Source organism: Phyllostomus hastatus, unplaced genomic scaffold (genome assembly GCF_019186645.2).
Source record: "Phyllostomus hastatus isolate PE091 unplaced genomic scaffold, TTU_PhHast_1.1 phas_scaffold_11, whole genome shotgun sequence".
In the NCBI taxonomy this organism is placed as follows: Eukaryota; Metazoa; Chordata; class Mammalia; order Chiroptera; family Phyllostomidae; genus Phyllostomus; species Phyllostomus hastatus.
This window is the reverse complement of record NW_025334005.1, coordinates 1289339-1403945: the sequence shown is the minus strand read 5'-3', so window position 1 is coordinate 1403945 and position 114607 is coordinate 1289339. Positions and strand designations below refer to the sequence as shown.

Below are 114607 nucleotides of genomic sequence, written 5' to 3'. Positions count from 1 at the left end.
CTGTGGCTGTGGGAAGTGTCAGTTCTGTTCTGGTTCCCAGTAATTTAATTTCCAGTCCTGGGGACAAGCTCAGAGGAGCAAAATGACCGTCGTGTTTAACACGGTCCTGGGCTTCGTCCTTCTCCAAGCACACGAGAGCTTTCGGCAACATTTTGGTGCCACTCGCTGAACTGCCCTCTGGGGAAGCTTACTCCCACCCACTCCCACCCGTGGGAGTGCCGCCTGCCCCAGTCCCTTCAGTTAATCTTTGCCAACCCTAGAGGTGGAGGCAGGTAGCTCTCCTATTTTAATGTGCATGTCGGAGGCCCTGACAGAGCAGCTCAGTGGGTCGGAGCGTCACCCCAGCCCAGGTTTCCGGTCCCACCCGCCGCGTCAGGGCGCACACGGGGGTCGGCCAACGAACGAGCACCACTGGGTGGGACTGCAAATCCATGTTTCTCTCTCTCTCTCTCTAAAACCAACACATAATAAAAAAAAAAAAGAAAACCCTGTTAGTATGTTGTTTATCAAACCATCTTTTTCAAAATCAACATTTTGTTATTTCTTTGTAGGTAGAAGTCGGCCTTGACCCCTGCAGATTTGGCCGCCCGAGAAGGCAGGTGACCCTGGGCCGAGAACACCTGCCCTGCGCCTCGCTGCGCCTGCCCTGGCCCCGCCGGGGTCACCTGCCTGCCTCTCCCAGCACTTGGGCCTTCCTGGCTTGGGCCTCGGACCCTGGACCTCACCCTCTTCTCAAATGCCCTTCCTTCCTGTCTCGGGAAACCCGGTCGCCTGCAGGGTATGGGCCCAAGGTCACTTTCTGCCTCCCTCTGAGCTCTGTCACACGCCCCACTGGGATTGGTTCAGAGTCCAGTGTGTTTCCGGCGTCCTCCGGCAGCCGGCAGCCGGCGGGGTCCTGTTCCCTGCCCTGAGCGCCGCCTGGTGCCACCTGCAGACGGGGCGGGGCACGGGCCTGTTTGGGTCGGAGCGCCGGCGCCCAGTTCACCTGTGCCCCAGTGACTCCGCCACCACCCCCCCCCCCGAAGTGCCTGTGTCCTCCCCTGCCCTGCAGCCCAGGTCTGCGTGTCTCTGGCCGTGGGTGGCGGGGCGCAGCGGAGGAGCCAGACCCCAGGGAGCCCAGAGCCCTGTCCCATCTCGAGGTCCCTCCAGACCCCAAAATATTCCCAAGTCAGCTTCAGAGACTAAGGAAATCTTTCTTACGCTTTTTTTTTTTTTTTTCAAATTCTTCCCTAGTTTGAAATGAGCATATTGTAGCAGCTTCCTATTATGGCTATAAAGAAATCTTTTTAAAAAATTGTAAATGCATATCATGTTTTTATTATCACTAAGACACGTCCCCTGTTTTACTCTAAATATATATATATATCTGTATGGAAAATTTTAAACATATAAAAATGAATGAGACTAGTATAATGAAGTCCCTTATAACAAAAACTGAGCTTCAACAGTGACGAGGCCGGGTCCAAGGTGTTTGTCTGTGTCCCTCCCCACTCCCCCTGCCCCCCCTAATTTCTTTCAAGCAAACCCAGAAGTCCTACAGTTTGGGTCCAGTAGTTCTTGAGCACGAGTCTCTGAAAGATAAGGGTTATTCTTTGAGAACCCGACCAGGACACCAGTGACCGCCCCCTCCCCCGAGAGCAGAGGAGGGATGCCCTGGAGCCCCGTCTCCCCCGCAGAGCCCTTGGGCCTGCCAAGGGCGGGGCCCAGCCCTCTCTCTCCCCTGCCAGCCCCGTGTCTCACTGGCAGCGCCCTGCCGGTTCCGGTCCAAAAGTGTGTGCGACGCTTCGGAGTGCCGCTGCCATTTCCCATAGGGAATCGTGTTGTAATCTCAGAGCTCTGCTCTGCCCTCCGCTCCCCAGGGCTCTGAGCCCCTCTGAACTTGAACCTTGAACCCCTGGAGGTGGGGAATACAGTAGCGGCTGTTGTGCGTTAGGGTGGCGGTAATATTTGCTAATAATACTATTTGCTCCGCCAGCACACCCGGGGGTTGGCGAGGACAGACAGAGTGGGGTAAGACAGGTGCCAGCACACGGAACAAAGCTGGCAAAAGGAGCTTGCAGCAACGATGACAACGTTGTTGTCATCGTTGTTGTCATATTCCTCGCGGGGCAGGCTTGCCCTCTGGCCCAGTGATCCTGCTCCCGGGTGCGCACCGGAGAGACACGAGGGTTGGCTCGTGTCCGCTCGAGACTCCCCGGGGATGCTTACGGAAGATTCGCTCCGACGGACAAAACCCCAGAAACCGGTCAACGTCCCTCCACGGCAGAGCGGATAAATAAACGGGGGGTTCTGCACAAAGTGTAGCAATAACAATAAGCTGCAAGGCACCCAGAGCATGGCCGGACCCTGCCCATCAGCACGAAGGAGAGCCAACAAACACTGGAAGTACAGGCACGGTGTGTCCGGCAGGTGAGGGATGCCCGCGTGCCGGCAGTGCCAGCCAGACCGACAGACCAACTGAGCCCCGTGAAGGCCAGCCCAGGGCAGTCCGTCCCGGAGCCGTGCGCTCAGGGTTATGCACGGGCTGCTCCTTGCTACCCAGGTGCGAGGCCTCGGCTTCTCAATGAAAGACCATTGAGAGAGGAGGGGGGCCGGGACCGTGAGTGGCACGGGCGAAGCCATCTCAGTGGCCAGGAACTGAAGAGGAGGTGACGAGGCTGAGATGCCGGGATCCCCTGGGGAGACGGCAGAGTCAGGAGGAGGGGAGCAGGGGAGGACGGCTGTGGGCAGAGGCGGGAGGGCCTCCGGCGGGAGTGGGAAAGGAGGCCTGTGCGCCCCCCTCCCCCCCATTCCTCCTCCCCTCCAGGGCAAGGAGCCCACTTGGTTTCTTCCGCGCCTGGACGCACCCGCCACCCTCAGAGACCAGGTCAGAGACCAGGGCAGAGGCTGGAGGTCCTCCCCCTCGGGGGGCATCCCGGGGACTCAGTCAGTGCCCAGAGTGTGCATGCCGGGTCGCTGGGCGGGCGGGTGCGCCTTGCCGCCTGGCCTTGGCCTCCGTTTTCTCACTAAAAAAAAACATGAGGACTCAGCCCTGGCTGGTGTGGCTCAGTGGATTGAGCACCAGCCCATGAACCAAAAGGTCACAGGTTCAATTCCCAGTGGGGAGGCACACGCATGGGGCCAGGCCTCCACTTTGGGAGCGAGCAAGAGGCAACCCATCGATGTTTCTCTCCCTCTCTTTCTCCCTTCCTTCCCCTCTCGCTAAAAATAAATAAAATATTTTTTAAATGAGGATTTAGCCAGTTTTTGGAGGCTACAGACTTTCTCTCCCAGAACCCAGTATGTCCACATAAACATTAGCTAGGATTATCATTTTTTTCTCTGTGGAACCCATGGAATTTTTACTTTTTTATTTATTGATTTAAGAGATCGACAAACACCGATTCATCCTTCTCTGCATCCATGTGTTCGTTGGGGGACCCCCATATACGCCCGACCTGGGATCGAACCCACAGCGTGGGCACATCGGGACGGTGCTCTGAGGAGTCCAAGTCTGAACAGCTTTTGTCTGCAAACAGGAAACTTACTTCCTCCTTTGTCGATCAGGTGTGAGCGCACCTGCCAGGCGGAGCCCACTCCCGCCTCAGGCCCGGGGCCGTCAAGACCCCGCAACAAGGGGGGTCGTGCCAGCCAACAGCCAACAAGTCGGACCTGTCGGGTGAGTGTGAAACCCCTTTCAGGGTTTTGAAGAGGTCAGAATAGTTCAGAGGTCACCATGGGGACCTCTTCCGATTGATCCCACGTGGACAGTGTGCCCTGGGCCCAGACCTGAGCTTCTCGGTGTGACCACAGTGACCCGCTAGGCATTGACTGAGCAGGTGGCATCTTCCTGGGTGCGCCCTGAAGCTGGAGTCTTGACTGGCCCACAGCCGGGGCCAGGCCAGCCTGGACACTGGGCCTCGGGGGCGGACACGGGCTGACACGCTTACAGCTCGTTCAGCAGCTGCCTGAACACCCGTCCACGCAAGAACGTGACAGGAGGCTGCTGCGTCAGGATGCGGACAAATCCTCGCACTGGGGACCGGCAGCTGACACGGAGTCAATGGTTTTCAGACTTTGCGGGGAGGAGGGGGCCTGCGGGTCGCTGACCCTCTGGAGCCCTGAGGACAGCTCCCTGTGCTGTCCGCAGAGAAACGCACAGCCACATGCCCTGAGCACTGGCCTCATCCAGGCATGGGCTTCCCGAAGCCCATTATGGACTCCTGCCCCCACGGGGTAGGGAAAACGATCCGAAATTGGGAAATAGGGCAAAGGGGGGGCGGCCTGAAGATCCTTCACTGGCCCCGGCCTCACGGGCCGCCCCAGGACCGGAGGCCCCTTCTCTAGAGAGGTGTGTCTGTGACCCAGCCCCAATCCATGCCAGCAACTGGGTGCTAATGGCAGCTTTTGTCCAACAGAAATGCAGACGAGTTCTGGCATCCGAGGAAAAGAGTCCCCACAGTTATGGCTTATTGCCCTGGAGGAAAAACTCGGAGTGTGTCTGCCTTTCCGTGTTGGGCAAAAACCTGCCGCCAGTGTTTCCGCCCTACTGCGTTCCTCTCCCAGCGTCCGTCTCCTCTGCAGCTGACACAAGACACTTCACTTCTGCCGCTTCTGCTCAGAAACACGCAAAGGGGTCCCCACACCCACGATCCACTCAGCTCGAGTCCGACGCTGTCCGCCCCGAGATGGCGTCAGAGCCCACAGCTGCGGTCCCGCCGGACTGTCCCTCCGCCCCCCCCACCCCGGGGCCGCGGGACCTGCCTTCCAAGACCCACAGTTTAGTGTGGCGCCTTCCCACCTGCAGAGACTGCTGTCCGCAGATCTCAGATGTATTCAAACGTTCCCCTTTCCCTCGAAAAACACCTCCAAGGCGCGGGGAGCCCTGGCTGCTGCGGCACGGCGACACCGTCTCTGCTCTGCAACCCCGGCAGGGGACACTCCCGGGTTCTGAGTTCGGGGTGGCGCGTGACGTTTGCTCGCCTTGCTCCCAGGTACCCGCTGGGGTGCAAGGGCCCCCTGGCTTCTGCCCCCACTGTCCCCGGAAGGTCTTCCTCGTGTCCGAGGGGCTCAGGAGGGGCAAATACAGGAGTACATCTGTGGCCCCTCCTCCCAGGGGCGGGAATTTTAAGTATTCCTGGAGTGCCTGCTCTGTGCCAGGCAGCAAGCTGACAGGGGAGCGGCTGCAGAATGAGGGTCCTGGGGGTCCCCTGCCCGCCAGGTCTCACCCGGCATTTCCTCCTCCAGCCCATGCACAGGTCCTCGGGAAGCTCACTGACCCGTCCCCCCGGCCCCCCCTGGCACCTGCCACCTCCCCCAGGCCCCATCCTCTGCTGCTTTTCACTGTTGCCCCAAGTCCCCTCCTGAGATCCCTCTCCTCCCTCCAGAACCTCTGAGTCACCCCTGCCTCAGGTCCTCCCTCCCCTGGGACCTGTCCTCCCACATTCTCCTTCCTCCTGCCCCCCTACCCCAACCTAGATGTGGCTCCGACCCCCCCCACCCCACCTGGGTGGTGCCTCTGTCCCAGCCAGGCCTGCCCTTCTCAGAGCTCCCACCCTGCCACCCGGCGTCCCATTCTGATCCCCCCAAATCCTCATGCAGTGGGGCCTCCGCAGGGAGCTCTAACCCGCACCTGCACTCCTGGCCGGCCCGCGCGGCGTGCTGGAGCTCACCTTCCCGTCTCATCGCCTCGGCTGCTGCGCTCTGCGGCCTCAGGCAGAAGCGGCCACGTCATCGCCCGGCCCAGCGCAAGATGAAAATGCAGAGGCCCTTGTTCCGGGATGAAGAATGTCGAGACAGTGACCACTGAGCGCAAAGCCCGCCACAGGCCCTTCCAAGTGCTGGCTTTGTGCAATCGGACAGCTTGCACGCCCCCCACGAAGCCGGCCGCGTCTCCAAACCACCTTGCAAGGCCCACCCCAGCCTGCGCTGATCCGGTTCCACGAACGTCTTCCACTCAGGACCTCGTCCCACTTCCCGCCTCTGGGCATCCGATCGTGCTGTTCCCGCTGTGTAGAATGCCGTCCCACCCGCCTTTGTCTTTGTGCCTAGCGGTGGACTCGGTGCCAGGAAGGCAGACCGGGGTAAACCAGGACACTTTCCAGATGCTCAGGGGCATCTGGGTGCTGGCTCGGCGGCAGCCCTGAGCAGCCGTGAGGCCCAGAGCAGGTACATTTTCTTCATGGCAAAATGGGGCAACGAGCAGGTGGTGCCGGATCCACATGGAGCTCTGCCCACAGCCCTTCTCCCTTTTAAAAACATCTGCTGGGCGACATGAGTCATAACTCGTGTATACTGTGAAATCCAGCCTTTAAAAGTGTACAGTTCAGTGGTTTTCACTGTACACACAAGGTTGTGTAACCGCTGCCACAGTCTAATCCCAACCCAGTTTCCCAAAACATGCTCCCCCTGAAAGAAACCCGGGCCCTGGCAGCGGCCACGCCCCCCCGCCCCCAGCCCCTGGCAACCGCCAATCTGCCGCCTGTCTCTGTGGGTTTCCCTGGTCTGGACAGTTACTATAAGCGGACGCAGACACGCTGGGTCCTGTGTCCGGCTCATTCGCCCAGCCCGTGTTCGAGGCTCGCCCATGTCGCAGCCTGCGCTTCACTCCCTCCTGTGGCGGAGTGACTCCCACCGCAGGACTGACGGCGTTGTGGTCGTCCACCCGCCTCCTCACAGCTCCCACTCCCCAGCCCATCCACCTGCTGGGGGTGCGATGGGGTGCGACGGGGCACGGAGCTCCCACTCTGATCTTGACCCTGAAATATGACCCAGTGGCTGTCTCCTTTTCCACCTGGAAAATGCTTACTTAACCTTCAAGGTCCAGTTCAGACACCAGCTGCCCCAAGAAGCCTCCCAGATGACCCCAAATAGTTTGATACCCCCTTCCTCTTTCCTCCGGGTCCTCCCACGGCGTCTGGTTCCAGGGCACCCGCCTTTTCTAAGATCTGAGGGGCCTCCCTCGCCCCACTCCAGATCCAGAGTTGAGGCGAAGTCGCCATTTCTGACGACCCAAACTCGGCCAACTGGCCAGAACTTTTGTGGAAAGGAAAATAGGGGGATTGGCTGGGCTCTAATTGGCTGCCAGATAAGCTAATTATTTCCTTTAAGTCACTTGCTTTCGATGGGAGGGAGGGCGGATTTGGGGGGTGGGGTGCGGGGAGAGGAAGCGACAGGCCCGTGCGGCGGGAAGGTGAGCGGGGAGCTGCGGACCCGAGGGAGCGGTTGCAGTTAAAACCCGCCCAATTGCCCTGCTCCCTTGAGTTCATATTTTTACTCGCAGGAAGCTCAGTGGACCATCCCAATGCTGCAGCCCCACCCCTGCCCGCCTGGGTGCCCGCTTCAGGCCCGGAGAGGTGGGGCTGATGTCCAGGGCGCGGCCAAGGTCCTGGGCACCGTGCGCAGCCGCGGGTCCTACCGTTGGGGGTCCTTAGAGGTGGGTGGAGTGGGGGCCCCTTGATGGCCCCCTGATGCCCGCCCCCCATACCGGCTTCCTCCGTTCTTCCCGCTTGCTCTGGCTCCTCTCCCCGCCCCTCCACAGCCCAGTTTGAGTCCCAGGCTCCCTTAAAGCCACTCTTTTGCGCACGAGGAGGAGCTGGGGTGAGAGAGGAGGAAGACCCGGAGGCGCGCTAGACGCCCCGCCCCGGGTCAGCCTGAGTTGATGGGGGGGAGGAGACGGGAGAGGGCGCGCGCCCGGGGATGTCGCCGCGGGTCAAGGTCGTCCTGGCGCGTGCGCGGGGCGGAGTCAGACTGCTGGAGGGACCAGCTCTCGCCGGCCTCGTTACGATCTCTCCCCAGGCTGACGCCGGGCGGCCATTGGGGAGGGTGGGGGCGGCCCGCGTGCGCTCCCGCGGGGGGAAGGCACCGGGCCCCGAGCGCCGAGGCCGGGGAACTCGGGTCGCGCCTGCCCCGCGCCCCTACGCGCGCGGAGCCTTCACTTCCTCGTCTCTGCGTCCGCGACCCGCCGCGCGGCTTCCTGCTCCGGGTGCCCGCGGTCCGCCCGGCGGCCAGCCCCGGCGGCCCCGCTGCGCCGCGGCCAGCGCCCCCAGGGGCTGCGGTGGGAGTTGGCCTCCGGAGCTGGCGGCTCAGGCCCTTCTTTTTTAAGTTCTAAAATTACGCAATTAAGCGTAGTCTTTTGGAAAAAGAGGAAACACCGAACTGTAAAAAAGCTTTTAAAACTCGCCTGAGCGCTCACTACCTGCTAACACTCGGCTGCATTTCCTTTCGATCTTTGGCGCTACTTTGTATTTCTTTAGACTCCCATTTCGTGCGTTTCTACAAAATGGAAGCCGTGTGGAAGAGAAGCGTTTCCACTCTGTTTTTTCTTGACGGAACGTTATTGCTTTTCCTCAGGTAATAAGTGCATTCCCAGGAATAAATAGAAACTAGTCAGAAGCCCCGGGTCACCATCTCCCTCCCACCCCCCACCCAACTCCCCCACCCAACTCCCCCGCTCTGGAAGTAACAACAGTCAGTCTGCTGCAGGTTCTTCTAGATTTTTCTACATTTGACATCACATAGTTTTATTTTAGGGATGTCTTTTACATAGAACAGACCGGGTTACATATATAGTTCTGAAACCTGTCCCACCCCCCGCCCCCTCCGTCCCCTGCGGTATGTATTGGGAACCACCTGCCCCAGCCCTACCTCCTTAACCGCCTTATGAGACTCCAGGTGGAGGGTGCGGGCACTGGTGTCAGGGGCTCTCTGTCCTTTTGGTAGGGTCTTAAGACTTGGAAAGTTTTAGCTTAAGGTAAATAGCCATAAATCTAGCAAGTAATGTGTATGTTAAGCTTTTGTTTCAGAAACTACAGATAAGGCCCATCCTGGCGCCTGAGAAAAAGCAGCTGACCTCCTGGGGCGCTGGCTAGAGATTACCACCTGGACACATCCGTCCAGGGAAGAAGCAGGTGACTACCCCTCCCCCTTGGAGACAGCTTATTGACTGGGACAGAAATGCTGCAGCTGCTAAATTTCAAAGCTCTCGCTGACCTTTGTTTTTCCTCCCCCAACCACCTTATAAAAGATCTGGCCAGGAAAGAAAGGGGAAGATGGCTTTGTTAGGGTACGAACCCACCATCTTCTTGGATCACTGGCCATCTGAATAAAGCTCCTACAAAAGATTCAATAGCTGTCATTGCTTATTGGGTTTGGTAGTGACAGGCAGCCCGAATGCCGGTGTTTTTTCTAGTTACACTTTCTTGCTTTCAGTTTCACTCTAGTTTCTCTAGTCAGCCGTTCACCCCCAATGTGTGTCCCCAGCAGCCCCGAGCGCCAGACCTCTCCCAGGCGGGGGAAGTACAACAACGACCAGAGCAGATGCCGCCCCCCCGGGGCCCCTTTCTACAGGGCAATGAACAGAAATCCGGAAGGTGGCTGAGGATGGGGTATCTTGTTTTGGAATAGGGACTATGTTCAAATCGTTAATATGGTTCAAATATCAAATCAATATCAAAAAAAGTATCTAGGGCATCGGACAAGACGACTCCTGATTGGTCACGGTGCTCTCTTATCCGTCAGGGGCAAAGCTGGTGCGCACCGACCTTGGGTGGTTCATCCTTGCCTGACGCCTGTGTTGCTGGCCGAGCTGTTTCATGCCCGGAGCCCATTGGGAAAAAAAAAAGCAAAAAACAAAGTACCCAGGGAAGAGTCTTCCCCACCCCAGCTGACACAGAGTAACCGCTAGTACCGGTTTCCTAGGTTGCCCTTCCGGAACTTCCCCGTGAAAGCACCAGCACACAGGACTATTGTGCGTATTTCCTTCTTTATGGGAAAGGAAGCTTAAGGCAGCCCCTGCCCCGTGTGCCTGTTTAAAAATGTACTTCTGTGTCTTGGTGCTACTTTCCTGTCACTGCCGGTTAGGCTGATGGTTCCTGCGTTGTTTGAGGTTACAGTGTGTTGCAGCGTTTACTGTCCCGAAGTGTACACGTCCTTTGTGACACCGGTGTTGGCTGTCATGCGCCCTGCAGCTGGGACTGCAATCGGTAACCGTGCAAAGGTCAGTTCTTCTGCCTACAGGTCCATCCTGCAGGGCAGGGCGGATTCTCAGAACCCCAGTCAAGGCCACGTGGGCACACAGGGTCCATGCCCACACGGCCTCACGCTCTGTTTTTGCATTAGTCGGGGTTCTCCGGAGGAGCAGAGCCATCAGCATAGTGGAGTTATGTGTTACTTTAAATATAATGCAATGTAAAGTAATACGCTAATGCAATGTGTTATGAGGAACTGGCTCCCGCAGTGTGGAAGCGGCCGAGCCCCCGAGTCCGCAGCCGGCACACAGAAACCCAGGGGCGCTGGCGGCGAAACTCCAGCGTGAACCCGGGAGGCTCCGCACCCCGGAAGAGCCGATGTTCCCGTCCCAGTCCAAAACGGGAAGGACAGTCGATGTCCCGCTACCCGGGGAGGCGGGAGTCTCCTCTTTCCCAGGGGAGGGCCGGCCGTTTTGTTCTGTTCCCGTCTCCAGTGCAGGGGACGAGGCCACCACGTCAGACAGGGCCATCTGGCCCCTGTCAGTGTCATGATTAGACCGCCCAGGAGAACCCGTCTGTCTGTCCGGCAGTGGGTCCTTCCACTGACTGAACCGCAATAGGCGGGGTCTGGCGGAAGGAACCCCTGCTGGAGTGTGGTTGGCCGGGCGATAATCTAGGCATGAAAATGTACAGTTTTAATTTGAACATTTCACCTAAAATGTGATATGGTGTGCTTGAGTGAGATATTGTTATGTAACAGAATTACGTGTGTGTATGATTTTGTAATAAAAAGGGGTGTTATTTGTGCTGGATTTTAAATATATGGATATATGTATATACACACACAGGCATACCTATATGCATATATATGTACATATATTTTTTAACCAAGTGTGTTATTTATTGATTTATTTTTAAATATATTTTATTGATTATGCTATTACACTCGTCCCATGTCCCCCCCTTTATTCCCCTCACTCCTGCTCCCACCTGCATCCCCCCTTTTAGTTCACGTCCATGGGTCGTACATATAAGTTCTCTGGCTTCTGCATTTCCTACACTGTTCTTACCTCCCCCTGTCTATTTTCTACCTACCATCTATGCTTCTTATTCCCTGTACCTTTTCCCCCCTCCCCCACCCCCACTCCCTGGTGATAACCCTCCATGTGATCTCCATTGCTCTGGTTCTGTTCCTGTTCTAGCTGTTTGCTTAGTTTGCTTTTGGTTTTGTTTTAGGTTCGGTTGTTAATAACTGTGTTTGTTGTCATTTTACTGTTCATATTTTGTCATTTTACTGTTTTTGATCTTCTTTCTCTTAGATAAGTCCCTTTAACATTTCATACAATAAGGGCTTGGTGATGATAAACTCCTTTAATCTGACCTTATCTGGAAAGCACTTGATCTGCCCTTCCATTCTAAATGATAGCTTTGCTGGATAGAGTCATCTGGGATGTAGGTCCTTGCCTTTCATGACTTGGAATACTTCTTTCCAGCCCCTTCTTGCCTGCAAGGTCTCTTTTGAGAAATCAGCTGACAGTCTTGTGGAAACTCCTTTGTAGGTAACTGTCTTCTTTTCTCTTGCTGCTTTTAAGATTCTCTCCTCTTTAATCTTGGGTAATATAATTATGATGTGCCTTGGTGTGTTTCTTCTTGGGTCCAATTTCTTTGGGACTCTCTGAGCTTCCTGGACTTCCTACAAGACTATATCCTTTGCCAGATTGGGCAAGTTCTCCTTCATTATTTGTTCAAATAAATTTTCAACTTCTTCCTCTTGATCTTCTCCTTCTGGCACCCCCATGATTCAGATGTTGTAATGTTTAAAGTTGTCCTGGAGGTTCCTAAGCCTCTCCTCATTTTTTTGAATTCTTGTTTCTTCTTTCTGTTCTGGTTGACTGTTTATTTCTTCCTTCTGGTCCACACTGTTGATTTGAGTCCCAGTTCCTTCCCATCACTGTTGGTTCCCTGTGCATTTTCCTTTATTTCACTTAGCATAGCCTTCACTTTTTCCCTCTATTTTGTGACCAAATTCAACCATTTCTGTGAGCATCCTGATTACCAGTGTTTTGAACTCTGCATCTGATAGGTTGGCTATCTCGTTGTTGCTTAGTTGTATTTTTTCTGGAACTTTCATCTGTTCTTTCATTTGGGCCTTTTTTGGTCTCAGGGTGCCTGTTATATAATAAGGGCTGGAGCCTTAGGTGGTCACCAGGGTGGGGCAACCCATGTCGCTGCGTTGTGACGCTGTATGTGGGGAAGGGGTCTGAGAGGGAACAGTGGTGTTTGCTCTGCTCTCTGCCGGTTTTCAGTCACTTCCCCCGCTGCCCACAACAAATCGGGCCCTTCTGGTGCTGATTCCCAGGTGGGTGGGCTTGTGTACGTTCCAGGATCCTGTGGGTCTCCCCAACGAACTCTCCTGTGAGGCTGGGAGTTTCTCCTGCTGCCACAACCCCCACAGGTGTTTTCACTCAGAAGTTTGAGGCTTTATTTCCTCGCTGGGGCCCTGGGTTGTGCGGTCTGTCTCGCTCCCCACTTGTTCCTCCTGGTTTATCTGCATTCCACTGTGGGACCGCCAGGTCCACCAGCCGATGCTGGTCTCCGCCCCTCCCGCCGGGCTGGGTGAGTGTCTCTTCTTTAACTCCTTGCTTGTCAGACTTCCACACAGTTTGATTTTCTGGCAGTTCTGGTTGTCTTTTGTTTTTAAATTTGTTGTCCTTCTTTTGGTTGTGCAAAGAGGCACAATGTGTCTGCCTAGGCCTCTGTCTTGGCCGGAAGTCCAGTTTTCTGGTTCCAAGTGTGTCTTTTCAAAACGGCAGTATCAGGGTGCAGCCCCCACATGGCACCACCCACCTGTCTGCGTGAGCAGGGTCGAACTGTGCCACTTGCAGAGCTGTGCCGCGGTCGCCACGGTCATTGGTAGAAAACTTTCATTGCCCCAGAGCGAAACGCCTGGTGGTCACTCCCCAGCGGCCCCCAACCCTCCCAGGCTCCAGCAACCACGGACTCATCTGTTGGGTGGGTCAAAACGCCCTTTATGTTTTCCCCTCCCACAGCTGGAGGGGCGCTTGGTTGTCTTTAACTTCATTTCAAACAATGTTGTTAGATTGTATTCTGACAGCTGTCATGTCAGCGGTGCATTTAACGAAGCTTACGAAAGTTGGTGCATTTTTGTGCAGCCATTTTGATATTGACGATGGAAGAAAACATGCCACATTTCTTCCGCTGTATTATTTCAAGAAAGGTAAAAATGCCATCGAAGGCACAAAAAAGGATTTGCGCTGTGTAAGGAGAAGGTGCTGTGACTGATCGAATGCGTCAAAGGTGGTTTGCGAAGACCTTGGTCCTGTGGACACTTTGGCCAAATCATCCTCTGCCGTGGGGCTGTCTCGGGCATCGGAAGACATTTAGCAGAGCCCTGGCCTCTCCCCACTGGCAGCCGATAGTGGGAGACAGCCGACACCCTCAAAATACCCAAATCAATGAAGCCATTGGTGGAAATGGAAAATGTGTTTTCTATGTTATGGAAGGAGTGAACGGACTTTTTGGCCCACCCAGGGCTCTGGATCCGGGTGGACTGGCCTGGGCTGGACGGTCCCCGTGCATGTAACTGTCTAGTCGGTGTCCTCCTGCGTCTGGCTCCTGGCACAAGGCACGGTGTCCTGAGGTTCATCCACGCTGTCGCTTCTTCATGCGTAAGATAGGAGTACTAACACTTACGGTGTAGACCGTTACGAGAACTACATGGTTAAACCTGGGTGTCCACTTGACTGGGCCGAGGGGTGCGGAGAGAGCAAGACCTTATTTCTGGGTGTGCCTGTGAGGGTGTTTCCGGAGGAGATGAGCCCTCGAATCAGTCGACTGAGTAAAGAAGGCCCCCCTTGACCTCACCAACATGTGTGGGCCACCCCAAAACGTGCCCCTTTGGCCTGAGGATTGCCTTGGGCTGATTAGTGTTAAGAAACGTAAGACTCAGGACGTTTTTCTCTCCCTCAACTGCCAAAAAGAATCTCGAAAGAGGATCTGTAGCAGGAAGAGAGCCGTTGCTGGAGACTTCCAAGTGCAGCAAGCTGGAGGCGTAATTTAGCCAGACCAGTTTGGCGGCATTCCTCTCCGTGTCCCTTTGTCTCTAAAGGGCCTGGCGGTCCCAGGAACGTTACCGCCACACCTCTGCTCCTCCGGCTCTAGGGGAGGTCCAGGCCCCGCCCCCTCTCCTCAGGCCCCGCCCCCTCTCCCTCTCCTCAGCTCAGATTGGCTCACAAGCTTCAATCGCCCGCCTGCCTGTGGGTCTGCTGTTCTGATGGGAACCTCATGCGTGATTAAATGTTTTTTTCTGGTTAATCTGTCTCACGTCAGTTTAATTATTAGACCACCCACGAGGGTCGAGGAAAAGTTCTTTTCCGCAACACCCGAGTAGAACAAAAAGAAGGCGGAGGGAGGGCGAGTTTTCTCTCTGCTTGAGCTGGGACGCGCACCTGCCCCTGCCTGGGACATCGGTGCTCCTGGCCCTGTAACTTCGGATTGGGGTTTGTACCATTGGCTTTCCCCGTTCGCAGGCCTCCAGCTTCGGACCAGAACCATCCTTCCGGGGTCTGCGGCGTGCAGGTGGCAGATGGCGAGACGGCCTGCACAACAGCGAGGGCCCTGGCGCCCCTTTCTGTGCGTCCCCCGAGGAGCTCCTGGTTCTGCTCCCCCGGAGAGCCCTGACTCATCCAGCGGCATAGTTTTCGGGATCAAATGTGGTAACTCATGCGGACTGCCGGCACGGCAAGCACCGGATGAGAGGTGGGGACGGAGGGGGCGGGGCCCGCCTGCCTAGCCTGCCCAGTCTGCCCAGGTGGGCAGCGCCAGACATCCCGTGCAGTAGGAGAGAAGCCGTGCCCCTCTCCAACCTGCTGCGGGCCACCAGACCGCCACCTGGAAACTGACCTCACGGTGACCTCCCACACCACGTCTCCTCCACTTCCTACTCGCTACTCTCTGCCCAAGTGTGCACAGTTCCCCAACACCCCTGCCTGGTGGGGTGAGCAGACTATGAGCCTCAGGGGGTGCTGCGGGTGGGGGGGGTGTGGGGAGCTGCCCCCTGGAGAAAGGCCAGGACAAGGTGCCCCCACTCGCTGGCTCCTGTCTGCACACGGTGGAGTCTGTGTGGGGGAAGTGTGCTCTGCTGGGCGCTTGGCGACGTAGAGGCGCCTGCAGGTCCCGTCTGGTGGCCCAACCAGCCCCTGGGAGGCCGGGGCGACAGTCCAGGTTCGGAACACCAAATCCGGTGTTTCTTCCCTGCACACCCGGCTGCCCGAGGCTGTGTCCATCTGTCTTATTTTCTGTCTTCTGATGCTGTGGCCAGGGGGGCCCTGCCGACTCGGGGGACGCCCCTGCCAGCGTTGGCTGGTTTCTGGGGATGGTGAGCAGCTTGCTGAGAGGGCGCCTTTCAAACTGGAACCAGAAAAGACACCGGCGTTCGGGCTGCCTGTCACTACCAAATCCAATAAGCAATGACAGCGATTGAATCTTTTTATTTTTTTAAAGATTTTATTTATTTATTTTTAGAGAGGGAAGGGAGGGAGAAAGAAAGAGAGAGAGAAACATCAATGTGAGGTTGCTGAGGGCCATGGCCTGCAACCCAGGCATGTGCCCTGACTGGGAATCGAACCTGCGATGCTTTGGTTAGCAGCCCGCGCTCAATCCACTGAGCTATGCCAGCCAGGGCTCGATTGAATCTTTGATGGGCGCTTTATTCAGATGGCTGGCGATCCGATAAGATGGCGATAAGATGGCGGGTTCATGGCCCAACAAAACCATCTTCTCTTCTCTTTCCTGGCCAGCTCTTTTACAAGGGGGTGGGGAGGACAAGCAAGGTGCGGTGAGGGCTTTGAAATTCAAGGAGGACTGGGTGAGTGAAGCTGCAGCCTTCCTGTTCTCGGCAGTTAGCTGTTCCCAAGGCGGGGGTGGGTCACACCAAAGGCCCGGATGCCTCCGACATGTCCCCAGGCGGTAATCTCTGGCCAGGGCCCCAGGAGGTTGGCTGCTTTCCCCAGGAGCCAGGATGGGCCTTATCTGTAGTTTCTGAAACAAAAGCTTAACGTGCGCATTACTTGCTAGACTTGTAACTTTTTACCTTCAGCTAAAATTTTCCAAGTCTTGAGTCCCCTGTCAAAACCACCTGGGGTCTAAACCTCCAGTGCCTCCCAGGTCACATGCTGGGGACACTGTCCCTTGCCAGAAGCACCCAGGCAGGGTCCCGGACACCCAGGGACGGCCCTTCTGCCCCAGAGGGCACCCAAACGATGCAAACCGGCCCCAACTGGACCTGCTCGCCCTGCCTTCCCAGCTCCTTCCCGTGGAAACCGCAGCCCAGGCCCCTGCTTGCTGCCTGCTGATCCCGGGTGGCCCCCGCGTCCCTGTGTCCCTTGCCTCCCCTCCCATGTGGCAACAAACCGTGATGCCAGAGGGGGTCGTGTCCTGATCTGTTGGCCTCACGACACCTGAGTGGTAATAAAACCCACACTTTAAATTGGAGAAGGGACGCCCGTGTGGAGGGGCCATCCCAGGAGACGGGGGCGGCGTCACCGGGCCCTCCTGCGGGCCGAGGCTGCCGGCAGAGGACAGGCTCCGCGCAGCAAACGCCACCCTGCCCAAGGGGCCGAGGAGGGAGCCAGAGCTCAGAGGGGTGGCCCTGCCTGCCGGGGCTGGCACGGTGAACTCTCAGTAACACTGGGTGTCTGTCACTCAGGAATGTCAACACGTGCTGACAGGGGAGGGGACAGCCGGGCCGTGTGTGGGGCGCAGGTGCAGAGGGCAGGCAGTTTCCCCAGGTCGGGGCTGGGGGTGGGGGGGGCATGAGCCCAGACCTCCGGCCCTGCCTCCCGGAACAGCCGCCCCTCCCCCCCACACGGAGCATGCTCTCTGAGCCTCTGGAGGCCTTTCAGTCTGAACTGGATGCTCCCGGGAGACAGAACTCCCAGGCCTCGGGGATCCCTCCCCTACGGGGAGCCCGGCGCACCCACAGCAGCCCCAGGTGGGGGGGGGTGTGCAGGGGCGGCCCCCTGAGACAGCTGGGCTTATAGACTCAGCCTCAGGCCGGCCCTTGAACAGAACACACTGCTTTTTCGGAGAGTTGGGAAGTTTCAGAGGGTTGGGAGGTTTTCTCAAGGAGAGCACTCCTTGTCGGATGACACACCGGCTTTAATGTCAAGGCATGGGTTTGACGGGAGGACGTCGAGAGTTTCCAGTTCTGTGCCTTCCGTCACCCTGGGAGGAGAGAATTTTCCGGAAGGCAAGACATGTCCGCATGCCATAGAGCTACGTGTGTGAACACGTGGCCGCCACCGCAACCACGGCGAGGACGGCCCACCACGACCTGCCCGGCGAGGTCACTGGCCGCAGAGGCCCCTGCTCTCGTCCACGTGGCCGTGTCCCTGGGCTGGAGGGGGTTTAGACACGTCGGCACTCGGAACAGGCCTCGCCTGGCCCTGCTCGCGGTTCCTGCTCAGCAAGCGTCACAGCTGTCCCCGGTCCGGCCCAGGGCTGCACTGGAGCCTTTCCGGGCCCGGGGTCCCCGTCCCCGGACCAGGAGCCTGGGGCCTGTGCCCAGTGGGGCTCCCTCTCCCACTGTGTCCCCCTCCGAGTGCTGGCTCCGTGACAGCCCCCGTGCAGTGTAAGTGCACTTCAAAACTCCACCTCGAGGAAGTGACCTTTGTCCCTCCGAGGTCACTCCTGGAGAGGTGCGTGACAGCACCTCTTCTGGCCCTGGGCTTTTCATTAGGAGCCTGGGTGTAGGGCAAGGTCTTCTGACTCCGTTCTGCACATGAACACGGTGGGCAGGGCTCCCCAGGGGGACGTCTGAGTGTCCTGGTGGCCGTCTCAGTGGAGGCGGGAGAGGAAGCCCAGAGGCTCCTGCAGGTTGTGGGGCAGCCCCGCGCTGCCGCGGCCCGGTCTCCGCTGAGTCGTCTGCAGGAAAGTGGGGCAAAGGGCACCCGGGCTCTGCTCACCTCCCGCCGCCCCGGGGGCTGAGCCCCGCCCCCAGGAAGTGGTGGAGGAGGCCTGGGAGCCTCTGTGGGGTGCAGATGCTGGCCAGGAAACCACCAGCAGCTGCTCCTGCCGCCAGCTCCGCCCGCTGGAGTCACGGCAGCCCCCCCATGGTGAGCTCTGCTGCCGGCTGCCAGCTGCCCGCACAGCAGCACAGCGCTTTACCTGTTTGACCTTCTCCTGTTTGACCCCCTCGCCCGGCCCGCAGAGGCCTGCTCTGCGTGGAGCCGGCAGCTCCAGTCCCGCCCAGGCACCCGCGGCCACCCCCCCCCCAGTGGGAAGTGGGGTTCTGGTGGAGACATTCATTCACTCATTCATTCAGCGTGCTGCCTGCATGTGTGCCGGGCCAGGTGTGGGGTGACGGTGGCTGTGGGTGCGCTCGTGAGTAAAGCAGGTGCACACACTCCTGGCTGCGGCTGGCAGTGCAGGGGTGAGGCAGGCGAGAAGCTCAGGCCAAATAAGCACACACCCCGACACCAGGAACAAGACGGGGAGCAGACACAAGGACGAGGAGGGGCCCCCTGAGACGGGGAGGCCAGGGCAGCCCCATCGGAGCTGGTGGCATGTGCCCGCAGCAGCCAGGCATGCTGGGTGGAGACTCGAAACCCTCGTGCCTAATCCCTGGGCTGTCCGTGGCCCCAGTGTCCCCCTTCTACCCTGTCCTTCCATGCCCAGCATGTGCTGGGCTTGCCTGGGAGGCGCTGGGTGACACAGCCTCGGGCCCGGGGCCCCTCCTGGCCTGGCCAGCCCTGCAGCCCAGGAGAGAAGCCGGGGTGAAGACTGGGGCTGCCACGCGGCCTCAGGGGCTGGGTGAGACCGAGGTGGGTGCTGGCCGGGGCAGTGGCTGGGTTAGTGGGAGGGGAGGCGAGCGGGTGCCCTGAACAGCGAAGCATCCTTACGAATGTGGGAAGGAGGGATCTGGCCTGGGGGGCCCCAGCGGGCAGCTGGGATGGGACAGTGAGTGCCGGTGTGGTCAGAGCGTCCAGCCAACCCCAAAGTGACCCGCGGCGTGGTGGGGACATCCGCCCAGAACAGCCGCGTCAGGAACCTGCAGGGGACATCTACACTCTGCTGAGAAACTGACCTGCTCTATTTCCCCCAGTTAAGTGATGCCATCAACCTGATCTTTTCCTTTTTTAATACTTGTTTTTAGAGAGAGGGAAGGGAGAGAGAGGGAAGGGAGAGACGCCAACGAGGGAGAAACTTGGATCGGCTGCAACCCAGGCACCTGCCCTGATCGGGAATCGAACCAGTGACCTTCCACTTTGCAGGGAGCCACACTCGTCAGGGCCATTTCTTCTGTCTTTAAAAATTGTGGTGTGGTGTCCATGCCCTAAAACTCACCATTTGTGACAACTCAGTGACACTCACGTTGCCCCACCCTCACTGTTCCTGGCTTTTCCAAGGCCCTCACACAGAAGCCCTGCGCCTGTGAGGCCGGCCCCGCCCCGCCCCGCCCCGCCCAGGGAACCTGTCCGTCTCTGCGTCTGCCCACGCAAGCCATGGAGCACTGTACAGTGCTGGGCTCAAATCCAAGGCCCGTCGGCGTCGCGGCGGTCAGCGCTTTGATCGTTTTCCCTGGACACGAGTCATGTCTGCCCCTCTGCGAATGATGCCGGGAGCTGTGTTTGGAAGGAGAGACAGTCACCGGCTCGGCTCCCATGTCAGTGCTGGGTAGGCACAGAGCGGGGTCGGGCCCCCCTGGGGAACGCAGGGAGGTCTGACAGGCGCACTTCCCCCGCACGCGGCGGGTGGGGAAGTGGAAGCTCGGAACTTGGCTGAGACCACGCACGGCTTGCGGGTCTGCGGCGCCAGACCCCGGGACGCCGCGCTGCTGACCCCGGCGGGCTTTTCGGAATCTGCTCTCTACTTCCAGCACGTGAATGTGCATTTCCAACCATGTGGGCGGGGAGTCCAGTCCAAACGTTACCACCCGCCCAGGGCAAGCGCAGGACACAGTGCCAGGCTGGCAGAGGGCGAGCCAGGGCGCGCGGGAAGCCAGTAGAATCGCCCCAGGGCAGCGCCACAGGGCACCCCGCCTCCCCGGGTTGTCCCCGCCCCCAGCCAAGCAGCCTGGGAAACAGTGCGGCTGCCGGTCTCCTCCTGCGGGACTATCGCCCCCTGCCGTCCACGGAGGGCACTGCCTGCCGGGCAGGCCGAGTCCCCGGGGCTGGGCCAGCGTCCTGGCAGCCTCACTTGGGACCTCCAGGGGTGGTGGGGAGAGGCGGCTGGGTCAGCACTGTCTTAGTCTGTTTTCTGGTCCCCACACCCCAGGGACGGTCCCCCAAGGACTCCTGAAGGAGTCTCACCAAGGAAGTGTTCGCTGAGCCATGTCACTGCAGAGCCCTAACCACCCCCCCCTCCGGCCAAGACAGACACAGGGGCTGGGAGTCCAGAGCCTCTTCCTCCTCCGCACTCGCTCCCCAAGGCCCTCTCCGCTCCCCTGGCTGCCATGGGCTCGGGACACACCCCTTCTTCCTGGGTTAGCTGCCAGCCCAACCCCCCAAACCCCGGGGCCACGCGGCAGGAGCAGGCTCAGGCTGGGGCCCACCCGCACGGGACTGCGGCGCCGGGACACAGAGACTCGGACTCCTGGAAAAGGGTTTATTTCCCGTGTCCGTGGAGGTCAGCGCGGCGGTCAGCACAGACTCGGGGCGATCTCGATGCTGTTTATCCGGAGGACGGTCTGTGGGTTCACAATGACTGGAACAGAGAGGGGACGCGGTTATAGAGGACCCCAAACTCCGACCCGGTTCATCAGCCGCCGAGAGCCCCTGTCCCCGACGCCCGCCCGCCCTCCCCACCAGGCGCTCTGCCCTGGACCAGCCCTCCCTGGGCGGCCCCGGGGCAACGCCCCGAGTCTCCCACGGCCCTGTGGCCACGTGCAGCGAGAGGTGTGTGCTGACCACTCAGCCCACTCGCCCCGTGAGCCCTGCTGGAACCACAGAGGCTGTGAAGCCTGGGGACCCGGAGCACCCTCGCTGCAGCCCCCAGCCTCTGCCCCTGCACCATGCCCACTTTGAGACCCTGGACTGCAGCAGTGGGGGGAGGGGGGGATGCACGGCCCCATCTGGCTGACCATGAGGCTTCTGGACCTGTGCCTCAGCTCAGCCACCTCAAGTGTACCAGGCGCACCCCCACTACGCGCAGCTCAGGCCAGCAGCTCCCGCTGTGACCAGGGACCGTGAGTGACAGACACCTCCAGAGTCAGGCTTCTGCGGCCTGCGGGGTCCCTGCCTCCTGGGGACTGCGGTGTCCAGAGGCGCCCCAGGAGGACAGCGCCCCCACTGCCTGGGGGCGGACGAGGCAGTGCCGGCGGACGGGGGCTGCACAGAGAGGGGACAGGGGTCAAGGAGACCGGGGACAGCGCAGGCCGGGCCCACTAGGGCACCTCCAGGACGGAGGGCAGAAGGTGGGCGGTGGGGGTGGGACCCACAGCTGCCCGGGCTTCCTCCCCAGGCCCCACCCGCCCCACTGCCCCGCACGCTGAGCCCGCCGCCCACGTCTGCAGCCGGGAGGGGAAATTCAGATCTCCGGACCTCGCTTACCTCCCCGCCCACTCGCCGGGGTGGGGCCTGCTCCAACCTCGCACTTCTACCACACTGCTGTGGCCTGTCCCCAAACGCCACCGGGCGCAGCCTGCCCACGACTTTCCACTGGCCAGCCGGCGACCAGCCACTCCCGGCCCCCCCCACTCCCCCAGCACCCAGCTGCCTCTGCTGGCCTCCCTCTCCGCCCCCATCCCCAGGCTCCCGTCCTCCAGCCTCGGAAGGGCGTGCCCCCTCCCTGTGGGAGCCCCCACTGCTGGACAGGAACCAGCTGCCGCCCGGCCAGCCCATCCCGGACCTCAGTCCCTTCCCGCCTCCCCCAGAGCACGCGGACCACACGGCCTCTGCCGCAGAGCTGGCTCGCTCGTCTCTCACGAGGGTCCGTGTGACACCGGCGCCACGAGAGAACGGGGGGGGGGCACAAACACGGGGTTCCGCCGCCCAGAGCCCGGAGCCCCAGTGAGCCCACCACGCATGCTGGACCACGAGCTCATGGCCGACCCTCCTCCTCCCGGTCAGCCCCGCCCCCGTCCAGGGGCGACCGTCAGCGTGGGTCCTGCGTGCCCTCCTCCCCTCCGGCACGTCCCAGCGCACACGTGTGTGTGTGTGTGTGTGTGTGTGAGTGTGAGCACGCACACAGACCTGCGTGCCCGCAGCCCGGGGCGGTTCCGCTCAACCCTGAGATGGCGTCGCCCACGGTGCCATGTCACACCCGCCCCGCTGCAGGGGGGGATGGGGGGGCTGCTGCGTGAGCGCCCAGAGACAGGACCTCCACTGGGGGCTGGGAGTGACCCCCCCGGCCCCTCCCCTCAGGCCCAGCAGGGGCGACGGCCAGGGCAGGGCGGGCGCTTACTCTTCTTTTTCCTGTAGTTCTTCCGTTTCTTAAATTTCATGTTGACTTTCGGCCACGACTCTGTCTTTTCGATGACTGTGGCTTCCACGCGGACAAGGTCCTTTCTGGAAGGGAGGGAAATACACAGCGACGTTCCTTCCCGACCCGTTTTCGGGACGCCCCTCTGCCCGGCCTCCCCACCCGTCCGGGACACAGCCCCCGTCCCCCCGGCTGCGAGCGCCTCACCCCAGCAGCGGCCTCCCCAGCAGCGTGAAGGTGTCGGCGCCCACCAGCAGCACCTGGGAAGTGACACAGGGCGGAGTCTGTGAGGACAGAGGGCGGCTCCCACGCACTGGAAACGGGAAGGGCGCCGGCAGACCCTGTGCTGTGGCCGCCGGCCGCCACCTCCCTCGTCACCCCTCCCTTTGAACGGGCTGCCAGCGGCACCGGCCGTGAGTGCGGCCTCGCGGGTGCGCCAGGTCAGTCAGACGCGGCAGGGGGACACGGAGGATCTGACGTGGTCACCTGGCATGTGACAAGTCATGTGTCACCTGCTTATGGAAACGGTGGCTGCTTAGTGGAAACCAAAACCGCAGCAGCCAGACTTCTCGGGGAAGTCTCACACACACACACACACACATGGGGAGGCGCACAGCCGGACGGCAGAGCCTCTGGACACCGGCCGAGGGCCCTCGAGGCCCAGGCCCCAGGGCACGGGCGACGGCGGGACCCCCCCCCGCTGCCACCGCCGCCGTCTCGGAGCAGGGAAACCATGGCGCCCGCCAAGTGTGGCCGCAGGTGCAGGCGCCGGGGCACGCCAAGTGCAGGGCCGTTTTCCTTTGATGCCGGGAGACGTCTCACGTTTCACCGGTAAGAAGGAAGAGGTCCAACCGCACCAAACCTCAATGTCTGCAGACCGCGTGCATCGCCAGAAACGTTCCCGAGTCACTTTCGGCCAGTCCCACGTCACAGAAGTCCGTCTGCGCTAGGTGGGGCGTTCTAGCTCTGTCAACGTGAAACGCGGCCAAATGACGCCGTCTCGGAGACCCTCTCAGACGTGCCCCCGCGCCTTACCGGCTCCAGGGGACGCCCAGAAGCCAGCGCGCTCGGGGCCAGGAGCCAGGACGGGGGAGCCCTGGGCGTCACTGCGGGGAAGCGAGCCCGCCGGCTGCTGGGGCCCGGGTCTGGGCTGAGGAGCGGCGCTCAGAGCGCGGCTGTGAGAGGACCACACAGCTATCACGCAGAAACGACGGTCACGAGGGAAGGAGGAGATTTCATGGATGAAGAAAATCCTGCCCTGCTGGTGTGGCTCAGTGGACTGAGCGCCAGCCTGTGAACCAAAGGGTCGCCGGTTCGATTCCCAGTCGGGGCACACGCCTGGGCTGTGGGCCTGGTCTCCAGTAGGGGCTGCGTGAGAGGCAACCACACACGGATGTTTCTCTCCCTCTCTTTCTCCTTCCCTCCCTTCCTTTCTCTCTAAAAAGAAATAAATAAAATCTTTAAAGAAAACAAAAAAAAATCCCGTGTCTTGTTACGTTAACTAGCAGTAACATACACTCCAGAAAGATGGTGTACAGAGAGCTTATACACATATGTATTCTTAATCCTCACTGCGGCCTGCTCATGGACTTCAGAGAGAGAGGTGGGGAGGGACAGAGAGAGGAGCACCGACCCGCTGCCCCCGTGCGCGCCCTGACGGAGGAGGACCGAGCCCACGAACTTCCGGTGTCTGGGGGCCGCTCCGACCCGGGGCCGGGGGGGGGGGAGCTGGTGTTCCACACGCAGTTTCCTGAGTGGAAGCAGTGTGCACAGAGCCAGAGAGACCCCGCGGACACGGCCAACAGCATCGCAGCAGACGGGGAGAGACGCTCAGCTCAACGCACAGACGGGGCGCGTGGTCTCCCCTGCTCGGGGCCCCGGAGCCGGGCCGCACGGCGCAGACCCTCGGCAGCGGTGGTCCGAGACGTGCCCCAGCCGGAGCGCCATGCGTCCCCACAGCCTGGCCGGGGCCTCTGCCACGCCTGCGGTGGGAGCACGTCTGTGGGACACGCCAACGCCACGTGACACCGTCAGCGGACACACCGCTGGCGTCCCCAGAGAGGAGCGCCTCTCCCGAGCCAGGCGTCCTGGGGGCAGCCCCTCCAGCCCCTCGGGCACTCACTCTCCCGTCCCCTGGTTCTCCTCCCCGCCCCCAGACTCGAGGAAGCCTCCGCATGGATGGCCCAGGGACCCCACGTTCGGTGACCGAGTCCCCGAAATGCACAACGAAACCGACCCTCTCACCTTCTCCAACCGGATCCTCTCCCCACACTCGACGTCTAACTCGTTGTCGATTAAAATCAGGTCCTCGGGGGTCACCTTCCACTGGTGGCTGGCCAAGTGTACCACGGCGAAGAGCCGGCCGTGCTGGCCGGTGGCGATCAGCGCGTTGACCCTCCTCACGAGCTCTGCGGGGGGGAAGGGCCGGGCGGCGGGTGGGGCTGGGCGTGACCCACGGCGGGATGGTGGCTGCTGCCTGCCCTGCAGGGCCCCGGGGCCTTTACCGCCCAAAACCGCACCCCCTTGCTCTCCCGCAGTGGAGTGACGTGAGGCTCCTGGGGGAGCGGCCACAGGGCAGGGCAACGGCCAGTGGCCAAACCCTCGCTCTCCCCACCACAGGCGCAGGCATCCGGGTCGGGGCCCGCCTGCCACTCCCAGGAGCACCAGGGACACGTGGGCTTTCCCAGGTCAGGTGCCCCCACGTCACAGGACGCACCGGCCCCCCATGGAGCCCAGGGTGTGCCCGGCTCCGTTCTCCGGCTCCGGGTGGGCACCCCACCCCACGCAGCCCCCGGTAGTTGTTACACGGTCAGGGGACTGGGAAGTGCGTGGACCCTGAGACGGAGAGGGGGGCTTTCATGGGAACAGGGGGGACCTGGGGTGACACCCGGTGGGGCTGGGCTCCCGGTTCAGTGCGCTGTCCTGCACTGTTGGCTGTCTGACCAGCCCCAACCGACCGGCCAGCCCAGCCCGGCCCAGCGCACCTTGTCTTTCTCCCGCCCTCCGCCCCCCAGTCTCCAAAACAGCGTTTCACAGCTGGATTTCCAGACCTCCTGGGAAGACTGGGGGGCCCCTCGCAGAGACGCTCCAAGCTGACGTCACCCCGGCCCCTGACGGTTCCTGCGGCACACAGCCGGGGCCGGCGCCCACGGGCTGCCACGCATCTCGTCCTTCCGCTCGGGGACAAGCACCCCCCCTCGGGGACAAGCACCCCCCCTCCCCTGAACCCACGTCCCACCGCAGCGGGCGGCCCGGCGGCCCAGACGCCTGTCCTCACACACGCTGCTACGCTGCACGCGGGAGGTGCCCGGGGGTGTCCCTGAGGGAAGGGGCTCTCAAGGTGACGTTAAGAGGCAAGAATGGCCCAGGGCGTTCGCGCTGCGCCGGGCCTCGGAGGGCGGAGGGGCGCGGAGCCTGGTCCCGTGGCCAGGCGGCCTCCTGCAGGTGTGTGTGTGGGGGAGGGGTCCTGCCTGCGTCTGTGCCGCTCACCTGCGTGGTGTCTGGTCTCCTCGGCGGGGTCCGGCAGGACGACTTCTGGCCACGGCGGCGAACTCAGGGATGTTTTGGGGATGTAGCTGCAACAAACATTTTACACACGCGTGTCACACACGTGTGAACAGGCAGTTCGGCATCGTCAGAGATGGCTGTGTGCAAACGCAGAGGAGGACACGGGTCTGCCCCAGGACCCAGCCCCGTCTCTGCGCCAGCTGCCCTCGCGGCCAGCACGAGCTGTGCGCCCACATCCTCGGGGGCCGGGCGGGGACGCCCGTGGGTGGAGCTCCGAGGACAGGCCCCCACACGTCCTTGCGGCACGGCCAGGCACTCCAGGGACCAGGGCTGAGCACTCGGCCGTCGGAAGAGCAGCTGGGAGTGCTCTGCTCCGGGAGGGCCCGCCCGGGAGACCCGTGGTCCCGGGTCTGACCCAGCTCCGCGGCTGGCGGGGACGCGACCCTGGCAAGAGTTTGCCTGCTCAGGTCCCGGCTTCTTTAGCTGAGAAAATGGGATCAAACGCACTGCCTTCAGGGGCTGGCGGGTGGGGGGGGTGGGGCGGAGATCAGAGGGCATTGAGCGCCCAGCAGCACTCAGCAGGGGGGACGCGGGGGGGGGGGGCCTGGTGCCATGGACTGCCCTGGTCTGCTCTGCCCTGCGCTCCGGCCCCCCCTCCCTGCCTCGGGGCGCCGGGCTCCGAGTGGGCACCTTTCTCACCCCTCCCCCTCGCTCAGTGGGCGGAAACCAGAGCCGGGTGGTGGAGGGCGGGCGGCGAGGGAGAAGGGGAGCCCGGCCTCCACAGGAGCAGGGGGGTCTCCCTAAATTCCCGACCTGTTTTTGCCTCTGATTCCCCAGGGCCACACAGAGGGGAGGTGTGTACACCCAGACCGCGGTGTTCGGGGCTGAGTTCAAGTTTCCGCTGCCGTTTGCCGCCCGCACGTGGGATCTCCAGCCCTCGGCACGTGCTCCCCACGAAGCGGGGAACGAGCGAGCGCACCCCGGTCAGCGTCAGCGGCCAGAGCGTGAACGGACTGTTCCGCCACGCTGGCCCCAGAGCCCCAGGAGCTCGGGGCCTGGCAGGACCAGCTGCGTCCGGGACGGAGCCCGGTGGAGGGAGCGGCCTTCCGGCCAGGAAACCCTGGTGCGGGGAGGGGTGGAGGCACGCCAGGCACCGTCCCCGCTCGTCGGTGTACAACGTTCCCCACGGGGCCCCACGGAGGAGCCGGGTGCGCCGCTCCACTTTGCAGGAGGGGGCAGGGCTTCGGGGGCCGCCTGGCCCGGCTGCTGGTCCCGGACTCCCCCTGGGCGGCCCCGCCCCGCCCCACCCCGCTCCCGTCTGTGTGCGCCCACCACCGTGTGACTTTGCCAGAGCCACCCCCTGTCGTTCACAGGACAGTCCCTGTCCCGGGCACAAGGTGTTGACACTGAAGGTCCAGCGCTTCCTCCTAGAGACCGCGAGCCCCTCGACTTCCCGGCCAGAACCCCCCGGGGCGGGAGCCGCAGCCCCTCCTCAGTGACGCGGGGTCACGTGCGGCCTGGAGCGCCTCGCTCTTCGGACTCCGGAAGGTCAGTCTGCGTTTATCTACGTCAAGAGTCTGAGAAGGAGCCCTGGCTGGCGTAGCTCAGTGGATTGAGCGTGGGCTGCGAACCCAAGTGTCGCAGGTTCGATTCCCAGTCAGGGCACATGCCTGGGTTGCGGGCCATGACCCCCAGCAACCGCACCTTGATGTTTCTCTCTCTCTTTCTCCTTCCCTTCCCTCTCTAAGAAATAAATAAATAATCTTTTAAAAAAGGTCAAATATTTTTAAAAAATAGTTTTTATGAGAAAGAGACTATTAAGAAGGCTAAGAGAAAATATAAATATTCCTGAGAACTCGAACCCCCGGAGTCCTGACTTCAGAAAGACAGCCCCCCGAAGGAAAGCAGGAGAGTCTCCGAGACCCACGCTTCGGGCTTACCCTTGGGGCGGTGGTGTGCTCTGCGAACGGAACCTCCGAGGAGCTGCCCGCAGGGAGGCTGAGGGAGCAAGAGGAACAGGGGGGTTACTGCCGAGACATGCGAACGCTCTCGCCACCCCTCCCCGAGCAACTGTTCCTGCCAGCGGTTTTGGCCACGTCGCATGCAACCTGCCCGCAGAAAGCCGGGGCCCGCAAGGCTCAGAGCGTCCCTCACGGTCACCGGTTGTCACCACGAGCGTCGGGTTCCTCGTCACACCACCTGGGGGGCCTAAAACCGCCTCACCTCCCCCTCCCCCGACCCATCCCGACCACCCAGGGCCCTGTAGGTTCCGACCCCATTCTGTGCTGAGTGCGGGAGCCTCCCGAGTGGCCCACCCCATCCCCCCCATCCCCGCTGACACGGAGCTGGCTTCTGTGACCCACGGCGTGCGCCTGGAGTGGTGATGGGGCAGCACTCAGAGGTTAAGTGATAACGGACCACGGCCTCTGTCCAGGAGGCCCGTTATCTCAGGCTGCGGGGGCTGCTGTGCCCGCCGAAGCCGCCCGCCGAGAGCACTGGCCGGAGGCCTGCGTGGTGAGGAGCCTCGGCCTCCTGCCGTCAGCCTCGGCGGAGCTTGGAGGCAGGTCCTCGGCCCGGGTGGGGGCCTGCGGGGGCAGCAGCCCCAGCGGACGGCTCTGCGGGACCTAACGGGGTCGGAGCCAGCGCCACCCAGCCAGGAGCTGCCGTGGCCCTGACCGTCGGAAAAGGTGGGAGACAGCGCGTGTTAGTTACCGCACACTGCGGCGTCTGGGGGTGACTTGTGCGAAGCAGCGGACACTAGCACGCCAGGGACGAGGCGCTCCCAGTCCGCCCAGACGGGCTCAGGGACAGAAGGCGCAGAGCGTGGGTGCGAAGGGCGGAGGGCGGGTTGTCTTCTTTAAAAAACGAGCTATAGCCCTGGCTGGCGTAGCTCAGTGGATTGAGCATGGGCTGCAAACCAAAGTGTCGCAGGTTCGATTCCCAGTCAGGGCATATGCCTGGGTTGCAGGCCATGACCCCCAGCAACTGCACATTGATGTGTTTCTGTGTTTCTCTCTCTCTCTCTCTCTCTCTCTCTCCCTCCCTTCCCTCTCTAAAAATAAATAAATAAAATCTTTAAAAAAAAACGAGCTATAATTGTGCCGTGACACTCGCCCTTTCCCAGCTCCCCCAGCAGCAGCCGCACCCTCCCCCCCCCCGCCGCCATCTCAGTCTCCTCGGTGGCTTTTCATCTCCTCTCCCATCGTGGGGGACCTGGGGCTCAGACCTTAGACCTGCCCCTCCTTTACCTGTAGCCCATCCGCTGGGGACCGCATCGAGGGGAATGGACTTAAACGTCACCTGCACGCCGGTGACTCCGAGTGCACACCTGCAGCCCGTCAACGAGCCACACCACCTGCATGTCAGGTAAGCACCTCAGAGGTCAGGCGGGCTCCTGACCTCCCCCCAGGCCTGCTCCTCCCCGTCTCACCTGATGGCAACTTCGCCCGACCACTTGCCCGGCCCCAAATCTCCGACCCTCCTATCACACCCCTCAGCCCACCCGAGAGCAGGCCCTGTTGGCTCTCCGGGCAAGCGATCCAGGCTCTGACCACCGAAGTCATCCACGCCACCGCCACCTCCTGCCTGGGTGGTCGCCGACACCTGCTGTCCTCTGGTCCCCTTCCCTGCACAGCAGGAGAGGGACCCTGTTAAAGCTCACAGGTCACCGCACACCACTGTCCCGCTGAAACCCTCCAAGAGCTTCCCATTTCACTCAGAGACAAAGCAGAAGCCCCCCCAGGGCCCCGCAGGGTGGCGGCAGAGCGACCCACCTCCCTGACGCACTCCCCCTTGTTCCTCCCTCGGCCCCTGCCCTCTGGCTTCCTTGCCTTTCCCAGAATGCCTCCGGCACACACGCACCTAGGAGCCTGTGCCCCGACCGCTCTTCCCTGAAAAGTGCTCTCAGAGAGGCTAATCCCCTCCTTTCTCCGGGTCTCCACTCAAACACCATCTCAGTGGGCGGGGGGCAGGCCTTTCCTGACCATCCTATTTAAAATTGAACACCCCCCCCCCAACTCATCCTTTATTCTCCTCCACAGGACTTACCCACTAACTCATTATTCGCTTATTAAGAAACCGTCCTGTCTCTCTGCACACCCTCTCTCCTCAGAACCTCCCCTTACAAGCAGGGGTTCCCGTGCACTTTTATGATTGGTGTGTCCCCGCCCGGGACCAGTGTTGGCCGTGTAACAGGTACTCAGTGAGTGATGAATGAACGGATGAATGAATGAATGAATGAATGAAATCTCCTCTGCTCAGTCATCACGCGCAGCCCCAGTTGGGATTCCCTGTGACCGGAAACTCAGCACCTCCCTCGGGAGCCACCCACTGTTAGGAGCTCGGTGAGAATGCTGCCAGACCCACCCGCTCTCCTGCATCTCTCGCCTACGGCCTGAGCTCAGCCTTGGCCCCCACGGGGTTCCCTCCAGACCGCCATCGCACCTGCGGATGGAGACTGTGCCCTTCCACCCCGTTTCCTTCCCTTATCTGCAAGGTCCTGTCTGCTCACCGTTTGGGTCACTTTCTCTGTACTCACTACACTTTGTGTTTTTCTCCCAAAAAGTCTGAGCCTGGAACTGAACACAGCATTCTAGGGGAAGTCCCACCGCCCTGGTACAAACGCCCCGGCTTAAAACGTCCGGCGCACAGCAGTGAAGAGAACAGCACACGGGCCGAGGCCTGCAGTGTCCCCCAGGTCCATCGGTTACTGACCCAGGGCCCACCTCGTTTGACGGATATTGCTTCCAGCCCGACTCGGCAATCACGTTACAGCCCATCAGACGCTGTTTTATCAGAACAGACGTCAGTGTGCCTCTGTGGGTGGTAAACGAGGAAGGGGCACTATAATAAAGCACCAAGTCCTGGCTGGGCAGGTGGTAGCGGGAGGTCACAGCCCCGGCCTGTCGCTTCTCTAGGGGAAGGGTTTTTTTTTTTAAGATTTTATGTGTTTATTTTTAGAGAGGGAAGGGAAGGAGAAGGAGAGAGAGACAATGTGAGGTTGCTGGGGGCCATGGCCTGCAACCCAGGAATGTGCCCTGGCTGGGAATCAAACCTGCAATGCTTTGGTTCGCAGCCCGCGCTCAATCCACTGAGCTACGCCAGCCAGGGTCTCTGGGGGAAGGTTTTTAAGCCAGCCCTGGCTGCCACTCCCGTGCATCTAGGTTGACCTGCCTTCGAAAGACGGCCACCCTCGAGAAAGCACAGAATCTCACGATCCAGTCCCTGCCTTGCCTTCTCCCGCCTTTACGTAACCTTCCCGGCTTCCTTCCTTAATTGCAAAAGCATCAAAAACCTGCAAAGCTGTTATTCTCCGGAGCATCTGAGATCTTGCTCGTGGCACTTGTCCTTTGGGTTCAAATAAACCCTTATAAAAATTCTCTACAGGTTTGGACATTTTTCATGCCGACGTATGAAAGATAATTTATTAAAAAGTAAAACAATGTAGGTTGGGAGAGGAAAGGGTCAAGCAAGAAAGAAAAAAAAGGGAAACTCGTGGACAAGGACAGCAGTGCGGTGATTGTGGGGGGCAGGGTGGAGGTGGTAGAGGGTATGGGGGAATAAACGATAATGGAAAATACAATAAAGTAAGAAATGAAAAAAACAGAACAACATAGGTAACCATGACACTATTACTGCATCTAAAAAAGAACAATTCTTTGCTATTGTTGGATATACATTTTAGCCCAACTGAAAACCATACGTAAATACTTGCGTACACACATACACATACACTCCAACAACCATTTTCGGGCAGAAATTTACAGTGTTCTTGATGAACGCAACCTTTTTTTGAGCTTCCTATTTCAGTGACTAGAATACAGCCCCTATTTTCGCTGAATGGGTTAAGACTGGGGGTGGGCATTCATCATCATTTTTCCGGATGAGGACAAGGCTCGGAGAGTGGCTGAAAGCCTGGGCGCAATTGTAAAACGCATGTTTGGGAGCAGGACGGAGGTGTCGGAATCACACCTCGCCCGCTTCCCTGCTGGGTGACCCTGGGCAAGTTACCTAACCTCTCTGAACCTCAGTTTGCTCCCCCAGTAGCATAGGGCCTATTCAGAAGTTGAAGAGCTACGGCCAACAATTAGGCCACTACAATTAGGGATTTGAATGTAGGTTTCCCCGACTCCAAAGCCGGGTACTATGTTCACTGCACTTAAAAAAAAAAAAAATCGGAACACACACACGTGGCGGGACGGCGGGAAGTATCGCTTGTCCCGCTTCCTCCCTTCACCCCGCGACCCGGGTCTCACCCGCTCCAGGCCCGGACGGTCTGAGAATGCTGCGGCTGCAGGCGGACACAAGTCGCCCGAAGGTGACAGGCAGGGCCGAAGCCGCCACGGCCGCAGCCATCTTCCCTCAACCTTCACCGGAAGCGGAAGCGCTGCGAACCTGGTGCGTCGACGCACCGGTTCCGGCGGGGAACTTCTCCCCGCGCGGCGCCCGGACCTTGGCGGCTCCGGGCACGGGCCGGGCCGCGGCGATGGCCTCGGAGACGGTGGAGAGTTTCGTGACAAAGCAGTTGGACCTGCTGGAGCTCGAGAGAGAAGCGGAGGTCGAGGAGCGCAGGTAAGGCCGCTGGCCCGTCCTCTCGGGGTCGGTCCGGCAGTTCCCCCAGCGTTTATCTGCTCAGATGCGGGCGGACCCTCCGGGAGGCTGGGCCACCTCCAGAGGTGGAAACCGCGTCACCTCTCGGGGCAGCCCTTTCTGGTTCGGGACCCTCAAGAAACCCTTTCGTTTCTCGATCTGAAGTCCCCCTCCCAGGGCTCTCACTCGGAGGTCCTACGTCTGCCCCTAGTTGACCGCCAGCGCGTGCCCAGCCCTCTTCCTCTAGCGTCCACCTGCGTTTGCACCTGTTGTGTGCCAGGCCCCAGGGAGAGAGTGATTGACACTGGGACCCTGGGAATGAGGGGTAGACGGAAGCCCGAGCATTCCCTTCCAGCGTGACAAGTGGCAAATGCTAACGGCCGGGTGCGCGAAAGTGCTGTGGGAGCGTGGGGGTGGGGAGGAACACCCGACGGGGAGGGCGGGGGGTAAATGAAAGGTGGCTTCAGGGAGGACGCGGTGCCACAGCACCGCTTCAGGAAAACAGGGGCGAAGGCGGACCTGCAGGAGGAGCGGAGACACGGGCTTGTGTCTGAACTGGAGCAGTTAGTTCTGTGCTGAAACGCCAAGAGCGAGGGCACCTGCATCAGTGCCCGTCAGCCTCATGCCAGTCCTGCAAAGCACGATACTGTTCTTCTCCTTTTACGTCTAAGGAGGAGGCTGAGACAGTGAGGTTAAGGGGCTTGCCCAAGCTGACGCAGGTGGAGTAGCCCCTGATTCCGGAGTTTGCAGTCAGCCACTGTGCTGTATACGTCGATGGGATTTGTCTCAGGGGCTTGGATCATGGCCGTTAAGAGCTTTTGGAGAATCCCAGCGCCTTCATTTCTGGCCGTGGCACTCTGCAGACTACGGCTCTGAGCCTCAGTTACCGTATCTGTACAATGGGAACGTTCCCACCCCAGGGGTTTTCCGGGAGAGTGAAGTGATTCTCCTAGCAGTCAAGTGCTCGGTGCTGGGTGCGGAGTGAGCGCCCGTTGGAGGATAAACCGGCGCTGGGCCGGAAGGGGCCTTGCCGGAGAGCTCGTGTCAGCCCGGTGCGGAGGAAGGCGGAGCTGACATTCAGCAGGTTGGGGGGCAGGTGAATAGATTTGCACTTTGGGGGATCCCTTGGGCACTACTGATGCTGGCAACAGGAGGGGGTGAGCCCCGATGTCACGCAGTTGGGAAGCGCTGCTCCACCCAGGCTGTCAGGGACGTGGGCTTGAATCCAAATCAGGGCTCCGGAGGGGAGACGGAGAGGCCGAGCCAGGCCCTCGACGTACACGGCGTACACAGAGTACACGGCGTACATGGGAGGGGCCTGATGGGAGGAGGAGCCGACACGCTGGCTCCTGTTCGGTGCCCGCGCCCGCATCTTCATTTCCTCTCCCTCGGAGACTTCCCCTGCGCGCGGGTGGAAATGAAAACGGGTGAAGTACGAGTGCCCATGCCGACCGCCGGTGTCTTCCAGGGCCTGGCAGGAAGGGGTCTCTCTGAAAGAGCTCCAGAGCCGAGGCGTCTGTCTGCTGAAGCTGCAGCTGTCCAGCCAGCGGACCGGGCTGTACGGGCAGCTCCTGGCGACCTTGGAGCCCCGGAGGGGCACGTCCACCTGCGTGCTTCCCAGCAGCAGCCTTTCCTCCGGTAGGTGCATTTCTGGCGGGGGCGCGAACCGGATGCGATGGGCCTCAGGCTGTGGGGTTTGTTCTCGTAAAGACCGGGCTGCACACGTTGACACGGGGGAAGGGGGCCACGACCCGGGCCGATGGGGAGGACGCCGGCGCCTTTCAGAGTCCCAGGGGCAGGATCGGGTGTTTGCGCAGGTGGCCCGGAAGCTCCGGGCCCGCAGAGGTAGGAACGTGGGTTCAGTCGACGAGCCCGTGGAGGGAGTGACCGGTGGGAGCCTGATCAGCCGCCCGTGAGCGGGGAGTCAGAGGAAGTGGCGTTTATGCTGAAAAACAGCCAGGCGGGAGCTTGGTGGGTCGCTACAGCTGTCGATACATCCAGGTGGAGTTGTCATTTTTCACCTGACGAGCAGTATTAAGGCTCGGTGGCTTGGAGGTGTGCATTTGGGGACGCGGGGGTCCCAGGCAGGGCGCTCACGAGGCAGCCATGGTAGGAAGGGCTCCCCGTGGTGGCCCCGCACAGAACCCAACCTGTGCCCCAGGAGCACTGTTGCCACCTGATGTTTGTCGTTAGAAGCTAGGGAAGGCCCCTGGAAAGGTGGCTCATTTGGTTGGAGCATCGTTCCATACACCAAAAGGTCACAGGTTTGATTCCCTGTCAGGGCACATGGCTGGGTTGCAGGCCATGTCCCCAGTAGGGGGCGTGTGAGAGACAGCCACACATTTATGTTTCTCTTCCTCTCTTTCTTCCTCTCTTCTCCTCTTTATAAAAATAAATAAATAAATAAAAATCTTTAAAGAGAAAGAAAGTAACATTAGGATATTTGAGTATGCCGGGGTTTATCGTATGAAATAATTTACAGTCAGCTTTGTTCAGTGTTCGTGTGACCGAGTCTTCGTCTCACAGGCGATATCGTGGGTCTGTACGGTGAAGGCGGTCAGCTGGCCACCGGCGTCCTGACCCGGATCACCCAGAAGTCGGTCACGGTGGCCTTTGACCAGTCCAGTGATTTCCAGTTGAGCTCAGACCATGAGACCTCATACCGGCTGCTGAAGCTCGCCAATGATGTCACCTACAAGCGAATGAAAGCGTAAGGGTGGGACCGGGCCTCCCGTGTGACATTCTCCTTAGACCCGGCTCTCGGGGCCGGAGCTCATTCCTGCCGGACAGAGCCAGTGGGGCCTCCGGTTGGCCGGGGCCAGTCCGGGGGCCCCTCCGGAGCCGTGGGTGGGGTGTGGGGCCGGGCTCTGGCCCCCAGCTCCCGGCTGGTTTTCCCTGAGTCCCCCCCTCCTCTGCGTTTTCCCCCGCGGGCAGAGCGCTGATCGCGCTGAGGAAGCACCGGGCCGGCCCCGCGTCTGCGCTCATCGAGGTCCTCTTCGGCGACGCCGCCCCCAGCCCCGCCATGAGCATAGGTAAGATCCCTCGCCTTCTCCGGCCGGGTCAGAATCGCCTCGGAGAGGAGGGAGGCCCCCTCGACCCTGGGCCACTGTGGCCAGGGTTCGAGGACGCACAGGCAGCAGAAGAAACCGCCTTCGCTCCCCGCAAACGCCTGTGCGTGCGGCCTGCCTGCCTGCGCTGGGCTCCCCCTCCGGTGCCTGGGCCGGAGGAGGGGCTCCCTGCGTCCCCTCCGCACAGGCCCCCTTCGAGGCCCCATCCAGGCCCCTCCCAGCCAGGGCCTGGGAGGAGGGGACGGGGCAGCGGCCACGCTCCAGGCCCAGCCCCGTCCGTGTGCGCGAGAGCGTCCGTGTCTGGTCTGAAATGTCCCCTTCGGCCATTCCCTCAGCCTCCTCAGAGCGAGGGCAGCGGGTTTCTGACTGTGAGGGTGACGCGTGTCCGTCGTGGAGAATTTGGAAACACGGCCGCAGATGAGCCACTCAGAGCCCCGCCACTCTGCTCGCCTCCCAGATCCTTATGTCTGGCGGTCACGCCTTTTCCCACGCCCACGCACAGTGCGTCTCACGCCCGTGTGCACACGTGGGGTTTACTCGCTCCCTTTGGAGGCCCGATTGTGGCTGATGCCCGGGGGGAAAGGGGTGCACACGGGTGTGGATGGCGGGAAGCACACGGGCGCCTCCGCTCCTCCCCACGTCCTCCCGAGTCTGACTCGCCCCATCAGCCCCTGGGCTGTGCGGTGAGCGTCTCTGCCGGGCGGCACGCGGCGGGGTGGGCGCTGCGGGAGTGGGGCGCAGAGCACACGGAGCGAGCAGCGACCGGTCCTGAGAGACCCGGGCAGACACACGGGCCTGGGGCCTGCTGCTGCGTCTCCTGTCATTTGGTTGTGTCACTCCGTGGGCGCGTGTAAGGGACAATGTGGCAGGAACAAACGTGTTCCGAGAAACATGCACTGGAGGAGAGTCCGTTCCTCCGGAGCAGGAGTCGGCAGACCGCTCCGGGGACGGGGCGGACGGTCAGCGTCCCAGGCTCTGTGGCCGGGGCAGGCGGGGCTGGTCCCCTGCCGAGCGCCGCCCAGGGAGGCGGGCAGCAGGCTGGGTCTGGCCCGGTCCGCAGGCTGCCTGCCACTTCCTGCTCCCGAGAACTCCCTCGAGAGGAGGCAGGTTGATGCCGAGTGGCTGGGCGACTCCCGGGCGGGCCCCGCTCCTGACTCTGTCGCCCCTCCCGCAGAGGCGCCGGCCTTCTTCAACACCTCCCTGGACGCCTCCCAGCAGGAGGCGGTCTCGTTCGCGCTGTCGCAGAGGGAACTTGCCATCATCCACGGGCCCCCCGGCACTGGGAAGACCACCACCGTGGTGGAGATCGTCCTCCAGGCCGTGAAGCAGGGCCTCAAGGTGGGCTGGGGTCCCCCTCCCCTGCGGCGCTGACTGGCTCCGTCCCGCCACACCGGCCGGCTGCTGGCAGGCCCCAGGCGGCTGGGGCGGGACTGGTCCGAGCACTGTGGCGTTTTCTGGGCACGGTGGGCCCTTCTGATTCCCGGTGGCTGTGTGTGACTTGGGAGCGTGGGGCTGGCTGTGGAGACCGGCACCCTCGTTCCCTGAGGCCCGGAGCTGTGGTCGTGCACCCAGCCACGGGCCGGGATTCATCCGGTCAGCTCGCCGGCCGTGCGCGTGCTCCAAGTCAGAGCCGTGCTGGGCGTGCTGGGGCGTGGAGGAGACCAGGGCCTCCTGGGCCCGTGGAGGTGCAGGCTGGCGGGGGGTGAGGGCGACAGGTGGCTGCATGAATTGGGTGGGCAGGCGGGGTAGCCACCGTGGGGGCTCCGTCCTGGCTGTCACCGCTCACTGGCCTTTCTGGTGGCCAAATGGCCGTGTGTCCGCCTCTGCTGTCAGCGCGAGTCTCTGTGGGTTCCAAGCGTGGGGAGGGCTTTAAAGAGACCCTCTGGTCCGTAAACGTTGGATGATGAAAATCGGGAGAGTAATGCTCAGTGTTCGTAGGTCACGTGCCCTGGGTGCTTTCAATAGACCAGGCGCCCCTCGGGGTGCTCCCAGGTGCCCCCTTGTTTGGTGCTCACAGAGCGCAGGGTGCCGGGTGCCCCAGTCTGCAGAGGGGGCAGAGGAGAGAGGCCCGTGCCCGGTCCCTCAGCGGCGAGGGGCAGAGCTGGGGTCTGTGCCTGGGCGGACACTGCCCGCCTGGACTCCGAGCTCCGGCCTTCGAGCAGAGCTGCTGCCGCTGCTTCCAGCCGCAGGGACCCCTGGCACCCGGTTACTGAACGGGGTCCCGAGGTTCCCTGCGAGCGAGGGTCGTGGCCCGGGCGTTTGCGGCCCGGAGAGGACGACCTCCCGGCAGAAGCAGATTTGGGGGTGTGCCTGACTGCCTTCTGTCTCAGTGCGTCTGAGAGAGGACGCCCCAAGTTCGTGGGCGGGCACACCCCCGCCTGTGGCCATCTGGAGGGGAGGGCGATGCTGGACATGAGGAGGGTGGGCCGTGGCCCCCGTTCTTGACATTGACCCGAACAGGGCCCCCCCCCTCCTGTGCTGGCTGCCAGGGCTCCCAGTGGCCGGGCTGCAGCTGTGGGAGCACGACTGAGCCCGTGCAAGCCCTGCCCTGGGCCGCCCGGTCAGGCGGCAGAGCCACGGGGCCGGTGACGAGACGATGTCCTGGCTGGTTATTTCTGGGCACCGGGCCCCTCCCTCTGCGGTCACTAGTCCCTCAGCGTTTCCGGGGCCCTGGAGCTTAGGAGGCTCGTGAGCCCCGAGTTCCGGGCGTCCGGACACCGTGACGGTTCACGGCGACGTGTGGCCTGCAGACCGTCACCCGCCCCTGCAGCTGCGGGTGTGCTCCCGCGGACACCGGAGCGGCTCCCTGAACGCGGACCCGCCTGACCCGCTCCCCGCTCCCGCAGGTCCTGTGCTGCGCGCCCTCCAACGTGGCCGTGGACAACCTGGTGGAGGCCCTGGCCCGGTGCGGGCGGCGGGTGCTGCGCCTCGGGCACCCGGCCCGGCTCCTGGAGTCCATCCAGCAGCACTGCCTGGACGCGGCGCTGGCCCGCGGCGACGGCGCCCAGATCGTGGCGGACATCAGACGGGACATCGACCAGGTCTCTGTATGTGTCTCTCGGCCTGCCCGCCGCCTGGGGGTGGGGGAGGGGGCTCTGACCCGTGGGCGTTTCTGGGACTGACTTGCACCGGCCGTGCCCCTCCTGCCGCTCGCGGCCTCCCTGGCTCTCAGGGTCCTGGGGGCGGGGAGGGGGGGCTGCCCCTGCGCTCAGCGTTCCGTCGGGACTCAGCTGTCTTCCGGGCAGTGTCACGAGCAGGCGAGGGTTTGTGTGGGAGAAAACACGGTCCTTGTGTGTCCCTTCTGTCTGGTCGTGTTGTCCGGACACTCTTGGTAAAAGTGAAAAGGAAAAAAAAGCCTGAAAACAAAACCACAGAGACGGCCCGTCCTGCCCTGTGTGCGCCACCCCCATCTGCGGTCTCTCCGCGGCGTGCCGGCTCCTCGGTGCACTGGCGCCCGGGGCCGGTGCTGTGCGTCTGCCTTCCCGTGGGGCGCGTGGGGGCGGGGTCTGCGTGTGTTCCCCAGCATCAGAGGTGGCGGTGTGGGACCATGCGGTCGCGTCAGTGTGCTGTCATGGATGGGGAGGAGCCCCGCTCCCGCGCCGCTCCAGCAGCGCTTTTGGGGTGTCAGTCCCAAGAGTGAGGTGCGGTGACGCCACCTGTCCCCGCGGGGGGCGCCTGCCCCCCAGGGCAGGGCCCACGTGGGGGATAGTGTCGTCTCTGCGAGTGTGGGACTACGTCGGCATCCCAGGAGCCTCGTAAAGTCTCTCCAGGCTCCTGACAAACGCGGAGCGAGGAGCTAAGCTCAGCCTCTCTGGTCTGGGAAGGACCAGAGCCCACTTCCTGGGGCGGGCGGGCGGTGGGCGGTGGGCTGGGCCCGCACTCCGGCCTCTTCTGAGAGCAGCCCCGGCCACCCCTCATTGGGCCGGCGGCGGTGGCTCTGAGGCCAGGCGGGGTGCCAGGTGCTCTGTCGCCCGTGTGCATCTGCTGCTCCTTGAAGAAAGGTCCAGACTCGCAGCGCCTTTTTTTTTTTTTTTTTAAGAATTTGGATTTTTTTTTTTTTCAAGATTTTTATTTATTTATTTTTAGAGAGGGAAGGGAGGGAGAAAGAGAGAGAGAAACATCAATGTGCGGTTGCTGGGGGTTATGGCCTGCAACCCAGGCATGTGCCCTGACTGGGGATCGAACCTGCGACACTTTGGTTCGCAGCCCGCGCTCAATCCACTGAGCTACGCCAGCCAGGGCTCTTAGTACCTTTTAAGGGACAGGCTGAATCGGACCGAGTGGTTGCACGCAAACGCGCTCCATGAACGAGAGAGAGCGGAGGGTGCGACCGCGCGACCCCGACTGCACCCGGTCTCGTCTGCTCCCCGGAGCCATGCACGGTCGGGCCGGTTGGTGCTCGGACGGGGGAGCTAGACACGCGCTGAGCTGTGTCCAAGTTGTATCATCTCCGATCCCCTTGGCAGGTGAAGATGAAGAAGACCCAGGACAAGAGAGAGAGAAGCAGCCTCCGGAGCGAAGCCCAGCTGCTGAGGAAGGAGCTGAGGGGGCGGGAGGAGGCCGCCACGCTGCAGAGCCTGCGGGCGGCGGACGTGATCCTGGCCACGAACACGGGTGAGGGCCCCCCCGGCCCCCCGAGGTTCCCTGGAAGCGTTCGTGTGGAGTTCACAGCATGAACCTCCTGGGCGTGCAGTTTCCTGCGTGGGCGGGGGTGGGGCGGTAACTACAGGTCGGTTTCCCTCAGGGACACGGGGGTGCCCAGGCCGTCTCTCCCGAGCGGACGTGCACGCCGGGAGGACTTCATCTGTTCCACCCAGTGGTCGGGTGGGTGGGCGCGAAGTTGTTCAAGACCCCCTGGGACTCGCCCGGAGCTCCAGGGGGAGGGGCCTGTGCCTGGCCTGGGGGGGTCGGATCCACGGAGGCTCTGTCTCTGGGGCGGGCCCACCGGTTAGCTGCTCTGGAGACACCGGGAGGGGAGTGCGTCCCCTGCTGGGTTCAGAGCGTGAGGCGGGACCAGCCCTCGGAGAGGAGACAGCCTCCAGGGGATGCGGGGTGGCAGCCCCCCTGCGGCCCCCCACTGGGCCCCACGCAAACACTGGTGGGGAGGCAGGGACCGCGGACTTTCTCACGTCCGTGCCAAGGTCCCACGTTTGGCGCACACGCAGTCTGAACGCGAGGCCGGGGGTGGGGCCGCCGGCTCACAGTGACCGCCGCGGCTCCGGCCCGGCCAGCGCCGCCCGTCGTAAAGACCGTGGCTCCGCCCCCACCAGGCGCGTCCCCCGACGGCCCCCTGAAGCTGCTGCCCGAGGACTACTTCGACCTGGTGGTCATCGACGAGTGCGCCCAGGCCCTGGAGGCCGGCTGCTGGGTGCCCCTGCTGAGGGCCGGCAAGTGCGTCCTCGCCGGCGACCACAAGCAGCTGCCCCCCACCGTCGTCTCTCCCAGGTAAGGCCCCGCGTCCGGCACCCCCGTGCTCTGTCCCTTGAGGGCCGGCCGGGAGGTCAGGGGTCGTCGGGTCGCATCCGTCTCAGCGGCCGAGCGTCTGGGCTGCGCTCTGCTGCGCCTGCTGGATGGAAGGGCCCCAGTGGGTCGCGGGGCCCACGTGCCCGGGCTGCGCTGGCCGCCCCGGGGTCAGATCCCAAGGCCCGGGCTGTGGGCCCGTCCTCCCCTGGGCGCTCGGGAGTGACTCGGCACGGGCCGCCCTGCCCCCGTGGGGACAGTGTCCCAGCACCGTGACCAGGCACAGACTCCCTCCGGGTGGGGGGACCTGCTGCCACCCCTGGGACAGGCCCCCGGGGGACCACCCTTGGTCTCTGCCACGTCCCCTGACCGGGGACCCCTCCCCGTCTGCAGCACCAGCCACAGGCTCCCCTCCGCTCCCTTCACGGCGTCCTCTCTGACCCTGACCCTGTGCCCCCTCTGGTCAGACCCCCGTGAGGACATGGGGCCGAGGCAGCTCCCGTGTCAGACCCTTAACTGTGTCTCACCCACCAAGTCCCCGCTGTCACGTACCCGCAGTCCTGGGGGAGGACGCGGGCGTCTTTGGGGGCCGCTGTTCAGCCAGCTGCCCCCGTAGTTTTCGGTCAGAACTGGGGTCGGAGTCCGGTCTGTGGTCCGAGCCCAGCCTCCCTCCCCGGGCCCTGGTCTCGGGTGGGACGTGGGGGGCGGGGGGAGCGCGGCCTCCCTCCCAGCTCCCCTCCCCCCCTCGCTGCAGGGCCGCGCAGGAGGGCCTGTCGCTGAGCCTGATGGAGCGCCTGGCTGGGCGGTGCGGCGCCGACGTGCTGCGGACGCTGACGGTGCAGTACCGCATGCACCGGGCCATCGCGCAGTGGGCCTCCGAGGCCCTGTACGAGGGGCGGCTCACGGCCCACCCGTCCGTGGCCGAGCGCCTCCTGCGGTGAGTGACGGGGCTGCGTCCCCGGGTCCCGACCCGGCCCCCGCGCCCCTGCGGGGTCTGCACAGGGGTTAGAGGGGGCGTCGCCTCGGGGAGCAGTTTTCTGCAAGGGAGGGTGGACTCTCCCTGGAGAGCTGGGTTCGGGTGCCTCCCGCCCCCGAGCCGCCTGGGTGGTGCCCCGCACTCCTGCGGGGTGGGGGTCGCCCTGCGGGGAGGGGGGCAAGGGCCGGTGCTGCTTCTGGGGCCTCCACTCCGGGGCCTCTCACAGCCCAGCTCACCTGTGCGCAGGGACCTCCCGGGGGTGGTGGCCACCGAGGAGACGGGCCTCCCCCTGCTGCTGGTGGACACGGCCGGCTGCGGGCTGTCCGAGCTGGAGCAGGAGGACGACCAGTCCCGAGGCAACCCCGGTGAGCGCGGGGGCGGGGGCGGCTTCTCTGCGTGGACGGCCCCTGGCTGCTCCTTACGCACGCAGGCCCCTCAAAGTGGCCGGCCTGCGGGCCGAGTCGAGGGGAGGGTGCGGGGCACGGCGGGGGGCACAGCTCCGAGGACCCACGGGTGGTCTCCAGCCGAGGGCCCCGGGGCCCGAGCTCAGTGGACGCCGCTCTCCGCCAGCCGGCAGCACCCACCGGGGGCTATGTGCGGGAGGGGCTCTGTCTCCTCGTCTGAGCGGAGGGCCCTGCCCTGCCTGGGTGGCCCGGGGACTGGGTTCCTTGCTCAGCCGCAGGCCCTTGGTGCGGCCCACCCCCAGGCGCCCCTCGGGGAGGACTCGCGGCCCCGCGTGCTCTGGAAGGGGGCTCACTGTTTCCGGAGACGGTGGCGGGCTGGGTGTCCTCTGCTGCGCTGGCCGGATCTGGCCGCCCTCCAGCGCAGGCATGCGCTCCCAGGACGCCGTCGGGCCAGCCGATCGAGCCCCTTGTCCTGGAGCCCCTTGTTTCTGTCTCCCACAGGTGAGGTGCGCCTGGTCAGTCTGCACATCCAGGCCCTGGTGGACGCTGGCGTCCGGGCGAGTGACATTGGGGTCATCACGCCGTACAACCTGCAGGTGCGAGAGCCCCCCCCTTCCCCCTGCCGCCCATGTGTGTCAGCGGGCCCTACCTCCCCCCCGGGTGGAGGGAGGGCCGTGCGTCGGTCCTTCTGACCGAGAACTCGGGGGTGGTGTGGACCACAACACAGCCGGATTTGGGCTCAGACGACGTCAGCAGGGGCTTCCGTCGGTTGGTCTGTCCATCCGTCCGTCTCATTGCTCTGCCGTCCTCCACCCACCTGACCTCCCCACCTGGGCCCTGGTGTTGGCTTCCATTTCCAGCAGCCCCCCCACGCCTCCCCCCCACTGCTGTGGCCCTGACAGCCACACGCTGCTGTCGTCCTGCTGTCATCCACACACAGGCCGCCCCGGGGAACAGCGGTCCTCTGACGGCACGTCCCCAGGAATCTCGGGGTTCGGTCCCGTGGGTCTGGCTCGGTGGTCCCCCTCCCTGAGCCAGCCACTGTGGCTAGGAGCTGGGTGCTGGCCCAGCTGGGCTTCCCGGGGGCTGCCGTGGACAGCGGGGCGTGGGCGGCCTCTGCAGGAGGTGCGGGTGGCGGGTTAGCAGGGGCAGCGGATGGCTGTTCCCTTATTTCCTCGAGTCCTCTGCCCGCGAGTCTCTGTGCCTCTGGGGCACAGCTGTGTCGTCCCCCCCCGCCACCCCGTAGGAAAACCCTCCTGCTTCAGAGCCTCAAGGGGCCTGCCGGCCAGCGGCCACCCTCCCTGCTCGGGGGGCGTCCCGCACGGGGCTGTCTTAGGCTGGTGGCCGTGCTGAGGCCCGGCTTTGCCTGGCGTTCCAGGTGGACCTGCTCCGGCAGAGCCTCTCGCACAGGCACCCTGAGCTGGAGATCAAGTCCGTGGATGGCTTCCAAGGCCGCGAGAAGGAGGCCGTGGTCCTGTCCTTGGTCAGGTCCAACCGGAAGGGTAGGGAGCGCTCGCTCACTGGCGTGCTGGCGGGGAGGGCCGGGTCTCTGCAGGGGGCTGCACCAGTCACTGGGGGTGCGGTCTCGGAACCCAGGCTGTCCTCGTGAGCTCCCTGTGCGGTGGAGGGCCGCAGTGCGCTGTGGCGAGGCGTCCGATAGGAGTGCACCCTGGGGTTGGGGGGCGGTGGCCAGCGAGTGCGGCCGGAGGGGCCAGCGCCAGTGGGGGCGGGGAGCCAGGGCAGCCCGGACGCCCTGTGGGGGCAGTGGGGCCCCCAAAACCCAGAAGAGTTCGTCCTCTGGCCTGAAGGCCTGCGCAGCCTCGGGGCGTGGCGTCCGTGACAGCAGAGCTCGTGGGCGGTCCCTGTGGTGAGAGCGGCCGCGACCCACAGACGGTTTCCCGTTGGTGGGCTTGGAGTGGGTTTTCAGTGGAAGGCGGGAAACCACGCCCGTGTCCGCCCCCCGGCCCTGGGCTGTGTCGCTGTGTCCCAGGTCCGGGCTCAGGGAGAGGAAGCCCCTGCCCACTTGGGAGCGACTAACAGTGTGCCAGCTGCCGGGACCCAAGCCGGGTGCTGTCCCACGTCCCGCCGAGCCGCAGGGTGCCGGCAGGGCGTCTGAGCATCCTCAGCGTCCCCATGGGGCCTCGGGCGCGAGTGAGGCGGGGGGGGTGCGTCCCCAGGGGGTGGAGACGGAGCCACGGACAGCGGCCAGCCTGGAGCCGGTCCTTCTGCGGGGGGGGGTGGCCGCCTCTGCTCAGGGCAGGAGAGGGGCTTCCTGCCCGGCCCCCGTCTCATCTCTGCCCGCCCACTCGGCCCCCCGTCTGTAGGTGATGTGGGCTTCCTGGCCGAGGACCGGAGGATCAACGTCGCCGTCACCCGCGCCCGGCGCCACGTTGCCGTCGTCTGCGACTCGCGCACCGTCAGCAGCCACGCCTTCCTGAAGGCCCTGGTGGACCACTTCGCCGCGCACGGCGAGGTGCGCTCCGCCTTCGAGTACCTGGACGACATCGTCCCCGAGAACTACTCCCACGAGGGTTCGCAGGGCCCGGCGGGCTTGAAGCCCCAGGGCTCTGCCGCGCCCGCCACGGGGCCTGGGGGCGGGCGGCCCGATGGGGCCCGGGCGGCCAGAGTGGCTGCCGGGCCGGCCCGGAAGACGAGGGGCGGGAAGCCCCGGGGCTCCGAGGCCCGCTGCTCCCAGCCCAACCTCAACGGAGGCGGCCCAGAGGGGCCGGAGGGCGGAGACGGCGCAGACCCCTTCAGGGCTGCGATAGCGGAGTTTGTGGCGAGTGAGCGCGCGCAGCTGGAGTTTCCCGCCTCCCTGAGCTCCCGCGACAGGATGCGCGTCCACCAGATCGCCGAGGAGTACGGACTGCGGCACGACAGCACCGGGGAGGGGCGGGGCCGGTACGTCACCGTGAGCAGGAGGGCCACGCCCACCACGCCTGCCACACCGTCTGCGTCTGCCGCCCCGGCCACGCCCACCACGCCTGCCACACCGTCTGCGTCTGCCGCCCCGGCCGCGCCTGCCACCGCGGCCACACCAGCTCCCCCGCCCCGGCCCGGACTGACGGCAAAGCCCCTCTCCGACCCGAGCCCCCCAGCCCTGTGCGGGTGGAGCCCCCCGCCAGGGAGCCGAGCGGCCTGGACCTGAGGGCCGTGCACCTGGAGAGGCTGCAGAGGGAGAGGGCCCGGCAGGAGCGGCAGGCCGAGGGGCGGCCGCAGGCCGCGGGCTCGGGGCCGCGCAAGCTCCCGGAAAAGAAAAAGAAAAAAGATGCGAAAGGTTAGTGGGGCCGACGGAGGAGAGCGCAGGCGTGGGGTCCCTGTCATGGGACGGCCGCCCACCGCAGACCCGCCCGGCACCCTCAGAAAGAAGTGGGACTTTCTCCGCGCGGTGCCCCGATCTCTGCGTGTTGTGCCTCGTGGCCTTGGAGTGAGCGCCCCCCCACCAGAGGGTGGTGACCGGGCACGGTGACCGCGAGTCCCCAGGGCCGCCTCCTGCAGGTCCTGGCGGGGCAGGGAGCACACTTACCATGGGGACGGGGGCGGGGCTGGCGGGACAGACAGGTGGGTCGCCGGTGTCCTCTGGGTGGTGGGGGCGCGGACCAGCCCTTGCCGTGGCACCAGTGCTCCTGACTTGGGCCCGGGGTGGGCGCGAGCTCCGTCGGGGCGGCCGCAGCCCACGTTTTCTGGGGACTCTGGGCGAGCAGCTCCCCTCCCCCTCCCCTCAGGTGCGGGTGTGCTGTGTGGGCTCTGGGGCCGGCCGAGGCCAGTCCTCGGCGTCGGTGAGCGGCCACCGTGTGCCAGGCCTCGAGCCGGTGAGCGGACGGGCGCCGCCCGCCCCCCAGGGACTGACGGCTGGCAGAGCAAAGACGCTAGACGCCCGAAACCGTGCTGGGGACAGGGTAGACGCCCCGGGGGGGCAGGTGGCAGGGGGGCCGTGCCGGGCGGCCACTCTGCCTGGGCGCCAAGCACCCGGGGTGCCCGCCGAGGCGTGTGGTCGGGGAAGCACCCTCCTGTGCCTGCACCCGAGTCTGCACGCGTCCGCGCGTGTGTGTCCTGCGGAAGTGCAACCACGGGTAGCTCTGCGTCTCTTTCCCGCCCGAGAGCACCTTGCTGTGCCCTGGAGAGGTTTCCTCGGGGCTGCTAGAAGCACCGCGACCCTCGGCGTTGCGCGCGAGCGCGCCGTGGCTCGCCGGAGGGACCGCCACCCTGGGGGGCAGCGGGCCGGATGGTTCCGGCTTCGTCCTCACAGCCGGCGCCGAGAGGAGTGTCCTGCTGGCGGAGTGGTTTCCGGGGTAAAGGGGCCGACCTCCCACGCGCTGCAGGGGCTGGGGCCGCGCCGCCCCCTGCTGGCGGGGCCTGGGACTGGCTCTGAGGGGGGCGTACCGGGCACGGCCGAGCCCGAGTTCGCCCGCTCGCCTGGACCTGGAAGGCAGGGCGGACGTGGGCCCAGCGGCGGGCGTCCCGTCCGACCCTGTTCCTCCTGCTTGAGCGGCGTCACCCTCCCCCAGGACCCTCGGCCCCCGGTCTGCCCGCCACGGAGGACTTCGACGCCCTGGTCTCTGCTGCCGTGAGAGCTGACAACACCTGTGGCTTCGCCAAGTGCTCGGCCAGCGTCATGACCCTGGGCCAGCTCTGCCCGCACTGTGTCCGCCGCTACTGCCTCGGCCACTGCCTGCCTGAGGTACGCCGGCCGCGCCCGGGGCCTGGGCGGCGGGAGGGGCCGGGGCTCTGGCTCCGGGCTCCGGGGCCTGGGCAGACGTCCTCCAGACGGGACCGGTAGCTGGCCACGAGCTGGAAGTGTCTCCAGGGGTGTTTTCGGAGCCCACCAGGGCAGAAGTAGGAGAAATGCCACATGTGCTCACGACAGCCATGTGGGTGGGAATTCTGGGGGTTTGTTCAGGGCCCCCGGGTTCTGTGAGTGGGGCAGGTGGGGCAGACGGGGCCCCTGGGCCGCCCTCTGAAACGGGCTGGCAGCTGCCCGCTCCTTCCTTCGCTCCTTGAGTTCGTGTCCGCGGGCACCTCCTCTGCCAGGAGTGGGGACCGGGGACCAGAACAGGCTTCGTCTCTGCCCCAGGGGCCCTGGGCCTGGTGCGGGATCAGATTAAGAGACCAGCATGTGGCACCATGCAGTGGGGGTCCTGGGGGCCAAGGTGGCGGCTTCCAAGGCAGTGACGCTGGGGCGGAGACCTCACAGAGAGAGGGTGGTGCGTCCAGGGGGCCCTGCTGGGACACCCCGGGTCTGGAGTCGCAGCTGCTTGCCACTGGGGGCTCTGCCCCGTCGGACCCCAGAAAGTGTCTCCCGAGTGAGGGAGCTTCCCCTCTGCCCACCCCTCTCCACGTCCACGCTGTTGGGACGGTGGGTAGGGTTTTGGAAGGGTCTGTGGGGTGTTTGACAGCCGTCACACCCAAGTTTGGGTGGCCAGGGTTTGAGGGGCTGGACCCCTGAGTGCTTCTGACGGAGTCCCCGCTCCTTGTGCCGCCGGCCAGTGGCCCGGCAGGAAGGCCAGCGCAGCCTCTGTCGGACGGGAAACTCCGGCTGCGGTAGGGCTGCGGGGCCCCCTGCTGTCTGTCTGCTCTGGGACCTTAGCGGGTCCCAAATGGGGTGCCTAGCAGCCCCTGGGGGCACCCACCCTTGTGCAGTGAGGACGCACGGCTGTGGTGACAGGCCTGTGGGTTCGGGGGCTCCTCCGCCTTCCGGGAGGGGCCCGTGCACCCTGCCTACTGCCGTCTGTGGTGCCGGCACCCGGTGGCCCTTCGTTTCCCCTTCAGGCCCCCCCCCCGCCCCCGCCCCCCCGACAGTCGGGAGGAGCGAGGCCCGAGTCTCCCTGGAACAGTGCGGGATGGACAGACTCCCGCCCACGGTGGACACGCACCAGCTGGCGTGTACTTGGGAATGCCGGCCACGGGCCTGGCGTGGGCGTGCGGGAGCGAGGACCGAGTTCTGCCCGGAGGGGATTATAATCCTGTGTTGGGTGCCTTTCGCTTTGTAAACGCAGCCATGGGGGGGCCTGGCCCGCGTATCCTGTGCAAAACTGACGCCCCGTCAGGGAGGCTGGGGCGAGGGCATGGGTGCGGGGCAGGGAGCCTGCAGGTGAGGGGTTGTTTACGTGCAGGAGAGGACGGCCCCTCGGAGCTGCTCAAGCTGGGGGGTCGTGGTCCCCGAGCCCCCCGATGGGCCGGACTGCAGGGCTGTGTCCCCACGTCCCCCCTCGGCCGCCCTGACTCCCGTGTCCCCCCCAGATCCACGGCTGCGGGGAGCGGGCTCGCGCCCAGGCCCGGCAGAGAGTCAGCCGGGAGGGGGTCCTGCACGCCGGCAGTGGGACCAAGGACAGGTCCCTGGACCCCACCAAGAGGGCGCAGCTGCAGCGGAAGCTGGACAAGAAGCTGGACGAGCTGACTGGCCAGAGGAGGAGCAAGCGGAAGGGGAAGGAGAAGTGACCCAGGGCCCTGCCCTGCGGCCTCCAGGCCTGGTTCCCCAGCAGACGGGCGGGGGCAGCGGGCCGCCCCCGGGTGCTTCTGCTCCTTGCGGCCGCGCTCGGTGCCCATGGGAGCCAGCCGGTCCAAGCCAGCCTGCACCGCCTCTGCCGGGGCTCCGTGCCACGTGGGGCCTGTTGGGGGAAGGGTGGGCTTCAGGGCCGGGAGAAGCCGGTGGGGGTGGGACGGGGTGGGCCGGCAGTGCCTGTTGGCCTCTCTCAGGGTCCGGTGCCGGGGGTGGCCGGGGAATGCTGTGACCCTCCCCACTCCCGCCCCAGACCGTCCCCCAGGCCCCCCCTTCCCTCCCAGTCAACCCCGAGATTCCAGCGCCTGAATTCCTGCTGCCACGAGGGACGGGAGGGCCCTGTTCCCTTGGAGATGTGCCCAGGCCTGTCCACTGTCTAGGGCCGGCCGGCCGGCCTCAGGCCCTTCAGGGCGAGACAGGGCTCACGTGCTGGGTGCCGGCACCGCTGGGCACTGCGCCTGTGTGTGTCCCTGGTGGCCGGCTCGCCCTCTGCTGGAGCTGCTGTCGGCTGCCCCAGTGGCTGCGGTGACCCCACCCTGACACCCCCCCCCCCACCCGCAGGGCAGCAGGTGCTGCTGTGAAGTCAGGGGTCACGCTGGGGTGTGGCTCCCGAAGGCCCCCGCGGGGCCCGTCCTTGGCGCTGGGGTTGGGGTTGGTGTTGGTGCCGGCTGACGTGGCTGCTGCGGGGGGACCGTCCCGGGAAAGAGCCCGGGGCCCCAAGGGCTCCCCGAGTCCTTTGCCAGCTGCTCTGTTGCAAGAACCTCAGGTGGATGCGCTGTTTTAGCCTCAGAGTTTTATTTGTTTGGAAGGGATGTAAGTTATTTAAAAATTAAAGACATGTGCACACTGCCCACTGAGTGTTGTCTGTCTGAGGAAGCCCCTCCCCCTCCGCCCACTGGCCCCCGGCTGCGGCAGGTGCCGGGCAGGTGCTGGGCGAGCGGCGTCTGCTGTGCACACCAGGGCGTCCGGAGGCGCCAGGGGCGTCCGAGCGGGCTGTGGGGACCGGCCCGGTTGGGGGTTGGCTGCCCGCCTGGGGCCTGGGGCTGCCCTGGGTCACGGCTCTGTGCCCCCGCCCCCGCCCCCACCGGCTCCCAGGTCTGACTTCCAGGGTGCCCTCCGCCACCTGCCTTCCCAGACCCTGCTCACATGCTCACTGCCCTTAAGTGCTCCTTGGGCCCTGTGGGCCCCGGCGACGGGGACGCCCAGCCTCCCTGAGCGGCCCTCCCGGCGGCCGTGCCCCTGGTCTGTGTCCCCCAGGACCCTTGTTCTGCGTCTCTAAAGTGTCCTCCGCGGCGGGCCCGCGCACCGTGACCCTCTGCTTCTGCCAGCGTGGGGCCAGCTCCTCTCGGGGGCCCGTCCCCCTGCCCGGGCCTGGTGGCCCCTGTGTGCCACCCTGTCGCTCCTCCCCCTTCCCCCGCGTACACGCCTTCCTGGGCGGGGCAGGGACCCCGTGGCACCGGGTGTGAGTGCCGCACTGCCCACTGACGGCTCATGCCAGCAGAGCCCCCATGCAGGAGGGACCTGCGGCATCGCAGGTGGTCAGCACGGCCCTCGTGCCCATGGCGGGCGGGAGAGTGTGCACAGGTGTCTGTGAGGCAGCGCGGCGTCTGGGTCTGGCTGGCGGCACGGCTGTTGCGGGCACAGCTGCTGAAGGGGAGACGGTGCTCTCTCCCTGCGGGGCCGGCAGCCCCTCCCTGCGTTCCCAAGGAGGCCTGCTGGCAGGGGAGACACACCCAACACAGAAAAGCCAGGATTGGGGGCGGGGCAATAACCTAGCTCATTGTGGCAGCACCTGGATCCAGCCACACCTGACCCCTGCACCATTCTTCCCAGTGTCCTGAAGTAGTAAATCCCCTTTTTAGCAGAAGAGAGCCTGCCTTGTGTGTCTGTCAAGGCAGCCACAGGGTCTTTGCCAGCTCAGTGGTCCCCACGTCTGTGTCTGAGTGGGTGCACGCACCCCGTCTCGGCACGGGGACAGGCCGGGCTGGGGCACTGTCCTCGAGAGAGAGAGAGAGAGAGAGTGCGCAGGCCCAGCTCCTCCCCGTGCCCTTCCCATGGCCGTGCCCTTCCCACGGCCATTCTGCCAGGAAGAGCTCGCAGCGCGGGGGCAAGGCTGCTGGGAGGGTCTGGAACTGGGAGCCCCCAGGTCTGAAGGCCGCCTCCGTCCACTGTGGCTTCGGCGAGTCCCTTCCCCTCCTGGAGCCGGTCTGCCCCTCTGTGACGGGACGGGCACCCCTCCCTGCCAGCCGTGCTGAGCGGCCCCCGGGCGGAGCGGTGGGCAGCAGCGCATGCCAGCCGGGGTGCGGGTGAGCAGTGCCCACCGGGACCTGGTGCGGGGCCTGCCCCTGCAGGGAGCGCCCCTCCCTCATGGACCGCCACTCTGGCCAGCTCTGATGTATCTTTAAACTGTCGGGGTTGTCCGGGCTGGCATAGCTCAGTGGACTGAGCAAGGGCCGTGAACCAGACATTGCAGGTTTGATTCCCAGTCAGGGCGCATGCCTGGGTTGCAGGCCACAGCCTCTAGCAACCGCACATTGATGTTTCTCTCTCTCTCTCTCTCTCCCTCCCTTCCCTCTCTGAAAATAAATAAATAAAATCTTTAAAAAAAGAATAATATCTCTAAAAAAAACACAAACTGTCGGGGTTGACGGTTTCTGCATAGAACGTTTCCCTCTCGTGCAGAGACCTTGTTAGGAAGGTGTTGCTTGTCGCTGTTGCTTGAAAAATGTCCTGCTCTTGGTTCAGACAAGGGAGCCCCCCAAAAAAGGAAAAACCGTCTGGAGCCAGCAGTCCCCCCAGACAGCAAGCATGACCACGGCTACCTGGGGAGCTGGGGGGCCAAGGACTCCCCCCCTCCCAGGGGCGTGCCTCCCTCCCCCTGCAGTCTGGGCCGGACAACACAGGAGAGCCCTGGGCTCACGGCCTTTCGGCCCTGGGTTTGCTCCGGACCCACCTCGTCCAGGCCCGGCCTCACGCCTCCCCCACCTGGAGACCGGGGAACGACAGGACCTATGGCACAGGGCTGCTGGGAGGACCAGATACCCGAAAGCACACCTGGCACCTCGGCACTCAGAATCGCCTCCCGAGACCCACGGGCTCCCCCCACACGGGGGCTGCTGGAGCCCAGGCCGCGGTGCTTGGGCCCCAGGAGCCGGTCGGCCGCTTGCAGGGGCTGCTGGTTTGGGAGTCCGGCCCTCATGTGGGCTCCGGGCCCTTCTGAGCCAGCAGGCCTGTGGTCACCCCCCACAGGCCGGCCCGCGCGTGTTTCCCTGGCGTGTGTGGGGCGTGCCCCAGGGGGAGGGGCCGATGGGCACCGCGCTGCTCTGGACGGCCCGTGCCCGGGCTGTGACCTGGCACCACTGACAAGGAGTGGTGCGCCGTGCCAGGGGCGTTGCAAGAGCCGCAGCCTTATTTGGTCTGGAAACTTCTCTGCCTGGAGAAGAAGCAGAGGGAGGAAGCAGGCTTCCCCTCCTCGGGGCGGGCAGACGCTCGGGTCTGCCGGGGAGGGCCACCGTCCGTGGGTGGTTTTGCTGCTTCTCTCCCGTGTGTGGCCGGCTGCCTCCTGCAGCGGCGATTTCCCTCTTGCCCTCCGCGGCCGCCGGCCGGCTCCCCCGTCCGCCCTGCCTGCCAGGGAGCTGCCCCAGGCGGCTTTCCCGCGGGAGGACCATCCACACGCCGTGCACTCACCCGCGGCCCCCAGCGAGCGCCGGGTCAGGAGGTGGGCAGGGCCGAGCGGCCTCCGCCCGGCCGGGACCCCCGGGTGCCGTTTGCCGGGCAGCCTGCGCTCCCTCCCCTCTTCCGTTTGTCGAGAGTTGCTTCTGCACGTCTCTTACCTGATTCCCAAACCGTGAACAGGTCGGCCTCTGCCGTCGGCTTTTCCCGTGGCTGCCGGGGCGACCGTGGGGTCCGTCCCCTACCATGCCGAGGCGGCACAGCACGTGGTTTGGCTACTGAGCGCTGCACCGACCTCGAGCTCCCGGGGTGAATCCCACCGGGGCATGGGGTGTCACGTTGACCTGCGTTGCTGATGGGGGTGTGCAGAGGCGTTTGGGGGCCGCAGTTTCGGGGTGTGCTCCAGCTCTGAGGCGAACCACTTCACGGGGTGGCCACACTTAGATTCAGTCCACGGGCTGAGGTGGCGCTGGCGGGACCCAGAGAAAGAGACCCGCCCGGGGGTCTCTCACGCCCCTCGACTTCCTGTGAAACGCCGCACCCTTCGTAGTCCTCAGGCGCGGGCGGGCAGCGGCATCAGCCACTGGCGCCCCGACCCAAGCTGGCTCTGCCCACCCCCACCCCCGGGTGGGTAGAGCAGGCTCTGTGTGAGGCTGTGCGGTTGGCCTTTCGGGGTCACCCCTGCGCCCTGCCCATCGGGTCATGCACACAGCCGTGGCCACGCAGAGGGGGCGCTTCCAGCTTCTGATTCATGCGGAAACACCCTGGAGACCTCAGTGGTGTTGGGTGGGTGGAGGGAAGGAAGTTGGGGGGGGGCGGGGAGCGCCTGGGGGAGATCACAGCCCAGTGGGTGCAGGTGCTGGAAATTCCTGTCATCTCCGGCAAGTGAAGGAGTATCTTGGTGTCCTGGTCCCGTTTACACCCTGCCCCCCGCCCTCGAGAGGACACAGCTGGCCAGGGACGTGTCCTCCCGGTCCTCCAGCACTAGAGGTCCGAGCACCATGGCCGCGCCCACCCTGTGCGGGGCGTCGGCTCTCTATCCGAGTGACCCCAGAGACGCCACTTCCGTGCAGGAGTCAGCGGGGCCCAGGCTGCGGTGACGCTGAGGCTGGCCCCGCAGCACAGAGAGGCCCGGGCAGGGCCCCGCTGCACAGCACGCTCCGTCGTGGGAGGTGTCGGCCTCATGGGGGCCCGCCCCCCTCAGGGAGGGGCTGCCGGGTTGCAGGAGGCGCGGACTGAGACTCCTGGTCAGCATGTCGCTGCAGCTCTCGCGTAGGAACACAGCCCCCCAACAGCTGTGACTCCCAGCAGTGGTACGAAAAATGGAAACCGTTTTCAGAGCGTGGAGCCCTCCTCGAAAGAGACAAAGATCGCCGTGAGAGGCGGGAGCACGGGGGTCTGTCCACAGTTAGTCTGAGGCGCGGGGGCTGCTGCCGGCCGTGAGGCTGCGGCTTGGGCAGGACTTGGGGTGTCTTTCCTCTGTGGGGGCCGGGGTGCAGAGGACCGGTGCGGGTGGGGTGGGATCAGAGCCAGGGTCTCGGGGTGGGGGGGGCCAGGGCGTCCCAACTCAGCCGAGGGAGAAATGGCCGTTTCCATGGCTGCGTAACAACTTGGCCCGAAACTCGGTGGTTTGCTCCTGGGGCCTGGGGCTCAGGGACCAGGACAAAGGACCGTGAGGTGCAGAAGTTCAAGGCTGCGGCCCCTCGGCTGGGGACGGGTGGCTCTCAGGCTCCCCTGCTTCCCTCGCTGCCCCGGGATTCTCCTGCCCCTGTAAACCTCCGGCACCTGAGGCCCTGCTGGGGTGAGCAAGTCCCCTTTGTAGTTTTCTGACAGTTTTGTCAGAAACGAGTGGTAACGTTTATCACAGTTTTTCTTCTGCATCTACTTAATCATTTTTTTTCTTTTCCTCCCGTAGTCTGTGTTTGGGGTGAACATGTGGTCTTAGGTTTCCTGGCGGTTATTTATCCTTGTGTTTCTAGCATAAATCCTTCCTAGTTTGCTCTGTTCTCCCCCCTGGCCCGGTGGTTCTGATTTTTTTTAGCGAATTTTCATCCGTGCCCGTCGGAGAACTGGCCCATCACCCAGCCTTCTGGGGCTCTCTTTGTCCTTCTGTGTCAGAGCCGCAAGGCCGCCCTGGAGAGCCTGCCCTTTTCCTCGGCGCCCGGGCCAGCGTGCGTCACGAAGGATTATCGTCCCGTGACGGTTGGCAGGCGCCGGGACCATCTGGCCCGGTGGGCCGTGCGGGCGGGCGCGCGGCCGCGCACAGCTCCCAAGAGCCCTGCGGCCCCAGCTTCTCCGGCGCGTCGGTCTGCTCAGGTGTGCAGTCCCTGGGCGCGAGGGCCGCCGAGGTTTTTCTGAGCTGCTTGCTGGTGTCCTGTGTCTGTGTGATACTGGTACGGTTGTTAAAAGCTTGATCCCGCCTGCCGATTTTATTTGTGCCTTCACTTCTTTTTTTTTTTTTTTTCATTTATCAGTTTGCTAGAGGTTTGTATTTCAGGAACTTTAAAAAAAATTATCTCGCCCTGGCTGGCGTAGCTCAGTGGATTGAGCGCAGGCTGCGAACCAAAGCGTCGCAGGTTCTATTCCCAGTCAGGGCACATGCCTGGGTTGCAGGCCATGACCCCCAGCAACCGTACATTGATGTTTCTCTCTCTCTCTTTCTCCCTCCCTTCCCTCTCTAAAAATAAATGAATAAAATCTTTTAAAAAATTATCTCAACTGTTTCTTTGTTTCCAGCCTGCAGTGGCCACGGTCAGATGTGTCTTAGGTTCAACACACGGTTAAATAGTATTTATCAGTTTCTAGTGTGTGCCAGACACACAAGGCTATAGGCATACAAGACATGTGTACATATATAACATGTGTGTGCACACATGTACACACCCCACACAGTACATGCATGTACGTGTACACACACAGCAATGACCGTGATGGACAAGCCCACCCCAGAGGACCAGCAGCCACCAGGGCAGGAAACACGCACAAGGTGGGGCCTCTGAGTGGGTAGGGCCTATTGAAGTAGGTGGGGCCTCGGGGTGGGTGGGGCAGGCAGTCCTGAGGAGGGCGGGCTGCTGGGAGACACCAGGGGCCAGGGGCAGGCGAGTGTGGAGGACAGAGCGAGGCCCCTCCTGGCTGGAGACCCTGCTCCACGGCCCCTCCCTGGCTGACGGGACCCTAGCCGCAGGGCCTGGTGAACATGGCACACTCAAAGGCCACGCAGAGGAGTGTCTGGGCAGCTGTCCCAGGACGGGAGGGCACAGGCAGAGTGGGCAGGGTGGGGTGCCCACCGGCGCCCACAGTTCTCGAGACACTGGCCCCCCACCCCCACCTCCCCACACGCATCGGGCCCCTGCCTGCTCTGGGTCGGGATCCCAGGGCCTGGCCAGGGGCCCTGAGCCCACAGGCCCCTTCCTAGCTGCCACTAGGTGTCTGCCCGCAGGCGCTCACTGCGGGCAGACTGGGCCGCGCCGAGCCAGGTCCTGGGGCAGAGGGACCAGCAGACGGGCACTGCTGCCCCCTGGAGGTGACGTCCTGCACTGCAAGGAGGGAGGCGGTCGGTGGGCAGGAGGAACACACCCTCCGACGCGGTGGCGTCCCCTAGCGGGGCGGTGGTCACCCCGAGACTCGAACAGACCCCAGCTGCTGAAGGGTTAGCGCACCCAGGGGTGGCTCCAGAAGAACCCCCAGGGGGTGACGCTCCACAGCAGAGACCCACCCCCAGATGCACCGAGGAGACAGCTGTGGCGTCGGGGAGTGCAGTGACCTCCTGAAGGTGTCTGTTGTAACGGGGGGGCGGGGAAGTGAGGCTTGGAGGCAGAGGTTTTATTTTACGTATTTTCTGGAAGGACGTGGGCACTACCGCACGGCGTGTGCGGGCGGGAATGACTCGGCACAGCGGGAGGGGCTGACGGTGCAAGAAAGGGGCCGGGGCTGCAGGGGGCGCCCCGGGCAGGGGGCCCCACGTGGCAGAGGGGCAGGCCCAGCTGGGGGCCGGGCGTCACCGGGAGAGGTGGGGGGACCGGCCACGGTTCGTGACCGTGGGGCGGGAGGTGGGCAGATGACGCTGCCCTTTCTCGGGCATCCTGGTTTTCAGTGAAAGTAGAGGGTGGTCACATGTTGGGACCCAGGGAGGAGGAGAGGGATTTGGGAGTTTCGAAGAGAGGAGAGTCCTCGTCCCGACTGCTGTGGGCTGGCTAGTGTCCCCTCACACCCGCCTGTGGAAGCGCTGACCACCCCCCTTCCCCCACTGTGTGTGGAAGTGGGCTTGTGAGGAGCGCGGCAAGTTTCAGGGAGGTGACTCGGGTGGGGCCCTGGTCTAGTACGATCAGCGCCCTCCTGCGAAGAGACACCAGGGGGCGCTCCCTCCCTCCTGCCGGCCGAAGCCCAGAAGACAGCCCTCTCCCTGGACCGAACGGCCAGCACCTGGGGCTCCGACTCCCAGCCTCGGGGTCTGCTGTGGACGCCGCCCCTTCGGCATGTGTGGTTCCGGCCGCCTGAACCGGACTCGTGACCTATGCACGTTTCCTAATACAAGCAGACGACACATATGCTGCATGACAACGGCCCCGGGACTCTTGTCCGGCCTGTGCCCAGGACCCTTCAGAGAGCCGTCTCCAGGCTCCTGCTGAGAAGCTGGCAGGAGCTGGGGTGTGGCGGCAGGCCGGCCCCACCCACTGGGAGGCACGCCCTCAGCTCCTGCGGGGGGGGCGGGGAGGGCTGGGCTGCAGGGAGATGGATGGGGCTGGGGCCTGCAGGAAGCGGTGGAGGCCGACCCCGGCCTTACGGGGTCATCCGGGACGGCCATGGGGACCTCCGACCATGAGCAGGCCCCGTCGGCGGGGGCGGGGCCGGGCCGCGGAGGGAGCCGGGCCCTTGTGGGTGAGGAGAGGCCCTTACACCTCCGCCCCCACCGCCCGCCCAGTGAGGGTCTGGCGAGCGGGCTCTGCCTGCTGAAGGGGTGGGGGGGAGGAAGGCGCCCTGGACTCCGAGTCCAGGGCACCTGGACGTTATTTCACGTCTGAGTTCGGCTACTTGCTAGTTGGGGACCACCTATCGGGGAAACGGGATCCCTCCAGGGCAGGATGCAGGCAGACACCTCACCGGTGTCACCCAGCGTGCCAGGGGACCTGCAGGACCTGAGCAGGGGCCGGGGGTCAGGCCCCAGACGTCTGGGACCCCTGGAACCTGCCCCTCGGGGGCTGGATAGTGGGGCGCACGCTGGGCATCGGCGTGAAGGAGGAGACGCTGAAGCTGGGGCCGTCGTCCCCAGGTCAGCGCTGATAAGAGAGCTGACTCGAGGGCAGGTGGCTCTGCGGTGCTCATGGCCATCCCGGGGCACGTGGCTCCGACTGTCCGAGGCTCCGGTTCTGGGCTTGCAGAGAAGGGGCTGGGACAGGGGCACAGTGACACAGACCGGGGGACGCAGACAGACCGCCCGAGAGGACGTGAGCTGCCGACAGGCAGGGTGCTCGGGGTCTGGCAGCCCCCGTGCCTGGCGTGTCCCCCTGCTCACGTGTCCTGACGAATTACTGAGGATGGACGACGGGTCCCTGGGTCCAGGTACCCGGCCGGATCCAGCTCCGGCTGGAGCCCACTCACCCTGGACTTCTCAGTAATGGGGGCCAGTCCCTTCTGTGTGTGTGTGTGTGTGTGCACATGCATGTGCATGTATTTCAGTGCGTGTGTGTCTGTCACTTGCAACCAAGAGTCCTGACCAGTGGGGGGGCCCTCAGACCTGGGAGAAGCAAAGTCACTTTACAGACCCCCGCCCTCTGATGCGCTCTTGGCTGGACCCTGGGGGGGTGTGGCACAGGGACACCGTCGCTGCATTGGGAGGTGGGTCAGCTCTGTCCCCAACGCCCAAGGTCTCCTGGGGACCATCCAGTGGAGGCCTGGTGGGGGGGCTGAGTGCCTGGGGGGGCTGAGTGCCCGAGGGAGGGCACCCTGGTGCTGGGTGCAGAGTCCAGGCGTGTGCGCGACGGGGGGCCTGGTTTTGGTGACTAGTTCTCGCAGCTGTTGGGAGCACAGAAGCCGAATGCTCTTCAGTCCCTTGTTGGCTGTCGGCCAGAGGCTGCCTTCAGCTCCCAGCCCGGTGGGTTTGGGTTTGGGTAAGACCGGCCCCCTCCTCACGGCGCCGGCCCCGCCTCGCGCTCCAGGGCCTGGCCTGTGGGGGGAGGGGGTGGGTGCAGTCTCTGGGGTGTTAGAATCACCGGGGAGGGACACTCTCTTTCTGCTGGGATTGCTGAATTCGTCAAATGTAAATGGGGGCCTGCCATTTCAAGTGTCCCCTGAGAATGAATAAGTGCAACCCAGACAGAAGCAGAGCCGAGAACCAGGAAATAGGGGCGACCGCAGGAACATATCCCGGGGCCGGGATCCAGTGTGTTTACAGGGAAGATCTCTGGAAGCCCCCCTGCGCACTCCACCCCCAGGCTAGATGAAACGTGGGTTTCTGCACTCCTCACCAAACGTCAGAGGGAAGTTGGTGTGGATCCATGAAACTAACCTGTAATCTACAACCAGTGCTCTCTAGCCTTGAAACTAACCTGTAATCTACAACCAGTGTCTGTCCGTGAAACTAATCTGTAATCTACAACCAGTGCTCTCTAGCCACAGGAAGCTGAGGTGACTGTCGGCTCAGGCTGCTGGCCGCGGCAGGGGCTGGCCTGAGGAAGGGGGTCCACGGTTCCCTGGGAAGTTCCGGGTGGAAGGGAACATCCATGCACCCACTGGGTGAAGACGCGGCGCATGCAGGTCAGAGTTTGCTGGGCTGCACATGAACTGAATGCATTTTACTGGATGTAAACCAGACAGCAGCGAAACCGACTGGAACGATGTTGCAGAACCATCTGTCCGGGTGGGTAAGCGCTCTGCCTTGCCAGGAAACTTCGCGCTGGCGCTTGGACCCACTGAGCAGAGCTTTCCATGAGTCTCAACTCTGTGAACTGTGTCCTGTTGTTGTCTCTGAGCCCCACTGGCTGCTTTCCCGACCCCCCCTGCCCTGCCCCCCACCGGCTTAAAATACCATATTTTGTGCTTGCACCCGGGTGCCCCGGTTCGGGAAGGTCTCTGCGGTGTGTTTGCCTCGCTTTGGCATCATCGGCATGTGTGAAGGGCCCGTTGGCCCTGGCTTCTCCCCCTCCCAGAGAGGCTAGACCGTAAAAGTCCATTGTCTTTCCATCCTGCTTCTAGAAGCAGCCCTTGGATCCTGGGGAGAAGGAATCCGCCTGGCCGGCCGAGGGCTGTGAACTGAGCTGAGCTCATGCCACAAGACCTTGGCTTTGAAATTCCGGCATGCAATAGAAAGCCCATGTTATCGCAAAACCACAGTAGGCGGGGGGCTCGAGGAAGCCGGGTGGGCGCCGGGCGGGTGCCGGGCGGGCAGTTGCTCGCTCACTGGGGGCAGGTGAAGACAGCAAGGGGCCCGAGTGTCCAGGGCTTTGCTGTGCTGTCCGCTTCCTGCCCCCACTGCGTTTCTGAGGCCCACAGCCCGACACAGAGCTGTCCCTCTGGTCTCAGTCTTGCGTGGAGCCGACAAGGGGGGTCTGGGGTGTCCTTGGGCGGCGGCAGGTGTCACACGGAACCCTGACTCCCGGTGCTCTGCCGACGGCCAGCACAGAGGTCAGAGGCCTGCGCTTCCAGGAAACTAGGTGGTCACGGAGCCTGTGGACGGTGGTGGGGCTGCGGCCAGGGCTGTCCACCTGGGGGGGCTGACCTTGGATGAGCAGCCCCACCCACCCGTGAGCCCGGCTTCCACACCAGGCACTAGCCGCTGCCGCCACGGAGCCTGTTGTGAAGATCAAATGAAATTTGTAGGTGGAGCTCTTAACACAGACCCACAGCACATAGTAGGTCCTCAATAAATGGCGGTCTGTGCCTTAATCACCTGTTCCTGGGATGGGCTGTTGCCGTGAACATCTCTCCTTCCGTGGCCCCACCTCCTCCCTTCCCCCCCATCTTGGGCCCGAGGCCTGACTGTGGCACTCAGGGAAACTGAGGCACAGCAAAACCGAGGTCCCACAACCGGTAGGTGGTGGCCCTGGCTCCCAGAGTCTTGCTCTTGACTTTCGCTGTTCATCCCTCTCACCGACTAAAAGAGGGGACTTCTCCTCTTGTCCGTGTTTGTAGAGAGAGGTGACAGGAAGCATGTGAGCGCCACGCTCTGCCCTGCCCAGCCCACCCCCGCCCTCCAGGTCCCGTTGGGGAGGAAGTCCTGCTTCGTGAGCACTAGAGCTGCTGGGTGACGCGCCCCTTGGCCCAGCCCCCCAGCACCTCCCCCGTCCGCAGGGCAGTGCCCCTGCCCTGGACGCAGCCCTGTGGTCCCACAGCCTGAGGCGTGGTTCTCAGCAGGGAGTGGCCGGGTCCCTGGCTGCAGTGTAGGGCGGAAACTTTTACCAGACCCCCAGAAAGAAGGCAGCTTGGAGGGGTGGGCGCTGGGGCCCAGCTGTGCTGCCTTCTCGGCCGGGGTGGGAGGTGGACGGCCCACCGCCCCACCCCTGCGTGCCCCCCTGGCCTGTTTTGATAATTAAATCCCAGAGGAGGGGGAGGGAAGTGGTGGAGGCCCATGGCTGCTGCTGCTCCGGCTGCCTCCCCTCCCCTCCGCACCCGGGCGGGCAGGAGGTGCCCCGACCCCCCCTCCCCGGGCCTGTGGGCGGTCGGGGGAGAGCAAGGCTGCTCCGCAGCCAGACCAGTGCTGGGCGCATGAGGAGGTCCGCCGGCTGGGAGAGGCCCAGTTCCTGGCGCTGACCCCCACCCCCCACCCTGCCTCCCAGGCCTGGTGCCGTTGAGGGTGGATCGTGTTCACACGGGGCCCAGGCCTCTGCTCGCCTCCGGGCCAGCGGAGTGGGTGGGCAGGCAGCCCTTGCCCACGGGGCCTGGGCTCTGAGCCTCGGCGGGGCGGCCCCTCCCGTCTCCTGGCGTGGGTGGGGGGACGCTCCCCGCAAGGGCTCGGGGCTGGAGGCCTCGGACGGGGGTTCCTGGGGGAAGGGGTGGACTCCAGACACTGAGGACCCAGGCCCCCAAATGGCCCCTCAGCTACCCTTATGAAGGGGCCACGGTCCCTGCATGAAGTAGGGGGTGCTGGCCCATGGGGCTGCCCTGCCTAGGGGAGTCTGGACGGGGAGCAAGAGGAGAAGATGCAGCCCCCCCACCCCGGGGGGCTTCCGTGTGGACACACTGTGCGCCTCACAGGCAGGGGGCCATAGTAGCACAGGGCCTGGCACCGAGTAGGTGCGATGGAAACTGAGGTTCCCAGGGACAGCAGGGGCCGGGGTGGGTGGGCGGGAGAGGGCCCTGGAGGGCACCCAGCGGGGGCGTGGCTGGCCGACCGCAGCTCACTCCACAGAGGAGCCGACTCCCTGCCAGGAGAGGCAGCACGTGGGGTGGGGTGGGGGGGCCACGGAGCACAGAGCAGCCGGGGGAGGCAGCTCGAGAGCCAGGACAGGGGGTGCTGCTGGGAGGTTCCCTGTGCGTGGAAAGGCCGCCCAGAGCTGCCGTCGCCCGAGGGCATCCCAGTCAGGAACCGGACTGTGGAGAGGACGGAGGCGGTAAGATACAAAATTTATTGATGCACACTTATCGTCTTTTGTAAAACTTCCTTTGGCTACGCTGGGCCACTGTGCTTGATGGTGGGCTGGGGTGGCCCGGTAGGGCCAGTGCCCACTTGGGGGCGGGCCTGGGGCCCGGAGACCGTGTAGAAGGTCTGCAGGCGCCCAAGGACCAGGCGGATAGCAGCCGGGACGCGCCGCCTGCTCCGGAAGGCTGCCGGGCTGGCCGGCACGGAACCAGAAGAGAAAGTGACCTGCCCAGGCTGGCTGAAGGTCCTTCCCGCCTCTGCCTGCTCGCTGTCACCACAGGGTCCACCAAGGGGGCGGGGGGCGGGTGACCCAGCGCGCTGTCCCAGACAGCCCCTTCCAGTCCGGGTCTGCCACCAGCACCAGCGGCGCCCAGAGAGGGTGCTGAGGCCGGAACAGGTGTCCCGATGGCGGGAGGAGGCTGGTGGCCCGATGACGGTGAGGGCGGGGCTGTGTCATTTCCCAGGCGGGCTCCTGTAAAGGGGCAGGAGGTGGACAGGGCTTGGGGGCCCCTCCCATCTCCTTTCCGGACCAGCCTGCGGTAAGGAGGCCCACCACCTGAGGACACCTTCCGGGGTCGCTGATGCAGGAGGATGGCCGGGGCGGGGCCTGGTGAGGCCACAGAAGGTGTTGGCTGGTGGCTGCTGGGTCTCTTGCTCACTCACAGAGCCTCCCGCCCACGGAGAGGGAGGCCTGAGGGGCAGGAGGCAGACTCTCCCCCTTGTATTCAGCACCAGGGCCGCTGCCCAGTTCCTGTCCCGGGTGAAGGGTCTCTGGAGGTCCCGGCTGCTCAGGCCCCTGCCTCCCCTCCGGGGGTCCGCCCCTCAGGAGGCGTTCCCAGGGGGGCCCTGCATCTCCATGCCGACCGTGTTGGGCGTGCCGCCCCCGACCTCCCCCAGCTCGGCGCCGTCCCGCAGGGCCCGCTGGAAGACCACCCTGAGGGGCTCCCAGAGCCGCTGCGACTTGTCCCTCCCCGCCAGGAAGTAGACCACGGGCTTGGCGCTGCAGTGGATGCAGATGCACAGGTCGGTGACGTACTCGGGGAAGGGGGCGGGGATCTGGAAGACCCAGAAGAGGAACCAGTCGATCCCCAGGTAGATGGAGGACACGAGGAAAACCGAGACCACGGCCAGGATGACGTGGTTGAGCTTGGCGGAGCGCTGGCGCCGCCGCGCGCGGCACTCCACGTGCAGGATGAGCGCCAGGCAGGGCAGCACCATGAGCGGGCAGAAGACCAGGAAGAGCAGCACGCCCAGGAAGACGTCCATGTGCCGGCAGGCGCCCCCCGCGGCCTGGCGGCCCAGGAACACGCAGCAGTAGTTGTGGATGCTGGTGACCAGGAGCGACAGGGTCCAGAGCAGGGCGCACACCACGGCCGACAGGCGCTTGGGCCGCTGGCGCCAGTACCAGGCGGGAAAGACGACGGACAGGCAGCGCTCCGCGCTGATGGCCGGCAGGAGGCTCACGCCGGCGACAAACGTGCAGAGCCCCAGGAGCCGGGACACGGCGCGGACGTATTCGGCAAAGGTGCTCAGGAAGCCCCCCGTGTTGAGGATGGAGAGCACGGCCTTGCTACAGAGGTAGCCCGCGTCGGCGCCGGCCAGGTGCAGGAAGTAGATGGAGAAGGGGCTCCGCTTGATGGAGAAGCCGAAGAACCAGAGCACCAGCCCGTTGCCCACGAGCCCGCACAGGCAGAGGAGCAGGAAGATGTAGTTCACGACGGCCGGCGGCGGCGGCGCGGCGATCTGCTCCATGGTCAGGAAGCCACGGCTGTACAGCTCTGGGGCCTCGCTCCCGCCGGAACACATCTGCGCGGCAGGGAAGGGGAGACACCCGGTGAGGCCGGGTGGGCCCGCCCCCAACCCCGCCCCCACACGTGTCTAGGCGTGCTGGCCCTCCCGACGGACACGGAGCGCCACCGGCTCTGGAGCGAACTACTTGGCTCCAACTAGAGCAGATGACACTTCCGATTCCACTCTGTGACCCAGACTCTGGCGCTAGCAGCCTACGGGAATGACCGTGAAAAATAGCTGGTCACCAAGAAGGGCACCGGACCGCCCACCTGTCCCAACAGCCACTCAAAAAATGTCCGCCACGCCGAGCGGGGAAAAGCCGAGGGGCCTCTCCAGGAGGAAGGAGGAGAGATGTGGCCAGTGAGCATGCACTGTGTCTTAGGGCGCTCCGCCGCTCCAGGGGCCCTGCGGGGGTGTTGCTGGGGCGACCGCCTGCGTGCGGACTCCAGGCTGCCTGGCTGGGAGAATGGACTCTCTACCTGTCGGAGTGTCTGTGTTCTTTGGGGAGGCAGGCCACTGGGGGCAAAGTGGCTTGGTGTCTGCGATTTGCTTTCACGCAGTTGTGGGGAAAGGTGTAGCGCTCGGGAGGGGGAGGGGGAGGGGGCGGGGATGTGGAGAGAGGGTGACAGCGAGCCGCTGGAGGGTGTGTGGTGTTCTTTGTACTATTGCCTCAGCTTTTCTATCTGCTTGCAGTATTTCATACTAAAATGCAAACGTATTTATTAAAAAATAAAATCTTCTCTGCCCCAGCAGGTGTGGCTCAGTGGGTTGGGTGTTGCCCAGCAAACCGAAAGGTCTCTGGTTCAATTCCCGGTCAGGGCACAGCCCTGGGTTGCGGGTTTGGTCCCCGGCCAGAGTTCATACAGAAGACAGGCAGTCAACATTGATGTTTCTCTCTCTCCCCTCCCTCCTCTCTAAAATAAAAAATATGTTATATATGTATAAAGCCAGGCCAGGGGCCCCTCTGGGACTTGGGTGGTGGGGGGTCTGGACCTGGTTGGGGTCCCTGGGGAGGGGTGCGGGGAAGCACTTCGGTGTTTTAACACCCGGTCTGACTGTTCGCGTGAGTGCGGCTGGACCTCAGTCCCACCTGCAGGGCCTGGGTCAGTGTCTGATGCAGTGAAGGCGGGCCAGGTGCAGGGAGCGGGTGGCGGGGGGCGGGGAAATGAGGAGCACCAGCCCCCACCCGGAGAAGCGGGTGGCCACTCTGCTCCAGCCCTGACCGTCCGTCCCTGTCCCCAGAGACGCCAGGACTCCAGGTTGTAACGGGACTTCCCTGATCTTTAAAGGTTCACATGTAAAAGCCACCGTGTGGGCCAAACACATCACACCTCCGTGCTAGGCTCGGTCCTCCTGCTGTCGAGGTTGGTTCTCACCTCTCACTCCAAGGCTGCCCAGAGCAGGCAGCTGCGCATCCCACACCCGGGCAGACATCACTAATCCACCTCAGCACGCATCCATCTCAGCACTCTACACAGAGCCAGCCCCACCCACCTCCCCACCCTCCGTCCCCCATCCAAGGCTGGGTACCAGTTCCCATGGCTCGGGGCTCTCCCAAACAAAACAAACGGGAAGGTTCTTAAAGCGGGACCGCAGTGCCACCTTCCAGATGGCCGCCAGCCCAGGCAGGAAGCTGGGTCCCAAGGGGCAGCTCTCGGGGTCTGACACCCTGAGAAAAAGCGAGGGGCCTTCTGAGCCGGGTCAAGGGGGATCTACAGACAGGGCCTGCAGGGTGTGGGCCAAACTTTGGGCAAGCACTTGAAGGGGTCCTGTCCACCGCCCATCATCCACTGGGAACATTTATTGGCTCCGTGCCTCGGTCCGTCTGTCTGTCCGGCAACCCCCAAGCCCCTTAACGGGCCCGTTATTCAGCATTTCCTGGGGGTGGTTGGACCACTCCGGGCCACAGGGCAGCTGCTCACCAGCCTCCCCTCAGCCGGGGACCCAGACCTAGCCATCAGTGAGACCCGAGGCCTGAACAGGCCCGAGGAGGACGGGCCCCAATGCCGGGAGGGACCGGGCCACAGCGCTGGAGCAGGCAGGCCGGTCACTCCCTGCCTCTCCAGGCTGGAAAGGGCCCGCAGTCCCAGCCCGGAGTCGGGGCGGGAGGGCCGGGCGGTGAGTCACGGGGCGTGGGGCTGCCACCGCTTGACACGTACCGCCTTGTGAAATGCCTGCTCTGGAGCCTGGCCTGCCCCGGCCCTGCCTTCTGCCAGGGTCTTCTGGGGCCTTCCCCCCGGGGCTGTCCCACCGCTGCCCCACGAGGCCGCCACCCCTCAGTGGTCACTCTCAGAGGAGGGAAATGCCAGGGGCTGAGGGCAGGCCCTGGGCCAGGAGTCCCGGCTCTGTCCCGACCTCCGCCCTCCGCCCCCAGCCCTGGCCACGTCACTGTGCCCGTGGCAGCCTCAGTGTCCTCAAGTGTGGAACAGGGGCGCTAGGTGAGCAAGAAGTTCCTTCCGCCTCGAGGGTGTTTTTCCTGCACGTGGGAGGGAACTCCAGAGCGTTCCAGGGTCCCTGGGGTGGGGTGGGGGCTGTCAGAGTCTCCAGGAAGGACGCGTGACTCAGACCCTGGCCTTGGGCAACCCTGGCAGGCTGGCTCGGAGCGGGCCACACCCCACAGAGACTGACTGTGCCAGCAGGGCCCCCTCGGAGCCAGCTTCTCGGGGTGGCCGGGGGAGATAGCCCATCACCCCATCTCTACAGGACAAAGGCAGAGGGAGGTCTCTGGGCTGGTAACTGATGCCCCAAGGGATTCAAGGGTGTGGGGTCCCCCGTGCTTGCCTCAGTGGTGAGGACAATGGGGACCCGAGGGACATCCCGCTGCCCACCCGTCCATCCTGAGTGAGAGGAGGGGGCCCGTGGAGCAATCAATGAGTTTGGGGGTGGGGAATGCTGGGCTGGGCCCGCCCCTCCCGCCACCCCTGCCCCGCTGCCGGGCACACTTGCCTTGTTCCGGTCGCCGGGGGCGCCCTCCCAGGAGCAGTTTCCCGCCATCTCCAGGCCAGCGGAGTCCGGGTTCCTTGCGGCCCTGCTCACGGCTCAGCGGCCGGCACAGCCCACCTGGCTGAGGCAGGAGGGACCGCGTCAGGGCGGCGGTGCTCTCCACCCCCCCAGGCCCTCGCCCCCCGGATCCCTGAGGGGCAGGGCCGCGTAGGAGGCACAGGGATCGTTCTGCTGAGGCGGGCGGGGGTCACCACCTGCGTTCACTGCCCACTGACACGAGAGTGAGGCCTCCCTGGAGAGGTTTCCTGGGCCCCACCTCTGTGCTCAGCCCACGATGGGACAGGGGTTCCCCAGCAGTCAGCCCCAGCAGGCAGGGGGACTTCCTGGAGGAGGAGGCCTTTGGCTGGGTCTTGTGTTTGTAACGCGTGAAGGTGTGTCTGGTCTTTCCCGTACAGGTGCCTTAAGGGCAGGACGGCTGGGGCATCATCAGTGTCTGTGTTGCCCCATCAGTCCCTGCGCCGTGAATGCCGGCTGGGAGGGGGGCGCCGTGCCAGCCTGCTGACACCCATCACCCCGCTGGGTCCTTATTATCAGCCACAAGACAGGTGCTGTCGTGCTCTGGGGGTGGGAGGGAGGCTGCCTGCCCAGGAGAACAGCCGCAGCCCCGCACAGGCTGCAGCTGTGCAGGTCTGCGTGTGACCAGGACGCCGGCGGCCGGGGAGGCAGGAGTGAGCCGTCGGAGGGAGCAAGCAAGGGGGCCTCTGCGGTGGCCCAGGCTCCAGGCTGGTGGAGGGGCGGCAGGGCTCTCGTCTGGGACGGCAGGCAGGTCGGGGAGGCCTGGGGGGGCGCCATAGTCCCGGGAGGGGGCTTCCCTGCCAGAGGCTGGCCCACGCCGGCAGGGCAGAGCTCATGGGCCCGCCCCCGCCGGCCCCCCAACCTGCCTCCTGCTGTGCGGGTGGGGAAACTGAGGCTGTGTGCGGAGGGGACATCTTGCAGGGACACAGCCCGGCAGAAGGCCGCGAGGCGCCTCCTCCGCAGGAGGGAGAGCCGGGCAGCACTCAACTCCCCCGGAATTCCTTTCCCCTCACGGGCCGCCAGCGGGGGCTGGGCCGCCGCAGGCACACCCATGGTTGGCTGGAGAGGGTGGTGGTGGGTCGGTGCGGGCTGCCTGCCCCTGCTTAACCCTCGGGGCCCGAGAGGCGGTGGCGCCAGTGCAGCCCCGAGAACACGCACACTTTGACCCGGCACACAGTGGGGCTGCGCGGGTGCCCCGGGAGGTTTCTCTCGGGGCCGGGTGGGTGCGTGCCCTGCACGCCAGAGCGTGCGAGGTCACGGTGCACGTGCAGTGGGGGTTTGCAGAGAGCGGGCCTGTGCACCGTAACCTCCGCCCCCTCTGCTCTCTGGGCTGGAGCCAGGCCGCTCTCGGCTGGGAGCATGGTGGGCCCCGCGGCCTCGAGCAGGCCTCCTCCCGGGCTGGGGCTTGCCCGAGCTCTCCGAGGCCTGCCTGCCACCACCTGCCTCCCCCGCTGCAACCCCGTCCCAGGCACGGCCGCTGCTCTGTGCCCACCCTTCCCAGTGCCCTTCCGGCCCCTGAGGGCTGCGCTCCCGGCCGGGCCCCGGGGGATGTCCTGACAGTGGACAGCCCCGCCCCTTCACCCAGGCCCGCTGGACGCCCAGCCACGCAGGTGCCCCAAGGGCAGTGGGCTGGGACCAGGCCTGTGGTTGAGGCCCCTGCCCCATGCTCACCTCTGCGGCTGACTCGGTGGGCGCACGCCCCCCCGACCCCGTGTGCCTCCGAGCCCCCCCAGGGAAGCTGCCGTGCTCACGCAGCGCGTTCCGGCAGCCAAGTGCACCCCAGATGGGCCGTAAAAAGACATGTGTGTGGCATGTGCGTGGGGCGTGTGGGAGGGCGTGTGCGGGTGTGCGCCTCTTCGGCTGGGATCTGGCCCGTGACCGAGTTAGCTTCCGCTAAAGCGGATGGGGGAAAAAAAAAAAAAAAAGCTGCCAGCTCAGCTCACTCTTGACCCTCCCCTCAAAACGCAGGCCAAGGCTGGGCTCCAACACCTGCCTGGCTGCCCGGACCCCTTGCCCGGCCACCCGGCCCCAGAGGTGTTTGATATCCCCACCAGCCCACCCCCGGGGCAGGCCGCCCCCCAGGAGGTCTGGGTCGGGGCTGCCGGCCTCCTCGCTCCTCTGTCTCCCCGGCCCTCGCCTCTCACCGCGCCGCCTCCCCGGGCTGGACCCGGGAGCCCCGGCTGGCGCTCCCCTCGGACACAGCCAGCCTGCGCTTCCTCACGCGGGGCCCCCTCCTCTGCTCTCGACTTGGACTGAAGAGGCTCTTCTGGGGGAAGTGAGACCTTCCAGAAGGTTTCGCGCTCAGCCTCCATCCTCTGCCAACCCCACGCCAGGCGTCCCGGGCCTGGGAGAAGGTGGGACACGGCCGTGCAGCGAGCGTCCTGTGGCTGCTGAGGCCAGCCCACCGTGCCCACCCCAGGGCTGGCCCCGCGGGGCCCCAGCTCAGCACCCACGGAACGAGGGAGTGCGGTGGTGGGGCGCTCGCAGAGTGCGTGAGAGCGGTAGGAGCTTGGGATGCTGCCTGATGGGTGTTCCCTCCCCACCCTCCCAGGCCTGGACAGCTGCTGGCCAGGGTGGCGGGGGGACAGAAGAGCAGCTCCCACGCCCAGGGAGACAGAGCAGGACCTGGAAGTGGAGGAGAGCTCAGGGGTCAGGGGCTGCGGGGTCCCCCAGGGCCTGCCCCGCAGGAGGGGACTGTCGGAGGGCCCCGGTGTCCCTGGCACCGCTGCAGCCTCGAGAGTCTTCCAGGAGGCCCTGGCACAGTGACAGCCCTCCCTGGGGTGTTGGGGCTCCCGCCTGGGGCGGTGTGGTTGCTGGAGGCCGCCTGCCCCAAATGTGCCACCTCGTCCTCTGACCCTGCCTGGCCTTTGCCCTGCAGCCCTGGTCCTGGACCTCCCTCCCCCGGGGCCCCGGGGCCTGTGGCGCTACCTGCAGGTGTCCCGATCCTCCAGGGCCTCCCCTGCGTGGAGGGCTCCTTCGGGGACGCCCACCTCCGCAGCGACCCACGGTGCAGCAGGCCGCCGGCGCGGGGCACCGCCGGAGCCTCGGCAAACAACAGCCCGGCGCGGCACAGCGGAGAGCCCTCCCTGCTGCTGGGGAAGATGGCTTTGCAAGCAGAACCCGCCCCAAACCCAATTCCAGGCCCGGCGGGAGGGGGAGGGGCGGGGGAGGAGCGGGAGGGGCCGGACCGGGTTGAGGAGGCCTCGGGAAGGAATGCCCTGCTCCCGAGCACCACCCCCCCACCCCGGAGCCCCGCTGGGAGCTCATCCCTCCGCCTGCTGACGTCAGGTTGGCCCGAGCACTGTGGACAGAGTCCAGCCGTGCATCCTGGAGAGAGGGAGCGCCCGCTGTCCCCTTGCCGGGTGCCTTCCCGGGGCTCCCGCTGGGCCTTTCCGCCGGGGAGGGGCGGGTCCCCGTCGGCTGTTCCAATGCACTCAGGGGCTCGCACGGAGAAGCCGGGGGCAGCAGGTGAGGGCTGCTCCCAGGGGGCGGTGCAGGCAGCGGGGTGGGGGGGGGGGACAGTCTTGGCGCAGTGGGGCCACCCTGCACTGCCCCCCGCCCACCCTGTCGCTGCCCAGGGCCCCCCCCAGAGCTCCCAGGACCAGGAATCCCCTTCTCCGAGCCCTAATGGCAATCAGATGGCCCGAGTGGAAAATCACCCGCTCGCTCGCCGGGGCCAAGCCTGGAACTGGCGGCTGCCTAGCTTGTTGCGCGCTGCTCGCCGGGAGGAGGAGTCAGCCTCGGCCCCGCCCCCCAGGAGCGCCCGCGGGGTCCTGGGGCAGTGAGCCAGAGCCTGGGGGCGTGCGGGAACCCCAGGGGTGGCATGACGACGGTGGGGGAGGGGGGGTGGCGGCGGGAGGAGTGGCTTCCCAGGAGGACCCTGGAGAAAGCCCTCTTGCCCCGGGCCAGCTTTCTCACGGCCCGGGGAGCCCGAGGGAGTGCCCAGCGTGCTGGCACCTCGGGAGCCAGCGGTGACCGGGGTATCGGTGTGGGTGCCTCTGGGGCGCCTGGAAGGGAGCCCGAAGTAGAGCTGCCCCTGCACCTGCCGGAGGGGTGCGGGGGCGGGGGGTGCCTGCAGGCTTCTGACCCGGGGCAGGGGCGGGGCAGCAGGATGCTGGAGCTCCGGGCTATGCCTGGGGCTGTGAGCCGGGCGGGCAGCAGGCGGCAGGCGGGTGAGCCTGCCCCCTCCCCGGGCCGGCCAGCTGGGGCCCAGCTGGACCGCTTGTTTACTCGGGGAGGCGGAGGGCGGGTGTGGGGGGGGCGGGCTGGAGGAGGCTGAGTCCAGGCGGGCTCCAAGTGTGATTGCGTTTGGACACTTAAAAGGAGCTGCGTGGAGTGGGCAGCGGCTCGGAGGCCCACCGCCTTATTTGGTGTGGAAATTGGTTTCCTTCGGAACTGAGGAGAGGTGCTTGTGAGCGGGGCAGTCACCCTGCGCCGGGTTTGCTGCTGGTGCCGCCGCCGCCCGCCGTCCCAAGCTGGAGGCTGGACTCCTGCAGGGGCCGGAGGAGGGAGCCCGGCTGGCTGGCTGGCTGGCACGTGGGGCTCTTCCGCTGGCCGCCTCCAGTCGCGGGTGGTCCTGGCCCTGGCCCCCTCGCCTGCAGGTTGGGGGGGAGATGACTCTCGGAAGTGGCGGTGGGGAAGGGGTCAGACCAGGGTGGCAAAGCGCTCTGTGCGCCTCCGACAGGCTCTGCCCGAGAACTTTCTTTTTTTTTTTAAGGTTTTATTTATTTATTTTTTAGAGAGGGAAGGGAGGGAGATAGAGAGAGAGAGAGAGAGAGAGACATCAATGTGCGGTTGCTGGGGGCCGTGGCCTGCAACCCAGGCATGTACCCTGGCTGGGAATCGAACCTGTGACACTTTGGTTCGCAGCCCGCACTCAATCCACTGAGCTACACCAGCCAGGGCAAGAACTTTATTTCTAATCGACCCCACCGCAGGCCTCATAGAGGGACTCTGTGGTCCCACAGCCCCCTCGGGCAGGACCCTCCTGTGGCCCACAGCCGGCCCCTGGGTGGCGGGGGCCGTGGAACAGAGCCTTGGTGCCCCCCCCCACCCCCGCCACCCCGCTCCTCGCCCTGGGGCAGTCAGAGCGGCTGCTGGGTGTCAGGCACTGTGCCTGGGGCTGATGAGCAGCCCCAGTCCAGCCTGGGAGCGGAGCGGAACCAGAGGGTGCGAGCACACCTGGAACCCACCTGAACAGAAGGGCCAAGAACAGGTGTGCCAGGGAGACCAGGGCGGCTTCCCTGAGGAGGTGACGCTGCAGTCCCCGAGGGAAGCTGGGCAGGAGGGCCTGGGGCGAGAGGGGCAGGAAGGCACCCGGCGGAGGAGCGGCAGGGCGGGAAGGCTCCCGCACCGAGACGGGGGCTGCCGCACCCAATGGGGCTGCCGGGGCCCCGGGGGTGCGGGGAGGGCGGGGGCAGCTCTGGTCAGCTCGCTGGGCCCACGGTCTCACACTCCTTGTCACGTTCTCACCTCTCTGACGCCGTTTGTCCCGTCCATCGGGGACAGGTGTAGTGACAGGGCCAGCGAGCCGAGGACGGTGTCCCTGAGCCAGGGCCCGCACACGTGGGATCACGGGTCCTCCCCGCACCCCCCGCTCTGCAGAGTCACCCAGCTCGTCCTTACTCACTGAGCACCCACTGGGCGCCTGGTGCCGTGCCAGGCCCCGGGAGTCCCACGATGAACGAAACACATAAAGACCCCGCCTGCAGGCCGCCCACGTTCAGGAAATGAGGAAGCCGGGGCCCAGGAGGCAACTGTGCGTCTGTTGGACAAACCCCACCCCAACCTCAGGCTGTCCGTCGCTGGGGGGCGGGTCCACCTCTCCAGCCTCGGGCATGGGCGCATTCAGGAGTGAGGGGTCTCTGGCGCCCTGGGATGGAGCCCCGGCTCTGCCTCTGACGAGCCGAGGGGACCTGGGCCCCAGAGAGGCTGGCGGGGTGTGGGGCTCCCTGTGCCCCGTGCCTCAGCCTCACCTGCCACCTGAGCTCTGACAGGCGGTGCTTCCTTGTTCTCAGCAGGAGACGACGGGCAAACGTGCGCGTGTCCTGGGCCTCCCAGGCCAACCCCGTAGGCCCCGTGGCTTCAACCCTTGAGATACAAAGGTCCCTCCCGGGTCTAGCTGGCTTTCCTGCTGGGGAGGGCAGAGTGCGACCCTGTCCGCCGCCCGTGTCCTCCAGCCGGGCTGGGGCGTCTGTGGGAGATGCCGCATCTTGGGGATCTCTGCAGAAGGCCACTTTCTCCTCTGTCCCTGCGTGGAGGACCATTCCTTTGTTCACCCACCCACCCAGGTTCTCACCATCCACCATCCACCATCCATCCACCATCCATCATCCATAATCCAGCATGCATGCATCTATCATCCATCATCCTTCCATCCATCATCCATCCATCCATCATCCATCCACCATCCATCCATCCATCCATCATCCATCCATCCATCCATCCATCATCCTTCCATCCACCATCCATCCATCCATCCATCCACCATCCATCCTTCCTTCCATCCATCATCCATCCTTCCTTCCACCATCCATCCATCATCCATCCATCCATCCACCATCCACCATCCATCCACCCATCATCCATCATCCATCATCCAGCATGCATGCATCCATCCTTCATTCATTCATTCTTATCTGCATTCAACACGTAGTTACCGAACCAACAATGTGGATCCTGGAGAAAGAACTGTGGAGGAACCAGACGTGAAGGGAAGGAAGAGGAGGTGAGAACCAGAAACAAATGACAGAAGAATCCCAGCTGGGATCACTGCAGCGGGGAAGACGAACAGGCGTGGCGATAGAAAGTCACGTGGTGGGAGCGGACAGGGCGTCCCCCAGACTCGGTAACGGCCTCTGGAAGCGTCACCGTCCTCCTTCCTGGGTCCCGACGCCGTGGGACCTTCCATGGCAGAAGGGACTCCGCAGATGTGATGAGGGTAAGGATCTTGAGATTGGGAGATTATTCTGGGAAATCCAGGCGGGGCCCCTATGACCCCATGGGTCCTTCTAAGAGAGGGAGGAGTGCGGCGTGACAGTGGAGGCAGTCGGGACATCGGGTGGTTGAAGTGGTGACCGAAGACAGAGGCCAGGGGACTCGAGCAAGGAGGCACAAGCCGAGGATGCGGTGGCTCTGGGCGACGCCGACAGAGACCAGCGGAGGGACCCCTCCCCCAGGGGCTTCAGAAGGAACCAGCCCAGCAAAGCCCTTGATGTGAGGCTTTGTATCTCTAGAACGACACGGGAATAAACGGGTGTTGTTTTCAGCCACTAAGTTTGGGCTCATTTGTTACAGCAGCAAGAGGAAACTCACGCCGAAAGCTGGGTAGGCCTGTCGATGGAGGGCAGGCTGGAGACCTGCCAGGGGGAAGGGGCCGGAGCCAGGTACGCAGAGCCCTCGGGAGAGCATTCCGGGACAGATGACAGCAGCAGCAGCAGGGGCAAAGGCCCTGGGGTGGGGGACATCTGTCTCTCTACGTTCAGCAGAGGACTGGGCATGTGCATTAGGACCCAGACGAGGTTCACGGGTGGATGCGCTTCTTGTCCCTCATTTCAGTCTGTGGGTTCTCCTGCTGGTTCCCTGCCTTCCTCAACACCCCCCTCCCTCCCCTGCTGGATCAGAAAACAGACGCGGCACGCTATTAGGGAAACAAGGCTTTAGCAGAGGGGTGTGGGTGGGCCGGGGCAGGGGGGCGCGGGAGGCTGAGGGGCAGCGGGTCACTAAGCAGCCTGGAGCCCAGAGTGGGCGCAGCAGCGGCAGCAGCCAGGAAGCGGCCCCGTTCGGACGCCGCCCGAGCCGGAGGCAGAGGGGTCCCCAGAGCCCAGGCCCCCGCGTCGTCCCACCTTCCGGACCTCTCGTGCGCTCTGCTCCTGCACAGGCTCTCACCCCTCGTGGCCCGGGGCGGGCGCTTGGAAACCACCTCCGGCCCCAGGAGAGCGCCGCAGGGGCTGGGCTGCCCGCCCCTCTGCGCCTGTGCCGTGGGCACACCGCCCGCCTGCCTGCAGCCGTACTTAACTTTTTTGGGGGGGTGCAGGTAGTTAATTTGAGTGGTGACCCCAGGAAGCAGTTGTGAGGACATGAGACAGGGACGAGAAATGACGGTGAGAACCCACTCCTGCCACGCTCCAGGGGCTCATCTCCAGCTCACCGTCACCCCAGCCCCCTGCGCAGGCTACCGTGACCACCGACCGACACCTGGGTAGCCCACGCAGGTGTCCCGGGGGAGGGGCAGAGACAGGCTATGACCAGCAGTTGGGGTGGCCGTCGGACCCTCCTGGGGACCGGTGTCAACGACTCCTGCTTTGGGGGGCCCCGGAGGGTGGAGGCCAGGGGGTGACGTCTGCTAGGTCCCGAGATCACCTTCCAGGGGACTGGCCCGGCTGGCCACCGTCGTGTCCATGCGGGTAAAAGGAAAGCCCGCCTCCACCCGCTTCCAACCCATCGCAGCCTTCCCGGACGAGAGCAGGGCGGCAGAGCTGTCTTCCAGCCCGAGCGCGCGGGTGCCCCCTGCTGGCGGCAGGCCGCGCTTGCTTCCCCCACGTCCTGGCAGAGGCCGCTGTTTTCCAGCCTCCGCTCACGAGGGCCAGCTCCCGGTCCAGCAGCGAGATCTGGAATTTCCCCCGGGGGCTCGTTCCATCTGCCAGCCGAACAGATTGTCCCCATGGCGGGGCGGGATGGGGGTTGTATTTCAAGCCATTAAAACAAAACAAAACAAAACAAAACAGGATCTTTTTAAAAAAAATTATGGTAAAAATCCACCTCTCGTAGAAGTGGCCATTTGAACCGTTTCTAGGTGTGCGGCGTGGGAGTGTAAGGTACGTTCACACTGTTAGGCAGCCGGCCCCCATCCACTGCCAAAACTCAGTCTCGCAAAACTGAAACCCTGTCTCTCTGACACACACTCCCATTGTTCCCTTCCCTACTAGCCCCTGCCGGTCCTCCGCCCGCCCAGCGTGAGGACCTGGCGCACAGGAGACACTTGACCTGGGACCAGCCCCCCCCAGAGTGGCGCGCTCAACCGGCTCTGCAGGGGAGCGCAGGGCCCCTGGCATTACCCTCTGAGTGGCTCCCTGGTTGCAGCCCCCTGGGGCGTCACTGGTTCTCAGGGGCTCACGGGGTGTCTGCTGCCTGAGCCGAGTGGGGGCTTCTCCTCCGTCTTGCACAACAGACCTTGACCGTGAACCACCAGGTCCGCCACTAGCCTGGCTTAGAACCCCTCAGGCCAGGCCAGGACCGGCCCTCTCCAGCCTGGATGACCCTCCAAGGTCCCCCTTCAGACTAGTGTCCAGGGGCCTCCCCGCCGGGCTCCCTGGTCCTGGCCGTCCCTGCCCCTTGGACCCATGCCCTGCCGAGGAGCCCTGGGCAGCTGGCCTGGCAGCGAGCTCAGAGTCTGGGCTGCTTTCCAGGCCACCGCGGGCTCACTTTTGTCCCTGTCCCGTCGTGGCACGCTCATCCACGCAGCTTGCCTTCCCTGCGGCCCTGCCGAGGGCCTCCTGTGGAGCCTCTCTGTTTGCTGTGGACCCTCACCCCCACCCCCAGACCGTGGAGCAAGGTGCCCCCCACAGCCCCAGGCATGGCGAGGACAGCGTGTTTATAGCCGGTGACTCCTCCCCCACCCTGCGCCTGTCTCAAGTGATTCCCAGGAGGCATCCGGTCTCCTGGGGGCTCTGCCTCCTGTCCCCTCTGAAAGCACAAATCCTGCTGTGTCTCTCCCCTGCTCGAGACCCTCCAGTGGCCCTCCCCTTGTTCTGAGAATGAGACGCACCCTCAGCACAGATACCTGACCCCACGGGGTCTCTGGCACCCCTGCCCCTTCCCCTGGCCCTCTCCCCTCAAGCTCACTGCCCTCTGCCCCCTTCCATGCCAGCCATACCTCCTCTTGCCCCACCCCATGGCCAACTCCCCTCATCTTCCAGACCTTTGCTCAAATGTCACCTCCTCCCAGAAGCCCTCCGTGATTGTCTCCTCTAAAGATGGCCGGCCGTGTGTATACTGTCCAAAATCCAGACACATCCCCTTCTCATAAAATTGACCTTTCTAAAGTATGCAATTCAGTGCTTCTGGTATAGCCACAAGGTTGTGCAACCATTGCCACTCTGGCTTCAGAACGCTTTCATCACCCCCAGAAGAAACCTGTGCCTGTTAGGCCTTGCTCCTCACCCTCCCCACCCCCAGCCTTGGCAACCGCTACCCTGCTTGCATCTCTGATCTTCCTGGTCTGACAGTCACATAGATGAAATCGTGCACGTGGCCTTTTGCGTCTGGCTTCTTCCACTGAGTGTTTTTAGGACTCTGCACCTCGTCATGTTTTCATGGCAGAACAAGATGCCACCGTGTGGCCATGCCCATCCTGTCTGCCATCCAGCGGGTGCAGTGTTCTATCCGCTCGCTCTTCTCGTCTCCATGTCCTGGAAGAGACGCCCCCTCCAAAAGGAGGGCCCGGCTGTGCTCCTGGCCGTTTGGGCTGGTGGGGGGCTGGGTGGGTGGGCGGGGAGTGTGCGGGGTGGCCTTTGCATGGGGTGCCTGCGGTGCCCACAGGGAGTGCCATGGAGCTCACCCGTCTGGACCAGGCCGATGGCACCCTCCTGCCAGCCCCTGCCTGTCTCTGGCAGGGAGCTCGGTGCCCAGGAGTGGCCCCTGGCTAGCGGCCAGCCTTACGAGGGTGCGGCAGGGGGACACCCAGCTCCCCTGCCCTGAGGGCCCCATGGGACGGAGCCCGATGGCTGCCAGCTGCCAACGCACCTCGGTGGCTTTCCGCTCATCCCTGACCCGTGTCTCGGGACTGATGTGCACACCAGCTCCGCGGGCCCCGTCTCGGGGCTCCCAGGCCAGGAAGACGTCTGTGCCAGGTCTGACGCGGCAAGGCCCCGGACGCCTCTCTGGCCGGCCGGCCTCTCCCAGGCCCTCGGCCCAGGCTCCCCAAGGGCCTTGGGCCCAGAGCTGTGCCCCAGCCCCACAGACCTCCACACTTGACCTTCAGCTCTGCAGGCGCAGCCTGCACTGGCCTGAGGCATCTGCTGTTCCACGTACTTGTCCCTGGGACACGGGCAAGGGGTCTGCTCACATAGGTCCTGGCTGGCGGCCCGTGCTCGGCGACATGTTGTCCTTCCAGCTTCGGCCAGCCTTCGTGTCCCCAGTGCCCCTCACTCGCTGAGTGACCTGGGACAAAGCACACGGCCTCCCGGAGTCTCAGTTTCAAGGGCAGCGAGGGTAAATGCAGTGCTGCCCTGCAGCTTCGAGGCTGACGCGGGACAGGGGTCTGAGAATCCTCCGGGACCTTAAGACCCTGGGCCTTTCGTCTCCCAGAGGCGACGACACAGAAGGAAGTGGGTGAGCGAACAGGAGCAGGCCCTGAGGCCCTACTGTGCGCCGGTCTGGCTGCAAACCCCATTTCCTGTGGGCTGCCTGAGCTCCCGAGGTTGGGGTGGGGAGGGACCAGAATTCGGATCTGAATGACCCGAGCCCGTGCCTTTCCCAGGTGACCATGCAGCCCAGTGATTTTTACTTCTTTCCACGTGCTTTTGGAAAGCGTCCGGGCACCTTTTGTGTCGGTCAGTCAATCATGCCGAGGCCAGTTCCTGGCATGCAGTAGGTGCTCAATCAATGCGTGGACGATTGAGTGAGTGAATGAAAACCATGAAGCCACCTTTAGAAGGACCCACGTGGGCACAGGCTTACTGCTCACGCAGAGGAGACCCGGCCCTGCCTGGGCGCTGGGCCAGGTGCACCGGGAAGGAAAGGACTGTGACCCGAGGAGTCCAGGGCAGGCCCAGGGTGTGTGGCCGGTGATGGCCGGTGCCTCCAGGCGCGAGGACGCGTGGCCCTTCTTGGAACCTCCTTTGAGGCTCCTTCTTGGAGCCTGGAGGCTTGGAACTCCCCCCACAGCCTCAGCAGGGAGTTTCTGTCATTTCCCCTCTAAGCACAGCGCGAGCCGGACCTGGAGAGGGTGGGCACTTCTCCCAGGCCTGAGGCACGTGTCTCGGACCTGAGGGATGTGTCTCGGACCTGAGGGGGCGCACGTCTGACATGCAAACCAAGTTTGGGGCGGCCTCCCAGAGCACATCCTTGGAGAAAAGGCTGTCTGCGGAGGCTGCATGCCTCCGACAGTGGCTCTGCTGTGACAGGAACAGACCCCCTCTCAGCCCGGGCCAGGCAGTGTCTGTCCCCACCAAGAGGATGCCTTTGTCCACTGCAGGTCCCCAGGGCCACCTCGGGCACCAGAAGCGGCGCGGGGACGCAGCTGCAGGGTGTGGGGTGTGGGGGCGGCGGGAGAGAGGAGGTCGCTGTGCCGTATGAATCTCAGGTCTGTCTCCACGCCTGGGGGCCGGGCAGGGACCGGACTGCCTGCCAAGGACCCGCTTTCTCATCTACGCCACACACCACGGGCTGTGACTCGGCCTCGCTTGCAGGAGGAGGCAGCCACTGCTGTGTGGCTGCCGGGCGAGCCCAGCCGGGGCCATCCTCCAGGCCCCATCAGGGGGGCGCTGCCCGCTGGGCTGCACCCCACCCAGAGCTGGGCCCCACCCGTGCTCGCTCTCAGACTCAGCTGACGCTGGGCCGGGGCCGTCTTCAAGGCCTGGTGCCTCTAGCCCGTTGGGTGATGCCACCTTGAGAGGAGCAACCTGGGGCCCCTCCAGCCTCCGTTTCCCCATCTGTCACGGGGAGAGGGAGCATGGGAGACCCGGTGAGAACTGCGGTGTGAGAGGCGGCCTCAGGGGTGCAGGCATTAGCATAAAAACAAGGCCCTTTTGCCCTGGCTAGCGTAGCTCAGTGGACTGAGTGCAGGCTGCGAACCAAAGTGTCGCGGGTTCGATTCCCAGTCAGGGCACATGCCTGGGTTGCAGACCATGGCCCCCAGCAACCGCACATTGATGTTTCTCTCTCTCTCTCTCTCTCTTTCCCTCCCTCCCGTCTCTAAAAATAAATAAATAAAATTAAAAAAAAATTACCCCCCCCAAAAACCCCCCTAAGGCCTTTCTTGTCACCAGTGGGCTAGGTATCCTTCTGAAATGCCCCCCAAGGGCCCCCTGCTCCTGGTATTCTTGCCGTACGAGACCGCCCTCTCCTTGACTGGGGCTGGACCTGGTGGCTCCCTCTGACCACAGAAAAGCACAAGAACGGTGCGACTCCTCCCCCTGGCTTTTCTCCCCTGTTCCTTCCGATGGAGGAGCTGGCTGCAAGGTCCCGAGATGCCCGGGGCAGAGGCCCACGCGGCTGGGAACTGAGGGCTGCCTCCGGGCGCCAGCCTTCGAGGACCCGAGGCGCTCGGGCCCACGAGGGGCTGAGCCCAGCCGACGGCCGCTGGGCGAGCCTGGGCCCACACGGAGCCCGAGAGGGCCGCCGCCCAGGCCCCTGCCACGTGACGCCCAGTGCCGGAGGCATCCGGTCGAGCCGCATTCCGATGCCAGATCAAGGAAAAAGAGGAGACCACAGCCTTGTCTCAAATCGTGAAGCTTGGGGGTTATTTGTCCCGGTCACATAGGGGCCAGGCGGGCACCTCTCTGGTTTCGCTCCCAGGCCAGCACTGCTCCCTGGGTCGGCCCATGCCCTGGGGAGGGCCCTGGGGCCCAGGAATCCCCCACCCAGCATGGCTGTGAGGACCCAGCTGCCCCAAGGGCCCTGCTGGCCCTTTCTCTCCTGGCGGGCACCACTCGGTTCTCCACTGGCTTCCTGAGAGCTAGAGATGGACACGGAGGCCGTCACTGCCCAGAGGCCACCTGCCTGCGCCCCAGGGACAGCCTGGCTGTAGCAAGGACGGCACGCTGGCATCCGAGGGGCAGGCCCTCCTGCTGGAGCGAGCTAGGCCGCTCCCCCAGAGTTTATTCCCGCCCCCTTCTGTGAGAGCTGCTGCTTCTGTCGGCCCCTGCCCCGGCCCCAGCACTCGAAGTCCGTGTGAATGCGGGCGCTGTGCCGCCTGCCGCGGGGGCCTCTGTGACTCTGTGCCCAAACATCGAGGGAGTTCTTTTTTTTTCAAGATTTTATTTATTTACTTTTAGAGAGGGAAGGGAGGGAGAAAGAGAGAGAGAGAGAGAAACATCAATGTGTGGTTGCTGGGGGTCATGGCCTGCAACCCAGGCATGTGCCCTGGACTGGGAACTGAACCTGCGACACTTTGGTTCACAGCCTGCGCTCAATCCACGGAGAGGGAATTCTTTAACTGTAAGAAGACACGTCCCTGGGGACAGGCCACTTGTACGCAGGGCTGGGTCCATCTATTACTTTATTTTTTTCAGAATAAAAATACCTTGCATTTAGGAAGTTTTAAAACGTTAAAAAACACCAAACCCATGAACACATCCTGTGATTCCTGTTCCTACCCACCTGAGACAGCCACACTCTCAACCGCTGAGCTGTGCTGTCTTTCAAGTATTTGCCAACAGATGTGCTCCCTCACTGGTTTCCTTGCCACTCTAATTGGCCATTCTTCCAGCGAGGTGGCGCTGTGCTTCAAGCATTTATCATGGATATTTCTTCTTTGGTGAATTTCTGCTTCATGCTCTTTGCTCCTTTCCTCCCTTTGGAAAATCTGACACATTTTTAAAAAATTGATTTTGGCCCGGTGATCTCCCCCCTCCCCCGGGTGGCAGCAGGCTGTGGTTCTGATAGGTTAGAGGTCAGAGGGATTTTGCAGATGTCATTGAAGTGACTAATAAGCTGACTTAAATAAATATGGTAAGGAGATGATCCTGGATTATCCGAGGTGCCCAGTTTAATCACACGAGCCTTTATTAGCAGAGTTGTGGCAGTCAGAGAGCTGGAGACGCAGGTCTTTAACAGCAGCGCTAAAAAGTAAGCTCTTTCTGTATTCGTGTTGCAAATGCATTTTATACATGCTGTGTTTTTTCAGGAGTGTCATTTGTCTTTTAAACTCCACCCTCAATTATATTTAATCCTGCTGATTTCATTATCAGAGTTTCGTTGTGGGAGGCGTCCTTTGCGGTCACCCTCACGTAACCCACACACAGGCAAAATAGATTCCTACGCGGGCCGCAGAGATGGGGATTCAGGGTCCTCAACGCCCCTCCCAGGAGGAAGCAAGCTGAACCCCACCCCCGCGGAGAAGCCCCGCCTTCACACTGTAGAATTCCATTCTCATTGGCTGGTAGTGAAGGGTATCCCCTACGTCACAGTGCTGTTCGCTCCTCCTCCGGAACGCCGGGGGCGGGGATTCTGCGCCTGCGTAGTGGAGCTCGGCGCTATAGTTTTGAGCTTCTGTGAGGGTCCCGGCGGCGAGCGGTGACCCCATGGCGGAGTCCGAGCCCCTTCTGAGCCGGGTCCGCGGCGGCAGAGGGCGCGACTGCCCGGCGGGCGTACCCTCTTGCCGCAGCGTCCAAGTCGGCCCTGGTGAGCGGCGGCCCGGGGAGGAGGCAGGGACGCGCGGGGGTAGCGCGTGGGGGTCCCACGGCCCGCGCCGCGCCGCTGCTGTGACTGAGGGCGCGCCCCCCGCGTCCGGCCGCGGTCGGAAAGGGCCCGAGCGGCGGGCGGGACCAGCCGCCTTCCGGAGGGCGGGGCGCTGCGCCTTGCGGCCCCGCGGGGAGTCGGGGATGCCGGCGGCGGCGGCGGCGGCGCTCAGGCGCTGCGGGCTGGTAGTGCCTGTCCCGGACCAGCCGGGCGGAGAGGAGGGCCTCGTGGGCCTCGCCCGGCCCCGGGTCACGCCGCCCGCGGCAGCCAGCTCGCCCTCCGCGGCCCCCTCGGAGTGCCGGTGGCGGACCCAGACCACGTTCTTTTCGTGGATCGTCTTGCCGACTCCTCCGAGGCAGCAGTTCCACTTTCCCGGTTCTTGTGGGGGAAACGGAGGCAGAGAGAGGGTTGTTCCCCTCCCAAGGTCACACCGCCAAGACGTGTCCCGGGTGGGATCCGAACTCAGCCCGTAGTAACTTGCGGGTCCTTTTGCTCGCCCTTCTCTTATCCTGGCCCCAAGAGGCTCCCCAGTGACGGGTCCTCTCCGGCCGCGGGTTGGGGCCAGGCCCCTCCAGACCGTGCCGGTTTCCTCCCGTTGCCTTCTGCAGCTCCCTCCTGGCCTTCCTGTTTACCGGCGGAGAGATTGCTGAGTCCCCAGGAGGAAGGAAGGCAGGCAGGCAGGCAGGGTGGAGTCCACCCATCCCTGAAGGGCCTCAGCCTCGTCTTACGGAGGAGGAAGCAGGCCCAGAGCATCCCAGGACCTGCCCAAGGCCACAGCCCCCGGCCCTGGCGCTGCCGCAGCTAGCACTGGGCTGGGTGCTCCTTCCAGGCCACTTCCCTGCTCCGGGCTCACTGTCCTCTGCCCGGGAGGTGGCTGTGGCGTGTCAGTGTCAGGGCTGGACAGGAGAGATGAGAAGACTGGAGGGCTGGGGCAGCCTCCTGCCTGCCCCTCTCAGAGCCTGTCCCCAGAAAGTCCCCCATCCAGCCTGTGTGCTGGGTCTCCCAGAGCCCTGGACAGGGCATATGGTGGCATTCAGAGGGCACGGACTCTGTGTCTGGGGGTCTAGGTGCCTTTCTCTGCTACCACTTCCTGGCTGTGTGACTGTGCCAGCTTGCCTAACCCTTCTGAGTCTCCATGAAAGGGGCCTGGTTACAGGTGCTGCCCTGAGGGGCATTGAGGAGTCCGAGGGGATCTGTGGCCCGCCTGCAGTGCGGGGCTCGGACCAGCCTGGGGAGCTGGTGGCCATGGCCATTTGGGAGGAATGCCCAGATCACTGCAGGTCCTGATGGATGAGACCGCACCGGACGGACAGGAGCCGGGGGGGTGGGGGGTGCCTGGGCTTCTGAAAGTGTGAACAGGACCTCCTTGTTTGGCTGCTGGGCCGTTCAGGGGCCCTGGGGCAGCTGAGACCGAGAGTGGCTCATTCAGTCTCTGCCCAGCCCCCTTGGGTGGCTCCTGGGTGGGGCCCTGTGCTTGGGGCTGCATCTCCTGTCCCGTAGTCAGACTCCCCTACCAGAGAGGGTGGGTGGGGCCCTGCCGCTGCTGGGTGTCCCCCTGCTGGGTGTCCCACCGACCCTAGGGAGCCCTGCGGCCTGGTCCTTTCCACTGAGCCCCACCTAATAGGCCAGCAGGGCGAGAATAGTGGTTCTCTCTTCTCCTTGCTCTTACTGGTTGTGAAAACGTTGAGAGAGGGCAAGGGATCGCTGTGCTATAAAGGGGGCTTTTGAATAATAACAGCAAATGCTACGAAGTTGCTGCGCACAGCAGCGCTTGAGCTGCAGTGACCCACTCAATCTGCACAGCTGTCGGCGGCACGGGGTGTCCACAGCACAGGGTGTCCACGGCACTGAGGCGCAGAGCGGTTAAAGGGGCTTGCCCAGGGTCACGCAGGGAGTGGGCGGGTGGTGCGGCGTGGAGCCTGGAGCAGAAGGGACGGGGCTTCAGACCCCGGACGGTGCAGGGCAGAGGCTTCGGGCAGGGAGAGTGGCCCGGGGGTGGGGGATGTGGGATGCAGTGTTTGGGCCCCTGTGGTCCTCTGGCTGTGCTCCACCTGTCACACCCACCTGCTGTGGCCAGCGGGGGTGGGGTGGGGGGGTGACAGGGGATTGCTACCTGATGAGTCACTGGACCCCCAAGGCAGAAGGCAGGGCTCCTGGTGGGACTCAGAGCCTGTGCAAGGGCGTGGAGGCCTTAGAGAGCTTGGCCTTGGTGGAGCCAAGTTCGGGGTGAGTGGCAGGAAGGGCCCCTGGTGGAGGAAGCTACAGGAGAGGAGGGTGGTGGGCACAGGTGGGCGCCCTGAGTGCCAGGCGGAGGGTGAGCCTCTGTCCTGTAGCAGGGGACCCGAGGGAAGCTGCCATGTGCGTGTGACAGGCTGGGACAAGATCCCTCTGGCGGCTGCAGGGCGGGAGGGGGGCTGGTGCCGGGGCTGCAAAGCCAGGTGGGAGGGGCCTTCCTGAGGGTCGGTGCCCCCAGGGCCGAGGGCCTGACCCAGGATTTTACAAACCAACCAGCGACCCCAGGCAAGAGTGTTGGGTGAGCGCTGGACAGTGCCCGGGGCGCCCAGTGGCCTTGGCCTGCTGTGATGGCGGCTTGCCTGGGGCTGAGCCCCTTCCGCTGCCCCCAGGCCTGGGCCTGGAGCGACCTGGGCCCCTGCTGCCTTCTTTTTTTTTTTTTTTATTAAGATTTTATTTATTTATTTTTAGAGAGAGGGGAAGGGAAGGAGAAAGAGAGGGACAGAAACATCAACGTGACCTGGCCCACAACCCAGGCATGTGCCCTGGCTGGGAATCGAACCGGCGACCTTCCGGTTCGCAGGCCGTCACCCGATCCACTGAGCCACGCCAGCCAGGGCTCCACCTGTCTCCTCTTGTCTCTGAAGCTGTGCCCATTGGCCTCTCCAGACTGAGACTCCCCAGGGATTAGGTCCCACGGGCAGCGTGGCGGGCCGAGCACTGAGCTCTTGGCGGAAAGACCCTTTCCCTGTCCACACCCTGCCCCACGCAGGGCACGGCACCGAGGGGGCTGTCCCCCGGGTGGGAGCAGACACACAGAAGGTGATGGGCGTTTCCTTCCGGAGCCTGGGAGAAGAGGACAGCTCTCTCCTTGACCTCGGGGAGCAGCATGGGATGCCCCCCTGACCCCCCGTGTTTGTCCTCTCTGTCCCCAGGGCCCGCGGCCAGGTGGGGTCTGTGCTTCGACCAGGCTGTGGTCTTCATCGAGGACGCGATCCAGGTGGGCGGTGTCTGCTCCGGCTGCCGGGGCCTGGGCTTGCCGGGGGCTGTGGGGACTGGCGGATGGCTGCCCCGATGGCACCTTCGCTCCTCGCCATCCTGGGGCCGGAGCCAAGGTCAGCAGACCACGGGGTCAGTGTCACCGTGATGGCCGGGCCTCTGGGCACGGCCTCCTCGAGTCCGCCCTGACCGTGGGCGCTGGGGGCCTGTTCCAGCCCCCAGCCGTCGGCTCTGTAGGGTCACCGCCTCCCGCAGACCTGCTGTCTGCTGCCACCTGTCCCAGGTCCCGGGGAAGGGGCCCTAAGATGTCAGGACCGCCCCCGGCCTGCAAATGACACGCAGACTCACGTGGGGAACTAGAACCGGGAAGTGGGCCGTGTCCCCCGCGTGAATCAGGCTGGGGCGTCCTGGGGGTGGCCCGGGTGCAGTGGGGGAGGGCCTCGCACGGAGGAGAGGGCCTGGTGGCCACACAGAGGGCCCAGCTGTGCATGCAGAGCGGGAGTGTCCCCTCGGTGGGCCCGCCCGCCCTGGGGGCCTGCCCGGCGGCGAGGCACGGTGGGACTTTGCCGGGCACCTTGCCCACGTGCTGGGGGCGGAGAAGCTCACCCCGTGATCCACGGCCTGTCTCCCGCCCTGGGCCTGCCTGTGGCTGGCTGTGCTGTGTGGCACCCAGGGGACCCCGCTGACACTCCCTCTGTGGCTGGTCACTTCCAGTACCGCTCCATCAACCACCGCATGGACGCCAGGTCGATGTGGCTCTACCGCTGGTATTACTCGGGCACGAGCCAGTGGTGAGTGCTCCCGGGGGGCTGGGGCTCCCGAGGCCCGGCTGGGGTTGGGGAGGCTGGTCCCGGCCCCGGCGGGCGCCCTGTCCCCTCGGCGGAGAAGGTGCCGTTTCCTGCCCTTACTGGGAAGGAGCCCGCCAGTAGACAGAAGGGCTTCTCTGGTGAGGGCTCCTTTCCAGAACATTCTGGTCAGCCGTGGCAATTGAGTTTCTGCCTGGTGAGTGTTACCTGACCGCGGAGTGGCCACAGACCGGGCCCTGCGGCCCCACCCTGTCCGGCGGCTCTGTGGGGGCTCTGTGTGCTGGCCTGCTCTTCGGCCCAGAGCGTGGCTGCTCCTCGCACTTCAACCTTTCTCGGACCCCTTCCCAGGATTCTGAGCTTCATCATTTTCCTGATCCTGTCCTTGGCCTTCATCGAGACGCCTTCCTCGTTCACCAGCACCTCGGACGTGCGCTACCGCGCCGAGCCCTGGAACCCGCCCTGCGGCCTGACGGAGGGCGTCGAGGGCCTGTGCCTGCTGGCCTTCGCCGCCGACCTCTCCGTGAAGGTGAGGGGCGCCCCCACCCCCAACCCCGGGGGCCGCCGCCGGGGCCCAGGGCCCCGCCCCCCAGCCCAGCTGCTGCTCTCCTGAGTCATTTTGAAGGCCCTGGAGCTGGCTGCCTTTCTCCTGCCTCTGCCCTTTGACCCGTGGAACAGAGGCCTCCGTTCCTGAGAATTCTGGGCCTCGGGGCGGAGGCTGTGTCCCTCTCAGAGGGTGGGCTGAGCCGAGGGGAGAGTCGGGGGCGCACAGCCTTGGGGGAGCCCCGGACGTGGCCAGGGCCTGGCAGTGACGAACCGTCCCTCCCAGGCCCACCTCTGCCCCCAAGGGCGGAGGGGCACAGGGGGCCCCTGGGCTTAGTGGCCCCTGAGCCCCAGGCCCTCCGGTAGCCGGAGCTGGGCTCTGCCCCGGTCCCTTGAGCTTCTGAGCCCGAAGGCGCCGAGGGCGGGGCGGGCTCTGTTCCTGTCCTCAGAGAAGCAGTCCAGGGCCCCTGCCCGCAGGCTCCGGCCGCCTGACCGTGGCCGAGTGGCCGTCTGGCTGTGGGAGGCGTGGCTCCGCCTCTGGCTGCTGACCGAGGGGTGTGGGTGCCCGTGGGAGGCCCCGGCAGTTTCTGATGTCTTCTTTTAGCCCATTGTGTGGTCAGGAGGCCTGGGGGCTTTCAGACTGGAACCGAAACTGGGGAGGAGCACTCGTGAGCACTTTCTGAACGGTTGGCGTTCTGGAAAGGTGACCCGGTGCACATGTTTATCTCCAAGCCACGACCGCTAGTGATGGTGGGAAATAGAGGTTGGGTGAGGACAGAGTCCCCCCCTCCCAGGACGCGGAGCCTCGCACCCTGGCCCCCCTGCGGGCGGCACCTGCTCGCTCCGGGTCCCAGTCCCGGCTGTCGGAGTCTTGGGCCTTTGCGTTCTGCTGCGCAGGCTGGGTTGGTGGTTGGATCAGCAGAACGGGAAACCGGCGCCCGCCCGAGCGGACGCGTGCCAAGCTCAAGGTCACCAGTAGCCTGAGGCCCCTAGGGGCTGCGAGCTCCCTGCTCCCCAAGTCGCGTGGAGACCGCACGGCTCACTGAGGTGCTCCATGCCCCCACCGCCCAGCCGTGCCGCACATGCCCGTGGCCTAGACTGGCTGCGCGGGGCCTCCCGCTCACCCACCGTCTCCCTTGCAGAGCTACCTGGTAGGGTGGGCCCAGTTCCGGAAGAGCCTCTGGCTGCTGGCCTACCTTGTGGTGCTGGTCGCGTCTTTCCTGGACTGGATGGTGTCGCTGGGTCTTGTCTGCCAGGAGGTAGGTGCTGAGGGGGCTTGGAGCTGGGGGCGGGGACCTACATAGCAGACAGACGTGTGCTGCCTGGGGAGCTGTCCCCACCCTGCAGGTGACACCAAGGCCTGGAGGAGACGTGAGGACCTGTGAGCCTCACTCCTTTTCACCTGCCTCCTCGACTGGCAGGGTCCCCCCCGGAAGCACCACCCCGGGCCTCCCCCAGCCACTTGCCCGAAACTGGGCCCCGACAAAGAACCCCCAGGAGCAGGCGCCCGGCCTCTGCGGCGGCAGCACCTTTGTTTCCTCTCAGAGCCCTCTCTCGAGAGCACAGTCGGTTTGGGGACACCTGTGCCCATCAGGGCTGGTTGGGGACGCGGAAGCTCAGACGCCCCCCAGGGGCTGTAGTGGGGAGAATCGGACATGGGGACCCCAGCAGGTGCTGAGAATCTGAAAGAGTGCGAAGAGACCCAGCGGAACTCAGATAGAGTGCCAGGGACCTCCTCCCACCAGGATCCTGGAGTCGGGACCTGTCCCCTGACCTCCGGGGCGGGGGCACTGGCTGGTGGGTGCAGGCACCGCCAGAGGCTCCATGAGGTGGTCAAGCACCGGGAGGTCGGCTGCCCCGGGCGCTGCAGGAGCAGAAGGGTCCCATGTCCCCCGTCCCGCCTCCCGGCCCCTCATGCCTCCCAGGGGCAGAGTGGAGTGGGCAGCAGCTGCCGGAGGAGGAGTGCCAGTGGGGTCCCAGCACCCACACCCCCTCCCACGGCCCGGGGAGCCCCGAGGGCCTGCACGATCCCCTAACTTGGAGCCGGCCTCCTTCCCACGGCAGAGGAGCCCCGCCCCCAGGGGGAGCCGAGAGGGCCCAGCCTGCACTGGCTCCTCTCTGAGGGACGGTCCTTGTGCCCAGCTGAGCGGCCACTGGGACGTTCCGTGGCCTCGAGCCTAAGTTGTGCAGCTCGCCGGCCCGGCCGTGGGAGAGACGGGGGGAGCGGCCTGGCTCCTATGCACGCACACACGCACGCACGGACATCCATGTTGCCGCCGGTTGTGGTCCTCGCTGAAATTGACAGCTTCCTCCTGCTCCACACCCATGTGCTGCCCGGCACTGTGTCGGGGCGGGGGGGGGCGGCCGTTCATTTCTGAGGGGCCTGCGTCCCCCGTGGTCCTGCCTCCCGGATCCCTGGCTCCTTCTGACAGTGTTCGCTTTCAGATGTGCCTTGGGAGGGCCCCCCTGGGCAGGAGCACCCCAGTCTGCCCTCGGCACCCCGCCCCCTTTCGTGAGCAGTTAGGGTGTGTTCCAGGTGGAAGCACCTGCTTTAGGAACGGGTGGTCCCCAGCCAGCAGGGGGCGACACGCTCAGCCTTCCGTTTCTAAGACAGGGAACTCCGGAGGGCGTGGGTCTGGGTTTGAGAGTGTGGATGAGAGGTTGAACTTGGGGGTCCAGAGCAGGAACGTGGGACTGGAAACCATGAGGCTGCCAGGGCGTCAGGCCAGAGCGGCGGGGGCTCGGGGGGGCCAGGCATAGAGACGGCCCGAGGTGCCGGGTGTGGGGGGCAGGCAGCCGGTCCTGCCCGGCACCCGCGGACAGAAGGCCGCCCTGGGCTCTGAGGCCTGAAGGAGGTCACTGTGGGTGGGTCCAGTGCCCTGGACAGGCGGCCTGATTGGCTGGGACAGGAGCAAGGACATGTGGGACAAGGGAAGGGTGGGTGCCATTGTGTGTGAGTGGAGGAGGGGGAGGGGGTGCCTGACGGAGACCGTGGGAGGCTGGGGGTGCAAGGATGGAGGGGCGCAGGGCCCTCCTGTTCTGACAGGGTGAGTGAGGGGAAGGAGAGGCTGCGTGTGCTCCTGCGTGTGCTCCTACGTGTGCTCCTGCGTGTGCTCCTGCGTGTGCACGCACTTGGAGAGGGTGCAGGCTTCCTGCCCAGCTTGCTTTTCTGCAGGAGGCCCGGCTGCGGAGAGGGGGGCGTGGCGTAGCCCCCAGAGGGTGGGACCGCCCCAGGGCGAGAGCCACATGGAAGCTGCTCCGGGAGGGGTGCTGGCCCCCCTCTCCGAAAGGGGCACCCAGCCTCTGCAGGGCTGGGCGGGCCGGGGCAGCGAGGGCGTCCGAGCCGGAAGCCCCCAGCCGGGGCTGCGGCCGGGGGTGGAGAGCCCCTGCGTCTCTGCTGTTTGCACGGCGGCGCCGTGGCAGGTGCGGGTGGGCCCCGAGAGCCCCCACACTCAGGGTCCCGGCCTCCTGCAGCCCCTGCGGCTCCGGCGGCTGCTGCGGCCCTTCTTCCTGCTGCAGAACTCCTCCATGATGAAGAAGACGCTCAAGTGCATCCGCTGGTCGCTGCCGGAGATGGCCAGGTGGGCTCTGCTGCTCTCCACCCCGCAGTCGGGGCCCCTTCCCTCCCCTGGGTGGCCGTGGCTGTCAGGCCCTGGGTCCCGGCGCCCCCCCACCACTGTGGCCACGCCCCTCTCTCCTGCTCGCCTTCCAGCCCACCCCCAGTTGTCCCCCTGCCCCCAGTTCCCTCCCCCAGTGGCTCCTGTGGCTGACCCCTGGCCGTCTAGCCTAGGTGGGTGGAAGCGGGCTTTCCCCTCAGAGAGTCCCTGGGGTCCTTGGACCCCGTGGTCATGTCTCTGGCAAGGACAGAGGCTCGGCGAGGGCGGGGCCCCACGGCGGCAGCCTGGGGGGGGGATGGGGCACCTTCCGCGGGAGCCGGCTGCAGGGGGCCCGCGGGAGGCTGGCCCCTGGCCCCCTCCCCCCAGTGTGGCGCGTGGACGTCTGCCGGGCGCTGAGCGCTGTGTCCCCTCCCAGCGTCGTGCTGCTGCTGGCCCTCCACCTGTGCATCTTCACCATGTTCGGGATGCTGCTCTTCACGGGCGAGAAGGTACCCACCTCCTCCGCCGCGCTCCGGCCGATAGGTGGGCGGGGCCTGGGTGAGCCCGCCTCTCGGGGGCCCTGCGGGGCAGCCCCGGGGCCAGCAGCTGGCAGCCAGCCGGGGCGAGCGGTGTCCCTCTTCAGGTGACCACCGTGTCCCGCCACTGCCCTGCCTGGCCCCCGCCCGCCTGGGCCCCTGGGCTCAGGGGGGCTCTGCCTCTCTCTGCCACCCCCCTACCCCGTCACCCACTGGGCTTTCTCTGCAGGCCCCCCTCCTCGGCAGGCCCCTCAGGTTGGCACTGGGGGTGTCCGAGATCGACCCACCGCCCCGCTCCTCTCTGCCCCTGTCCCCCTGCCCAGCGGGCACCTCTCCCCACGTCCCTCCTCCAGCGTGGGCTTCGCCCTCCCCGCCTGGGTCCCCTCCCTCCCTGCCCCTCCCTGCCTCCCGGCCCCTAGTCGGTTCCAGCCTTGCCCCGCCACCTGCCCGCCCGGGGTCCTGGGTGTCCGTCTCACTTCCTGGCCGGGCCCGCTGCCCTCCCAGGGCCAGCGCTGCCCTGCCCCTCTGTCTGGGGACCGTGGCCAGTGCCGGCCAGGGCTGGTGTCCGTCAGGTCGTGGTGAGGTCCGGGGGTCAGGGCTGTGCTGCCCGTGAGGGGAGCCTGAGGACTGTCCCGTCTCACCCCCAGGTGGGAGGGGCCGGCTGTGTGATCGTGAGTGGTGTCTCCCCGAGTGGGACTGTGTGTGACTGCATGTGTGTGCGTGTGCGTGCGTGCACGTCTGGGTGCCGGGCAGCTGGGCTGAGTGGGGACCAGCTGCCAGAACCTCAGTCCCCAGCCCGGCTGCCGTGTCACCGAGCCCACGGCACTGGGGTGGCCTCTGACCTGCGGTCGCTGCGTGTCCCGAGGGGCGTGGAGGGGTTGGCCCCTTAGTGGGTTTCCTCTTCTGCCCACGGAGGGGCCCGGGCTGAGGGCGGCTTCTGGTGGGGTGAGGGGGGCAAGGGGCTACGCACCTTGGTCGTGGTGCCAGCCCAGGTCTCCCGCTGTCCGAGGTCAGAGGACAGGGTGACCCCGGTCCGTCTGTGTGGGCTCCGTGTCCCCAGCACCCCATGCCCGATGCAGCCTGGCCCAGAGAGCAGGCTGGGAACCGGGGCTCCCGCAGCCGTGCCCAGAGGGAGAGAGGGGGCCCGTGGCTGACAGGGACCAGGGCCGTGAGGGCCCCACCCCCGAGCCTGAGTTCCCATGAGCCCCCCCACCCCCACTCTGGGGCCAGCTAGGCCCCTGATGGAGAAAGGGCCGCTGTCCTCCACCCGCCAGGCACTCCCCCCACCCGTCTGCGGTGGGGCTCCCAGGAGCCCGGCCCGCTGCCCCTCCCGGCCCTGGGCGCGCCTCACGGCGCACACCTTGCGTGCGTGACCTCGGGCTGAGGGCACCCTGCAGGCCCCTGCCTGAGCCTCCCGGTCCCCAGGCCCTGGCACTGTCGGCCAGGCCCGCCCAGGGCGTCTCCCCGCTGTCCCGAGCGGGCCTGCCCCAGAGGCTGGGGTCCGAGTGGGTGGGGGGCTTCCCTGGACGCTGCCTCTGGAGTTCGGTCCCGTCCGGCCTTGTGCTTGGGGCCTGCTGGGAAACGGGGGCAGGGCAGGTGCAGGATGGCGGCTGAGCCCAGGGTGGGGGTCCCGCCGGGTGGGGCGGAGGCGTGCGTGGGTCCTCAGTGCTGCCACGTCCACTCTCAGCAGGACGACAGGCAGGACCGGGAGAGGCTGACCTACTTCCGCAACCTGCCAGAGGCCCTGACTTCGCTCCTGGTGCTGCTGACCACCGCCAACAACCCTGATGGTGCGTGTGTGTGTGTGTGTGTGTGTGTGCGCGCACGTGCAGCGGGCCTGGGTGGGGCGTGGGGGGTGTGAGCCCAGAGGCGGGAAGGGGAGGCTTGGCTGCTGCCCAGCGGAGAGCCCACCAGGGGGCGCCTGTGGACGGCCTTGGATGCCCTTCCTGCCCTTCCTTCCTTTCCTTTCTTGTTCTTCTTTTTCCTTCGTTTGTTGTTTTCCCTTTTTCCTCCGTTTCTTCTGACCCTTCTTCCCCTCCTCTCCTGAATCCTCAGAAGCTAAAAGCAAACGGTGTTCTTTATGTGTTGACGGACGGCAGTGTGTCTGGGGGTCCCCCCACCCCCACCCAGCAGCGTGCGGGTCTCAGGCGGCCGAGGTGCTGCCCCGGGGCTGCTGGTGGGCCCCTCTGCTCACACCGGAGGTGTGGCCAGGATGGGGCGCTGGAATCCCCGAAAGCTTGCCTGTGGCCTGCCGCCTGGGGTGGGCTTTTTATCTTGGGCTCAGGGATAGCCACCGACCCTGGAGACCTTCCCAGGAGGGCACCCCCTGGCCACTGCACCTGGAGGGGGGCGGCGGGCCCTGAGCACTGCTCCCATGTGCCCCGAGAGTTCCGGTGCGTGCCCACAGAGAGCTGAACTTGCAGTCTGTGGAGAGGGAGTGGTCTCGGGGCAGAGTCCAGCTCGGCATGGGGATAAGTGTCCTTGAAAGGTAGTGAGCTCCCTGTTACCAGGGGCGTGTAAGCCGAGGCGTTGAAGATCGGGGTTGGGCCCAGTGGCCTTCTGGCTCTCCCACCCAGGCTCAGTCTAGGGAGAAGGCTGAGGTGGGGAGCGTGTTTCAGGTTCCCCAATTTCCTTCTCAGTGATGGTTCCCGCATACTCCAAGAACCGGGCCTACGCCATCTTCTTCATAGCCTTCACCCTGATCGGTGAGTCCAGGTGGGTCTGGGGGTGGCACCAGGGTAGGGGTCTGTCCCCTGTGACGGGGTCCTGAGTGCTGCTGGTCCCTGTGACCTGGCCTCCCTTTGGTCCCTTGACCCTGTGACCTGGCCTCACATTGACCCCCTGACCCTGTGACCTGGCCTCACATTGACCCCCTGACCCTGTGACCTGGCCTCACTTTGGCCCCCGTCCCCATGACTCCCCTTCCATGTGGCCCACTCCGCGGTTTGCAGCTTGTGACCACTGATGACCCCCATCCTCAGCGCCCGTGGCTGGGTGGGCCGGGGGCACTGGCTTTGTGTGGACCGGGACAGGGAGGCCGGGCGAGAGATGTGTCCAGGCCACGCTCCCTGCCCCGTGGTCATCCGGGTCCTTTTGGCCGGCATCCCCCGGGCTTGCTGTGTGGCCTCTGCACCTCTGGGCACCGCCCTCGCCCCGGGCCCCTAAGGCTGCTGCCCCCAGCGACCGTGGCGTTTTCCTCTCGAAGGGAGCTTGTTTCTGATGAACCTGCTGACGGCCATCATCTACAACCAGTTCCGGGGCTACCTGCTGGTGAGCCGTGCCGCTGTCCCTGGGTGCCCGGCGGGGTGCCCAGAGTGGCAGGGCCCGAGGGCCTGGCCAGTCCTGGGTGGGGGCGGGGTGGGGTCCCCGTGGTCGCTGCACTGCCCTCTGGCTCCCTCTGGTGGAGTAGCTGGAGCTGTGCCCACCCTGCTCCCTCCTGGTCCCCACCTGTGCCCCCTGGGGTTCCCTCCCTTGTCCCCCTTCCTCTAAGGGGCGCTGCAGGGAGATTGCAGCTCCCAGGGCCCCGGACCCCGAACTCTCAGGGGGAGAGCCAGGGGCCCCAAGTGCACGGAGAGGAACCCCTGTCCACCCCTGTCCCGACACAGCAGCTGGTGGTCTTGCCCCCTTCTTGGTGACTGTCCCCTGGTGCCTGCCGAGTGAGGGGCTGTCCCCGGCTGCGGGTGGGCGGGGCATCCTCGGAGGCTGCTGGGGCCCAGGCCGGGTGGGCGGGGCGGGCCCCTCACGGGCGTCCTCCTCCCTGCAGAAATCTTTTCAGGCCTCGCTGTTCCGGCGGCGGCTGGGCACCCGGGCCGCCTACGAGGTCCTCTCCTCGACGTCAGGGGGGTGAGTGCGTGCGGGGCTCCGGGCCCCCTTCCCTGGGGTCATGGGGGCCGCTGCTGGGGGCAGCGGTGCTCACCGGGTGCTCGCCGGGTGCTTCCTCGGCGCCACGGCTCCGCCCGGTCGCAGCCCCCAGGGATCCCGTAGTGCCTGAGTCTGAGTTCACTGCGTGTGTGCTTGTGACCCTCCGAGATCCCGGGCTGCCGCGGGCCCAGCCGCTGTGCCTGCTCCCCCACCAGTGCCCTGGGCCCTGAGTGGGTGTTGGGAACAGAGGGACCCGGGCCACGTCCCCACTGTGCCCCTGGTTCGGAGGCTGTGTCAGCCTGGAAGGCCCCAGTCTGGGTGGCTCCTGGGTGCCCTGCCTCCCAGCCTGCTCGCTGGGGCGGCGGACAGTCCCAGGGTTCAGATGCTGGGAGGGCTGTCACCTGCTTGTCATCGCCCGGGGCCGTGCTGCGCACCGTGGGCAGGAGGTGGGGAGGCCCCGGGCACCGAGCCCGTGGGCTCACGGGGGCGTGGGTGCTTCTCCCCCCAGAGCCGGGGTGAGGGTGCAGGACCTGCTGCAGGTGCTCCGGAGAGTGCAGGTGGACGGCACCCGGAAGCAAGCCGTCATGGAGGTGCTGGCCCCGCCCTCCCCGACCCCGCTGCCCTCCCTGGCCCCGCTGCCCTCCCCGACCCCGCTGCCCTCCCTGGCCTGTGCTTCTGGGCTCCTCCCTGCGGTCGTGGGGGCCTGCAGTCCCCTTTGCAGGGGTGTTTATTTCGGCAGAGCTGGGGCAGGGCCAGGCCGGGTGGGGCCCGGGGCGGTTCCCCCTGCCCTGGGCCCCCCTGCCCCCGGCCCGGCCAGCCCAGCTGACCGGTGCCCCCGCTTTGCAGAGGGTGCGCTCCCACGGCAGTGGCCTGGTGTCCGCCGACGAGTTCCAGAAACTCTTCAACGAGTTTGACAAGAGGGTGACCAAAGAGGTAACTGGGGCAGGCGAGAGCCCCTCCAGGGCCAGGGCCAGGGACCCCCGGGGCGAGGGGGGGTTTGCAGTGTCCGGGGGGTGACCACCCGGGTGACTCTGTGACCAGCGCCTGCACAGGCCAGCCTGGGGGCTCTGGCCCCAGGGTGGTAACTGGGGACGGAGACGGGCGGCAGGTGGCGGCTGGGGTTTGACCTCACGAAGTCTCCAGAAGAGCCCTCTGCACAGGTTTCTGTCTCCGCGACAGAGCGAGCCCCGTCCCTGTGTCCTCCCCCGGGAGGGTCTCAGTTTGTCTGAAGCCCCGGTCTCTCGTCCCGACACTGGTCTGTGGTCACCAGGGGGCCCTGCCCTCCGGGTCAGCACCGTGTCCGGACACCCCGCTGCCTGCATGTTAGGTGGCGGGTCCCCAGGGTGTGCGGAGGTGCTGGGGGACAGCCAAGGTGTCCCCAGTCAGTGTGGGGGCGGGTGCTCAGCAGCGGCTGGAGTCTGACGTCTGCTGGCTGCTGGACGCCGCACAGCCTGTGTCATCAGCTCTGCCGCCCTGACCCGGCTGCAGCCCAGGCGTTTCGACAGCAGGGCCTGCTGCCTCCTGGCCCTGGGGGCTGGTGGCTGGAGAGGCCGCTGCCCCCCGAGGCCTCCCTCGTGGGTGTGCAGACGTCCAGGACCCTGCCGCCCCGTGTCCCCACATGGCTGTCCCTCCACGCGTGTCTGTGTCCTGACCCGTCTTCTCATGAGGACACCAGTCACGTCGTAGCCTTTTACCCGACACCTCCGCGAACTCCCTGTCTCTGAACACAGGCACGTGCTGGGCTCCTGGGGGGCGGGGCCTGAGCAGAGGGATTTGGGGGACACAGCCCGCCCGCCCCCTAGTTGTCAGCGCTTCAGTGTGCACGACCACCTTTGCAGCCCTGGCTCCTGTCGGGGTTTCCCTGGGTTCCCTGAACCCTGCCCAGGCCACCTGGTCACCTGAGCCAGGCCCTGCTCAGCTGTGGTCACGCGGGGTGTCCCTTTTCGGCAGCGTGGTTCCACGGGGACTCCAGCTCTCCGCGGCGCCCCAGGTCTCGGGTCCAGAGCTGCAACTTGACGTGGGAGCGTGGGTCCAGAGGTCTGCGGGGCCGTGTTCACGGAGGGGGAGGCGGCTGTCGGCCTGTGGCTGGGGCCGCCGACCACCGGGTGCCCCGCGTGGCGCCCCCCACGGTCCCACTGAGGAAGCCTGACCTTGGGCTCACCGCTGGCCGGACTGGGCGGGGCCGGGGGTTTGGGGGCCGAGAGGCAGGAGGTTGAGAAGCAGCACAGGCGTGGGATTCCGTCTGTGCAGCCCAGGTGTCCGTGTGTCCCCGAGCCCGGGGAGACGCTTCTCCGTGACACCTGTGCGGGGCGATGTGACTTCCCCTCTGCATGCCCTCTCACTCGCTGGCGGCGTCCTCCCGGGCCCCCGTGTTTCTGGGGGGGACGTGTTCTCCCCCTTCCTCCCTGATGCGGCGGCCTCAGGCCGCGGGGGGCTCGTGGGCCCGGAGTGCCGTGAGGAGCACCGAGTGTCGAGTCCGACCGGGTGCGGATGAAACGTCCCCGCCCGCCCAGGGGCCCCGTGGGGCGTCCCCTGCTCGCCGCCCCGTGCGCCCCTCCCCGGCGCCCTCACGCCGTGGTTTCCGCTGGGTCGCCCTCCGTGGCTCTCCGCTCCTGCCCGTCCAGTCCGCGCCCGTCTGTGCCGTGCGAGCGCTCACGGCTGCGGCGTGGGAGGCACGGTGCTTTCCACCCAGCCCTTCCCACGCTGCGGTGCGCGCTCGGCGGGCCCCGGGGATCCCCAATGAGAGGGTGGGGGCCTCGGGGGGCTGCGGGGGGCCTCAGGGGGCAGGGGACCGCCACCGGCCCTGGTCTCTGAGCCCGCGTCCCCTGCAGCACCCGCCGCCGCCCGAGTACCGGTCCCCGTTTCTGCAGACCGCCCAGTTCCTCTTCGGCCACCGCTACTTCGACTACCTGGGGAACCTCATCGTCTTCATGAACCTCGTGTCCATCTGCGTGAGTGTGGGCCTGTCCCGGGGGGCATGGCCGCGGGGGTGCGTCCCTCCCACCCTTCCTCCCGACCGCCTGTCCGCGGCCGGGCCGGGCTGGCGAGCCCCTGTCTGTCCGGCTCCGCAGGTGTTCCTGGCGATAGATGCCGACATCCTGCCCCGGGACCGCGACGACTTCATCCTGGGGGTGAGCTCGGACGCCGCGCGGCCGGCCGGCCTCTGCTGGGGTGTCAGGCGGGGCGAGGGGCGAGGGGCTGCTGGGCGGCCGGGCCATTCTGGGGCTGGCGACCGGTTCTGTCACGGGGTTGCCGGCACCGGGGGTGGGAGGCCGTGGAGGGGAGGCCGGGGAGGCCGGTGCACACTGGGAACCAGTGCAGCAGCCTGGTGAACGCCGCGTAGCCCTTAGTGGGGCGGACGGCGGAGACAGGGTCGTGAGGAGTAAGTGCTGGTGGGAGGGCGTCAGCGAGGGTTCCGGAGCCTGAGTGGCGGGGCGGCTGGTACCCCCGGGGCCGAGAGCTGAGACCCCCCTCCCGCCCCACGGGCTCCTCTCAGATCTTCAACTGCGTCTTCGTCCTGTACTACCTGGCGGAGATGCTGCTCAAGGTGTTCGCGCTGGGCCTGCTGGGCTACCTGTCCTACCCCAGCAACGCCTTCGACGGGCTCCTCACCATCGTCCTGCTGGTGAGGCCTGGGGTGGCCGCCGCGGCCTCTCCGGGGGGTGGGGGTGGGGTGCCGGGGAGGATGGCGTGGCGGTCCGGGTCAGGCCACCCGAGGGCCGGAGGGCCGCAGGAACGGGGCTACTGCCTCCGGTGACGGAGGAGCCGGCACTCTCCAGCCAGCCGCTGGGCGGGTGGCCGACAGGCCCCGGGAGTTTGTGCAGCACTGGGCGCCGACCCCCGAGGGGGGCCTGACGGAACCCGCCGCCCTCACCGGCCACCCCAGCCCCAGGTGCAGCCTGGGGCGCCATGCGGGACAGTGGGACCTGGGTGTGGGCGGAGGGAGGGCAGGAGGGGGCCGGGGTGTGTCCGTCTCCTTCCCCCGGGCAGTGGTGGGGCGAGGGGTCTCGCGCTGTATGGGGTCGCACGGCGGTGTCGGGGTGACACGTATCCGTGTTTCACTCGGGGAGGCCGAGGGATCCTCAGGGCAGCAGCGAGGACCACCTCCCAGCCCGTCCTGGACCGAGTGGCTGCTCCCTCGCCCGCCCGCGGCGAGGGGGGGCCCCCGACTGCTCCCGAGATCACGGTGTCGCGCAGCTTCGGGAAGTCCCAGCGTCGGGAACCGACCTGTAGGGACGAGGACCGAGCTCCGGTGGCTCCCGGCCACTGCGCGTTCTGGTTCGCCCGAGGCCGCCCAGTGCGCTGTGCGCGCTGCCGTGGTGACGCCCCCTTCTCTTCTGCGACGGCAGGTGTTGGAGACCTCGACCCTGGCTGTGTACGGGTTCCCGCACCAGGGCTGGTAGGTGCCCCGCGCCCGGCTGGCGCCCCGGGGAAGGGTGTCCCGCTGCCTGGCCGGGCCTGCGCGTTCAGGCCGCCAGGACTCGAGGGTGAAAAGCCCTGTCTTTAAGGCGGGGGGGGGTCGGAGCTCTGCCTCCACCCAGGGGCTCCTCCAGCCTCCCCTGACTCGCCGTCAGAGCCCCGTCCCCAGAGTGGTGGCGGGAAGCTGTCAGGGCACAGCACCCGCAGACGCCGAGGGCCCAGCCACAGTGCCGGGGGGTCAGCGTGCGGGCCAGACGCCCTGCGGGGGCAGCAGAGAGGCCCGGCCCAGGGCTGGCCCACCACGGGCTCTGCAGGGGGCTGCAGCCCCTCTCTGGCTTAGGAGTCCTGTGACTTGGGGTCTGGACGTCGGGGTCCCTCCCTGTGAGACGGCGGGGACGGGCCCAGGGGCCCCAGTGCCTCAGGTTCTGGCCGCACAGAGGGATGGACTCTGGGGTCCTAGGGCACCTCTGGCAGCCGCCGGGTCGTGCTGACCAGAGTACAGCTGCCCCTGGAAGCACATGCCAGCCTCGGCCCTCGGCGGCCCGGCCTGTGGGTTGCCGTGGGGCTCAGTGCGGGGGTGGGGGGGCGAGTCGGAGTGGGCCCGAGAGCCTCGTGCTGTTGGGGCTCTTCCGCGGGAACCGCTGGGAGGGGTTTTTCTCGGGGAGACGGGCGGGGCTGGCACAGCCTCAGTGGCCGCCTGTCTTCGGCAGGGACAGCTCTCCTGTGGGTGACGCGCTCTGTCGTCTGAGAATTCCGGGGCTGCCGCTCTGGGTGGGCGGGGTTATCCTCAGACGGGAGTGGCAGTGTGGTGAGGCCAGCAGCAAGGGACTTGTTTGGGCGGGGGGCGGCTGGGGGCCAATTTAGAGGGCGGGGGCGGGGGATGGGATCAGAGGAAGGGGTCAGGGGCCCAGTCTCCCCGTCCTGCTGGGACCCGGGCTGGGGCGTCCTGTGTGTGCACCCTCAGCGGTGCCCGGTACGACGGAGGGCAGTGAGTCCTGACGCACCGGGCCGGGCCGTGGCAGGAGCCCTGAGCACGGTGGCCCGGGGCGGCGGGCGAGGCCTTCAGGCTCTGCCGCTGTCCCCAGGAGGGTTTCTGGCCGGTGTGGGCTCTGGGGCTGGTTCCCGTCGCCCCCTCGAGCTGTCTGCGTGTCTGTCCTCCTCGCGTGCGTCCTGCCTCCTCGCGGCGGGCGCCCGGGTCCTTGCTGACTGACCCCTCCCGCGTGTCTCTGCAGGAAGCCGGAGATGAAGGGCCTGCTGTCGCTGTGGGACATGGTCCGCCTGGCCAACATGCTCATCGTGTTCCGGTTCCTGCGCATCATCCCCAGCATGAAGGTGCGTGGCTGGCGCTCGGGCGTGGGCCCCCTAGTGGCTCCTGGCTGCGAGGGGCGAAGGGGGGGCTGAGCGCAGGGCTCACGCGGGGCCCCCGGAGCAGGAAGGGGGGCCGGCGACCACCTCTGAGCCTCGGTGTCTCTTCCTGTGCCCGTCGAGAGTGACTCGGCCCTCGATGTCATGGGGGGTGGTCCCTGCTCCATCCATTTCCCCAAGAACTTCTGGGGAGGGACGGTGCTGAGGATATCAGGCCCCCTTCTGGGCATCTGGGTCCTCCCCCCGTGCACACCTGTGCTTCCCACCGAGCGCTCGTCTGTCCCATCCGGGTCCCCTGGGCCCAGCGGCATTACCGTCTGAGGACCGCTCAGGGGCCTGGGTGCCAGTGGCGGGCTGCAGCTGCACTGAGGCCTCGGTGTGCCACACACACACACGATCATGCATGTGCACCAGAACACACCTGGGTACATGGGGGTCACACATATGGTCGAAACACCACCACACACCACCACACATAATAAACCTCTTACATACACACTTGGAACCACACCCCTATGTACACACATGTAACGACACGGTCATGCACATGATCGTACACATCAGTTACGCGTGCTCACAGCTAGCAGTGCACGTCCACATAACGAACACAACCACACACAATACATGCATGCAGTCACACCATGTATACAACACACATGTACACCTACGCACAAATCACACATGCGTATACACTCCACACATGCGGTCACGTGCACACACACACAGGATTCCGCCTGCCAGATCCCAGTGTTGAGATGCACGCACGTGTCAGGTGGGGTGCGTGGCCTCAGGCTGCGTGTGGGGAGCAGCCCTGTGCCTGGGCCCCTGGCTGCGTCCTGAGGCCCCTTCCTCAGACGCGGTCACCCCAGACCCACGGCGCTGACCCGGCCTCCGAAGGCCGGCGGGCAGTGCGCTCCGTGCTGACTGCAGGGCTTGGCTGCAGGGGCGCGGAGCCCAGACACCCACCTGAGGCCGGGCGGGCGGGTGTCTGGACGTGCGGCGGTGGGTGGGTGTATGCAAGCGTGGGTGTGTAGGGGTGGCTGTGGGGTGTGAGCACAGGTGTGTGGTTGGTGGTAGTTCGCCTGCCTCCTGGGGGGGGTGTGAGTAGGGCTGGCACTACCTCCGTGGGGACCAGGGGGAACCAGGCTCCGCTCCCTCCCGTCCTCAGCTGATGGCCGTGGTGGCCAGCACCATCCTGGACCTGATCAGGAACATGCGGGCTTTTGGCGGGATCCTGGTGGTGAGTCGGGCGCCCGTGCGGGCCACGGTGGGAGCCCCCCATGGGGGCTGGGCTCCGCGAGGCCGAGTGGCCAGCGCTGGGCTGGTTGCTCGGGGGGTGGGGAGGGTCCCCGTGAGGGCAGTGGCTGGTGCAGGCGCGGGGAGCACGGGGCCCGGGTAGGAGCCAGAGCACACCCGTGTGCCAGAGCGCCTTCCGGTCGCTTTCAACCCCCTCCTGTTCTCCTTCCGGGTCAGGGGACCCACGGAAAACTGAAGCAAAGATGGGTAAGGGGCCTCAGGTGAGGTCTCGGTGGGCTCTCCTCTCCCGGGGGGGTTTCCGGAACTCACAGGAAGGCGATGCCACCCACCCCTGCCCCGGGGCCAACCTTCCCCGGCTGCTGGCGCCTCTGCCGTGGCCCGGCCTGGTCGGCGGCTGTGAGCGGGTGGGGCCTGGTGCTGGCCCAGGCCCAGGGCCGGTGGACAGGAGCCTCGGCGACGAGCTGGGGAGTCCGTCTGCGTGGACGCGGCCGCCGGTGGCCCTTCTGCTCTTTATTCTGAGCGGCACGTGGGGGCTGGGGAGCCTCCCGGGAGGGGAGCCCCAGGTGCTCCGGCTCCTGCTCGTCGCAGGAGGCTGGAAAAGGGGTCTCGCATCAGACATGGTCCCCTTCCCCAGAAAGACCCCTGTTTGCGTGTTGGAGGAAACTGAGGCCCACAAAGGGGCTGGGTTACCCCCCTTCTCTCCCCCTCATGTTAGGGATGGGCAGGGACAGCAGCGGCCCCGCCCCGAGCCTGCTGGGGGTGCTCCTGGGCGCCCCCTGGGGGGCCTCCTCCTGGACAGGCCTGGCCGTCCCCACGCTGCCCCGGGCCCAGCATCTGGCCCTGTGGCCAGTGGCGTCCTCTTCACCCCCTCCCTGCCCACCCGTCCCGGGGGAGGGGCAGGCGGCCTCGGCTTCCCGGCCTTCCCCCAGGGCCCAGGCAGTCCCTGGGACGCCCCCAGCGGTGGCTCCCCTGCTCCTCTCCGGCTGTCCTGTGCCCCAGGAGCAGGGTGGTGTTGAGGAGCGGGTGCCTGGGAGTGCGACCCCAGTGTTGGGGGCAGTGGCCGGGCTGGGAACCCTCGAGGCCAGCCAGGCTCTGTGGACTGTCTGTGGACTGTCTGTGGGCCGTCTTCGGGCTGTCTGTGGGCCACCTATGGTTCGTCTGTAGGCCATCCGTGGTCTGTGGTCCGTCTGTGGTCCATCTGTGGGTCATCCATGGTCTGTCCGTGGTCCGTGGTCCACCTGTGGTCTGTCTGTGGGCCATCTGTGGTCTGTCTGTGGGTGATCCATGGTCTGTCCATGGTCTGTGGTCTGTGGGCCATCTGTGGTTTGTCTGTGGGTGATCCATGGTCTGTCCGTTGTCTGTGGTCTACCTGTGGGCCACCTGTGGTCTGTCTGTGGGCCATTTGTGGTCTGTTTGTGGTCTGTCCGTGGGCCATCTGTGGTCTTTCCGTGGTCTGTCTGTGGGCCGTGCTGACCAGCGGCTTCGCCTCCGCAGGTGGTGTACTATGTCTTCGCCATCATCGGCCTTAACCTGTTCCGGGGCGTCATCGTGGCTCCTCCCGGGAACGGCAGGTGAGGTGGGGCCGCAGGGGCTGAAGGAGCACGGGGGGCCGTGTGGGTCAGCTCCCCAGGAGGGGCTCCCGGTTCCTCCCTTTCTCCCCACTTCCCCCTTGCTGCCCGCCCCTCCTGCTCCCACATGCGCCAGGTCAGAGTCCCAGTGTCCTGAGGTCTGTCCAGAGCAGCCCCGCCCCCTCGTGGGACCCGGGGCCCCGAGGTCCCAGACGGTGAGGAGCGGCTGGGGCTGAGAGAAGGCCCCCGCTGGCCGCGCCTGTGCCCCCAGCTCTCGCCCCCACCCCGCTGCCCTCACAGCACCTTCGGAGGTCGGGGCACTCCTCCTTCCGCCTGTTTCTTGGGGGCCCAGGGAGGGTTCCACGCATGCGGGGCTGAGCTGGTGTGGGGCGTGCCTGGTGCCCCGGGCGCGTGCCCCCGCCCTGACCCGCCGCCCCGCCCCCAGCCTGGGCCCCGACAACGGCTCGGCGCCCTGCGGCAGCTACGAGCAGCTGGAGTACTGGGCCAACAACTTCGACGACTTTGCGGTGAGCCCCTGCCCCTGCCCCTGCGCCTGGGACCCTGGGACCCCCGCCCCCGCAGGCTCCTGGACTGTGTCTGCCGCCCACAGGCCGCCCTGATCACGCTGTGGAATGTGATGGTGGTGAACAACTGGCAGGTGTTCCTGGATGCCTACCAGCGCTTCTCCGGCCCGTGAGTGCCCCGCCGCCGTCGCCAGGCCCTGCCGTGGGGGTGGGGGGGGGCGGAGGCCCTGGGGACTCCACAGGGTGGTGGTGGGGGGGTGTGGGCGGGGCGAGGGGGGCTGTTGCCGCCTCTTGCTGGCTCTGTCCATTGTTGCCCTGGGCACCTCCCTGCCTGTTTCTAGGGGTCCACGGGGTCAGCTCTGGGGTCGGAACAACATTTGGGGTTACCCGGCGGGACGCAGTAGGACTGGTTGCGGGCGCGCCCTGCGTTCCCTGCGTGGCCTCGCAGGCTCACGGTGGGCCCTGGGCGGGACCCCCCTCTGCTGCGCAGGTGGTCGAAGGTCTACTTCGTGCTGTGGTGGCTGCTGTCGTCCGTCATCTGGGTCAACCTGTTCCTGGCTCTGATTCTGGAGGTACAGGGCCCCGCCCGTCCGCCGGGCTCGGTGGCCCTGAGCTCAGGCTCTGTCCTTCCCTGGGGGTCGGCCCAGCTCGCCTGCCGCTGGGAGAGGCTTGCAGTGCCCCTGACCTTGGACTTGTGGGTGTTCCCAGGCCCCAGGTCCGGGCCTGGAGGGCGGGGGGCCGTTGGAGAGCAGCCCGGGGCCCAGGATGCGCCGTCCCTCTCCTGCACCGGACCCTGGACGGTGGGCGGGGTGAGCTGGGTCCCTGCAGGGCCCACCCCCACCGGCCCTCTGCCGCCCTGCCCCTTCCAGAACTTCCTTCACAAGTGGGACCGCCGAGGTCACCTGCACTCCCTCTCCGGGGACCTGGAGGCCTCCTATGAGATCAACACGGTGGATCTCTTGTTCAGGTGTGTGCATGGGAGGGGCTTCTGCTTGCCCCTGGGGGAGGCGGTGGGGGGGGGGGCACGCTCGAGGCGGCCGGCAGGGCGGGCAGCGTCCGTGACAGCGGCGCTCTCAGCCGCCCCGCCTCCCGGCCTCCCTCAGGGCTGGGGTCGGGTCAGGTCCCCTGCGGCCTCTGCTCCCGCCGCCCGGGCCGTGAACTCCGTCCTGGGCCCCGGTCGAGCGTTTTCAAGGGAGCCCCCTCCAGGGTCTGCCCCCCTCCAGGTGGCTCTGCTGCGGATGGGGCGGGCGGCCCGAGGAAGCCCACCCTGTCTCTCTCTGTGGCCGCGCGGCCCCTCCCCCAGCACAGAAAGGTGGCGGCCGCCCCGAGACAGCCCGGCTCTGGGTCTCGGGTCTCCCTCGTGGGTGCCGGTGGCCTCCTCACCGGAGCCGTTCTCAGTGCAGCGCCGGCGGCAGCGCACGCCCCGCCCACATCCGGGCTTCTGGGGGCGCTCGAGTCCCGGCCCCCAGCCCTTGCCACCGTCCCTGCGCACGTGTCCCCGAGGCCCTCCCACACGGCGAGCAGGGACGGGGCGTCCCGCAGGCTCTGCGCACGCGTGCTGCCCGGAGCCCGGAGCCCGGAGCCCCCATACACCTTCTCCCGGCCCCGCAGGGAGGTCCTGGAGGAGCCCACGGAGGAGGAGCTGATGGAGAAGCTGAAGCACCACCCCCACCTGCAGCTGTGCAGGTGACGTCTGTCCGGCGCGCCTTCCCGACGGCAGGGCGGCGATGGCGGAGCCGGAGCGGCCTGGGGACCGGACACCGGGCCCGGGGAGAGTCCGGCTGTGGCCGAAGGAGAGACTGGCCCTGGGACAGGCCCCTCCGCCCACCTGAGGCCGAGACGGCGGACGGCCGAGGCCCCGCGGCGCGCTGCCGAGCGGAGCGGCCGGCAGCTTCTGTCCGCAGCGGCCGGTGCTGCAGGCGGCGCCCACTCACGCCGCTTCCGCGCTGAGCCGCTGTCACTCGTCTGAATGCAGAGAGGGGGTGATGCCTCGGGGGCCTTCGCGCCGGTCCGAACAGCGAGAGGCGGCGGCCCCCCCTCGTGCCCCCCAGTGACCATGGTGCCTTTGCTGCTGGTGGCCCTCAGGGACCCGGGCCTCGAGGGAGGGGCCCGCTCAGACCGCTGGCAGCTCTCCCCGGCCGTCGCGCTGGGTGTCCCGGTGGTTTCACGTGGGGCGAACCCCGACTGTTGACTGTCGCACGGCCCGTGCGAACGTGACCGGGCGTGCCTCCTTTGGGGTCAGGGCGCCACCACCAGGGCGTCTGGCCGGGAAGGAGCCCGCCACCCCTACCACGTCTCAGCTGCAGCTGCCGGCTGGCATCTCCTGCGCGGGCTGCCCGGGAGGGTGGCTGGGTGGCTGGGTGGTGGCCGCGCAGGGTGTGCGCGAGCTGGGGGCGCTCTGCTGCTCGTTTACATAAAGACTCGGATGAAGCCCGTGGCGGCCCCGTTGTGTGTCCTTGGGGCGCGTGGTGGCAGAGGGGCCGGGGTGGGGGCCGTGAGCAGCGTGTGGCAGGCCACCCTGCCACCAGTCGGACGACAGGAGGTTTTCCGGGGGCGGGGGGGCGATGATGGCTCCTGGAGGCCTCTGCTGGGGCCCAGGGTCCCCGTGGGGAGTTCTGCTGCGTCAGGTAGGTGACATCTTTGTGGGAGCTGCCCGTGCGGCGCGGGCGGGTGTGCCCCCACCCGCCTCCTCGTCTGTCGGGGAGCGTTTCCGTGAGAAAGTAACCTCTGGGGTGTCCCGAGCCCCTGTTCCCCGGGGTCTGTAAGCCCTGCTGACAACGTGTTCCGTACCCACGCCCACGGTGGTTTCCCGTCCTGGGGTTCACCTGAAGCCCCTGGGGTTTGGGGAGCCTTGGGGGGTTGTGAGGACACCCCCAGACCCGCCCCCTCTGCAGGCTGCCTTTCCGGAGGGCAAGTTCAGGGTGTGGGGGTGGGGAGGGCGTTACAGAGCAGTGGGTTAGATGTCCATGCCCACCTGGCCTTGCGCGGCAAGGGGGTAGCGCCATCTAGTGGCCAGCTAGGGTTCCATTGACCTTGCTGGAGTGCAAGCTGCCCCCGCGGACCCTGGGACGGCTCCTGCTAGTCTCTGCCTCAGGGCCTGGGCTGCAGGCGGCCTGCCCTCGGAGAGCCTGGACCTGGCGGGCGCTCGCCTGCAGGGCGTCCCGTGCATGCGCCCACCCCGGCGCCGTGGGTCCAGCTGCCCCGTGTGTGGCTCGTGTGCAGAGAAGCCTCCCTCAGGCTTTCTGTCACGGAGCAGCTGGGCCACCCGTGCTGGACTTGGGACGTGCTGTCCCGGGTCCCTGCCCTCGGGACGGGCAGCTGAAGCTGGAGGGGTCCCTCTGGCGCCTCTCGACCCTGAGCGGGGCTCTGAGGGTGCTCTGGGGGTTCCCTCTGTCATCCCCGACAGCCTTTGTTCCAATGAGAACCGTGGCTGAACGGAGCGTGGCGCGGCCGCCGGTGCAGGGGGCTGGGGCCGCTGGGGTGTTCCTGTCTGCGGTGCCCCCTGCCCCTGCTCCACGCAGTGCTCTACTGCCCCGAGGCCACCACGCCGCCTGGGGGCAGAGGCACTGAGCGGAGGGAGCACTTGCTCTCATCCCAGCCCGCGGGGCTCCGGGGGTCCCCCGTGGCTGCCGTGGCCGCAGTGGCTCTGGCCGGGCATCAGCGCCGGGGCCCAGCACAGTCAGCCACCCAGTGCAGCGATGCGGTCAGGGACACCCGGGCCTGGCCGCTGCCCTGGTGGAGGGAGGGTCCCCGTGGCGTGAGGTCTGAGGGGCAGACTGGAAAACAGACGGCAGAGAAGAGAAAATGCCCACAAACAGAACACACTCACCATACACCGTGGGCAGGCCAGCCCCAGCCTGGGCACACGTGTCTGTCGCGGGTACAGCAGACTTACGGACCAGTCTGGGCCGTGTAAAGAGCTCCCACAAACTAGCGAGAAAAAGACGAACCAGGAGGTAAAAATGGGCCTCACGTAGCTCTTCAGAGAGAAGGCAAGAGCCCCGTGGCTGCGTGAGAAGTTGCTCCCTCTCCCTGGTCCTCAGCGGTGTGCACAGCGAGACGCGGAGTGATACGTCCCACTGCGCCAGGAGGGTCAGGATCCAGAGAGCCGGACCCCTCGTGTGGGTGGGACTCTGCAGGGAGGTCGGGGAGTCGTAGGCAGACACGACCTCTCGGGAAAGAGTGTGGCACCGTGCAGGGCAGCTGCTGGGATGGATGTCCCTTACTCTGCTGCGTCCACACGGGGGAGAAACCCCGGCCCGTGTGTGCCGGCCGGTAGGACGTTCGCAGGGCCGCGTGAGCGCCAGTAGAGGGCGGGGCAGGACCCCCATGCCCTCAACAGGGCGCACGCCTGCCGCGGCGCACCCGTGCAACGGGATACTGCACGGCACCCAACACGGGTGAACTCCAGCCTCCCGGAGCTGCTGCGTGAAGGGGTCCTAAAATGCAACATTGAGGGAGCAAAGCCAGTCCCGGGAGATTCCACACCGCAACGCAGCGTTCGTGTAAAATTCAAAACCTGGACTGAGCGCGGGCTGCGAACCAAAGTGTCGCAGGTTCGATTCCCAGCCAGGGCACATGCCTGGGTTGCAGGCCACGGCCCCCAGCAACCTCACATTGATGTTTCTCTCTCTCTCTCTCTCTCTCTCTCTCTCTCTCTCTCTCTCCCTCCCTTCCCTCTCTAAAAGTAAATAAGTAAAATCTTAAAAAAAACAACTCTTCACTCAAAATACATTGTGGTTAAAAATAAATAAACAAATAAATAAAATTTCAAACCAACGTCAGACAATCTACCGCATGGGCACGCACACAGGCAGTAGGCGGCAAGAGCCTGTCGTCCCACAGTGGGGCCACGTCTCGGGAGATGGGGACAGTGTGCGGAGGACCCATGGGTGAGGCGGACCCATGGGTGAGGCGGAGTGCGCACGTTCAGGGTGACATGCTCACACTCGGCCATGCGGGGTTCACGGTCCCCTTGTTAGGAACTTCATCATGTAGGTCCTGGTACACGTGTTCTTGTGTGGGTGCCGAATCCCGAAATGCCAGGGGAGAGGACACGGGGGGAGGAACTGATGACGGGGGGATTGGGCAGCTCCTTCAAGAGACTTCCCTGAAGAGGGGCGTGGCACATGGGGGTGACAGTGGGAGGGGACAGAGGCCAGGAGACTGGTTACTGCGTGGAGAGCTGTGGGGGCGGCTGGGTGGACCCAGCCTGCGGCGGGCAGGCTGGGGGGCGGCTGTGAGGAGGCCCTGGGGCCTTGGCCTGGAGTGGATGAGGGCAGGGGACCGCGGCAGGGGCCGTGGGCGCGAGGGGCTGGGCGGCCGGCTGCACCTGCTTCCCACCAGCCCCACCGGCCCGGCGGTGTCACGGGAGAGGCAGGCCCGTCGAGGTCCTCGCCCGGCTCCTCCCACACGCCATCCAGGCCCTGGCAGCTGGACAGGGGCCGGCCCCGGGCCCAATCTGTCGCCGGAACCTCAGAGCGGAGCCCCGGCGAGCGGGCCGGGGCCTTTCATGTGGTCGTCGCCGCTCAGCACAGCGGGGAGGGGTCTGGTCTTTCACCGAAACAGCCAGGGTCCGGTTTCCTGCCTTGGAGATAATTGTCGGTTCTTATTAAAAGGTTAGAACAATTCCCGGCTTAAAAGAAGGGGCTGCTCTTAAGAATCACAGAAGGGGCGTGGGGCGCCACGACGCCCCTCACATCAAAGTGGCCAGCAGACGCGCCGGCCGCAGCGTCCCCAGCCCGCTGACCGCCCTGGGGGCCGGGCTCTTCTCCCGCTAACACGTCGGAGCTGCGCCAGGGCGGTGGGGGCACACCTGCAGGGCCGGGGTGCCCGCTGCCTCCCGAGCCCCACGGCAGCTGGCTAATCCGCTCTGGGTCCCCGCAACACCTGTCGGCAGGTGAGCCGGACCTGCCGTAGCCACCTCCCCGGCCTTCAGTTTTGCTCACAGACTTGGGGGTGAAGCTGGGGGGTGGACAGGAGGGCCGGCGCCAGAATCGGAGTGGGAGGACAGTTCTCCAGCCCTGTGCACTGGGCCGGCAGGCGGCGGGTGGGGTGCAGCCCCAGCCAGGGCAGAGCTGGGGCCGGTGTGGGGCCCTGGCCTCCGAGGGGTCCGGCTGCCTCCCCCAGCTAGCTATGTGGTTCCACGTCCTCTTGGCTGCCCCACCCCTTGGTGCGCCCTGTGCTGCAGTGGGGTGCCCCCGTCCCCTCGTCAGCCCCAGGGCCTGGCGGTGCTCGGGGGTAGCCAGTGCTCAGCAGGTGTCTGCGTGGAAACCGAGGCCAGGGGTGGGGCATCCGACTCCAGCACCCGCCCCCACTATGTGTGGGGGCTACCGAGTGCTGGGCACGGAGGGGACTCGGGGTGGAGGTGGGGAAGGCTGGGCCCGGAGGGGCGGGAGGAGGCAGCACAGGGGCCCAGCGCCCACGGCTCCCGCCGGCCACCTCGGGGCTTCCCGGCAGCCTTCTCGCAGGAGGCGGTGGCTGCTTGTTGGCGCGCTGTGTCCTGTGCCAGCCCCCGGGAGGCCTGGCAGGCTTCCTGGTGGAGGCGTACTGGGCAGGGCTTGGCCTGGGGGAAGGAGCCTCCTGGCCACGGTGAACCCCCAGCCCCAGGCTGGGGCACATCTCCCCCCCAGGAAGCGGGCCGGGGATCCCCGCAGCCTCGGATGTGGCGCCGCCTGCACTGAAGTTCCCCACGAAGTGCGGGCTGTGGAAGCACCTCCCAGTGCGTGCAGCAGCGGACAGATGCGCAGGCTGTCGGTGCTGGGTTTTCCCATGAGGGCGCCCTCAGGAGAGGGACATGACGGCGATGATCGGTGACAACGAGCGCCGCGTTTTCGGGGGCCACCTCTGGCTTCTCAGGGCACCGCCTCGTCTCACCCTGCAGGGGCCCCGGGCAGCGCGGCGCTGACCCGCGGAGACGCTGAGGCCCAGAGAGGCCCGGCACCTTGCTGGAGGCCACACAGCGGGCGGAGGCGTTGCCCCGCTCCCGGCCCAGCCTCTGCTCTCCTCCGCCAGCCTCACCGGACCGTGTGGCGGCGTCAGCTCCGCCGCGTGGGTCCGTCCCTCCCTGCACACGGGAAAGTCGTCACGGTCCACGTGGGCTCCGTGTGTCCCCACAGGAGGGGTTGGGGACAAGGACGGCGACGGGCGCTTCGGCAGGCAGGCTGGGCTCCCGGGGACTTCCTCCCGCCTCAGACACTGCCCACAGTGGCTCAGGGCACCTGGGGTCTGCAGGGGGGTCTGGCCACCCCCCACCGCCCCTTTGCGGTGACCTCGTTTGGAAAGGAGGGGGGGTGGGTGGCTGGAAGAGTGTCGCCCAGGTAGCACTGGGGTGCACCAGCCCCGCTGCGGTGTCCCTGCTTCGGGGACGAGGCGCAGTCGAGGAGCCCCCCCCCCCGCAAGGTGGGGCCCTGCTCTTGGGGGCCGGCCCTGGGGCTGGGCCCCTTCTCTCCGCTGGGAGTCACAGGGGATGGAAGTGACCTCGTGGGGTTTTGAGGGCCTACAGGGGTCAAGGCGAGTTAAAGCACCTGTGTGGCACCCACTGGGCGGAGGGGGGAGTCGGCGCTCCTGACGAGTGTCCTGGCGACACCGACGGCCCCGTGTACCACCGCCGTCCTCACCTGGCACCTGACAGGCGGCGCCGAGGGCCGACCGGCTCCTCTCCCGGCAGGGCGTACCCCTCCCGGCCTGCACACAGGTGCTGAGCAGCACCCTCAGCCCCGCCTGGAGGGGGTGTGCACCAGGGAGGGGGCACCTGTGGGTGACACCCAGTCCCCGAGGGCGGCTTCGATGCCCCAGCTGGCTGAGGTCTCCCCGTGGGCCTGAGGCGGGCACCTTGTCCATTCATCAGGCACCCACAGAGCCGGCTTCGGTGACAGGAAGTACGGGTTCTTCATGCTGCCCCTGTTGTCCGTGGGCTGGGGGCCCCAGAGGTGATTTGCATACAGGTGAGGGCCCTGGGACAAGAGGTCCTGGGGTAGGGCGCGCACACCTGGAGAGCTGCAGCTGGGCACAAGTGCGGTGCGTGGGCCAGCCAGCAGGGGGCAGCAGAGCCCCAGCAGCAGGTGTCTCTGGACGTTCCCCCCTGCAGAGGGCCGGGGCAGTGACCCCAGTCTGGAACGTTCTTTCCTCGCCCACCTGCAAAGGTGTCTCCTCCTCCTACGCCTTCCTTGAGCCCAGGGGCTGTGTGGGGGGCTTCCTCTGGCCGGGAGGGTCTTTGCCCCCCCACCACGACTGCTCCCCCATCCCGGTTTTCCCTGGTCTAAGGGGTGTGGAGGGGGCTGTGCTGACCTGTGGGCCGTGCATGGCGGGCTGCCCTCTCCCACCAAGCCTGCGGTCACCTGGAGCACAGGGCGGAGGCAGGGCCTCCTCTGGCCCTGGGGACCCCTGCACCCACATTCACTCTGGGGACCCCTACACCCACATTCTTGGGAAAATGACCAAATAAACCGCCGAGGGCTGGGCCAGCACGGGGGAGCCCTGGCTCCGGCTGTCCTCCGGGGTGTCTGTGCCCATGCGTTCTCAGTCCTGTCTGACAGAGGAGGGGCTGAGGCTCGGAACGTTCTGGAACCTCCCCACCAGCAGCACTGGCACCCCGCCCCCTGTGCAGGCCAGCAGCCGGAGCACTGGGCGCTCTGTGGCGCAAGGCAATGGCTCCGATCTGGGGGGCCCATCCGGGGTTCAGAGCCACCCCAGTGAGGACAGGGCCAGCATTTTATCTCAGAACGGGGTGGGGGGGGGCCTTGTCACCGACGGCGGGGTCTGGAGGGGCGTGTGTGCGGGGCCCAGGGCGGCAGGCAGGGGGACGGCCGGCTCTCTCTCTCCCAGGGTGGTGTTGGGCGTGCAGAACACGCCACAGACCGGGGGCCGAGAGCCCCTCCCCGGGCAACGAATGGCAGTGCTCTCTGATCGGGGGCCTCTGGCATTTTTCTGAGACGAAAAGAATGCGTCCGGGGGGTCGTGGGGCTGGGCCGGGGGCCCGCCTTCCCCGGGCACGTAGTTTTGCTGCACAACTGGAAGGCAGTGGCTCTGCTGGGCCGTGCGGCCTTGGAGGAGGCGTGTAGGACTGGGCGTCCACGAGGGCCGGCCGTGGACAGCAGCCAGGGGTGGGGACCGCCCTGGGACACTGGAGGGGGGCGGGGTGGGGGGTGAAACTGGCAGAGGCTGGGGGAGGCCCCCCCCCCGGCGGGAAGGCCACGCGTGACTGGTCGAAGGCAGGGAGCCGGCCCCAGGGTGGCCATCTTTCCAGGCTCTGGGGCCTGTGCTCCTGGGTGGAGAGTTCTGGAACCTCTTCCTGTGCACCGCCCCCCAGGCCCAGAACAAAATCCATCCACATTCCAGTGGACTGATACAGTGGCAGGAAGAGGAAGTTCGCAGGGTAGGGTGGAGCTGGCCAGCACGGTCCCTCCGCACGCCGCACGGGGGCCGGGGCGCGGAGCCGGCTTCCTGGGGCCACCGACACAGCTCCACCGACGGGGGAGCGGCCCGGGGTCCTGTCCCACCGCCCACCCAAATGCTGCGCCTCGGTTTTCTCATCAGCGGGATGCGGTAGGCAGAGCCCCCCGTGGCCGGCCTGCGCCGGGACGGAGGAGAGACAGGCCCGTGGTGCCTGGCGCAAGACTTCGGTTCTGACACAGGTGTCACTGGCTTTTTTCTTTTTAAAGATTTTATTTATTTTTAGAGAGGGAAGGGAGAGAGGGAGAGAGAGAGAGAGAGAAACATCAATGTGCGGTTGCCGGGGGCCGTGGCCTGCAACCAGGCATGTGCTCTGACTGGGAATCGAACCTATGACACTTTGGTTCGCAGCCCGCGCTCCATCCACTGAGCCACGCCAGCCAGGGCTACAGGTGTCATTGGCTTTATTAGTGACATGGGCTGTCCCCACAGGCCCAGGCAGCTGCCCCAATCACCAGCCACTTGTGGAGACAAGACTGGTCACAGATGGGCCTGTGGGGGGGGGGACTCGAGACATGCAGGGCCCTGGCATGAGCCACGTCCCCGGGCCTTTCTCTTGGACGCTGGCTGCCCGGACCCTGGGCCCAGCAACGTCCCCACCCGTGGAGCCGCCACCACCAGCGTTGTCTGCAGTGTGAAGACCAGCTGGGCAGTGTGACAGCCCGGGGAGGTCCCCCAGGCCCCTGCCACGTGCTGAGAAGGGAACTCGTGTGTGTGTCCCCAGCCCCCTCACTCCAGAAAGGGGCCCCAAGGGGGAGGAGGAGGAAGTGATTTTTCGTGGGTCTCTCAGACATGAGCTGCCCACGCCGACTGTCCCCCCCGTCTCGGTGCCAATGCCGTGCCAGTGGGCGGGGCCGCCGTCCCTGCGGCCCTCCGTCCCCTGCTTCTGGTCAAACACCTCAGGATCCTTGGGCAAACAGCCGTGTCCCGGGAGGCCCTGTCTGAAGTGCCTGCACACGGGCCGGCACCCCGTGTCCTCGTCCGGGTGGGACAGCCCCGCCCGGGCCCACCCCTGGAGCCCCTTGGCTGGCTCACCTGGCACGGAGAAGCAGGGACAACCCGGGGAGGGCGTTTGATCTCGGGGATGGCCGGCGCTTTTGCCAA

General features: G+C 65.4%; 4 protein-coding genes and 1 long non-coding RNA gene across 7 annotated transcripts; 3 read left to right on the top strand and 2 right to left on the bottom strand.

The window, feature by feature from the left end:
• Positions 1-20607: 20607 nt before the first annotated feature.
• MRPL21 (mitochondrial ribosomal protein L21) lies at positions 20608-29256 on the bottom strand. Its single transcript, XM_045854737.1, has 8 exons — positions 29196-29256; positions 27836-27893; positions 25878-25963; positions 25627-25707; positions 24633-24796; positions 22596-22648; positions 22371-22474; positions 20608-20672 (listed from the first exon to the last, which is right to left on the bottom strand). Exons 1-8 carry the CDS (start codon positions 29254-29256, stop codon positions 20608-20610), a joined length of 672 nt encoding a protein of 223 aa, XP_045710693.1.
• Positions 29257-32155: 2899 nt separating this feature from the next.
• On the top strand, positions 32156-49034 carry IGHMBP2 (immunoglobulin mu DNA binding protein 2). The gene is made up of 16 exons (XM_045855137.1): positions 32156-32465; positions 33952-34121; positions 35010-35193; positions 35418-35515; positions 36726-36889; positions 38398-38598; positions 40018-40165; positions 40822-40996; positions 41766-41948; positions 42234-42352; positions 42893-42987; positions 43770-43893; positions 44716-45346; positions 45433-45668; positions 46900-47072; positions 48632-49034. The coding sequence occupies exons 1-16, from the start codon at positions 32176-32178 to the stop codon at positions 48827-48829; spliced, it is 3189 nt and encodes a 1062-aa protein (XP_045711093.1). The 5' UTR covers positions 32156-32175; the 3' UTR covers positions 48830-49034.
• A 13069-nt stretch (positions 49035-62103) lies between these two features.
• Positions 62104-70411, bottom strand: LOC123829195 (mas-related G-protein coupled receptor member F). 2 transcript variants are annotated; one of them, XM_045854718.1, is made up of 3 exons: positions 69874-70411; positions 66874-66987; positions 62104-63942 (listed from the first exon to the last, which is right to left on the bottom strand). In XM_045854718.1, exons 2-3 carry the CDS (start codon positions 66919-66921, stop codon positions 62959-62961), a joined length of 1032 nt encoding a protein of 343 aa, XP_045710674.1. In that variant the 5' UTR covers positions 66922-66987; positions 69874-70411; the 3' UTR covers positions 62104-62958. The 2 variants fall into 2 exon arrangements, with proteins under 2 accessions (XP_045710674.1, XP_045710673.1); XM_045854717.1 differs by having other exon boundaries at positions 66874-66991; positions 69874-70410.
• Positions 70412-72795: 2384 nt separating this feature from the next.
• On the top strand, positions 72796-74591 carry LOC123829196. Its single transcript, XR_006787579.1, has 3 exons — positions 72796-73235; positions 73601-73885; positions 74242-74591. It is a non-coding gene; the product is annotated as an uncharacterized LOC123829196 (long non-coding RNA).
• Positions 74592-82027: 7436 nt separating this feature from the next.
• Positions 82028-106484, top strand: TPCN2 (two pore segment channel 2). 2 transcript variants are annotated; one of them, XM_045855367.1, is made up of 25 exons: positions 82028-82290; positions 85515-85579; positions 86293-86369; positions 86733-86910; positions 88067-88183; positions 90399-90505; positions 90957-91029; positions 92747-92846; positions 93696-93761; positions 94262-94326; positions 94820-94899; positions 95426-95507; positions 95764-95850; positions 97749-97868; positions 97989-98048; positions 98414-98542; positions 99267-99316; positions 100569-100668; positions 101870-101941; positions 103453-103529; positions 103972-104053; positions 104137-104219; positions 104541-104622; positions 104920-105017; positions 105662-106484. In XM_045855367.1, the coding sequence occupies exons 1-25, from the start codon at positions 82191-82193 to the stop codon at positions 105738-105740; spliced, it is 2229 nt and encodes a 742-aa protein (XP_045711323.1). In that variant the 5' UTR covers positions 82028-82190; the 3' UTR covers positions 105741-106484. The 2 variants fall into 2 exon arrangements, with proteins under 2 accessions (XP_045711323.1, XP_045711321.1); XM_045855365.1 differs by having other exon boundaries at positions 82029-82290; positions 92744-92846.
• Positions 106485-114607: the final 8123 nt, after the last annotated feature.

Coding starts and splice junctions, on each gene's coding strand:
- MRPL21 (XM_045854737.1), bottom strand. CDS start 29,256: ATGCAGGTGGTGTGGCTCGTTGACGGGCTGCAGGTGTGCACTCGGAGT. Junction 27,894..29,195: donor TCGGAGTCACCGGCGTGCAG/GTGACGTTTAAG, acceptor TTGCTCCCTCAG/CCTCCCTGCGGGCAGCTCCT. Junction 25,708..25,877: donor GGAGACCAGACACCACGCAG/GTGAGCGGCACA, acceptor CCCTTCCCTCAG/GGACACCCCCGGGCACCTCC.
- IGHMBP2 (XM_045855137.1), top strand. CDS start 32,176: ATGCTGCGGCTGCAGGCGGACACAAGTCGCCCGAAGGTGACAGGCAGG. Junction 35,194..35,417: donor ACCTACAAGCGAATGAAAGC/GTAAGGGTGGGA, acceptor CCCCGCGGGCAG/AGCGCTGATCGCGCTGAGGA. Junction 40,166..40,821: donor GATCCTGGCCACGAACACGG/GTGAGGGCCCCC, acceptor CGCCCCCACCAG/GCGCGTCCCCCGACGGCCCC.
- LOC123829195 (XM_045854718.1), bottom strand. CDS start 66,921: ATGGCGGGAAACTGCTCCTGGGAGGGCGCCCCCGGCGACCGGAACAAG. Junction 63,943..66,873: donor CCCCCGGCGACCGGAACAAG/GCAAGTGTGCCC, acceptor CCTGCCGCGCAG/ATGTGTTCCGGCGGGAGCGA.
- TPCN2 (XM_045855365.1), top strand. CDS start 82,191: ATGGCGGAGTCCGAGCCCCTTCTGAGCCGGGTCCGCGGCGGCAGAGGG. Junction 86,370..86,732: donor TACTCGGGCACGAGCCAGTG/GTGAGTGCTCCC, acceptor ACCCCTTCCCAG/GATTCTGAGCTTCATCATTT. Junction 105,018..105,661: donor ACGGTGGATCTCTTGTTCAG/GTGTGTGCATGG, acceptor CCGGCCCCGCAG/GGAGGTCCTGGAGGAGCCCA.